Genomic DNA, 144,179 nt, shown 5'->3' with positions numbered 1-144,179 from the left:
CTACCAAGAGATTCCTTATGAAAGGATGAGCTTTCATCGGTTTTGAAAAATCACATGCCGAATTTGAAGAATATTTTTTAAATGATGGGAAATTAGGCAAAAAACACTAAATAATTATTTCGGGTTATTTCTGAGTTAGTAAGGCAGAAATGCTACCGTGTTTTGTATTAAGATAAAATAAGCCAAAGAGAGGATGGCTATCTAATATTCAAAGACCTGACAGTCATATCCTTAGTTGAACAGATGGCAAACACATCTAGGCGGAGCCAACATGGATTAAAGGTTATTTCATCTGCCTGTCCATTTTCAGAAAGTTGGAATATTACTGGTATGTAAAACACTGAGCCACAGCCTCAGCCTAGTCTCATCTGCGACCTTAATATGTCCATTCTATTTTAAGTAGCTATTGTCACAAATGAGACAGACAGCCTGGATGATAAAGATGAGAAGATTTATCTCTGAATGTTTTCCTCTAGAATTAGCCTTCCATTTTAGTCAGTCCACTATAAATCTTTAGAACATGCCTAAGTTTCAAGGAGTGGCACATAATGAGTGAAAGAGTGGATAATGAACCATCTTTATATCTGTTAAGCAATAATCTTTGTCCAAATATGGGCAGTATATGTTAATACTTTAGAAATTCTTCTTAAGGTTATAACTATATTTAATTTGTCTTTCTAGTCTTTCTTCTGAAATGAATCCTTATATAAATGCAAAAATGGTTATTTTTTAATAATCTTATAAGTCAAATTGATATTTACTAAAAGAATTACAAATTTATGGTCTACAAAATCCTGGCACTAAAGAAGGCTTTATTTAGTCCAATCTCCTTTATGCTTGATGCATCCCCTCTATCATATGCCTAACAACTGGCTATCCAGGCTCAGCTACAAAGAGGGTACTTTATAAAAGCTAGTTAAAATGATGACAAAATTTATTTGGAGGAACAAAGCAACTAGAATCTTTAAGGAAATAAGAGGAAAAATAAGATTAAAAGGGAATATATTTGCATACCTCAAATTATATTAAACAGCAATAATCATCAAAATAACTTCGTACAGATTAAAAAATAACCAAGTAGACCATAGAAAAGATTAAAAATAAGAATAAGAAATACATGAATTGCCTGATTAACTCCAAAGCACAAATTACTTAGAGAGAAAGGCTCCTTATTTAACAAGAACTGACAGGAAAACTGGAAAAAGCTTAAAGCATACATACAAACTAAAAATGCACATGAGACATAAATATCAAAATACTCATAGCAGCACTTTCTATAGTAACAGCCTTTTAAACAAAATAGCTGTCTAATCACTGAGGAACATCAAACTGGTACATGAATATATTGCTGCATCAATAAAAGAAATTACGGTATGAAGAATTCAGAGAAGTATGGGAAGACTGCTACAGAGTAAAGCAAGCAGAACCAGGAAAATATATACAATGACTGCAACAAAGCAAACAGAAAATAATATAAAAGGAAGTAGTTCCCAGAGAAGAGATGAGAAAATCAATTTCTTCACCATGCACTGCAAACGTGAGATTTTTTGGGTATGGAATAATGCATATACTGCCAACATGTTGATATGCTCCTTAGTTTTGCTTTATTTTTAAATTTTATTTTTAATATTTATTTATGGGATATATGTTACAATACAATATGTATTACATATTATTTGTTATATTTATTTTACATTTTTATTTATTTGCTTTATTTCCTCTATCTTTTAAATTTTTTCTTACACAGGACAGCTTTCTGGAGAGTGGTAGGGGTGGGAAATGTTGAGAAATGAATGGGATATAAAAATAAAAGTTAATAATATAGTATACATATTTTTAAAAAAAGAAAAAAGAAAACAAATGACAGGAGGAGTATTACAGGTGTTCAGTAGGTAGGTATCACTTACTTTCAAAAATAATCCATTTCATTTCCTGTTATTTCTAGTTGCTAAAAAGTTCTCTGTTGAACATCTTAACTCCTTCAAATTATCCCTAGTTTTGCTGGTAGGGAACAAGCAGAACAAGTCTACTTTTTATTTCCATATGATAATTCCTCAAATATTATAAAATTTATCATATTCCCTATTAAGTCCAAGTTTTAAGAAAATGTATTCCAAACTATAAACTATACTTCAGTACATAAAGATTGTTTCTAAGTATGCCCTAAGAAGAGGCCATCTTCCCACTACTACCTATTAATCAACATATATTTCTTGGGCAATTTCAACTCTTTGACAAGGACTGGATTTCTTAATTGGGTGGAGGTTCTTGTTAACTCACAGATTTGTCCCTTTTTTCTAAAACTGAGTATGTCTCCTTTACAAGATGTGAACTTGTCTGGACATGGGAATTTCAGTTCTCTGTTCAGGATAAAGTAAAGAAAACAGAAACTCTTGCTAGGGAACAAGTGGGTTATACATATCTACAGATATGTACTAGGTATGTATTTAGTATATGCAAGTAGAGGGTATAATCTAGATAAACAGATGGAAAGATATAATATCAACTTAGAAGTTCATCATGTTCTGCTCTGAAAACCTTTTCCCCATCTGCACTTTTCAGCTTCTTTTTATGTATCATCTTTCCTATTTGAATGTAAGATCCTTAAGGCCCAGGAGAGTCCTATACCTTTCTTTCTATTTCCAAGGCTTAGCACAGTCACTGATATGTGTTGGGTGCTTAATAAATATTTGTTGCCTCTTGAGCTGTGTATATGCTTTCACTCAGTGATACTACTACCAGGTTTATATCTCAAAGATATCAAGGAATCAAGGTAAGACCTACACATTAAAAATTATTTATAGCAGCTTGATTATAGCAAAGTGGATGTCCATCAATTAAGAAATGGCTGAACCAATTATGGCATATTAACATAATGGACAATAACTGACCATAAGAAATGAAGAAAGGAAGAAATTCTTCAGAGAAAATTATGAAGTCTCATGAACTAAAGTAGTATTAAGTCATTAAAAACTAGGTAAACAATTTATGTGACAATATTTTAAAGGGAGGAAATTAGATGAAGTTAAGCTACTTAAGTACCACATCAATGCTATGTCCAATTATGACTACAGAAAACTGATGATGAGTCATGCCACCTCTTCATCAGAGAGGTGAAGAACTAGAGATGCACAAGATAAACAGTTTCAGATAAGGCCAGTGGGCAGATTTATTTTGCATAACTATACTTATTTGTTATAAGAAGAGCTGGGGGTGAGGGCTAAGGGGGAAGAAGGCAGAGTTAGGGACAACTGAGGATAATTATAATGATACTAAAAATGGAAAAAATAAAAGTCAGTGAATTACTAAAAATGCATATTAAAAAGCATAATAAAGTTCAGAAGGGAATGCACACAAGCAGGGCAGTATTGGAACTATTATAATAAATGTAAAATATATAAAAAAGGATAAGGCCCAGAGTCTTCTTAAAGGAAGATTATAAATTTTCAAGTTTTCTTAATTCAAAAAAGTTTTAAAAATTAAGTCTTATATTGTATTTGAATTCGGTTTTTTTTTTCAAAGGAGGTTGGGGCAATAACAATATTAACTCACATTTATCTTATACTTTACGATTAACAAAGTGCTTCCCTCACAATAATTTTTATGTATTGTAGTAAATCAGGTCATATCATATATCATACATTACAAATCTCCTGTCTGTGGCCTCAAAAGGGAAAACAGGAAATATGAAAAACAAACTTGTTTGTTCCCTTTTGTCTAACGTTGGAAGTATCTTAGCTTCTTGCTTGGATAGCTGCTTTCAGGCAGCTATGTTTGCTTTTCAGGGTTAGGCTGATCAACAGCTATGCCAACAAAACCTGAAGTTTACCCCAGACCTATAGTTCAAAGAGACACTAACTAGAGTTAGTGACATCTTCAATTTAGGAATGGAAGGAAAAAACAGCCAGGCTCCTGAGGGCAACAGAAGGAGCAAAGTGAGTACCAACACAAACAAAGAAGGGACATATTGCAGGTAGCTTGTGAAGCTTTGGGCCTGAGAACAATAAGAGTGAAGGGGTCCCTTCGGAAAGGCCCAGAGTAAACCAAAAAACCTCAAGAAGCAGACGACATGATGCTAACCAATATCATGTCTCTGAGATCAGAGCCCATGGGCTCTGAGGTCAATAATATTCTATCTTCAGCTACCAGAAAGGGTCCTGATTAACCAGTCCAATGAACCTTAAAGACTCTACATTATAACCTTAGGAAGTAGAGGTCAGTAAAAGAGCCCAGAGGACTGAGAGTAAGAACAAGCAGGACCAACCAGAGCACTCAAGATTTTAGCAGGGGCAGAGACTAGCCCTGGACAAAACCCTAATTTAGGAACTAAAACTGTAGAAAGGAGTGAATCAAAGAATACAGCAACTAATATAAAAAATTGCAAATTTAACCCTGTAACAACAGTTATGTTGAGACCAAAAAGGGGAAAAAAGAATTTTGCACAACAATTACATGAATACTTTGAAGGAATAAAATACCAAATAAAAAAATAGAAGAAAATGTAAGATACCTGACGTGGAAAAAAAAAAACTGACATGGAAATTAGATCAAGGAGAGATAATTTAAGATTCACTAGATCCTCTAAAAACTATTAAAAAAAAAAAAAGCCTGAACACTATAATTAAAGAAAGTATAAATAAATTGCAAAAAAAAGTAAAGATATAAGGAATCCATCTATCATCTCTTAAAAGGTACCCCCTGAAAAGAAAAGTCCCAAGAATGTCATAGCCAGAATCCAAAGCTATCAAATGTCTTAGAAAAACTACTATAAATCCAAACTTCTTACAGTGTGTCATGTAAAAGTTGACAAATCATGTTATCATTTTAGAAAAAGGAAGCAATTGCTCACACACACACAAGAACTACATGAATGCAAACAATATTTTTCATACAAAGGCAGATCCAAATAACTGGAGATATTGACGGATGAGAAGCAGGCTGATCCAATATAATAAAAATGACAATATTGCGTAATTTACTAATTTAGTACCCTGCCAATCTAACTACCAAAGAATTGCTTTTTAGGCTGGAAAAAAAAAGATTCATCTGGAATAACAAAAGGACAAGAATATCAAGGAAATTCATGAAAAAAAGATAAGACTAGCAGTACTACATCTCAAACTATACTACAAAGCTATAATCACTAAAACAATTTGGTACTGAATAATAAATAGTGTAGCTGATAAGTGATAAAGATTTGATACACAAAATATAAAAGCAAATGAACACAGTTTGATAAACACAAAGATCGCAGCGATTGGACAAGAACTCACTATCTGACAACAATTGGAAAATAGTCTGGTAGAAACTGCACATAAACCAACACCTCACACAACATACCAAGATACAGTCAAAATGAGCACATGATTTAGACAAAAATAATGAACTCATAAATAAGCAAATTAGCAGTGCATGAGAGAAATTACCTGCCAGATCTATGGATAGGGAAAGAATTCATGACCAGACAAGAACAGAGAGGCTCACAGAAGGTAAAATGGATAACTGTGATTACACAAACTTTAAAAGATTGTACACAAAAAAACCCAATGTAGCTGGAATTAGAAGAAAAGCAAGAAAGAGAGGAAAAAATCCTTTGCAGCAAGTTTTTCTTTGTCTTACTTACCAAATGTATAGGGGAATGAGCACTAATAATTAGAGAAATGCAAATTAAAATAACTCAGGTACCAACTCACACCCCTCTGATTGGCTAAGATGACAGAAACGAAAAACAACAAACAATGAAGGGCATACAGGAAAATAGGTATACTATTGCACTGCTGGTGGAGCTATGAACTAGTCCAACCATTCTAGAAGGCAATTTGGAACAATGCCCCAAGCTAATAAACTGTGTGTAACCTTTGCCCAGACAACAGTCCAGTAGGTCTATCGTCAGAAAAGAAAGAAAAAGAAAAAAGGACCCATATGCATAAAAATATTGATAGCAATTTTTGTGGTGACAAAGAACTGAAAAGGGATGTCCATCAGCTGGGGAATTGCCAAAGAAGCCACAGTATGTGTGATGAAATACTATTATGTTAAAAGGAATGACAATTTCAGAAAAATCTAGAAGACTAGAACTGATGCAGAGTGAATGGGAAAGAACCAGGAGAATAATTTATACAGTATGAGCAACAAATAGTATAAAGACAATGTACTATGAGACATTTAGTAAATGACCAAAACAATAATCTACTCTAATTCCAAAGGACTCATGATTAAAAAACATTATCCACTTTCAGGCAGAGAACTGATGGATTGAGAGGGCAGAGTGAAGTACAATTTTTTTTCTTTTTCTTTTCCCCCTGAAACAGGGCTAATGCAGAAATTTGTTTTATATGACTTCTTGGGAGGAAGGAGAAGGTGGGAGAGAATCTGTAACTGAAAATAAAATAAAATTGAATTTTTCAAAAATGGGAGTAAACTTTACTTGGGGATTTTAAACTGCTTGGCTTTCCCTGGAGTAACTGGGGCAAATACTAGAAGTAATATAGTTTCTTCAGTGTTTCTAAAAAAGAAATCAATAAACTCAAGAGAAGGTCTATGAGTATACTTGGCAACATAAGAGCTATTAAGTATTACTTAAAACATTTCTGGAATCTGTTGTCTAGACATCTTATTTTTTATGTCCCTGTTGTCTAGATGTAAGAAATAGCAATAGAGCACTGAGTGTTTTCTTGTGTCTTTGGTCAAAATATTTTTCTTCCTATTTTCCTGTGCATTTGTTCTCAATACTTCAAAAATGCCTGCACTTCTACAATAAAACAAATATAAAAATTCTATGATATAAGGTTTGCTTATTGACAATTTTAAAAAGAAACGATAAAATAAGGGAGAAAACAGTGTAGTCAATGAACACTGACTAAACTGCAAGAAACAAACAGCTGTAATGGAATATTTTAAATTCAAAATGGGGTTTTAAAAGAAATACAACAGAAGTTAATGGAAAGTTTCAGCTTTTTAATGTAAATTACTTGGAATGATACTACTGAATACATTTTGAAAACATTACTAAACTAAACAGGCAACAAAAACTATTCACCAGAAAAGACATTTAGAATTATAAAGGGTAACTAGGTCCAGTTCTACAAGAGGGGAGACCTGAGTTCTAACTGTACTCTGGGACTACTGTAGGTCATACCCTTAGACTCAGCTATACTACTACTGGGTCTATTTCTCAAAGAGATCAGGGGAAAAGGAAAAGAACCTATGTGTTACAAAATATTTGTAGCAGATCTCTTTGTGGTGGCAAAGAACTGGAAACCAATTGGGAAATGGCTGAACAAATTGTGGTATATATAGCTACAGAAACAATATCTCAAGAATAATTTGTGAATGTCCAGCTCTAGAGAAAGAATTAATAGAAACATAAAATACATAATTTATATATACTTTTTTTCTTGGATGATGCCTTGTAAGTTGAGGAGAAGGAAGAGAAGGGGCAAGATACCAGGGAATTTTAATGAAACAAATTAATAAATAATCTTTAAAAAACTAAGTTATACACAATAAAGATTCATCACGTTACATAGAATCATCTTTATGTTTTATTTTCTTCTACTAGAGGCAGATGATTGTAAAAGCACTGAGTCTGAAGTCAATAAAGTCTTGAATTTAAATGTAGACTTAGACACTTATTAGCTAATGCAAATCACTTATGCTGTTTGCCTCAGTTTCCTCAACTGTAAAATGATGATAATAATATCAACTACCTTACAGGGTTGTTGTGAAAATCAAATGAGTTAATATGGCATATAGTAGTTGTTATATAAATGCTTATTCCCTTCCCCACCATGTTTTATGTCAGTTGAGTTTAATTTAAAAAATGTGGAAAACAAATAATATCTACAATGAAATATTACACTACAACTTTTATGTACTAAATAGCTTTAATGGGCTTTTTAAAAGATAAAAGTAATGGATAGGGAATATGTTGTGTCCAGCTAGAAACAAAAAAATCTTCTGAACAATTGGTGATCTCCTGAGAAAAAGACTAAAATGAATATAAAGAATTCTATGCATTTGAAAATGATTTGAAAATGTTGAATAATCTTAATCTTTCCAAAGCATTAAAAAGCCAGAATCTTCCTGGGACATGATGCTTATATTAATATCATTAATATATTATATGGAATTGTTACATATTGTATAAAACATGGAAAAGAACTTAAGCACTTAAACTTCAGCACTTAAATTTTTAACTGACTTAAAAAGCAAGTCGCTCTAGTCTAAAGAGCTGTGACTCTTTTCCCACTTTTCTAGATTTCTAGCATCATTCTGAAAAGGTGGAAAGCTAATCTGGAACATAATTCTACTCAGCATAATAAATATGGTTTATAGTAGAAAATTACTCTCTGCCTCATATATTACAGTTTTAAGAAGATAAAAACATGTGGATGTATAATTTTTATCAACATGGTAAATCCATGTATTTATTTCATCATAAATTTATCAAATGCCTCCTATATGTTAAATGCTGAGTAGGCATTTAATATATGTAAAATAATAATAATAATAATCTAGCATTTTCATATAAATTTATAAAGTCTACAAAGCTCTTTACAGTTATTATCTCATTTTAACTTTACAACCCTGAGAGGGAAATGCTATTATCGATATTTTTACAAATAAGGAACCTGAGGTAGACAGAGGTTAAGTGATTTGCCCAAGGCTCACACAATTAAGTGTCTGAGGCTGAATTTGACTCCTGGTCCATCACTTTATCTATGGCCACCTCACTTCTTCCACTTAGCTATTTCATTGGCGGAAGAATTTTAATCATAAAAGAAGTATAAAATAACTAAATTCCGTAATATCATTTGGGGGCACTGAATAAGATCACGTTAAGGTATCAGCCTCCTGGTTTTACAGTCATGCACAATAGTCTCACAACAGCCATACAAAAGGATTCAGAACAAGAAAACAGAAGGGACAAGCAACATTTGGTATGCCAGAACCTTCTGCCACAGGCAGTTACTATGGGCTTCAATTAAGAGAAGAGCAGTTCACATTATCATCAACTAGTATTTATATGACATTCCCACTGAACCTTTGGGCATATTTACATATCTAACCACAAAGTTAAAGCTAATAATAGAATCTGAAAACCAACACTTTGGCAAAGAAGGAACAAACAGATGGGTCTTAGTACCTTATGCCATTGGCAAGCATATATAGACACACCAGGGACTGAAATTCCAAAAGCATGGACAACATACCAAATGTCCAGCCTTAGAGGGACTTTTAGTTAATTAAGCTATTTCATCTATATTGTTTCAGTAGATCCATGCCCCATATGTTAGATATCAGTATGAGATAGGAAATAATTGCCCTATACATATATATATGAAAGCATATCCATATATGTGCTTTCAGACAGATATTTTAAAACATGCTTTAAAACATAATTTCAATAAAAAAAATTTTAGAAGTTAATAACTTAAAAATAGCAAGTGACTGAGGAATAGGATGGAACATAATTTGTTGATGAAGAGAGTGCCCACATATAGAATCAGGTATCCCTGAAATATTTAATTTTCAAGCATGTGAATTCAAATGGAACCATGTTATCCATGAAACCAAATGTAGCTGTCAACTTTTAAGAGTACCCAATATGGAAAAGTGGTAGCTGGGCATATAATAGATGGAGAGCTGGTCTCAGAGTCAGGAGGATACTTTGTCCTGTTCTTCCTATGATACATCCTGAAAGTGTGGCCCTGCTTGACCTCCTGGTATGCCAACAATCTCAACACTGTAAGTAGTCTAGTAGATACAACTGGATCTGCATTGCTAGAGGAACGTTCTCATTGGGAGTTCTCTATACTGATGAAATCAGAAGCCTATTTAAAAAACAACAACAACAACAATATGGAAAGAATATTAGCTGCGTTTCTAAGCAACACTTGGACAATAACCTCATCAGAAACATCTTCTAATTGAAACAAGAACTAATGAAGGTTCTTTTGTCCATATTACTAAAAACTAATTATTCATTAACATTTAAGAGAAATGTCTTGACATTAGTTAAGAGGATTAAACTAGTCTGGATTTCTAGTTTATAAAAAAATCAATTACAAAATACCAGGACTAACAATGTTATCTTTCCAAAGTAGGCACTTTGCTTTTCAAAAGAAAAATGCTGAGATGTTTTCACTGCTCATAAATATTTTAAGATTCCATGTTGGCTTTTCATTTCCTCTTCATGCCTGTGTTGAACTTATTTTAAACTTATAAGAGGGGGCAGCTGGGTAGCTCAGTGGATTGAGAGCCAGGCCTAGAGACGGGAGGTCCTGGGTTCAAATCCGACCTCAGACACTTCCCAGCTGTGTGACCCTGGGCAAGTCACTTGACCCCCATTGCCTACCCTTATCACTCTTCCACCTATAAGTCAATACACAGAAGTTAAGGGTTTAAAATAAAAAAAAATTTAAAAAAAAACCTTATAAGAAATGCTCATTTTAGTTGATGTTTGTTACACTTATAGTAAAAAAAACATTTAATTTTGACGCTATACTTGACTTGTTTGATTAGGTAAAGTATCTATGAAATAAATAGGCTTACTTTAGGTAGGGGTAAAGAGAAGCAAGAATGGACCCTTCAATATATGGTACTCACTTTTTTCCTTAATAAGCAGTTAAAGGTTTGCTAATTTGGCCCAAAAATTGTTCCTATTTTCTACTTAAAAACTATGAAATAGCTTGGTTGGAGCAAGGCTTTAAAATAAAAGTTTCTGGAGTACTCTTTCAGTAACTTAATTGCTATCAGGCCAATTCTTTAAATATATATTTATCATTCTCCCACCAATCAGCTGTCCCAGAATCTTTTTTACAACTTCTGACCCCTTTTGTTCTCAGCTGCTTTTAAGAAAGGTACTAATAACTTCCTTCACACCACTCCCACCAAACACAAATTATTCCAACTGACTCAGATTCAGTTTTTGCATTTTTTTCCTTTTCTTCCTACTGGCTCTGAATTGTCTTTTTATTTTATTTGAACCTTTTGATGCATCAGTCATCTCCAAATAGTTTCTCTCTGAAATGAAGGGAAAAAAACAATAAAGCAAAACAAACTAACACTATGACCTCTCTGACACCATATTGCATTTCAGACAGTCCACCTTTGCAACACAAGATGGCAAATATATTTCCTCAACTAATCTTAGGAACAAGATTTGATCATTATAATTACAAAGTATGAATTATCTTTTTTAAAGGCATTAACTGTAAACTTAGGACATTGTGTTCAATGAAAAACTTTTGTTACAAAATTGTTTTACACCCTGTAAATATTGTTATATAAATTGCGACCCTCATCCCCCTACCAACTTCTCCAAAACCCATCTTAGAATAGGGATAGATAATTAGTATAGTGATAAGACAAGGTAAGGATTTATTATTTTGGAGGGAGGGAGAACATAAGATAGGAATAGGAAATAGTGATGCATGAATTAAGTGGGACTTTTTCCAAAACACACAAAACTGGGATACTGTAAGGATGGGATTTATGCAAAGGGGATGGGACAAAAGGAGCCAGAGAAGGCAGTTGTGGACAGTTGCTGACAGTTGAGACCAAAGAGGATGCTGGAAATTTCTTGGAGGAAGAGGAGAGAGGAGAGGTCTTCGGGTGGAGGACTGAGAGAGGGAGGAGGTGGACATCCCAGCTTTGATCCAGTCCTGAGTGCTTACTGAGGATCTTTCTTTTTGGAAATTGAAACCTTGCTTCCCTGATCAAAGTCATTTCATCACATCTCACCCATCAAGACTTCAACCATTGAGTCAGCTAAGTTTGGACTATATTTTGGGAGCAATCTCTTACTCTCCTTCACCCATTCCCAACCTTGCTGAGAGACCCTTTTCAGTCAAAACCTACAATTATAGATAAGGATAGAAACGGAAAAATAGGAATAGAAATAGAAGGAGTGAGGGGAGAAGCATAGGAGTGGGAACCACTAGGGATCCTAAGTGATGGACCCCATAGGAATAGTGAAGAGGGCACCCCAAATCCCTCTGCCCTTCATCCCTTTCCCCAATCCCTGATTTGATAATAATAATAAAAACCATTCAACAATTAGATAGCATGCCTGACGGACAATAAGGGAGAGGGGAACCACAGCTTGGTCTGGCTGCCTCCATCTTGAAGCCAGACCACCGGTTATGAAATTAACTGATTGGGGGAAGATTTGAATGAATCCTATCCTTATTCAGAATCGGATTGGGGTACCACATACCTCATCTTATAGGGAAGCCTCACCCCAACTCCTGTGGGGTGGCACAACCATCTAGGTTACCTAGTTTTGGGGTGTCACCCCCTTAAAGTCTCCCAGTGTAAATCTGGCCCCAGGGGAGAGCTGGAAGAGACTCACCATACAGACTTTCTCTATCTCCCTTCTATCAAACATTGGTTAATAGCTCCTTTGTTCTTACAGTAGATAGCAGTGGGCAGCTGTAATAGTTCTAAACTAATTCTAGTCGAAGTAAAAAATTTCCTTCATTTTAGTACCACAAATTTTTAAAGGGTCCAGACTCTAAATTTTCCTTCAGAAAAACCTCATAATCATATAAAACATTAAATATAATTAAATTTCTCCACAATTTACACATTTATAATACACTTTCATTAATTTAATTGGCATTACCAAGTTCCTTGTCAAGCAGCCCCATTTCCAAGATAGAGCATTTTGATATATAGCTAGGACCCACCAAATCCATCTCCACTAAAATCACACTTTCTGCAAGAAGTTTTTTCTGAATCCCCTTTAATATTTAGCTGTCTTTCCTTTGAAATCATTTCCAATTTATGCTGTGTTTCTCATTTGCAATGTTGTTTCATTCATATAAGATTCCTAAGAGCTGGAGCTATTTTTGCTTTTTTGGGGGTTCCCAGCATTTAGCACAGGGACTGGAATAGTAAATACCTGTTGCCTTGACTGGAATTGGAGTTCGTTCAATGTCTCCTCATCCTAAGTGATGCTCAAAGCCTGTAATGTGGCAATCTGAATGGATAGAAGATGTTTCCAATGCCACATTCCCCACATCAGTTAAATTATTAAGACAAAAAATAACTTTTGTCATCAATTTTTGCCTAGAACATTAGGTCCTATAGTTTTTTTGTCTACATAGCTCCTCTCAAACAACACCAATAAAGATGCCAGAGGTCTGGGAAATGGACAATAAGTAAGCATTTACACTTGGGGGGGGGGGGGGGAGAGGTGCTTTCAGAATTGATTGGTTTGGGGAAGAGGGATAAATTTCAGTCCTACTCCACTAAAGATGAGAAATGTGATCTAAAGGAAGATGGCTAACACACTAAGACAATCATCTCTTCTCCCACTGAAGAGTGACTTCTTTCTTATGTAGAATATGTCTCTATCTCCCAACTCCCTCAAGCATTAGGCCTCTTCAAATTCTCCTTTCACATTCCATGGTAAGGGGTCATGACATATGATATTGGATCTTATGTCCCCAGGAGTTCCTTCTGTTTTGTCCTCCCTAAGTACAGGTGATATAAACCATAATCCTGAGACAGATGCTCTTAGTTTTGGAAGTACTCCTGGGAGTTGAAAGCTCCTAAGTCTGGGTACAAATTTCCCAACAGAAGGGACTTCCCAGAGGAGAAGATAACCATTCATAGGATACTCCACACGGCACATGCTAGCCTGCCAAAAATAATGGACCTCTTGTGGTCTGCTCAAACAGTGCAGATAGAGGCACTATGCTGGGCACTGGGGATATAAAGACAGGTAAAAAACAGTCCTGCTTTCAAAGCACTCACAGTTTAATGGAGGAGACAACATGTAAGCAATTATTTATAAGTAGGATGCACACATATACATACTTACACACATATGTAAAAATTGTGGGTAGTCTCAGAAGGAAGATATTAAAATTAAGGAGGACTGGGAAAGGCTTATAGAAGGTCAGACTTTATCTGAGACTTGAAACCAGGAGGAACAGATGAGGGGCATCATTCCAGGCTAACACACAGATGTTAGTCAATGAAAATATAGTCAGGAGATGGAGGGTCTTGTGTGAGGAACAGTAATAATTCCAGTGTCACTGGACAGCACAGAGTATGTGGGGGGGGGGGGGGATGGGGAGAGTAAAGTGTTAAGTAGATTGGAAAAGTAGAAAGGAATCAAGCTATGAAAGACTTTAAAAACCAAACAGAGGATTTCATATTTGATCCTGGAGGCAAAAGGGAGCCACTGGAATTACTGAAAGAGAGAGGGGAGCAGTGGTAACAGTCAGACCTATGCTTCAGGAAGATCAATCTGAGAGCTGAGTGGATGGAATGGAGTGAGGAAAGACTTAGGGGGCAGGGAGAACAATCCACAGTTTATTGAAATAATTTTTGCATGAAGTGCTAAGTGTCTACACCAGGGTGGTGGCAATGTAAAATGTGAGAAGGGGTCAGAAACAAGAAATCAATATTTTGAAGACAGGTTTTGGAGGGGTGGGGAAGGGAGAGGGAAAGGGGAGAGAGACAGACAGAGACAGAGAGGGGGGTGGGAGGGAGAAAGAGAGGGAGATAGTGGGAAAGATATGGGGAAAGATAATGAGGATTCAGTTTTAGACAGACTGAGTTTCAAGATGTGAAATGAAATATGTGTTCAGGAGACCCTATATAAAGTTTTTCCTGTTTTAAGTAGCAACTTCTCTAGGAAAGTACAACAGAAATGATGGGTTACTGTTTCATGTTTTAAGTACTTGTCAATGTGTGCTTATGAATCTTTTTGTGTTTTAAACATTTTTGTGGTGGAAGAGATAAAAAGCAGGTTTATAAAAGACCTATTTTTTACATTGAGTACTTTTTCTAGAAGGCATTCTATAAATCTCTTTTGAGGAAGCCATGGAGATAAGTTATACGTAAGATTTGCTTCGGAGACTTTCCCTAGAGTTCAACTCTAGAATATAAACATAAGAAGCCAAAAATTTCAAGAATAGTCTGATATTCTCTTTTAGAGGTCAGTCTTTCCCAGAATTAAATCTAGTCAGTGTGAGCTCAAAACTGGGGCCCCTTAGTGGAAGAAGGAACCATTCTCATGGATGTTTACATGTCACTGATTTTTTTCTAGGTTTTACTAATGAAACACATCTTGTCATAGTTGACAGGTTGCTACCACAACCTCTGCCCTGGAAATTCTCAATACTCTATTAATGATGCTCCTTCCATCCTAGTTCTCCTAACTCCTCCTCAGATTTCTTCTCTGCTTCTTTTTTCTTCAACCCACAAAGTATACGTGGGCATCCCCCAAGGCTCATTCCACTGGTACTTTTTTATACCTTCTTCTCAATCTTAACAACTTCTTTCACTTCAATTATCTCTTCTACATGAATGAATCAGAAATCTATTTTAACATCTACTTTTTCCCTTATCTCCAAGTCCTATTTTCCAACTGTTAACAGAACATTTTCATATGAATGTCTTGTTGACATCTCAAACTCATATGTCCAAAACCAAACTTTACTCCCCTGAAAACTTCCTAACTTCTCTAAGCTACTATACTATTACTCTTTTAATTACCTAGTCAAATGACCTATCATCTTTGATTCTTAAAACAGTCATCATGTCCTTTTGTTCTACCACCCCATTCCCACTGAGCAACCGAATTCAGGGTTCACTCTCTTACTGTCACTCTTAAAATAGACTCCTCATTGATCTCTTTACTTCCAGCCTTTCCTGTCTTCAATAAATCTTGCACACTGCTGCCAAAAATAACTTTACTAACACATAGGGCTGATTATTTGGCTCTCATGTTCAAAACCCTTCCAGAAACCTCTCCACTGTCGACAGGATAAAATACAAATACCTTATCCTGACATTCAACATCTTACAAAATTTCGCTTCGGCCCCTCTTAACAGACTGAATAATCAGCCAATTTGAACTATTTATTACTCTGTAACCTTATCTTGTTCTCTCATGTTTCTGTGCACTGAACAATGATTTCTCCCCCCAGTCCCCAACCCCAAGGCTTGGAATCAGTTCCCCAACCTTTCCCTGCTAGTAGCTACTCATTCTACCCTTAAACTCTTAGGTCTGTCCTATGCAAACAGTACATTCTAAGTTGTGTAATACAGGCATACTTCATTTTATTGCACTTGACTTTATTGTGCTTTGCAGATATTGCATTTTTTACAAATTGAAGGTTTATGGTAACCTTGTATCAAGAAAGTCTACTGATGCCATTTTTCTAACAGCATGTGCTCACATCATGTCTTTACATTTTGAAAATTCTCACAATATTTCAAACTTTATTATTATTATATATGTTATGGTGATCTATGGTTAATGTTCTGTATGTTGCTATTGTAATTGTTTTGGGGTGCCATAAACCTTGCTTGGTTGATGTTGAATTTAAATGATGAAGTTATAAGATACTGAACTTATTTGATAAACGTGTACATTCTGACTGCTCTCTACTAATCAGCTATTCCCTATTTCTCTCCTTCTTCCTGGGCCTCCCTATTCCATGAGACTCAGCAATATTTTCAAATTAGGCCAAAAAATAATGCTATAATGGTTTATAGGTTCAAGTTAAAAAGGAAGAGCCAATTGATGTGACCAACTTCACTGTTGTCTTGAGAAGGTGCCACAGTTACTCCAACCTTCAGGAACCACCTCCCTGATCAGGCAACAGACATCAACACTGAGCCAAGACCCCACCCCAACTGGTAAAGAGATTACAACTCACTAAAGGCTCAGATGATGGTTAGTATTTTTTAGCAATAAAATATTTTTCAATTAAGGCATGTACATTTTTTAGACATAACATTATTACAATTTAATAAACTACAGTATAGTGTATATATAACTTTTATATCTAGTGGGAAAAGAAAAAATTCATATGACTTGCTTTATTGTAATATTTGCTTTACTGTAGTGGCCTGGAACCAAACCTGCAATATCTCTGAGGCATGCCTATAGTTATTTTTGTACACAATATATATCCCCTATTGGAATCTAAAATCCAAAATTTGAAAAGCACTTAATATATGTTTGTTTAGTTGTTTCTTTAATTAAGGTTAATGTCAAAATGCAAACTAATTGCAAAAGCAAAACTAAAAGAAGGTTTATTTTTTGGTAAAGTTTCTCTTGCATGCAAAAATGAATTTAAAAATATTTCTCTTAATGATAGTAGTCAATTATCCTAGGGTCTATCTGGCAATATTAGACCAACCAGATGGAAGGTCTTTAGGGTTATATTAAGAAAAAATATCTGCACAAAATAATAATTCCTTCAAGAGTATCTATGACATCACTGAAGCAATCTTATATTCTGGCTTGATTTTTCACCACAGCAAATATTTTTGACACATTGCTATGTGTAGCAGCACAGTATAGAAATTTGATATTCTTTTTTCAGTAGTATGTGTTTTTGCCCATGGCATAGTTTGGCACATAGTAGATGCTCAATAAATGCTTGCTGATTGATTAATGCAGCACATAGTAGGCAACCAATGAATTGAAATGAAACATCTCACTTTAGTGAAAAGTAAAGCATGCCTTTGTGGCAATAGGTCAAGCTAAGTGACATTTGCTGTCATGTTACATTAAAGTTAACTGGGAGGGCCTCAGAGAAAAAAAATCACAGTATTTCCCCCATTGAAACTTTTAGAGAAGAATGTGGGAAGAAAAGTCAAGTACACGGCACCTAATCAATGAACAATGTTGCTTGTTGTTTGCTGGGAAAGATGAATTATATTGTCAAGACTGTTCCTTCAATTCCAAGCCTAAAGTTAAGATATAGAAAGTAAAGATCTTTCACTCTACAATTCTTAATTAACTTAGTATATTATTACTACCTGCTTGGAATACTATAACAGCCTTGTAACTACTTCCATAATCTATTCTCCTCTAATCTATCTTTCACATTATTGAGGTACTAATCATAATAATAACTATTTACATAAGAGTATGCAGGGTACATTTACAGACATGATTTCATCTAAGCATCACAATCTAGAGGCAGACAGATATACACTAGCCCATTTTACAAAAGAAACTAGGTCTTATAGAGGTTAAATTGCTTATCAATGATACATATCTGGAAAGTGTCAGAGGCAGAACTGAAGGTCAGATTTCCTGACTGCAACTTTCCTGACTCCTACTCTATCCATTACAATGTAACAGTCCTGACTATTAGGAAACTATATCAAAACCCTTCAAAAGTTTCCTAGCACCTAATTAATAAAGTTCAAGGATAGTAGAATGTTGCGCCAGTTTGTTTTTTCAACCTTATTTTAAACTACTTCCTTCCATGTATATACACCAATCAAACTGGAAAACTTACACCCTACTATCACCTCCAAGTAAACATGAAGTGTTTTTTCTCTCCTTTCTGACTAATAAATTCTCAGCCAACTCAAAAAATCACCTTCAACAGGAAACATTCTTTTACTGCCCCAGTTAGTATCACTAAATATATAACTCTTTTATGTAACTATTATGTATTATTTCATACAATGCCTACTTATGTATTTATGCATAGCTTTCTATTAGGAGGATGGGAATTCTATCATTTTTCATTTTTGTGAGTGATTAATATTTATTATATTGAAACTGCCATTTTTTTCAAATATCATGTTAAAATAATATAATTATGCAAGAGAAAATTGATAAATATTAACTTACCTGCCAGGATACTGCACCCAAAATTGCTGTTGCAAGAAGACTAAAAAAAACTAGTTGCTCTGAAATTAAGCAAAAATGCCGCATTCCTTTAGATGCCATTACTCTATCAAGGCTATTATTATCTGCCCTGTGAGTATAATAAACTTTATGACAGTCATTTAATTTAGTATGGAACCCCCAAAGAGTTATAAGAAAAATAACATGGCAAATCATCCAAAAAATTCCAAAAATGGAAAATCCTGGTATTACAAAGTACCAGAGATAAGGATTCCTAAGCTTGAAAGCTGAAAGAATAAAAAAAGTAAGTTCAATAAAGCCAATGGAAATGACAGAAAATCTTCTACAAATTCTTCCACGATACAAGTAGGGTTTCCACCTTTCAGTAACTGAAAGTCCACTAAAATAGATGTCAAGAAAAGGATCAGTAATTAGACAGATAAAAAAACATGCAAAGGCAATTGGATTCTGAGGAGTTTCCAATGAAGAAAAAAACAGTAAGACGCTAAAAATCACCAAATTTGGAATTGCTAGGAATGACTTCATTCTTAGGTCAATAATCAACATCGCCAAACCTATTACAAGCAAGATAACACTCATAGACTTTTCTACCAGCATAGTAGTACTGGCAATAGCAAATCCAACCAGTTCAAGGAATTCAACTGTGGTCAATAAGGTAGGTCGGTGACGAATACAACCACAAATTCTCTCCACCAAAGCACATAATATCCTTAATACTATGGAAGTCAGGAGCAAATACTTAGTCACTTCTTCTTTGACATCTTTTTTAAAAGGTGTGTTATCTAGGAAACAGAGGAGACCAAGCAAGAATCCAAACCAAAGGTTGGAGAGGCTTAAACTTGCTGCTTCCATTGAAAAATAATAATAAAGAATGCTGGCAATCCCAAGAACAAAAAGGCCAAGTATAAAGATGACCAGAATTAGGGAATCTGCCGTCTTTTCCCATCTTACATAGAGACCTAGACATATTGCTACCAATAGATTGATTCTGGCTAAGTAGCCCAGATATCGAACTGAAGAATGCATGTTCACTTCTCTATTTACTTCCTCCAGTCTTGTCATTGCTGTATAGAGACAATGACTAATACAGTAACGCAGTGATCTACACATGTAAACTGGCAATTAAGGCTCTTTCTCCACACTATAAAAATTGTTTGCACTGCATCCAGGAAATCCAGGGTATCGGCAAGCTGCTACTTTGACATTTCCTCAGATTGAAATCTTATTTCTTGAAGACCTAAAAGAAAAAAAAAAGGATTTGTGTTCATTAAAATTTGTTTTCAAGGCAGTTTTAGCATTATACAAAATAAGGTAACATAAGATGAAATTGTTTCTCTTGCGACATAATTTAGCATGTGTGTACATTTATCAAAAAGGAAATATTATTGAAGGGCATACCCTCGTTTTCCAGTTTTTTGCCACCACAAAGAGCTCGGTTATAAATATTTTTGTACAAGTCTTTTTCCCTATGATCTCTTTTCCCTATGATCCAGCAATGGTATGGCTGGATCAAAGGGCAGGCATTCTTTTATAGCCCTTTGGGCATAGTTCCAAATTAACATCCAGAATGGTTGGATCAGTTCACAATTCCACCAGTAATGCATTAATGTCCCAATTTTGCCACATCCCCTCCAACATTCATTACTCTTCCCTACTGTCATTTTAGCCAATCTGTTAGGTGTGAGGTGGTACCTCAAAGCTGTTTTGATTTGCATTTCTTTAATTATTAGAGATTTAGAACACTTTCTCATGTGCTTATTGATAGTTTTGATTTCTTTATCTAAAAATTGCCTATTCATGTCCCTTGCCCACTTATCAATTGGGGAATGGCTTGATTTTTTTATACAACTGATTTAGCTCCTTGTAAACTGGAGAATGGCTGAACAAATTGTGGTAAATGCTATTGATGCAATACTATTGTGGCTCAAAGGAATAATAAACTGGAGGAATTCCATGTGAACTGGAAAGACCTCCAGGAATTGATGTAGAGTGAAAAGAGCAGAGCCAGAAGAACATTGTACACAGAGACTGATACACTGTGATAAAATTGAATGTAATAGACTTCTGTACCAGCAGCAATGCAATGACCCAGGACAATTCTGAGGGATTTATGGAAAAGATGCTACCCACATCCAGAGGAAGAACTACAGGAGTGGAAACACAGAAGAAAAACAACTGCTTGAACACATGGGTTGATGCGGACATGAATGGGGATGTAGACTCGAAAAGACCACACCAATGCAACTATCAATAATATGGAAATAGGTCTTGATAGATGACACATGTTAAAACCAGTGGAAATTCGAGTTGGCTATGGGGGTGGGGGGAGATAGTGGGGAAGAGGGTGAAGGGGAAAGTAAGAACATGAATCATGTAACCATGGAAAAATTTTCTAAAAAAAAAAGGAAAAATTATTAAATTTATGTTAGTACTCTCTCCTAGCCAAATATTACATCTCCATTTTACAGATGAGAAAATGAGAGGCAGAAATTAAAATACTTGCCCAGAGTAACATAGTTATTAAGTGTGTAATGCTGGATTTGAACTTGGGTCCTCCTAACTTAATCTTGCCACCTTTGTTGACTTTAATAAAATAGTTTTACTTGTATTTAGCTTACTATATTACTGACACCATTAGTAGGGTAAGAGCTGCTCTCATCATACATTTAATATCTGTTACTCCCTAGAACTAACAGTATGTACCTGGAAGTCTTGGCTAAGGTACAATTAATGGCTATGAAGAACAAGGTTTATAACAAAAGATTTATAGGAAAATTCACAAAGAAAGATATCAATAACACTTCCATTTTCACAAATGAGTAAATGTTTTCTGAATGGAAATAGTTTATATTTATAGAAACTCTTTTCAAAATCACTTTACACTGTTTTCATGAAGTCTCAGGTTCTGTGCAATTTTAGACTCTTAAAATAAGATTTTAAATTAACAAAAATACAAAAAAATGGTTTCAATACATTAAGCCTACTCAACCCATAAAGTTGTTCCGTAATTATCTTTACAATTCTGACTTTATTACAACAATATCCTTCAATTATCAAAGCCAGTTTCCAACTTTTCAAAGAACAACTCTATGGCAATGTTTCCAAGATGGCCAAACTAATTTCTATTATAAAACACTTTAATTTTATTTCCAATGATAAAAAATTTTAGCATCTTCATTATTAATTTTTTAATACAAAATTAAATGTTATAATCTGAAATGCCTTGTAAGCTATATCTCAAAATGACTAGTTCTGAACTTAGTGACCAAAAAATAATTTTAATATCTGTTGGATAGCAATTTAAAAAACTTAAGATTATTTCACAGGACAGACTGATGATAAATAAGATAGTTTTTTGGCTTATAGTGACAATAAACCGATAGAAACTACCAGCCAGTTTAAAATTTAAGGGGAAAAAATTTTCCAAGATCTAGCTTGTGATCAGCATATCTGAAATTCTCTAAGATGGACACAAAAAAGAAACAGCAGGTCACCATGTAATTAGCAACCCAGAGTTGGCCATTTGGCTGAGAGAAATGTGCCCACCATGTGACATAATCTGCTAAGCCTAGATTGGTCTCATCTGTCATCTTTGGATGCCAGCTATAAAACATTCATGGAAATGACATACTTGTCCAAGAAGGAATTGCAGATGTCTCTCATAGAATCATTCTTTAGTTACTTTGCTTTTGTATGTCCAATTAAGATTTTAAGAGGCTAAATATTTATCTAAAAGTTGCCATTTTATTTGTTTCAGTAATAAAATGAGTTGAGCTGTTTCCTAAACATACTATTTCAAATAATCCCCTACTTATATGTTGTTTTAATCTTTTTCTTGACAACAAGAAAAGGAAAAAAAGAAAATTTTCTATTTTTCTTTGATTTATAGCAACAAGTATGAGAGGCAGTATGGTACAATGGACAATGCTGTCCTTGGAGTCAATGGCCTATGTTCACATCTAGCTTCACAATCATACTTGCCTATTTCCCTGGGGAAATCACTTAACTACTGAGTGGACCCAGTTAACTAAGATTGTATACTGTATCTCATCATCTTTTGGCCAGATTATTTTAAGAGCTTCCCAATTAGTCTCCCTAACTCCAGACACTCTTCTGCTCTAATTCACTCAAATATATATTCCTAAAGCACAGGCCTAACTATGTCACTCTCTTTCCTCAAGAATCTCCACTGGCTCCCAGTTGCCTCTGGGATAAAATACAAACTTTCTTGCTTGGTATTTAAAGGTCTTTACAATCTGGTTCTGGCCTACCTTTCTCCACACACCCTCTATTGTAGTCAAAACAGACCAGCTGTTCTTCATATAGAATATTCTCTCTAATTATTAACTATTAACTCCACCACATGTAGAATGGACTCCCTCCTCAGTAGTGCCTCACAAAACCCTCAGCTTTTTTCAAAACTTAGCTCAAGTGTCCTCTCCTACCTAAGGGATTTTTCATTTTCCTAATTGTGAATGCTCTCTCTATTCCATCTCCTTCCTATCTCCTCCTCAAGTTTTTTGTTTTTGTTTTTGTTTTGCTTTTTATCCTACTATGTAATTCCTTTATGGCATACAAAGTTTTTGTGTGTTTTTTTTCTCTTCCAATAGAAGTTCCTTAACAATAGACTGGTTTTGTCTTTGCATTTCCAGTGCCTTACATAGTGCCTGGAACATGGTAATGTTTCATAAGTGTTTGTCAAGTGAGTCTATAATAAATAATAGATAATATACCCTGTACATTACACTTGGACCTATTTAATGATATAAAACATAAAGAGAAGTCTCCTGAATGTAAGATAGATCCCATTTCCTGGTGGAAAATTTATGGGAAGACATGGACAAGAACACAGAATGAGAAAGTATTTATGGATCACAATTTGTACCACTAGAGAGAATACTTAATTGAAGTCCTAAAATATCTATTAAACAAACAAAATATTGCATCTATGTCACTCAGTTATTCAATAAACACTTGTCATTTAATATTCTTATCAGTGACATAGATAAAAACATAAACAGTATGGGCAACAAATTTCAGATGATGCCAACCTGGGAGGGATAACTAACACAGTAGGTGAGAGTTTAGGATCCAAAAGGTTCTTAAAGATTAAAGCATGAAATTAATCTAATAAGATGAAATTCATTAGGGATAAATGTAAGGACCTCCACTTAGGTTAAAAAAAAAAATTCAGGGGCAGCTGGGTGGCTCAGTGAATTGAGAGCCAGGCCTAGATATGGGAGGTCCTAGGTCCAAATCTGGTCTCATTCACCTCCCAACTGTGTGACCCTGGGCAAGTCACTAGCTCTCACCACTCTCCTGCCTTAGATCCAATACAAAGCATTGATTCTAAGATGGAAGGTAAAGGTTTTAAAAAAAAAAAGTTCAACTTTACAAGAATAAGAGAGAAGAGAAATGGTTAGAAAGCAGTTCTGAAAAAGATCTATGAGTTTTAGCGAAATGAAAGCCTAATGAGTCAGCACCCAAAATGCTAATGCAGCCTTGGCTGCATTAAGAATGTAGGCATTACTTCCAGAAAGAGAGAGGAGATCCCCACTGTGTGACACTGCTCTCATCAAACTTCATCAGCAATATTGAGTTCAGGTTTGGGCACTATAGTTTAAGAAAGAGAATAATAAGATGGAGAGTGCCTAGAAAAAGGTTAAGCCTATATCATATGATACTGTTTGAGAAACTGGGTGTGTTCAGCCTATAGAAGAGAAGTTGCAGCAGGTACATAATAGTTGTCTTCAAATATAAGGCTGTCACGTAGGAAAGGGATTTGATTTGTTCTGTTTGGCCCCAGAGGGTAGAACAAGGAATAATGTTGGAAACTAAAGAAATGAAACATGCAATCTACCTCCTTCCTGAGAAGTCTGTCTCCTAAGGGAGAGGTGGTAAATTTAGTATAGAGAATATAATGCATATGTTTCAATCCAGACAATATGGCAAAATTCATTTGGCTTTACTATCCCTCCTTCTTACAAGGATTGTCTTTTCCTTTGTTTTTGTGGGGGGGAGGGTAATGTAGGAGGGAGAAAATTAAATTTTTAATTTTTTAAAAGTAAAATACAAGTGAGATTAAAAAGGAAGATAATGAATAAGACACAGAATTCCACTAGGTGGGAGGGAGAAGGACCTAAAAGCCAGTAGATAACAAAAGGATCACAATGAGGCTCTATAAGAAAATGATGTGCAACTCAAAAGAGGAAAGGTTGCTGAGCAAAGGTGACAAAAAGCCAGTATGGAAGTGTCAGCAAAGAACAGAGTATGTCTACTCCTTCCTACAGGTGCAAGTTTTCAGGAACTGCTAGTACTAGAGTGGTGGCTATGGATTCAGTGTCTTCAGGAGGAAGCCAAATTTTCCAATGTTTAAGTAATTAGAGAATGGAAGAAAAAGACTGAGGATGTGAGGAAGCTGTTACAAACATAACTAAATGGTCGTGATGAAAGTCGCATTTTCTTTTTCTCAGTTCTGATTATTTTTTAAGAAAATTACTAGGTGGTGGTTGATTTCATATCTTTCTTCATAGGTCTGCAGTGGTGCGTGTTCAGTCATTCTGATTTCTGAATAAAACGTGCTCAAAAGAAGAGAAAATAAGAGGAAAAAATGAAAAGAAAGATATTTCAAAGGGGCAAACTTAGGTTTAGGTGTCATAAATTTCTAACAATTAGAGCTATCCAAAAGTAGAATGGACTACTTCAAGAGGTGGTGGATTCACCTCCTTGGGAGTTTTTTAAACAGAGGCCAAACAACCATTTGGAAGGTATGTTAACTAGTGGATATTGTTTCTGTCAGTGAGTTGGGCTGGAGGACTGCTGAGGTCACTTACAACCCTCAAATTCCATGACTATGTGTGGTGTATTGGATTAGGTGCAAGAGCTCTAAGCAGAAATCTCAGTTCCTGGGATAAATTCAGCTGAGGATAGGGAGCTGGAAAGGGATGGGAAGAGGGAGGGAGAGAAAAGAGATAATAACCAGACAGAATGGCCTGGGTTTAGGTTGGAAGCTAAGGAAGAAAGAAAGGCTCTGAGAGACTATCCCACTAGAGTATAGTCTTGGGGGGAACACCTTCTCCCCCATAACCTCCAATTTCAGCTGCCAGCAACAACCCACAGTCCTAACCATATAGAGGTCCTAGGATAAAAGACAAAAATTTGTCCTAAGACACTGGTTCTCAGAATGATGTTCACACTCATGAAATCAGTTTAGGGGTCCAAAAGGACAAAATTACTTTTATAATTATATCATATTGTTATCTCTGTTAAAATACTCTTTTTCCCTTTTCCAGCTACATAACTGTGGGAGGCTGGATTTTTCATACTTTTCATATATTCAACCAAAACAACATATTGCAACAGACTAAATGTAGACGCAGCTATGAGAATCCAGCTGTCTTCTATTAAGCCAGAGGAACAAGAGACTTGTAAAAGTAAGTAAACAATGCCACTCTTCTAACGATGTTCTTTGTTTTGGAAAACATAGTTATTTAAAAAAAAACAGCCTATTTGTATCAATTTTTACTTCTAATACAGTAATATAAACAAAAGGTCTATGAGACCAAAAAGTTCTCAAACCCCATTTGAGAACTAGGCAGTGCTTATTCCTAGTTCGTTCCAGGGAGGGAGGCTTCCTCTTTCCCTTTCTGAAGAAACTGAAGAGTTTCTGTCTACTCTTCAAAGCCAAGGCAACTCCCTTCAATAAAAGCTTCCCATCCTAAAAGCCCCTGCATCTTCCTCATCATTAGGTACAAAGTGTTCCAAAGTCCCTGGGGAGAAGGAGGGGGGTTAAGCTAGAAAAAGCTTTTGGGGCAGAGAGGAAGTGAACCAAAGCTCAGCTTGTGTACTATCACCAACATCAGGAAATATTAGGTTCCCTCCCACCCGTTCTTTTTTGGGGGGAGGGGAGCTGGCCCCTCTCAGGTGAAAAGAGTGGCTGCAAAGTCGACTGTTCACGCTGAGGCTGAGAAAAACCCAAAGTTCTCTCCCTTCTTCGGGGACCAGCAGGTCCCACAATAGAAACTTGCGTCGTTCTGTCAATCCTGTACAATAGCACTTTTCTCAGAAGTGTTTCCAATGTTAACTCGATCTTTCAGACGTGGAAACTGAGGCGAAGTGACTGCGCGATCCGGCTCCAGCTCCCCACCCCCTACTGCCTCCCGCCCCGAGGTCTTTCCCAGCGTCTCGCGGCCTCCGCGCGCCAGGGAGTCGGATGTCCCCGGGGCCGGTACTGTGGGCCGAAGCCCTCCACCCTCCGTTAGTGGGAGCGGCCAGGACGCATCGGGCGCAGCCCGGGGGCTTCTGAGGCAGGGCCGAGGGAGGGGCTGCCCGGGACCCCCAGCCGCCGCCTCTTCCTACCTTGTTCTGGGGGGCCCGCCTGCTCCACTCGCCGGGGCCTGGACGTCTTGGCGTTCCAGGGGCTTAAGGAAGTGGGGCCCGATTGAGGCCTACGCCGCGTAGGGCGGGGACCGGGCCCGCAGCGGACAAGGAACTAACATAGACCGGAATGTTGGAAAACTTTCTCCGTTACCAGTGGGGCCACGGCGGCGGCAGCCATGTTCCCGCCGCCGGCTCAGCGGGTGGTACGGAGCGCGGACGGGGTCAAACCGCGTGGCGCCTCCTTTCAGCTCCGGTCCGGATAGCCGCCCCACGCCTGACCCCGATTGCTTTTGCTCGTGCACTGCTCGTCTGTGGCCCGCCCTGCGCGCCCCCCTTGGGTCTGGGGAAAAAGTGGAGGCAGCTTTCCCCCCTCACCCGAGCCGGGTGATTGGGAAGGGACTGCCTCTCGGTTACAAACTAACCGTGTGGAGCAGGCCTCTCAGGGGGGTGGGGGTGGCAGTGGGGGTGGCTCCCTCTGAAGCTGCACCTTCGGGATAAATTACTGTGGGGAAGCCCCGACCTGAGTTCAAATCCTACTTTACTACTTACCAGCTGTGTGACCTTGGTCTTAGTCATTTCACCACCTTATTTCCTCTGTAAATAGAGAGGAGTCGAGCTCCATATCTAAATCTGGGATCCTACAGCAGAACAGCCTCAATCACCAGCAGAACGAATAGGGTTTGTAAGACTTTTTTTTTTTTTTTTTTTTTTTTTTTCCGGTTTGAGATTTAGTGGGCTTGGAGACCCTTCGCATATCAGCCACGGTTCTGATAAGTTAGCTTCTAAAGAGTTTTTGCCTGGAGCCCAGTGATTTTGCCTGTGTGTGTCCGATGGGACTTAAAAATCAAAGTCTTCCTGATTTAGAGGCCGGTTCGCAATCCATTAGGCCAGGCTCCCTCTCCTTCATCTCCTTAATCCAAGTTAATAATTCCTTTATGGCTTTGACCCCATGTCTCCAATGCAGGTTCTCCCTCCTTAACCCCGCCTCCTAGAATCCTCATTCAGTGGCCACTTTCTGCATGAAGCCTTTCCTCATTCCCCTACTTTTCTTCACCAAATTGCCCTGTATCCATTTTGTATAATATTCTTGGTCCGGCCAAGAACAGATCTCAGACACAAACTGAAAATCTCATCAAATATAATTACAACACGAGGCAAGAGTTCCTGGTGTTTAATGAATGTTTGTTGATTGACATAACAGAAGTTTTTGGATGCAACTAAAGCATTCCTTAGGGGAACCCTTATATTTGTAAATGCTTTCATCCATGGAGAGAAAGATCAGATCAGTGAATGAGCTTGCAACTGAAAAAAAAAAACTCGAAAAATGGCAATTAAAAAAATCCCAACTAACCACCAAATTAGAAATTCTGAAAATCAAATATGAGATGAACAAAATTGAACGCAAAAAAACACACTTTGAATTGATAAGTAAAAAGAGGAATTGCTTTTAAAAAAACCTAAAGAAACTGAGCTAGACTAGCTAAAAAAACAAATTGTTGGTATCAAATGAAAGCAAATTTGCAGCAATTGATGAAATAAAAGATGCTATTAGTAATTTTTAGGCTTTATTCTCAAATATGCTAATAAAACTGACGGTATAGTAAAAATGGAAGCTATTTGTAAAATATAAAACACCTATATTAATGAAACATTTAAATAATTTAAATAACCTAATATTAAAAAAATTGAATTAGGCATAAAAACTTCCTCAAAGGCCCTCAGGCCCAGATAGATTTAAAATGAAATCTATCAAACAGTCAAATAAGTCATTCCAAAAACTAATTGCAATAATAGAAAAAGAAGGGATCTTGCCAGATGCATTCAACTATCATATTTTCGGTATCTAAAGCAGGGAAAGGCAAAACAGAGAGAAAACTACCCTAAATTTTCCAAATGAATGTTGATTCAAAATATTTAAGTAAACTATTAGCAAAGAGTCTATATAACACCATATTTCTTAAAATAATATACTATGACCAGGACATACTAATGCCAGGAATGCCAGTAGGGCTTATTTGCAGAATATTTTTCAAAAAATACATGCAATTATATCAATAGATGCTGAAAGGGAAACAAGAAATCTAGGAATAAATGGGTCTTTTCTAAATTTGGTGAATATCATCTATATAAAACCATGTACCAGCATTATAAATAATGGTGAAAGGCTATAATCACTTTTTTTCTATCCCCTTTTTTTATTTTTTTTAGTTCATTTAATTAATTTAGAATATTTTTCCATGGTTACATTAATCATGTTCTTTCCCTCCTCTCCTCCCACCCTCTTCCCTTAGCTAACAAACAATTCCACTGGGTTTTACATTTGTCATACAATCACTTTTTAAACTTCAATTTTATTTTAAGTTCTAAATTCTCTTCCTCTCCCTTTCATCTCTACTACCCATTGAGAAGGCAAAGCAGATAAAACAAATAGTAGGGTCATTTCCAGTAAGGTCAGGGATAAATCAAGGATGTCAATTATTACCATTATTATTTAATATAGTGCTAGAAATTTCTACCTATTGCAATAAGATTAGAAAAACTGAGGGAATAAGCATAGGAAAAATAGAAACAAAACTATCACTATAAAGAGTCAGCTAAAAATTAGTTGACACAGTAACTTCAGCAAAGTTGTAAGATATAAAAGAATCCCATGTAAATTTTCAGCATTTTAGTATATTACAAACAATACCTGACAAGAAGAACTAGAAAAATACTTAAAAGTACAAAAATACTTAAAAATACAAAGCATATAAAGTATTGGACATTTGTCCACCATAACATACACAGGAACTTTAAGTATACAGCTACAAAATACTTAAAAATACAAACAAATAACTGGAGAAAGATTACTGTTTTCTAAATGCACAGAAGAAAGCATAAGGGATATTAGAAGGTAACAGACAAGCAGGATAACTTTGAAATTACTTGTTGATTTTATTATATACTTAAAAACAAGTTGTATACAATAGAGACTCCAAGCTTCATGCTTAATCTTTTTTTCTACTTTGCATATGAAAATGCTCATTTTAAGTTCAGGACAGAAAATAAAAATTTTAAATATATTCCTTTTAATCTTTCTATATGCACACACAAAATTTTTTTCCTTTCATAAGATTCTTGAGTGAGGAAAATATTTTTATTTTTGTATCCAATGTGACTAGCACAATATGTGGTACCCAGCAGATGATAAATAAAAGCTGATTGGTTATGATTTCATCCATGCTTGTAATCTTTCCAATGATGAAGAATGAAATCTATCCATGCCTACTCCTTCCTATACAACTTGCCCAGGTCTGAGAGGTCCTTATATATTTGGGACTTTCTGCTACATTTCTTGACATTACATGGATACCAGCAAATAATGTAGGTTGTCCTTCAGTGATAACTCAGAATTCTTATGAACCCCTTTTTTTCTGAGCCGAACATTTTTCTGATGCCATCTTTTACCCTGATTTACCCTGATTTACCTGGATATTATACAAGATTCTCCTGTACCATGTTTCAACCAGCTAATGTCTGTTAGGTGCCTTTCCATTGCCCTTTGGGTGAACCACAGCTTTAACTCTTAGGGGATGTTCCATGATTCAGAAATAGCTTTATTAGCTATTATATGTATATAATAGCTAATAAAGCTATTATTTATATGACACCTTAAGGACTGCAAAATCAGCCAAAGAAATATTATTATACATAAAACATGAACCTTTGGTTCATGGAAGAGGCTGTGGACAATTGGGGTCAACAGGGAGTTCCTCAATGACATTCCAGTTCAATCTCTTATTCACTTGTGGCATACTTTTACTTATGACATAATCTCTACATCCCCTCTGATAATCTAAATCCTATTCATTACTGTTGCTAGGCAAAGCACCAGACCTAATATATCATCATACCTCAGGTTCTGAGCCTGGAACAGTTTAGAGAATAAGATCCTTGATCTGGAAATCTCTGAGTTACATCTCTAAATATAAGGAATGGAAATTTATACCTAGTCAGCAAAAGCAGTGGAACATACAAATGCTCACATACGTATCCTTTCTATTTGAGGATGTAAGAAAAAGATAAGATGGTGAAAGGAAACCGATGATTGGAATGTGGTTAGAGTTTGAGAGAAAATTATATGGTTTACTTAATCAAAAAGTTTTCATTGAGTACCTATCCATGAAGCTGTGTGGTTCAGCAAGTACTTGCAGTATTGGGACCTGGGTTCAAATCTCAGCTCTATTACCATATGGCCACAAGGAAGTTTCTTAACTTTGGTAGTTTTCACTTATCTATAAAATAGGAGGAGTGTATACTCGGCAAGACCTTCCAGCTTTTAACCTAGGATCTTATGTACCCAGCACTGTGTTGAGTAGTTAGGTTTCTCTACTTATAAGTCTAATGCTAATACTAGATTACAGGAGAAATGCCTCATCTAAATTACTTAATTCAGCACACATTTATTAAGTTCCAACTATACACAAGCAGCCACTTGTTTCTGGGAATACAAAGACAAAAGCCAAACAGTCCAGGAAGAAATATGAAAAATTCAGAGAAATATGGAAAGATTGCTAGTTTATGTAAAGGAAAAAAAGCAGAGGTACCTTGACTAAAATAGTGAAAATGAAAAGAATATTTACTGGCAGTTAAAATCTGAGAAACTGTAATAATCAGTCTTATTCCCAATAAACAGATGAAATATGCTTCCTTCTTCACCACAGAAATATGAGACTATGGCAGCAGGAAGTTGCAAACACTGTCAAACACAGTCATTTCATCAGTTCAAAGGATCATATATTTAAACCTACAACTTGAGAGATCATCTAGTTCAACTCCCTCTTTTTACCCATGAGCACCTGAGATGAGTCCTAGGGTATGATCATTATCATATGGTTGTAAATGGTATACAGCCATGATTTGGACCCAGGTGCTGGTGCTCTGGCTCCAAATGCAGTCTTCTTTCTACTTTACTATATATTGGTTGTTTTTACTTAACTTTTTGTTGTTGTTGTTGTTACAAGAGAGGACTCCATGCTAAAGGAGAGTTAGGGTTAAAACCTGATATGATTATGATATAAAAATGAAAGCATCAATAAAACATATTTTAAAATAAAAATAACCAAATAGTCCCTGCCCTCAATAAGCTTCTTCAGGGCCCAAGACAGGGTAGTAATTAAAGCAGATAATAAATGTTGAATTAACATGTATTCATTTGATCTCTGCATCCTCCTCATTAACTGTGCTTTTCCTTTTCTGGTAGTTCCAAATTAGGCCTGAGCAATGAGATGGCACAATGGATAGAATGCCAGGCCTGAAGTTAATAAGAGTCTTCCCGAGTTCAAATCTGGTCTCAGATACTTACTAGTTGTGTGACCCTAGGCAAGTCACTTAACCTTGTCAACTTCCGTTTCCTCATCTATAAAATGAGATAGAGAAGGAAATGGTAAACCATTCCTTTATCATTTGCCAAGAAAACCCCAGTTAGGGTCACAAAGAGTCAGACAGGACCAAATAAGAACTGAACAAACTAATCCTATTGAGAGATAGACCAACTTTTCTATTGTTCTCTAGTTAGAGTGATTATTCCATTCTTTCTTTTTTTTACTTTTTTTTTTTTTATTTTAAACCCTTAACTTCTGTGTATTGTCTCATAGGTGGAAGAGTGGTAAGGGTGGGCAATGGGGGTCAAGTGACTTGCCCAGGGTCACACAGCTGGGAAGTGTCTGAGGCCGGATTTGAACCTAGGACCTCCCGTCTCTAGGCTTGGCTCTCAATCCACTGAGCTACCCAGCTGCCCCCTCCATTCTTTCTTAACTTATGCCAGCTGACCTTCCTCAACCTCTGACTAATACATATAAAACTTGGTAATAAATAGCCTTTAAAGAAAATAGCTATCAACTTGAAAAAATGGTAGAATGTATATGAGTTGACATTAAATGGAAAACAGGAAAATTATATGTAATAGGTCCGTCCAACTTAGCACATAGTGGGTGCTTAATCAAGGCTTGTTCCTTTGCCTCTCTTCTTTATGCACAGGCAGAGGGGTTAGATGCAGCTGCCTATGTGGCTTCTGCCTAAAGCTGCCTTTACTGAAATTAGAACTGTCAGGGCAAACTCCTGACATCTGGCAAGTCTACCTGAGCAGCTGGATATAGGACAGTCACCAGGGGACTATTGCAGTGACAGGAGATTTCAGCCTATGGTTATTAATGACAGTATAATGATCATCATAACCAGAACATCCATTCTTTTCCACCTGCTTCCATACAGGCAAGACCTGCACACTCGTCATAAGCAGTAACTCCACACAGGGTTATTTCACCCACAGGAGATATTTCAGACCAGGAACACCTGTTGAAAATGTATAATCATGCTAATAAAATCAAGAAGAGAGAAACTCTGAAGCATCAATGCAAGTGAAATGGGGAGATTTCTATTATAGGGATGGATAGAGCTCTCTCTCTCTCTCTCTCTCTGGCAAGGAATGAGATAAGCCAGAGGTTACAGGATTTCTGAGCTCCATGAAATTATTTTTAAAAATATTTTTCTAACAACATCAACAAAATTGGCTTCCTTTGTGGTTGTATGTATTTTTATGTGCTGCATCTAAAAATATTATTCTGTCAAAAGGCTCATAAACTTCACAGATAGCCAAAGAGTTCTGATGACACATTAAAAAGCTTAAAAATCCCTGGTTTAAAGGGCAAGTAAGATAACAAGGAAAAGAAAGATCCTTTTCTTTAAAAAAAGATTCCCTTCTTTCTCTCTTTCAGTCTTTTTGTTGGGTCCCTCTCACCTGTTCAAGTCTTGGTGTTCAGCTCAACAAGACTTCCTTAGAAATTCTCTTGGACTTCTGGGGCAGGCTTTTTTTTTTGTCAACCAGAAAAGCAATGTAAAGGCAGAAGGGGCAGAAAGGTGACCCCCAACCCAAATGCAGTGGAATCCCACTGCACTATCAATGAATTCATTGTCAATGAATCATGATGGAGATAACAGGGAAGTAGAAAGGGAGAGAAGGTTGCAATAGTTTTCATTTCACTAGTTCATCTTAATATGACAGCTCATTACTGGTGGCTGGTATTTTGCCTTTTCATTCATCCTGTTCACCTCAAAATGAAGAGGATGCCTACAAATTCTCTATTTTTCATTTTCTTCAACTATATTTTGGGGGGATCTATCTCATTGACACTTTTGCTCATCATTTCACCCCTGAGGCCTTTTCCTCTCTGATGGCAAGTGACCCTCTGAAAGGGTCTTAGCTGTTGGCTTCTGTTCATTTTCATCTATTTTAGGTGAAAGTATTGGAGTGTCGATCTTCTGAATTTCAGATGGTTAGAATAGGCCCCAGGACCCAAAAGTCATAATGGGTTTTGCATCCGGCCCAACAAAAATGCCCCACTAAGGAGTGACCTTTAGGCATGACCTCTATGACCCAGCCTAGGTAGCTAGAACAGAGACTCACCTAGCAATCAAAGTACATCTGGATATGAACTCGGCAGGACTAATATTATATAAGAATTACACTGAATATATCCCCATTTGAAAGAAAATGTTTGCTCATAGAAAGGAGAGCTGAAAGGAAAGGAGAAGAGGATGGGAAAGGAAGACAGGGGAAGGGATAGAGAAAGAGAATACCCACTACTGGGAATAGAAGGATGACTATAGGAGTGAACATGAATTTAGAAATATATATATATATATATATATATATATATATATATATTTACATGTCTGAGTAAATCTAGGAAATTCAATAGTGGTCAATAATGTTTATAGGATAGAGGAGCCATGCCATGGAGGCAATGTTGCAAGGCCAACACCTTTTTTCAATGTTTGTGTGTCAAAAAACTGCTGCTAATTGCTTCCTTCAAAAAACTTTCCAAACTTGAAGTGTTAGTTCCTGATAAATTCACCTCTCTCACAAATCATTTTATGGTTTGGTGCTTGGATTTGGGAACCAAAGTGGAAATTTACTTTAATGCTTTGATGAGTCTGTAATCTTGATATAGGTACTCCCTCTGATGTTACCAATTCCAACCCATTGATAACATTTCATGCTGTGAGGCTCTTGCTCATGGTTTCCATAAATCCTCTACAGGATGTCCACTCAACATACCAGGGGCCTTCATCCAAATAATCTAGATCTTTCTGACATTGTATGAAAACCAACAAAGTTCACTGTCCATTGGTTATCCCTTACTCTTACTAACGTGACTGATCATCTCCTTTTGTGGGCAAACCTTTCTATCTTAAAAGAAAGCTAAGCACATATAAATACAATACTGAAGTATCACTTGACTCCATCAGATCATAGATTTAGAACTGGAAGGGACTTTAGAGATAGTCAAATCCAGTCCCCCTCATTACCAAATTCCACTATTTTTGTATCCAAGGTTATTAACAGTATCTGTTTCCTTCTCTATACTCAACCAGTCATTAATCTATTTCAGGCCCTTATTACCTCTTCCTTAAGACTAAGCAAAAGCCCCTTTCAGGTCTCCTTACTCCAAATCTCTTCCCTCTGCAATTCATCAGGTACAGTAGTTGTCAAATTAACATTCCTAAGTCATTAGTCTCACCACACCATTCCCTTGTACGAAAATCTTCAATGGCTCTATTGCCTCTAAGATCAGAGACAAAATTCTCATCCTGGCATTCAAAGCTATTCACAAGCTGGATCTTAACTAGACAGACATTTCATATTAAGTCCTAGATACATACTCTATGTTCCAGCCAAACTGTCACACTAGCTGATCTCTGTCCTAGACAACTCTGCTTTGGTACTGGCTATCTAACACTTGGAATGCATTCCTTCCTTACCTTTGTCTGGCAGAAAAATCCCTAGCTTTATTTGAGGATCAGCAAAGGTGCTACCTTCTACTCATAAGATTTTTTTTCTCATTTCTCTAGTTATTAGAATTCTCTCTCATTTGAAATTATTTTGTCTGTACTATTACTGGGTATGTTGTAATGCCCCAGTAGAATATAAGCTCCTTGATGGTAGTAGTCCTTTGTATCATCTATCATAATGATTTATCTAAAAATAAGTACTTTAAAATGTTTGTCGATTTGACTTATTTGCATAAAAATACTCATTATCATCAATTTGTAATATTAAAAACATTGTAGGTAATCACATAATGTGTTCCAACAACTGGGGAATGACTAAACAAATTATATTAGGTGAATATAATTGAAAATCACAATATTATAAGGTATAATGAATATGATGGCTTCAAGGAAACAGGGGAAGATTTGTATAAAATGATATAGAATGAAAAAAAAGAACCAACCCCACCCCTCATAACCCAACAAAAGATAGAATTACCACATCTTTGTAAATGAAGATTACTTTAATCAGAAACAAAGCCCATATTAAAACTGTTGGACAACTTTAGTTACAAACATATAAAGCATATACCAGTCTTTTCTTTTTAAAAAATGGAATGCTTAGGGGAAGCTAGGTGGCTCAGAGGATTGAGTCAGCTTTTTAGAGATTTTGAATTTGGTCTCAGATACTTCCTAGCTGTGTGACCCTGGACAAGTCACTTAACTCAATTGTCTAGCTCTTACTGCTCTGCTTTAGAACCAATACATAATATTGATTCAAAGATGGAAGGTAAGAGGGTTTGTCTTTTTAATGGAAAGTTCCCAAGGAACAAGTTTGTATGTACTATTATGACTGCATAATCATTCTTCTGTGTTGTTTTACTTACTTAAATGTTTTCAGGTATGTTGTCTGAAATTCAACTGCAAGTAGCATAATATATTGAAACAGCATTTATCATTAAAAATAAAATCAAGCTGAGGCACTGCTCAAAAATGGAAGATTGAAATAATCTAATCCAAAAAATAAGGGGAAATGGAGATATCAGAAGAGAGAAGTGGTCTAAATTAAAAGCAAAATATGTAATACCTATAATAATGGTTTTCTTTGCAAACTGTGTGGACATGTAAAAAAGTGGATTAAGAATATTAAAATGGCAAAAGGTAAAAATTCTAAGACAGTAGAGTTAAAGTTCAGTTTTCTTACTGCTTTTGAATTTAGAAATACACCACCATGGAGAAAGCCAAAACTGGTCATTTCTTATTTGTTAAAAAAGGATGTGTTCTCTGTCTTTGTGATGATATTTAGCAGAATTAAGCATTTATGTATAGCTAAATGAAGAGCACCTTCTTTATGTTACCTCCTTTGTTAGATAAAAGATATCTAGAGTAGCTGTAACCAATAGGAATTTTATGTTATAAATAGTTGACCTTTTTTTGGTGGCAACAGGAAGCTTTAATGGATGATGCAGTGTTCTGATGATTTCTGTAGTCTCACATTAAGCTTAATCTTTCAGGGAGAGGAAAGAGAAGTTAATTAGGAGCCTAACTACTCACCTTCTCTTCCCATCCATAATGCCATGAAAAAACATGATAGCAATAATTCATGTTGATCACCGTTGTGTTCAATTTCCACATAGCCTCATCAAGGGTAGAAAATGGTGGTAGGGACAATGCAGCCAAACAAAATGAGCACAATGTTGCTAGCATTTAAAGAGACAAAACAGAAACATTTTTAAAGTTGGATGTTTTGTATGTGAGTATGGGCATGTGCCTTCACTATACCTATTTAGGTTGGTTCCCCAAGAGTAAGGAGATTAGGGAAGAACACGTGAAAAGGAGGAGAATCTAAGGCAGCAGTTCTTTGGCAGACTGGTGAAACCTGTTGATCTTTTTTGAGAATAGTTATTAAATGCATAGAGAGGTGTACATTTTTTTTTAATACAACTTCATACTCTTTCCCCTACCTCCAATCTATCCACAGACTCTTTGGGTATTCATGAGCCCTATGTTAAAAACCCCTGATCTAAGGTCAGGCAAAATAATGATGATAAGGCACCTAAGTACTCCCAGTATTAAATCTTGGAAATGGGTGTTTGAAACTCTAAATTAGAAGAACTTGTTCTCTGAATACAAAAAGCAGAGTCAGGGTTAAGGCATAAGAGAAGAGATTATTAAAGAAGAGTTGACTAAGATTTTAAGAAAGCTCCTTGAGGGTAAGGAATTCTCTTTTGGTTTTTGTGTTCCTAGCTCCTAGGACAGTGCCAAGCAGACCCTCAATGAATCCTTCTTTATTGACTGAAAAGAAAAAATTAGCAGAATAAGAATGATACACCCTTTGCACTTACTAAATGTTTATTGAAAAAAACTTCCAGATTCAAAAATTCCTATGACATTTAGTTTGTAATATGGAGTAGCTCCCAAATCTTATGTTAAGAATTATAGTAATGTTTTATATTTGCATAGCACCTCAGTTTACAAAGTGCTTTCATATATTATTTCATTTGGTCCTCATTACAAGTATATAAGGTAGATAAAGGGAAGCATCTTCATTTCATCAGTAAAGCTAAAATCATCAATGTTGTAGAAGCAATATAAATGTCAAAACAGGACTTAAATTCTAAGTTCAGCATTTTTTTCCATTATGGAAATATACAATTGTGTTTATGAGGACCAATTTATAATGTTGGGCTTTGTATTTCATTCATGTGATACTTAATATTACATATGACTTTTCCTTAAATTTTTCATTTCCTAGAGGGCAGAGACTATGTTACTCATTCTTCTTTATAGAGTTCTATCTCCTAGCCTATCCCCACCCAAATGCCCAGTATTGTGTTTAGTACTTTGTTGAAAAGAAAAGTGTGATGCAGTGAACATTGTTTTGTTTCATGTTTTCCATTGGTCACAAAAGAAAACTAATGACTCCAGTAAGGATAAGAAAATCCATCAATATCATTTAAAAAACAAACACCAAAGTGTCAGAGCAGCAACAATCATTCTCATGAACAATCTATGTATGAATAAGACACATGTCATTTTTGCATCACTGTAGTGTTTGTTCCTATTTTAATTTCATACCTTCCTATCGAAAACCAACTTGGTTTCGAAAGGCATCATTATCCATCCACACAAATGGTGGTAAGATCCTTTCAAAGATTATGTAACTAAAATAGTATAGGTCTTAAACTGTACTACTGTTTTTAGTACTGTTCAAGAGCTACAATGCCTTAACACAAAGTTGTGACTAATGGTAAGAATTTCTATCACTCTGGCTGACTAATCTAAGCTACTTTTGGCAATAGGTCTTTTGAGCTCCCTTGTAGCAACAGGACCATGCTGCACTGGTCCTGCCCATAACATTTTAGTTCAAGTATTCTTAATGGCTCAATAAGAGAAACTCTAAAATTTATTTTTAAAATTTTTAAAGGAGTTCTGGTTTTTATGAGCAAAACATGGAACAAGGTTAAGATCATTTTAAAAACTCTTGGTGGAGCTGAAGTTCTTTGGAGTTTTATAAAACATATCTTTGTTTGAATTTGCCTTCCTCTGACACTATGAACCCACCAAATCTATTTTAAAGCATAGGAATTTGGGAGAAACCTTGGAGAATCTGGCTATAGTTGCATGTTTTTGTCCTTTTTGTTTAGTAGCAGCTGGTAGAAATTGTTAAAAGATGGCACTCATTAAGAATATAAGACTTGTGTATTTATAGACTCAAGACAGGCCCACTCACATTACCTTTATTAATTTGTATTCAGGAGACTAGACCCATACAAGATGACTTGACTCATGGCATACCCTTGATTCTTTGTCTACAAAACATATTCTCCCATCTTCCAATTAGATGGTACCACATTCTAGGTCAAAAGATATAGGACTCATGAAATATTAAAAATAGAAGAGTGTACTGGTAATAGAGTCCAATATCCTCATTTTACATAATGAAGCAACTGAGGCTGAGGTGAGAATTTGCTGATAAATGGAAGCATGGAAATCCATATTCTTATACCCAATGATGTATGCTTCTAGGATGCCACTGAATTTTTTGAGTTAGGAGATTACAATCTGCATAAACATGAAGTAAGGAAAGTGGGGGTGGGGTGGGGATGATAACTTCTTTATATCAAGTTTTTTCTTCCAAAATCTTTATGAGGTGGCAGTGCAAGTTATGCTTATTTTAAAATGGAAGGAAAAGGCTCTAATTCAATGCAGCCACAAACCCAAGTTCATATGTATCGAGTCCAGTGTTCTTTTCCTTACACATGGCAGGAAACAGCATACTGATGTGTCCCTTCCTCCCCAACATTCAAAGTCATTTTTCTCCCTGGGAAGGAAAATTGATATGCAACCTCAGACAGCAGGCAACTACTTGGCAGTGTTTTGCCTGCTAGGCAATGATTCTCCAAATCATTTTTATGGTACATAGTACTATGACAAATCCATGCCAGCCTTGCAGCTGCTTAGCCATTAAAAACTATGCATGGAGACTGATCAATACCAGTGTTTGGGACCTAGCTCCTTCCAGTTATTTTCCTTATATCTAAAAAATGTGAAAAGCTGTAATTACTGGGTAACATTTTCAATACTGATGGATCCATTCTGAAAATCCTGAGTATTAGAAGAAAATTTAGCAGAGACATTCTTATTTTTTATTATTACACAGATCCTCTTTGAACTTGGCATCTCAGAATTTCAGTTCAAAAGGACCTCAGAACCACTCCATTCAATTCTAATATTCAGTAAGTGGTCATCTTGCTTTTTTTCTGAAAATCTCTGTGAAGGAATATTCCTCTTCGGGCAACCCATTTTACTTAGTTCCAATTGTAAGAACACACACCTATTTCCCTCTGCAAAATCCACCCAGTGCTGTAGAGGTGGTTAAGAGTTTTAGTAAAGGAGTGCTGGTCTCTTATGTAAATGAATGAGAAGTGAACTAAATTATGCAGATAAGTGGATTCACAACTGCCTTCTAAGACCCAACACAAGACTAAGCCTCCTAGTACAAAGCCCTTCTAATAGTCATTTCTACACCTCCAGTTCCTTTAAGACATCCAAATATGGCAGGATTGTGAGGCCCTTCATCAACCTGGTTGTTTTACTTTGAGCACTCTTCTAGTTTTATCAGTGTTTATCCCCAAAATAGAGAAAAAAAAGCCTAGCTCTTACAGATGCAGTCTGACTAGGGAAGAATAAAGGGTTATTAAATCCCTAAACTTGGATACTATGTTTCTCTTTATTGCAGCTCCAAATTATATTGGCTTTTTGGTGCTATATCCTCTCTCTATGACAGACCACATCTAATTGGATTCATTGAATTTGCAAGCCACTAACATCCTTGGATCTCATTTCATTAATTGCTATCTAGCCATCTAGTCCTCATTTTGCATTTGGGATGATTTTTTGAATCCAAAGATAACACTTCCTATTTACCCTTATTAATTATATTCACTATAGCCCGATGTTCTAACTTGTCATCTATTTGAATCCTTTCATCTAAAATGTTATCTTTCCCAATGCTATATCATCTGCAGATTTAATAAGCCTGACGATTCTTTTAAGTCATTCTTCAATTTGTTTTGGAAAGGCCCTGTGATTTCATCAAGGTAAAGAAGTCTTTCTCTCCTACTGCAGAGCAGCACCTTTGCTATAACTTGGTCTTAAGAGAATTGGCTAGGGCCCTGGTAGCTTGTGACTTACCCAGAATCACACAGCCAAGTATGCGGTAAAAGTGACACTTGAATTCAGGTCTTCCTGATTCCATGAAAGGATATCCACCACAGAACATGCCCTCTTTTTTTTATCTAGTTATTCATAAAAATATTGAATAGCACAGAGTTATGAATTGAGCAATGGCTCATCCCAGTATAGACTAAGTTGACCCTGAGCCATTACTGAATGTTTTTCAGGTACAGACTTCAGTTGTGAATCCATTTATTTGCACAATTTAGTTTACTTCTCATCATTCATTTACAAGAATGGCATAAGAGACCAGGGTTACTTTGCTAAAACTCTTAATTAACCACCTCTACATTTCTCTGTCTCATCAGTTTGTGAGACGCCCTCCTGATGAAATTGTGTACTTTATAATCACTACTTCCTTTTTTAGATGTTCACTCACCAGCTGTTTAATAATACATTTTAGAATGTGGCAATGACATAGGCCTATTTTGTAATATTTACTTTTTCTATAAGTGAAAATTGAGACTTTTGTCCTTCTCTAGTTCTCTGGCACTCCTCCCACTCTGCTTTCTCTCAAAGATAATCAATTAACATTTGACAGTTCATTCAGTAACCTGGGCCTGGGCACTTGCAAGAACAGCTGAGGTGCTATATTGGTATTTCTTTACATTTCTTGGGTTTTAATTCCTTATTAGCCATTTTAATTTTTCTATTCAAGGTTGACTGATCTGGCAGGAAAAAAAAAAAACATGAGCAGGAATCAAGTATTTATGTCTCCTTTCCATCAACCATCATCATCTCATTTACTACAGATTCTTCTATAGAACTGAGATAATGTACATGAAGTCAGAGTAATACTTACTAAGTATCAAGTGCCAGGCACTAGATTAAGGGCTTTTTAAACTTTGAGGTAATAATTGTCAATTATTATTCTGTGATTCTCTTCCTTCTCTTAATATGCTCTTACGTGGAGAACCAAAAAAGAATTATCTGTTCTGCATTTGGCAGAGAGCTCCAAAAATTGTCTGAATAAGTTAAGTCCATCAAATTCCTATCATTTCTCCAGACCAAAATGGAAAAGTTTCCTGAACTGAACTTAAACCTCCTATCTTGGTAGTGGAGAGTATAATGTTTATTTCTCCCTATTTTAAAAGTTAAATCGAAATTTCCCAACATTGCTATACTATGTCTCCAGATTAGGCTTGTGTTGCATTATCCAAACTCATCTGATTTCCTTTTTTCTATGTGGTCAATAGTAGTGAGGATGTTACTTCTTTTTGCTTCTATTTATCTTGAACCAGAAGTATTCCATTATGCTTCATCATGCTGTTTTTAGGATGTTCCTAACTTGAGTTTACCTTCCTAATCTAATCCAAAGCAACTTCTAATTTCTTATAGTTATCGAGTTCCATCCCACCAAGACTTAGTAAGGGAAATGACATCACATTTCCCTGCTTTTGTTATAATTTTTTAGACTGTCTTGTTATCCATACTTGGTGTATGTGTGGATAGACTTTAGAGACTATGGATTTCAATGCTGGTTCCTTTATTAGTCTTTGTCTGTGAATTAGTATTTTTCCTATAGGATCTAGTACTGTAGATAGGAGTGCATTTTGTTTTTTTTTCAATTTAAATTTTTATTAGACCCACATAACTTGAAAAAATGTGTGCATGAAGTTATGTAGATAAACAAATAGATGGATAATCAGAGAATCAGTCTCATTTCCCTCACCTATGACGCTTGTACTGTATACTTCACTGGGCTATTAAGTGAGCATGAAATGATAAAGCATATAAAACTTTGAAAACTAAATCACTATATAAATATTGCTGACATCATTAACAATAAAGTTACCAGGAATGTACTCTATAAGTACAATATGATATAGACTTTCTAACAGATAAATCAGTAAGTAAAAGAAAGGGATAGATTGAAGTGAAAACAAGGAAGTCAAATATTTAAGGTAAAGAATAGTATTTAAGCAATGGAAACCTACTGTATGCATCAGCTCCTTTTTTTAAAAGCATTTGATTCTAAGTTACTGCTTGTTAATTGCACAAGGAAAATATAACAAAATTCATTTTTTATTTATGTTCTAAACAAGAACCTAGGTTTGAGGCTAACAGGAAAAGGCATTGAAAAGAAATGCATCTCTACAGAGTAAAGAGTAAGTCAAACAGAGTTTAAACCTAATACTTGAAATTTCAATGCAAAGAGACGTGAGAATTCTAACTAAATGCCATTGAACTAATATATTGTCCACAACATTCTATGTATTATAATGAACTACCAAGTTCTCAAAGAAGTCTTTTGTTGCCTTTTGTGGGAGGGAGTACTTCCTCTTAAAATATAGCAAACTGGGGGCAGCTGGGTAGCTCAGTGGAGTGAGAGTCAGGCCTAGAGACAGGAGGTCCTAGGTTCAAACCCGGCCTCAGCCACTTCCCAGCTGTGTGACCCTGGGCAAGTCATTTGACCCCCATTGCCCACCCTTACCAATCTTCCACCTATGAGACAATACACCGAAGTACAAGGGTTTAAAAATATATATATATATAGCAAACTGTCATGGAAGTAGGTTAACAATTATTCCTCGCCTTCATATAACATTGTATAAATGTGTGTGTGTGTGTGTGTGTGTGTGTGTATGTGAAGTTTAAAGCAACTACAAATTGTCAGGAATATATACATTATTTCAAGAGAGAGTAATTCATGGGGATTGTGGATCTAAAGCTAGAAGGGACCAGAGGTTGTCTTAGTTAAACCTCTTTTTATAGAGGAAATAGAGCCCCTGGGAGGTCAAGTGACTTGCCCAAAGATACAGAAAGTAAGCATCAGAGGCTTCAGGTAAAGAGAACATTATTTACTGAACTAAAAAAGATATGTCCCATCAGTCTCCCACAAATTAAAAACAAATGCAACACATAGTGAAGAGAACAATGGGCTGAAGGCATGAGATCCAGGTTTTAGGTTCTTAAACCCAGGTCCAAAGAGCTCTCAAAGGGTCTGTGTTTAGATTTCAGGGGATCCGAGAACTAAGATGGGGAAAAATTGCATTATTTTCCCCAACTTCTAACATTTCCTAAATTTAGCCTTTTCCTGAATTATTTAATAACATTTTCTGAAAAGAAGTCTACTCATTTGATGAAGTGGCCTTGATATACAAAAAAAGGTTAAGAAAACAAGTTCTAGTTTAAGCTTTTCAATAAAGCAGGTTGAATGACTTGAGGCAAGTGACAAAATAACAGAATCAGGTTTCTCCCTCCCAAAAGGAAGTTATCTATTCTCTATTTTGCCACTCTTATCTTTTAAGGCTGTGAGATCCATTTTTGGGTATCCTTAATATTATGAAGTTATTCCTACTATTCAACCAAAATCTATCTTATGTCTGTTTAGGCCTGGCTCTGCTTAGATTAAATCTAATTCTTTTCCCATATGGTAACACTTCTGTGGTAGAAGCCAATGATCATGTTTCCATAGAGCTAAGTATTAGCAATTCATTCATCAAATCTCTGTATGACATAATGGCGTCTATCAATTAGATGCTGATGCTTAGTCTAACACAGTGATTCCCAAAGTGGGCGCCACCGCCCCTGGTGGGTGCTGCAGCGATCGGGGGGGGGGGGGGGGAATAACTGTTAAGGGGGTGGTGATAGTATGTGACAGGGGGCACTAAGTAATATTTTTTCTGGAAAGGGGGCGGTAGGCCAAAAAAGTTTGGGAACCACTGGTCTAACACCTCATCATGAAGTAGAGATCACTATTTAGTGCTTAAAGGTTATATTAGTGTTACATAAGAGCTGAAAAGGCTTTGAGTATCTGCCTGGTAGATTATGTGGATTTTTGTCCATAGACTAGTCTAAATTTGGATTTAACTTCTGAATAGGTTGAAAACAGGTGAAAAATTTGTCATCCAAGGTAATTTGTAAAGACTATGCAGAGATGGACACCTCCACAATTAATTTTCCTCTTAAATTTAAAGACTCTCTACTTGAAGGAATATCCACACTATTAAAATTCATCCACACTATTAAAATTCATCAAATCTTTGTATGACATAATGGCGTCTATCAATTAGATGCTGATGCTTAGTCTAACACAGTGATTCCCAAAGTGGGCACCATAATTACATAAAATGTATGTGTGTGTGTGTGTGTGTGTGTGTGTGTGTGTGTGAGATCACTTAAATTCTTTGGACCACTGATTTCTTCATATGCAAAATTAAAGAGTTAAATGAGATAGTAATACCTCTTAGAGTTTAAAATTTTGAATTTTCTACAATTATACCTTAAATAAGTGGTATATAAGTACCCAACTGCATCATAATCACTAGCCAACCTGGATATTATTTAATGAGACAGCTAAATAAAAGTTTGCGAAGCTCTCAGTTTTTAAGTAACAGACAGGAGGAAGGGAAGATTTCTTTTCTTTTTTTCTTTCTTTCTTTTCTTTTTTTCTTTTTTTTTTTTTAATAAATGTGCTTTTGTTCACAAAAAAAGTGAAAAAAGGACAACATCAACTCAAACATACATTATCTGGTGTGCTACCCTCACACTCCTTGGCAACCATGGTATAACCACACCCAATCTAGTAATGATCCTGAAGAATTTAACCAATTGATCATCACTTCCTTTAAAACCCAATTGTTCAGACAATAGCTGACTGTGCCTAGAATGGCATGACTCCCTCTTGAAATTTTCACACCCAAATGAAATCATTCTGCAAAGTACCTATATAGTAAAACGATTAACTTTTTTCAAAAGCTCCTATAATAGCATTACAGATATCCTGACCCCAAGCCATAGGAATGGATTAATTTCAACACTTAAAAACACTTAAATGGCTTTTGTGGAGTATGTATTGGTTTGAATTCTGTGCTATCTCTGAATGAACCATAAATTCAGAATAACAAGTGATATTCATGAATTCAAACACATATATACTAGATGGTAATAGCTCTGTAGACAACTTTAAAGTACTAACTAAAATATACCACGCACACTTTGGAGCATAAGCAAAATCAGCAACATGTGTAAACAATTTAAAGAATGTATAGCACCAACATTTTTGCTGTAACATAACTGCTGACTCTAAAGCCATGCTGACATGAGCATCCCCACTCTCCCCCACGATATTTTATTTACTTTCACAGAACTTTCAAATGTGTTACTTTGTTTTCTTTGCTCTTGTAACTGAATTGAGCAAAATCAAGAAAACCTAATATGGCAGTGTAGGCACTCTGACCACAATGTAATTTTGCAATTATCCTAAATTCCGTACTCCTTTTGGTTAGAAGAGATGACCACACTAAGCTTAACTACAATAAAAAGTCAGTCTTAATTTAAGTAATATTATGTTACTAAAAAAAAGTGAATCATCTCAAATAATATTCTACCAATTTCAACCAACAATATACATTTTAGAGAAATTACATTTTAGTTTAATTAAAATCTAATTTTCAGGAATTTAGCATGTAAAATCTAGTTTGAAATAACAGGTATAAACAATTAACTGCTTACCTCGTAAAGGATAAATTTTGTATTTCTAAGTAAAATTTGACATTCAATCTTAACTACAGCAAGTCACAATAAGCACAAAACAGTTCATTTCAGAATATAGAAGTGCAGTTTATGAATCTTAGGATCAATGTATAGAAAATGTAGTCTTTTTCTTTTAAAGCAACCATGAAATCTGAAATTTTGATATTTCAGTGCAAAACCTCAGTATGAGGTATTTTTAAAATGTAATAACCACTTGAAAAAAAATCCACATAGTGGCACTCTTAAAAATGATAGGTTATGAGACAGTTTCTGGCTGATGAAAGTAAGGTAAGATGGCCTAAATATTCCAGTTGTTAAAGCTAGCTTGTCTTCACCTAGACAATCTTTCCCTTCTTCATTTGTTTTCTGGAAAAAAACAAAAAAGTATTTTTTAATGCAAAAAAGGGATAAGTTCACTGCCATCTAATTCTAAAACAATAAGCTCCTCTTTTAGGATACAGATAAATAAGAATACTAAAGTATCAGAACAATCATGTGATATCAGGAGGAGTGTTCTACATTTTTTCTTTCCATTAAAATTCCAGAACTGAATTTCACCACTTAAATGAAAAAGGTGAAGACCATAACAAAGGTGATTCATAAATCACAGCTTTTTAAACAAGTTCAAATGTTAACATAGTTGCTTTGGGTCAGTGGGAGCAGCATATCACTGCCTAATTTTAAAATTCTGTATATAGTGAACTAAAGAGCCACCCACAAGTAAATTTACTAGAATATTTATGTACAAATCAATATGAGATGTATGAAAATACTAACTGAGTAATTAGGTTAATGGAATTCATTTACAAAGCTTTCTCCTCCAAAGGTTTCACACTTTGGAGTAAAAAATAATTTTGTCAAAATCTACAAAAGGACACAATGTATGACATTCTCTCTTGAATGTGATCCTATGTCACACATTCCTCATCTCTACCAAATTCTGGTAGGACTTTTTATAATAGCAGAAGAAAAGAAACCACATTGAGTATTACTACTAATATCCATAAAGCACAGGCAATATTGGTTCATCAGCCAAAACTGAACGGAAAATAGCTTTCTGCTACAGACAATATTTTTGTTACCAAAAAAGAAAAAAATGTATAAGTGCGTCCAAAAACCCCTCAAACAACCCAACCTTTTACTTCACATCAAATTTAACTTGTGAGTCATCAAAGTGCAAACTACAGCTTTCTATGTAAATACCTCATATTTCCCCCACTTCATCTTAAATTCCAACAGTATTTAAAAGGAAAAACAAAGGAAAACATAGCAAATGATGCTTCATTTCACACAACAGCACTGAAGAGAAAAATGTACCTTTCTATATTTTAGTGCTACAAATCCTAAAGACTGTAACAGCAGTTTCTGTTACAATAGGAGTCATTTTGCATGAAATTTTAAGCTTTTTATATAAGAATAAATTTTAAAATTTAGAAGTTGAAAAAAATAGCAAACTCTGTAAACCTTTGCAATTTTTCTATGCAAACCATGTTTTTAAGTACTGAGCCCATGTTAAGATTTCAAATTAGTTTAGGCAAGAAAGGAGTCTGGACTGAAAAGGGCTTTTTTTTTTTCCATTTATATTAACTTAAAAGTAAAATAGGATCTTCTAGCTCATAGAAAGGAATTGAGCTTGCTTGACTTTCTCCAGAATCTGAGTCATATGGAGCATCAGGAAGCTCTGTGAAACTATAAGCCAGCTGTTCATCTTCTATATCAGATCGGACATAACAGGAAGGATTAGAGTATTCCTCATCTTCTACACTGTTGAAATCTTGTGGAATATATAGCATTCCTGGATAGTTCCTGCTAACCAAGTCAATGGTAGTTTTTAAAGATATTTTCCTAAATGCCATTAGATGCATATGAGAAAATTTTGAATACTTGAAACGTTTAAAGCCTAGAGATTCTATAGCAATCTTCCAGCTTTTCATCATCATAGCATGACGGTTCTGATGGGAGGAGTCAGGAGTGATGATAAGTAACAGGCCATTTAATACTAAAAGTTCATGGGCTTTTTTGCAACAAATCCATCGCTGATAAGGTGATGGGAAATAAGAAAGGAGGAGAGAAAAAACAACCACATGAAAAAGCTCTCCGGGAAGAGAATCAATTGGGTTTTTCAGCTGTTTCAAAAAGGCATCTATTGTATCTTGTGCAAGTTGGAGTGGCTGCTGAAGTTGCAGGTTCAGGAAGTCACATTTATAGACACTCTGGGGAGAAGAAAAGTAGGGCAAATTAAGACTTTGACAATTACTGTTTGCTCAGAAATTAGAACAATCATGGTCATACAGCTTCCATATTCCATAATAAAGCACATACCCTTAGACAAAAGATATTATGCTAAAATTCATGAACATTTCCTAAATATTTATGTGAATTTGTGTGACTAATTTTAATTTTCCTTATAAACTTCAACCAGATTCAGTGGTATCCTTTTGGATGAGGCATTATAAAAAGGGAAGAAAATTGCCAGAAACAGCTAGGTTTATATTTACTTAAGCTCAGGTTAAGATCAGGTTATTAGTAAAACAAATTTAATAAGTCCTTTCAAAACTTAAAAAAAATTTATTTGAAATTAAATAAAAAACAAACCATACCATTTAAGATTCAAAAAAAAGATAATAATACTGACAGGAATATTGTGTTAGATCAAATACAATAATTTAATAAAGATTAAGTGTTGAATCTGGATTAAAAAAAAATTACCCAAATATAAGTAGTGGAGGGTCAAGATTTAAGACTGAAGAGATTTTAGTAAGTTGTCAATTAAAAGAATCAGCAGTGAATAAGGTTGCCAAAACAGTAAGATTTCATTTCTAGGAATTGTGTGAAGACTGGGAGGTAATGACAACATTATAGTCTGCTTTGGTCAGACAGCATCTAAAACTTTGTTTAGAATTAGGTGCTACTTTCTGGAGTGTATCTAGGAGGAAGTCTAAGATGGTGAGGGGACTTGAAATTACATCATGTGATAACTTGAAATTACATTATTTCAACTTGGAGTTGGTAGAAAAGCTTATGATGGAGAAAGGGGTATATGGGAAGTATATGATGATTGTCTTTAAATATCTAAAAGGCTTACATGGGGAAAAGATTATATTTGTTTTTGGGGAACAAACAGGAAAAACTGGAACCAGTGTTTAAGTTTTAGAGCAGTAAATATCGACAGAGAAACGGATAACTTCTTGTATTAAATAATGAATTGATTTTTGGAGTCACACAGATGCAGACACACACAGACACAGACACAGACACACATTTAAAGACCAAACTGCTTTAGCTTTTTATTAATTCTTAATTATGCAAAAAACCCAACCACTTAATTATATTGTCTAGAATGACCTTCTTTCTAACTGGCAGAAAATGAGCAAAGAAGTCAAGACAGGGAATTCTCTAAGAAAACAAAATGGTCTAAGGTCACAGAGATTACCTCTGCAACTACAAATAACTGGATTTTTGGCGGGGTAGAGTGGGGAGTGGTTTTAGGGAGAGGGTAATAAAGACCCTGTGTCATTGGATCACAGACCTTGTGATGACAGGGAGCTCTGATACCATCTAATCCAATGGCCTCATTTTACAGAAGAGAAGATAGAAGACCAGGGAGGCTGAGGACTTGTTCACAGGGCTCAAGGCCAGGACAGAGAATAAATCTGAACTCAGGTTCAATTGACTCAACCTAGTTCAGGTTATGAGGAAAAGTTAAATGGATCAATTGCTTTATTTAATGGGGCAGACAATTCATATGGCACATTTTGAAAACAATTTCTATCAAAACACTTTCACTCCTTAATATTCCAAACAGGAAAAAGTTTGACTACGCTTCAATTCTATATTATAGCCAAATAACTGAGATGGAAAGAGAAGAAAAACCAAGAGAGAGGGAAAAAAAGCAGCAGTCCAAAGTCATATTAAAGTTCATTACTAAATATGAATATGAATATTTAATGATATAAATATAAAGATATGAAATAAAGATATAAAAGCTAATATCCAATACTATAAATTTATTTTTTAAAATATGGCTAGGTAAGTCAGCTATATAGCCAATATATTACCTGCCTCTGTAACAAGTGTGCTTACATTTTTAGGAATAAGTACATTTTAAAATATATTTGTAAAACAAGTAAATTAATGATACCTCCACAGCAGGTACAATATCTATGCCGACAGTCAGAAATTCTTCAAATTTTAAAAATGGATTAAAGCAGCTGCCAACATCAAGTAATCTGATCTTTCCTGAGGGTTGTAGCAATCTGAAAATAGAGATAATGAAAATTATGAATTGTTGTTTGAAATATAACATTAAGTAATTTGCATATAAGAAAACATGTAGGTAAATGTGGCCCAAATGATAACAGAAGGTAGTCAGTCCATTCTTTGACCATTTACATTTGATAGAATGGATACAATGTATGAATCTCTATCTTTTTTAGTGATTTAAAAGGACTAGATATTGATTAATTTCTTCTTACTGTTACAACTAATGAATTTTTCTCAATTTTCTTTTTATCTTTCTAGTCTATGATATATTTGAGAAGTTGCAGGACATTTAAGTAAAGGGGGGAAAAACCAAAAAAAACCCACAAAAATTAAAATGAACCATTTTAAAAGATAACAAAAGTTAACTAAATGCAATAAGTGGATATTTCTTTTAATCAAAATACAGAGATGTCGCAAATAAGAAAGATAAATATTCAAAGACAACAAAATTGTTTTTATAAACCACTGGTATTAATTCTGATCAGATGCACAATAATTTTTTTAAGACACTTACCCTTTCTCTAAGAATTGATACTAAGTATCGATTCCAAGGCAGAAGAATGGTAAGGGTTAGTCAATTTGGGTTAAGTGACTTGCCTAGGATCACACTGCTAGGAAGTGTAAGAGGGTAGATTTGAACCTAGGACCTCCCATCTCCAGGCCTGGCTTTCTATCCACGGAGTCACTTAGTTGCTCCCAGAGAAGGCCTGAGTGACTCCATCTCAAGTTTGTCATATACATGAACACTTTTAAGTTTCAAAGTATATTAAAAAAAATTGTTTGTGGAGGTTTGGTAATTGGAGGCTTATGATGGGTATTTCTGGTTACCTTAATCAAATGTTTTTTTTAATTATTAATGGCTGTATCTGTTTTATGTTATTTACTAAACACTCAACAGAGCCAAATGCTTGAGTTCCTTTTAAAAGCAAGTTATATTAAATTCAAGTTGCCATTTTTAATCATGAGAGAATGCTCAGGATTATAGTGTAGACCAAATTTAAATTCTCATGACCCAGAAATTATTATACTTCCTTCTGTTGACATATTATTGGTAGAATCCTTATAGGTATTACCCACGAAGGACATTTTGATTTCATTCTTATGTTCAATACAGAGATTATGTTTATTATCTTGACTTCTATTTTGGTAAACTGATGTTTCTTGTTCCAAATGTACTTCAGTAGGGATCTTACTATTTCTTTTGATCTAATGTTTATACATTCTCTTACAGCTTTTTTGGCAAGAAAGTGTTCCTATTTCTTTTGCTGCCTTGAGATGATGAGCCCTATGTTTAGTAAAATTTGTTTTTGTTAAGAAACTTTCCAAAAAGTTTATGATTCATTTTGTAGTTCTAAAGGTATATATGAAAACTTTGTGTAGGTAGATGGCAGAGTATAGGCCGGGACCCAGATGAACTCTCCCAACATTCTCTTCTAAACAACTTTAAAATAATGCCTCACATAAAATTTTGGAGCAGTAGATCTGATAAAAGGCCAGTGGGAAACACTTAACCTGCCTGAGACAACTTAGGAGACCTTCAGGAGAGATCTGAAACACCAGGGTGGGCACCGGCCTGGAACAGAGCAGGAGGACCAGCAGTGAGCCATGAAGGCGACAATGACAACTGAGACAGCAGCTTCAGTAGTTCCTAGTATAGAAATGGGTAAAGGGTTGGACAACTGGTCAGAAAGAGATTACAGAGGTCCCTTCTAGCACTGGGTGCAGCTGATGCTGATTGGCAATTCTACTGCCCATAAGCACTTCTGGATCAAAATTCCAGGGCAGAAAGGAGTATTTGTGATTGGCCACAAGGGACCAAGGATCCTAGTTACAGTTCCAGGGACAATGGAAGCACTTATACTTGTGGCTGTAAGGCATCAGAGGCTCTTCCTGAGTAAGAGTACAAACCAGGACAACAGTGTCTAAGCCTCTCCTAGGATCATACCACCTTCAAAGCATCAAAAACTTGTAGACTCCCAGAACTACCTCTGAAAGCAGCTATGTGAAAGCACAATGCCTCCCCACCCCCCAGGTAAGCAGAGTCCAACTTTTAACATGAATTTCAAATTGGGGGGGGGGGGGGGCGCGGAGCAAACAACAAAAAAGAACTTGATCATAAAAAGCTATTACGGTGGCAAGGTAGACACCAAGACAAATTTAAAAGAAAATAATATGAAAAAGATACAACTAAAACAACAACAAAAAAGTTAACTGGACCCAAGGCCAGCAAGAATTACTACACGAGTTAAATAAGGAGATAAGAGTAACAGAGGAAAAATTGGGGAAAGAAGTTAGAATGATGCATGAAAATTATGAAAAGAGAATTAACATTTTGGTAAAAAAGAGGCACAAAAATCTGGAAGAAAATTACACCTTAAAAACAGGCACAAAATCCACTGATGAAAGGAACTCCTTAAAAAACAGAAATGGCCAAATGAAAAAAGAAGTACAAAAGTTCACTACAGAAAATAGTTTCCTAAAAATTTGAAATGGGCAAGTGGAAGTGAATGACTCTACAAGATTTCAAGAAACAGTGCAAATCCAAGTCAAAAGAATGGAAAAAAATGAAAAAATTGACCAAGAAAGTAGATTATCTATATACTCATGGAAAAATGCTCAAAATTACTACTGATGAGAGAAATGTAAATTAAAACAACTGAGCTACCACTTTACACCTATCAGAAATGACAAAAGCTGGAGGGGATGAGGGAAAACTACACTGATGAATAGCTGATGGAGTGTTGAACTAGTCCAAGTATTATAGAGAACAATTTGGAACTATGGCCAAAGGGCTATAAAATTGTGTCTACCCTTTGAAACAGAAATATCACCACTAGGTTTGTAATGGAAAGAGATTAAAAAAAAGGTAAAGGAATTATATGTACAAAAATATTTTTAATAGCTCTTTTTGTGGTGGCTAACAACTGGAAATCAAGGGAATGCTAATCAGCATAGGAATGGTTGAACAAGTTGTGGCATATGATTGTGATGGAATACTACTGTGCTATAAGAAATGAATAGATTAGTTTCACACAAACATGGCTAGTTTTATGAACTGATGCAAAATGAAGTAAGAAGTGGGAGACCATTGTGCACATTAACAGCAAAGTTGGAATGATGATCAGCTGGTGAAAGACTTGCCTACTCTGATCATACAATGATTCAAAACAGTTTCAAAGGATTAATGATGAAAAAATGTTATACACCTCTGGAGAGAGAAATGATGAACTCTAGAATCTTTATTTTCTTTAGCTTTGTTTTGCATTATGGCTAATACAGGAATATTTTGCATGATTTCACAGGTCTAATTATCATAATGTTTACCTTCATATTGTTTACCTTCTCAATGGGTAGGAGAGGAATGAGAGAGAAAATCTGGAACTCAAAATTTAAAAAGAAAATGTTAACTAAATAATAAAAAATTTTAAAAGCCTTATTTAAAAAAAAATTTAGGACCTAGATATGGGAAGTCCTAGGTTCAAATCTGGCCTCACACACGTCATAGCTGTGTGACCCTGGGCAAGTCCCTTAACCCCCATTACCTAGCCCTTACCACTCTTCTGCCTTGAAACCAATACACAGTATTGATTCTAAGATGGAAGGTAAGGGATAAATTTTTTTTTTATTTAGTATATTAAGTGCTTGCTATAGGCAAAGTCCTGTGCAATGCATGGGTGATACATACAGAAAAAAATAAAAGAGTTTCTATTCTCAAGTAGTTTATATTCTTTGGGGGGAGAAAAAACATAGATGGTTTCTACTGCAAGTTAGCTAAAAAGGCACAATGGCCCTTAGCAAGCAAAGGTGAAGCTGATAGTAATGCCTCTTCTTTTAATAGAACTTCCAATGATGAACCATTCCTGTTGAATTATTTCATGGTGGGGAAAAAAAAACCCATCACATTTTTTTCTTGGTGGTTGTTATGCCAGGTGATGTTCTAAGGTATTCAGTCACAGTCCTCTTTTTTGATATTTTTATGTTCTATGTGCCTTACCTGGAGGAGGCTGAAGTATTTGTAGGTATTACTGTGATTCAATGTGACTTCTAGATTCAAGTTTAAAGCTTTATTTCCCTGTTATAAAGAATTTTATAATGGCATTTTAAAAAATCATAGGAGAAGAATTCCATACGATGAAAGAGCTATTTGACTAATTTTCCAGCAGGGCCATAGAGCTTGTATCTTGATACCTAACCATGTACATTAAATGATTAATAAGCTGTTTTGGTTCCCCCTCCCTTTTTAATTTGCAGGTGGCGGTAAAGGGTTTAAGGATAGGCAGATTCACAGGAGGTTTAAACTGTCTCTCTGAAAAATGCTACTGGTTTTATCTGAATTATTCTTGACATGGTATTAAGTGTTATACTTTTATAAAAGAATACAATTTTAAATGTGAATATCACATATTCTAGCCTTTTCACAAAATAGATTATCTACTATACATGTCTAGAGTAGATGTGAATATAGGTTATTGTGAATGTGGCCTATTATTATCCTCATTATTAATAATAAGGTAGGTACACAGGTTGCAGAGATAAGCATGAAAGAATGTAGCAAAGATGATACAGAGGTAAGAAACAATCATGATGGGTTAATTATGGTACTGCTGACATAAATAATCAAAATATATTTCATAAAAAGAAACAGATTTCAGGAGGAACTTGTAGCAGTATCAATATTTTGAATTTGGTTCCAGTCAGACTATTAGGTGTAGATATAAGTTGGAAATGGGAAATTTTTATCTTGAGATGCTAGAACTAGATACAGGAATTTGGGGGCATCCTCATAGGGATGGAGTTGAACAATTTTAACTACATAACTACTTCAAAATGTTCTAAAGATCAAATGAGCATTTATAAAGCTACAAAATATTACACCTATGACTGGCAATGCCAACTACTTACAGAATGATTTTAATTTGGAAATAACTTATTAAAAATCATCTTAACTGTAGGAAATATTAGTGAGATACCAAGCTGAAATTGTAAAGAGTACATAAGATCACCATGGGAGAAAAGAATAGAAGAGAAACAACATGGAAACAGACTTTTGCAAAGGCCTTATGCTAAGGAGGTAGGAAAAGAAAGAGAAGCCATTAGGAGAAAAAGAAAGTTTAAAGAGGTGTAGAGGAGAAAAAGGAAGATACCACATTGTAGAAGCCTACATAACTAGAGAAAAATCAAGGATGAAAAAGGTATCAACAGCAAGTGCTCTAAAGAGCAAAAGGCTACAGACTAAGAAAAACCTATTGAATTTGGCAATTAGGTGATCAGTGACCCTTGAGAAAGCAATTTCATGACTATGGTTAACATAAAAGCCATATTGTGGGAGTGACTGACAATAGAAAACCAATATGTAGCAATTATTAAAAGTAAAACTTAATTTTTATTAAGTTGACTTTTAAATTACTTTAAAGATAAAATAGACATGACTACTCAATGACAAATTATAAAAAAGTAGAATTGCTATATATTTATCTTCACTGTATTTAAATATGTATATCACTGATACAAATAGAAATTACCAGCTTAAAAATATTAACTTTCATTTCAGAACCTTTAAAGAAGTTGACTGATTTCTAAACTAGCAATTTCATAAGCAAAAGACTTAAAAATATTTTTTCATGACTTTCATAATTTTTATATAAAGTAAGAAAATAAATTATATCTTTAGGTTAAAGTGTTTATATCCATGACAAAGACAAGTTATTCCCTATGTTCAGTTAGAAAAATCTATTTTTAAATAAAGCAGAATAGACCTGATTTAATCATGTAAAAATATTCTCATCTATTAAAGCAGTGTTGAAACTTAAAAGGTGCTTTAGGCTTTAAAAAAAATAGATATACTCACTAAATAAAATTATTATGAAGAAATGATAGTAAAATTATGCCACCAGTTGATTTAAAAAGACTCCCAATAATAAAAAAAATGGAACACCCAAATAAGCACTCATGATTCTGGCACCTAAGTTATTTTGGATAACTAAATATTGTTATACATATATATTTTGATGATATGCAATAATGGAAAGCAGCAGAGAATCATAAGATTTAGACATGATTTAGATATGGGAAATTTTTATCTTGAGATGCTAAAACTAGATACAGGGATTTGGGGGCATCCTCATAGGGATAGAGTTGAAAAAAATAATTTGCTCAAACTCCTTCATCTTGAAAATAAGGAAATTCAAGCTGTACATCGGATAAAACTCTGTTCCTGGAGTCAGAGAAGTCTGAGTTCAAAGTCTTTGCCTCAGACATTTATTAACTGTGTGACATCTGGCAAATAACCTGATGGTTTCTTCAGATATAAAATGGAGATAATAGTAGCACTAACAAAATGGAGTTGCTGTGAAGATCAAATTATATATTTGTAAAGAATTTAGCAAAATACTTGGCACATAGCATGCTTTTTAATAAATGGTTGCTTTTTAACTCCTTCCTTCCATAGACTATATGTACTTATATTCAAATAAAAGTATATTTAATGTTTTGAGATTTCTTTTCAAAGCAAATAAAAGCTGTAAAGCACAAGTTTGTAAGCCTAATTATCTTTCAAACAAAGACAAGTATTTTTCTCAATTTTATTAACATTTGAAATACTCTGGTTTATATAAAATTAAGAATTTTAATGCATAATTTTTAAATTTTAAAACTATTTTAAAGTAGTCAGTTGTCACCTTGTCATTTTAAGTCTATAAATGCCCTTTGACATTCATTATAATCTGTTACATCTACAGAAAATGAGGTTCAAGGCATCCAAGAGTTGGAAGTATCTTCTTGAGTCAAGACCAGTCTAAGAATCCCTTCAAAAGCATTTCTCCAAATGATAATCCAGTCTGCGTTGGAAAACCTCTATTGAGATATTTACTTTCATTGTTAGGAATGTAAAATGGGCACCTACTGCTCTTGATTGCTCCATCTAGGTCCAAACAGAATAAGTCTAATCATGCTTCCATACAACAATTCTCCAAGTTCTTGAAAAATAACAATATGACTGTCCTGTGACTACGTTTTCACTTGTCTAGGCTAAAGAGTTCCATCCCCACTTCTGCCAGTTCATTCCATCTATTCTTGGATGGCATAGTTCAGAGTCTTTTTACAACTCTGCCTTTTGGAACATGCTGCAATTTTGTCTAGGTTCTTCCTAAAATATGGTGCCAAGAAATGAATTTTGTCCTTTGATATGCCCCGATTAGGGCATATTGTAATAGAACTAATACTCTACTTCCAATACAATAAATATTAAACACTTATTATACGCAATGTGCCATTCTGGTAATGTTATCTCTATGGTCATTCATTTCGGCTGTGTTGTCTCAGACAGGTTGTTATATTGAATCTCTGGGAGCTTGAAGTTCAATATAACAAGGTTAAAGGACTTTGGCAAGGTGGTATGATTATTAAGTGATAGAAAAAGAACTAAAACAACTCAGTCTACTGTTCTTTTTAGCCAAAAAGGCTGCCATCATTTGTTGTTTTTTTAAAAGGCTATGAAACCTTAGTTATTCTTGGATCTTACCCTTTTACGTTCAAGTTAACCAAAAATGCATACAATGGTTATTATTTTAATTGTGAAGGACTTCTCCATAAAGAAATATCCTTTATATTTTTTCATGCAGTATTTATACTTCAACAGTGGTTCTGAGCTTCAAAAAAGTAAAATTTTTTGTGTGCTTTATTACACAAATTTCCATTGTAATAATGATTATTATCCACACAAAGTAGAAATAAATGCAGATATCTGACAATGAATCAAATATTTAAGCAAAATATCACAGATACTGTCAAATAATTCAAAAAGTAGAGGCAAAGATAAGGGGAAAAGTAGATGATCAAGTTGACACTAAGAAACTTAATATTTAAGTTAATAAATACAGATCTTAATATAATAATACAAAATACAAACTTTGAAGTGGCAAAATGACACAATGGATAGGGCTGAATATAGTAAGGCAAATGTGGGCCTCTCTTATTTATTACTTGTGTGATCATGGGTAAATCACTTAACCAGTTTCCTCCTCTGTAAAATGGAGCCAATAATATTGATATTACCTAACTCACTGGGATGTTATGAAGCTCAAATAAGAAAATGTACATAAATACTTTGCAAACATAAGAAAAATGAATTCAAATGTCAACTATCATAATTTTTTTTTTAAATCTTTTTTTTTTTTAAACCCTTGTACTTCGGTGTATTGTCTCATAGGTGGAAGATTGGTAAGGGTAGGCAATGGGGGTCAAGTGACTTGCCCAGGGTCACACAGCCGGGAAGTGGCTGAGGCCGGGTTTGAACCCAGGACCTCCCATCTCTAGGCCTGACTCTCACTCCACTGAGCTACCCAGCTGCCCCCCAACTATCATAAATTTTTTACATTGCATGATATAAAATTTAATAAGGTAACAGATCTCACCATCCAAAATTTGTTTTAACTATACAACAGTATTTTATATTTTCTTAAGAAAATCTCTTGTAGCCATCATTTATATATTCAAGGTACCTCATGAAAGAAATGAATGGCTCATTTTGAAAAAGCAGCTTTTAGTTTATAATTAACAAACTTAAAATGTATATTTTGTTTAACTACATGTTCTTGAAATTTCATGGATAAATAAAAACATTTGCAAATAAGGTGAACAATATATGGTATGGCATGAAATAACTGCAAAAACAGTTCTCAGCTGCAGCAAAGATCTTAAAAACTGGCCTGAGAGACTCAATCTGAGACAAATGGGAACTTTAATGTAGACAGAAATGATACGTTTGAATTTATTTTGCATATTAGATAGATAATCATTTGTTATATTTTCTAATAAATTCAATAGTAGCCTTTTGTGGATCATTTTAATATGAAAAATAAAACATATCAATTACCTAAAGATAACTGATGGAAAAAATGTTTCAATTCTAATAATTAAAAATGTTTCTATGAACTGCTTAAGCATGATTTTTACTTTCTGATCTGAAAAGACTTCAAATTTTAAACAAACACCTCTAGAGATGCTGGGAGGTTTGTTCAAAATTTGTATTTATTTTTATAGCATCTAAAGAAATTGTCTGTTTCTATGACTTGTTCTTTAGTACACCAATTATTTAGTCTCCATTTAAATTTGAAAGTTTTCCTGAAAGGCTCTACATTGATTTTTTATTCATTTATAAATCAGCAGAAAAGCAGAAATTATCCTTTGTTCTCACTTATCTGTCTATGGTGTTTTTAGAGGCATATGTTTTTCCCCTTTTATTTCTTCTAATCATGCCTTTTTGCTGTTGTCTTGTTGAAAATCATAATTGCTTCCCCCTCCTTTTTTTAGTTTACTTGAAGCAAAGTAAACTCTCCTATAACCCTCACTTTAAATTGTGCAAATATTCTAATTGTTTCTTATAAACAAAATATTGCTGGATTCTGTTTAGTTCATTCTGCTATGCTCTCTGTTTTATGGGTGAGTTCATCCTATTCACAGTTTTAATTGTTAATTATGTATTTCCTTCCATTATATCCCCTAACAAGTTTTCTTCTTTTGGCTCCTAATTTATGAACGATTGTTTAAGAAAAGGAATGAGATTACATGAACGATTGTTTAAGAAAAGGAATGAGATTACATGAGTGATCTGTAACTGATGTGATCTCTCTCCACTCCACTGCCCTTCTACTCTCACCCAGACCCTGATTACTGGTTCTTATACTTTCTTTTCTTTTAATTCTCTTTTATGATCCAATTTCCAAAGATGATAATTTGTTTCACTTGTGACTATTCCTTCCAATTCTATCCTTCCTCTGTAATTCTTTCTCTCCAATTTCCCTTTTCCCTGTTTGCCTGTTGAGTATAATGTTTTGCTATGAACTGTTTGTGTTTGATCTGTCTTTGTTCAAAACAGTGAGTTTCATATTGGCACCAGTTCAAGCTCCCTTCCTTCAGAATAATTCATACAAGGATTACAATTCCGCAAAGAAAAACATATTTTCAAAGACTTAAGGAATGACAAATGCAAAGAACCACTATAACTCCAGAGAATCAATGATGAAACATGCTTCCCACCTCCTGACAGGTGATGGATTAAAGGTACAAATTGAAATGTACATTTTTGGATATGGGCCAAGATGCAAATTTCTTTTCTTTTCTTTTTTTTCTTTCTTTCTTTTTTTTTTTGCTTGACTATGTTTATTGGTTGCATGTTTGTTTAGGGGTTTGGGGGGGGGGGGTTTCGGTTGTGATGGTCATAGAAAAACAAAACCAAAAAAAGCCATTGTAAGTGAAACATTAAAAACAAGAGTAAAGGAGATTCTAAGGGAAATCTCTCCCATATCCATAAAAAAAGAAACAAAGCAAAGCAAATAAATTCTTGTAGCAAATATATATAGGCAAGCAAAACATATCCCCCACATAGAGCAGGTCCAAAAATGTTAGGTCTTATTCTACATATTAAATAAAGCTCAATCACTCACCAACTTATCAAAATGCCATCAAATGATGTTATTTCCACATATTAAATCTACCACCAAGAGGAATATTTACCACTATTAAAACCATTAAGACTATTTAAAACAAAGTTCTATTAGACACATATGCAATTTTGCTCGTGATTCCCCCCCACTCCATTTATTTAGATGTACTTTCTGATCTAAAAAAATAAGGCAATTGTGTATTTCAAGTCCTAACTAAATTCCACCTCTTACAGGAAACCTTTCTCAATAACCTCTTGATTCTAATGCCTTTGTGCATCATTTCCTTCTTTATCCTGCACATATCTTGTTTTACATTTTTGTTTGATTGATGTCTGCCTCATTAGACTGTGAGCTTTTTGAAGCCAGGGATTAATTTTTGTCCTTCTTTATATCCTCAGCACATAGCACAGTGTCTGTCACACAAGCTCTTTTAATAAATGCTTCCTAAAGTTTATTTTCCCTTTAAATTAAAAGGCTGATTTCTATAATGCATATTTGTCAATATTGCAATTCTAGAAGATTGTAATATATTGAATGTAGATAATTTCACGAATACTAGCAAACAAATACTTTAAAATTTTTACTTTAGTCAACAGAAGATTTAGCTATTACTTGGGAAAACTGTAATAACTGAACAAAAGTGTAATCTTAGATGTAATGGGTAAATTAAGTAAATGACCTTGTGAAGGACAACTCGCTAAGATTTCAGTATAGTGTTTTCTATTTTCAACATGCAATCCTACAGTCCCTATTTATATCTTTCTCTGATAAAGCATACTGTGTACCCTGCTCATTCCTACATTCTTAATACATGAAAATGGTACTGAATAAAATAAAAAACCTGGATAAAAATTCTAAGGTACTACTGGCTATACTTTAAACACCTCTCTTAAATATTTATTTTTCACTCCTTAGTTTTCCCACTTGTTTATTAAGTTCAATTATGTAAAAGGCCTTTAATTTGCAAGATGAAGCAGAAATAAAGACACCCTGAAGCAAGAATTCAGAACGTATAATCCTTTCACTGTATGGGGTCTTTCATTATACTATTTCCCTCTCGCTCCTTTTTATTAAAAAAAAAATTCTAGTGATATGAATAGGATCTATAAAAAATAGATGGTAAGTAAAATTTCTCTAAAATAATTATGAAATATCAAAAATACTTGCACATGTAATCAGGCTTAATTTCCCTTTTTCCTTCAAGACGACCCCAACTTACCCTGACTCTGGATAAGCATTTATAGATTCTCTAAAGAGAGAGCTCAAAAATTTATCATTGCCAACTCTTTGTTTTATGTGAATATATCATGTTTATTTTTCTGAGTATGGGGTAAAATATCCTAACATTTTTCATATATTCTACCTTCTAAACAGTTTCTAACTTAAAGCTTATATTCTGTTAGGAAAATGCCATTATAAAGGCTTTATAAAATAAATCAAAGGTAATTTGGGGAAGGCAGGAGAGGCATGAACAGCAGGGAGGCAGGGGAAATCAAGAGGCCTCATGTAGGATATGACAACTGAAGCATACTTTGAAGAAAACTTGGAATTCTATTTGGTGAGGAGAAAATATTCTTCAGACATGGAGGAGAGCTTATACAAAGAAACAGAAGAAATGTCATCTGTGAGAAAGAGAAAAAAAGGCTACTTTGGCTGGATTGTAAAGTATGTAAATAAAGAGTGATCCACGATAAGGCCAAAAATGTAAGTTGGAGCCAGGTTCTTAAGGATTTCAAATGGCAAAACATTTTTATTTGATTCTAGAGGTAACTGGGTAACACTGCTTTAATTAGCAAGAGTAATAACAGTCAGGCCTTTGGGATATTACTTCCTTAGTTGTGTGGAAGATTTTCTGTTTTATTCTACCAAGTCTGAAAAAGAAATGTGACCTATTACTTCTCCTCAAAAATAATGTGTCCCCCCCCCCCAAAGAATTTACAATTGTCAAAATGTAGCAATTCTGGAACTTTGAAGTTGAAAGGTACAATGTAACTTGTAGTCACAACCTTAAATATCATTTTTAACAGGCTTGAATGAATTCAGGCAATATTTACCCTATTTATTGGTTCTTGTCTTTCAGAGTTTTCACAAACTTTTAAAAAGGGCTTCCAGGGCAGCTGGGTAGCTCAGTGGGGTGAGAGTCAGGCCTAGAGACAGGAGGTCCTAGGTTCAAACCCGGCCTCAGCCACTTCCCAGCTGTGTGACCCTGGGCAAGTCACTTGACCCCCATTGCCCACCCTTACCAATCTTCCACCTATGAGACAATACACCGAAGTACAAGGGTTTAAAAAAAAAAAAAAAAAAGGGCTTCCATCTGGATTTGTGGATGAAGTACCCATACTGATGAAATAACAAATTAATGAAGTATTAAGTATTAAATCACGTTCAAAACAATCAAAGAAGAGACACTGTTTCTTACAGCCTGAATTCAGGGCAATGTGCTATTTTCTAGTGTGTTTTTTAAAAGCATTTTTAGGAAACCAGATTAAGGCAATTGAAGTGTCTCTTATTACAAAATGATTATTACACTAGCAAATTATTCCTGATTTTGTGAGATTTTAAACTGTACCACATTTTTATAGTTTGCTTATTTTTCCTCCCCTTTTGTGAAATTCCTCCATCCTTAACTCCAAGAACCAAACTCCAAAGTCTTAGGAATTGCAAATTCTTAAATTTAAGTCTCAAAAACTATTTGGAAGACATCAAAATAGGAATAATGTAAACCTTACTCAAAAGTAGTTTCCTAACCCTAATAGAAAACTTAATTTCTATTTGCTTTCATTTTTAAAGCACTTTGACATTCTAGTGGTCTCATTTCTAACAAAACACTAGGAGAAATGAAGCATAGAGAATAAATGACATATTTTTTATTGTTACATGTTCTGATTCAGACTATAATATAACCTTTGAAGATATCAGAAAGTCTCAAATAACTGGCATTTTTTCAATGGTGAAAGATGTTGCCAAAGAAAGTTTTAAAAAAACCTATAAAAGTTTTAAATCCTTCCAGCTTCCCAAACTTGGGCCCTTCCCTCTTTTGTCTAAAACAAAAAAACACCCAGATTTAGAGCTGGAAGGGTCCCGAGAAATCACTTATTTCAGCACTTAGTATCCTCTTGTTATTATTATACTACTCTGCTATAAAAAAAAGTTTTAAAAAAATACACATGGTAACAAAAGCCAAAGTATAAATTTTATAACCAAAGATGTTATAAAATGCTGGGTTTATCTTAATAATCTCCTGCTTCTTTGGTGGGAAAGAAACAAACATTTATTTACTCTTGTGCCCAGCTCTATACGGAGTTCTTGTACAAATACTATTTTATTTGATTCTCACAAAACAACTCTGTGAGATAACTATCTCTATTTAGTTAATAATAAAAATGATAGTTAACATTTATATAGTGCTTATTATGTTGTGAGGCACCATGCTAAGCACTTTACAATTATTATATTAAGATCTTTCACAGCCATCCAAAAAGTAGGTGCTATCATTATCCTCATTTTATAGTTGAGGAAATGAAGGCAAACAGAGGTTAAATGACTTGCCCAGGTTATACATCTCAGGAGGTATCTAAGGCAGGATTTGAACTCAGATCTTTCTAAATTCAGAACCAGTGTGAAGTTCTTAATGCACTATATCACGTTCTTGCCTCAGAGATAGAAACCCTAGAAAATAAATAAGAAAATTTGCCTAAATGTGCTATGTGCCATGTTGGAAAGAGGAAAAAAACTTTCTTGGGAGTTATAAGCATAAGCATTCATCAAATCATCTTCAATCAACAGGCTTTAAATGAATGTTGAACTGATTTTCATTATAAGCTGGTAGCATGCCATAGGTATGAAATGAATCCTGTCCTAGTACTCTAAAGTATGATATAAGTTCCTGTTTTTCTTTTTTGGATTTATATCCCTATAGGTACCTTGCTCTTATAAATTTTTAATACTTGCTAGATAGGATTAGATTAAAAGATAATACTTTGAAAGAACTTAGAAAGGGTAAGGAAATTCACTAAGAATAAAATAGAGCACTATATATAATGAATAAATATTCTGACATACATGATGTCATATACAACTAATATTAATGTTTCCAATACATTAACAACATATAGCTCCCACCCCCAAAGGGTCTGTAGTACTGTTGATAGACCCTTTTGGAACTATAAGGCAAAAAGTAAGAAAATAGCTCACTTACCTGCCGCTGGTGGATGTGTGCCTAGGCTTAACCAATACAGAGCTATTTTATAATTTAATACATCTTCATGTTTTAAAAAAGACAATAAGAGGAGTAAACTTCACATTTAATTATCTCAACAATCTTTCATAACATGGACAAGGAATGCTAAAGAAGATAAAAATTCCCTATTTAATTTAATTCGGCAGTATCACACAACTACTATGCACAAAGTACTATGGCAGGGCTTGGGATACAAAGCAAGTGCCCTGACATTACAATATGGGGGGGAAACAGACTTATAAATACAAAATTTAAAAAGCAATTTTATGAAGAACATAAGTGCTAATATTTCAAGAGTAGGGGATAGAAGAGGCATCAAAATGGCAAAGCAACGACTTTTTTAAAAACATGACAATGAAGAGATGATAAAGTGGAGAATAAAGGGTAATGATTTAAAAAGTGAAATCCTTAATAATGCTGAATAAATGAAGCATTACTTTATTAGCTTTAAATATCAATATTATATAAAGCTTTCCATATGATCTATTTTGCTTAATATCTAATTTTTATAGCTTCTAAAATATCTCATCCTCTAAGCCATTAATTTTTACATTACAGGTATTGACCTCCTTTGAAACATTCTTCCTGCATTTAGTTTTGGATCCACATTAAGTGATTTTTAAATAACAAGTATGTCTCTTTAAGAATTAAATATCTGGGAAAAATCATAATAAGCATTTTCAATGGCAGGCTTTATAGATATATCTATATATATAACAGATTACATATATATTATATGCAACATAAAGTTTGTGACATTTTCATGCCTTCTTGAGAAGGCTATAAGTGAACATAAAATAATCTTTCTTAATCATTATAAGGATTAATGTATCTATTTAAATAGTGATGCCTTAGAAGAATGAAAAAGCTGGGTGTGACTACTTGCCCACATACTAAATGGGCTCAGTCTGACTTGCTTTTTTATTTCTTTTTTTGTCCCTTCTTGCCCATTGCTTTCACTTCTTGATGATATCAGTGCAACTGTCCACCCTTTTAACTGGCCTTGGCTTAAGAAATCAAACTTGTTACAAATATTCAGATGTGAAAGAATAAAAAAGATTCTTAATGGACCTTAACTAAGGGAGTACTGAGTTAAAATCCTGCCTCAGACAATTCCTAGCTGTGCAATTCTGGGCAAGTCACTTTGATCTGTTTTTGCCTCAGTTTCCTCTGAGTAATACTAATAATAGGACCTGCTTCACAGGGTTGTTGTAAGAATTAAAATGAAATAATATTCATAGAGTGCCTTGCAAATATTTGGCATAATATAAATGCTATTATCCCATCATTTAAGCTTTAATGTTCAGAATCTATGATACTTTAAAGACTCAAGAGGTGCTTTTATTTTCTTCTGGATCATGATTGTGTTTTAGATAAATGACCTTTGGACAACTGGGATGCCAATGTAAATAATTCTGGGGCAGGATAAGAAACTTCTGAACATGAAAGTTTTGGAAAATACCATATCATGATATAAGGGGAGTTTTTTGTTTGTTTTTTAATTGGAACTCCACTAAGGACACAACTTGCTCTGTTTATGGAACTTACTTTATCACGAATAGCCTTAGGGAGTTATCTAAAGGCATTGAAAGGTTAAGTGACTAGTCTAGGGTCATGCAGTCAATGTATCAGAGATAAAACTTGAACCCACCCCAGGTCTCTTTGATCTGGACAAAGTGAAAAAAATGGAAAGAAAGAGTGTTCAGGATCCTATTATAAAGAAAAGAAGGATGTGTGCTTTACTCTCCAAGTGGACAGTGAGCCAGAGTACAGAGGGCTCTATTTCCCCTACAAAGTGTCCTGAGGGGTGTTGGAGTTTCTGCAACAAATGAGAGTAGGCCTAGTTTTTAAAAATCAAGTCTTTCAACTGATGAAATAACTAGGAGTTCCTAATAGACAAGACTGAAAAATATTGGTGGGGAGGGGAAGAGAAGGGGAAGATTTTAATATAATTAGTGGATTTGGAGCTGGATGAATGACATGAGCCTAATGAAAAAAAGACATTAAAGACTCAAAACTTGAAGGAAGACTTATTCTACTGGTGAATCTTAAGGATATACTCTAGGCTGTAAGATATTTAACATTTATCAATGATTTGGGTAAAGGCGCAGAGAACATCAGGTCTACAGATGATAAAATGTGACACTTTTGCTTGGTTTTAACTTCAGGCTACAATGATAGATCAAACAGAGTAAGATTAAATTTAATAAGGCAGTAAAATGATTGAGTAAGTTGTGTCTTCAAAAAATTAGAAATGCGCGGTTAATGAAGCAAACGATAAAATAAGCAATCATTAAGAAAGTGGGAAAAATAAGCTTCCACAACAGAAGAGATGTTAGCTTACTGTCCCAATTGCTCTTTTGCACATGCCATGGATTTCATCTGGTGATGGCTAAAAACAAAAGATGACCTGTGCCCAACAGCAGTTTGGGTGGATCTATACTGAAGGTTTCCACCACTCTATTCTTGTTTTTCTCTTTTGACTTCCTAGGATGCCTCCTATGCAATGGTTACAGAGACAGAAAACCATTAGGATTAACAGGTGGGGTAGAGTCCCACTAACTGCATTAAACAGCCAAATCTCCTGGGGTCTTCCCTTGGCAGGAATTAAAAGCTCCACAAACATGCCTAACACATCCAGAAATGTGATCCTCACGCACCAGAATTCCCAAGTCAGGAAAGAAAATATTCTGAGTAGAAGAGAAAATACAAATCATAGAACTACATTAAAATTGGGTAATTCCAGATGTTAGTGAAAAAAATAAAATAAACAAAAAAAAAACACAAACCAGAACTGGAATACCATATTCCAAAAAGCAAAAGAAAACAGGCAACTCCAGATTATCTTAAAAAGTTAAGCATAATAGGGGAGAGAGGTACTTTTAATAGAATTTGTTACTTCCAAGGTCTTACATGAAAAATCGAAGTGATAAAAAATTAGAATTAGAATTGTGCTTCAGATGAATTCAAAAAAAGGAAAATCGTCTTATATAACCTCAACCCAAGACAATAGTTTTTTTAAAAAAAATACAGTTGAGAAATAATCAAGGAAAGTGAATAATGCTTAAAGGCAAATATTAAATATATGGATATCCCACCCACAAACTTAGTACAATATTTAAACTTTTAAAGGAAAAGCTAAGACTACTAATTGTTGAGGCCTTTAATACACCTCTTTAAGAATGGATAAATTATCTGAAGTTATCAGTGATAAATCAATATTTAATAAGTGTCTATTGTGTGCTAGGCATTGTGCTAAGAGCTATAAATTTAAAAAGAGGCAAGTATCTGCTCTCAAGGACTTTATATTCTAATGGAGAGAGGGAGAACGACACGGAAACAAATATATACAAATCAAGTTATATATAAGGATAAAAAGGAAAAAAATTAACAAAGAGAAGTCAAATGAATTAAGAGGGGTTAGAGAAAACACCTTGTAAAGGAGAATTTTAGTTGAAAGCCAGATGATCAGTTGTTAGAATTGAAGAGGGAGAGCATTTCAGGTATGAGGGACAATCAGAGAGAAGGCCTAAAGGCAAAAGATGTAATGTCTTGTTTATGGAATAGCTGGAAGCTCAGTGTCACAAGTCTGAAGAGCACACATTCAGGGAGAAGAGTATATATAAAGACTGGAAAGGTAGGAAGAGACTAGGTTATGAAGAGCTTTGAATGTCAAAGACAATTTTGTATTTTCTCCTAGAGACAATAGGCAGCCAGTGAAGTTTATCAAGAAGTGAAGTGACATGCCTATCTATGAGATATCTTTGGTGATTATTAAATATAAAGTTTCAAAAATACCTATTTTTGGTATTGTAGCAAAACTTTACAAAAACTAATTGAGTGCTAGAATTTAAGGAATTTATAATTTGGAAATTAATTTCCAAAAAAAATAAATCAGTCTTAGACGGGAACTAAATAATTTTATCCTAATGAAAGAGGCCAAAGAACAAATTAAGAGAAAAGATAAATTAAATTAAAATCACAAATTTTATAGAAGTAGCTCAACTCGTTCTTAGGAGCAAGGAGTCAATGTGTGTTAGGTATGTAAAAACACACATCTAGGGGGCAGCTGGGTAGCTCAGTGGAGTGAGAGTCAGGCCTAGAGACAGGAGGTCCTAGGTTCAAACCCGGCCTCAGCCACTTCCCAGCTGTGTGACCCTGGGCAAGTCACTTGACCCCCATTGCCCACCCTTACCACTCTTCCACCTATGAGACAATACACCAAAGTACAAGGCTTAAAAAAAAACAAAACAAAAAAACCACACATCTATACACATGTGCATATGCCATCAGAATATTTATATTGAAAGAAAAAAGACCAATGAATGGAGCATGCAAAAAAATACCAAACAATTGCAATAAAAATGGAAATTCTGAAAATTTAGTTAATAGTAACAAAATATAAAATGTAATGTCTATTGAGCTGATAAAAGTCTGAGTTATTATTGAAAAATAATAAAACAGATCCATCATTTACTAATTTATTTTGCCTTAATAATGAGGAAAACCAAAAAGGTGAAACAAAAAATAAAGAGTACAAGAAATTATTAGAAATTACATCAAATTATATGCCAAGAAAATAAAATTTAAATGAAATGAACAAAAAAGTAAATGGAGTCATATGCCAGCTACTGGTATAGCTGGATATACAAATTATTTAAAGAAAATGTAATCTTTATTAACATAAAATATTCACAAAATTAAGACATTCTACTTAACTTCTTCACTGAGACAACCATGGCCCTGATGCTATGATCCTAAACCAAGGAAAACATGTCAAATTATAGACAATTATCTCTAATGAATACTGATGCAAAAGCAACCAAAATATTAGCAAAAAAAAGCTCTATTATGTAGCAATATACTCTTAAAAATTCACTATATTCAATTGGATTTGTACTATGAATGCCAAGGCTCAAAGAAAATGGCATTTTTTTCAATGTATGCAGAAAAATCTTTTGACAACATATACCACTCACATCATGTAAGAAAGTATCTTTCTTTTACATGATAATATAATAAGAAGAATCCATCCAAAACTTTAAAAAGCTGTCGTTGTTTTGTAATGGAGAAACATTAGAAACTTTCCCAATATGGCCGAGAGTAAGCAAAATGCCCATTACATCCACTTTAATTTGATATAGGGTGAGAATTAGGAGCTACTGCAAAAAAACAAGAAAAAGAAACTGGAAGACTAAAAGGCAAAGAGGAAGAAAAATTAACTCTTTTGCTATTACTGTAGTTTATTTTCACAAAAGTATAACATAAAAATCTTCAGTGAACAAAATTCAAGAGGTAAGAAATGGCAAAAGATGTCATTCCATTTAACATAGTCAAAATTTACAACTAAAAAGGAAAATTTGCAGATATAAAAAAAAGTAGCATATTAAGTCCAATGCTACAGGGATCAAGGGCAGATAGGTGTTGCAGTGGAGGGCTGGACCTAGAATCAGAGACTTAAGACACTAGCTGTGTGACCCTGAGCAAGTCATGTAATTGTTTGCTTTAATTTCCTAATCTGTCAAATGAGCTGGAGAGAAAAATGGCAAACCACACCAGTATCATTGCCAAGAAAACCTTAAATGGGGTCACGAAGAGCTGGACACAACTATCCAACTAATTGACCTAACAACAACACAGGAATCAAATTAAGAGAAGAATTTTTCTGGCTATGGATTATAAAAAAGAGAACACAAGATTAGTGGAAGAGAGTAGATAAGTAATATTTTAAAAATTATGAAGTATACTACAAATCTGTAATCTAGTTCAATCTCTTCATTTTATAGATGAGGAAACAGGTTTAGTTTGTTTGTTGACAAGGTAATATATTCATTAATCCAATCATCTCCCCAAACGTGGTCAAACAAAATATAAGTTGTTTCTACATTCTGATTTGGCTATGCTAGTATTTAGCATACTGTGGAACACTCATCATTTACTGAATAGGAGAGAAGGCCTTAAAATACACACAAGCTAAATGTTAAAGCTGAATGAAATTAGATTTATTTCACTTTGTTTCCTAGGTGATACTAAACATTTTCAGATTTCATCTTAGTGTACCCTCATATAAATATCATAATATCTTAGAATTTGCTGAATTCAGTGTAAAGACCTCCTTTATTGTATTCACCTTGTAGACCCATGGTACTATAATTATAATTAAGAATCCTGGGATTTTACAGACTTCATTTCATCAAGCAATAAAGGTCGAAAGTCTCAAATTTATAGAATGGAAAAAATATGGCAAAGGAATGTTACACAGTTTCCTCAAGGTCATTTTGTGAAGTGGTTGTAAAGTTGGGAACAAAATTTAGTCTAGCTTCATAGGGATCCTATAGAATAGAAGAGAAGGACACTAATTGGGGGAGAGGGGGAGGAGGAGAGGATTTTTAAAGTGTTTATAATCCAGCAGAAAACAGAACTTTGTTTCAATTGTATGAAAGCTTATGACCAATGGAAGGATTTCCTAGGAATGGAACTGTAAGATTAAAAGTAATATCCAATAATTCCAAATATTATATTTTATAAGATTTATTAATAATCACTTGAAATAGAGGAAATAGAAAGACAAGAGTAAAGCCTGAGTAAAGAGAGGCAGCTTTCCCAGCCACCTTCCCAGGAAAAGAGAGCAGGGTTACAGAACCTTTATCTCCAAAATGTAAAGAGGTAAGGTAAGGACAAAAGTAGGATTCTGGGAAATGGAGTACTAGGGTACAAAAATCTAATTGCACAGAACATAGAGGGGAGAGGGATACACTGGGAAATGTAGGTAATGTAAAAACAAAAAATTAACAATGATGTTTTTAAGAGATTGCTTTAGGTAAAAGGCTGGAGACAATGTTACATATGTAATCTACTAGATATGTGCCATGAATTTTATTTTCTGATATCTCACACTTGGAAGGTGGCAGTGATTTTTTTGTACTGCTGCTTTGTATTTGTAGTCATATAAGAAAAGGCACATTTCATCAGCATAAGTTAAATAGGTATTGATGTGTTAAGGAATTTTTAAGTGGTTATAAATTAAATAGTTTAAAGCACTAAAAATGCCTGGTTTTAAAAAATACAGAAGTCATACAACTGTCATATTTCTTATGACCCATATCTGATTTTAACCAAAAATGGTGAGCTGGTACTTTCATATAGATTGCAAGATAATTTGGGGCTGCCAAAGAATTTTAATTCAACTAAAATTAATCCAAAGCAGATGAATAGAACTCTATAGTATAATCTATAATTGACCACTCTGAGAACTGTTGTGAGGAAGATTAATAAATTATTATTTAGGAGGCTTAGCAAGCAGGGCTGAAGGATTCTAAATGGAACGGGGAAGCAGGAAATGTTGCTTCTCTCTCTGAGAGGGACTCCATGTTGGCTGGGGACAAGTTGTAACTGATCCCCTGGGAGACCTCAGAGGAAGTGGAGTTTATACCCTAATATCCTGGGATCCAGAAGGAAGACAGTCATATGCTTGTGGGAAGTTCTGGTTGAGACTATAAAACCCAACCTGAGTTGCTGGTTAACTTGGGCTGGTTTAGCTCCCTGACTTACCCACCTGAAGGAGTACAGACTGTGGACCTGGAAGAGCTGCAACATCGCTGGAGTGTGACAGGACTCAGCAGTGAGGATCCCACTTCATTTCTGTTATTCTTTGTGCCCCGTCTTGCTAAGCCTCCTAAATAATAATTTATTAATCTTCCTCACAACAGCACCTAATTTAAATGCTATGTTCTATTATGTTCTAGACACATAGTAGGCATTAAAGCAGTGGTTCCCAAACTTTTTTGGCCTACTGTCCCATTTCCAGGAAAAATATTACTTAGGCCCCTGGAGATTAATTTTTTTTAATTTTAATAGCAATTAATAGGAAAGATAAATGCACCTGTGGCCATCACTGCTCTCCTGGATCACTGCAACACCCACCAGGGGGTGGTAGCGCCCACTTTGGGAATCACTGCATTAAAGGAATATTTCCTATATCAACTATGCCATATTGACAATTCCTAAACATTTCTTACTATAGTCATGTTAATAAGTAGCAGACTTAACTACTTTATAAGGAAAATAAATACAAAAATGAAGTTGCAGTTTCTCATTTTTCTCCTCAATTTGCAATACAAATTATTCAAGAAGTAATTAAAAAGCATAATACTATCATAAAGTTGATTCATCTGAACTCAATGGCTCCATTTAGAGAGTTTTGTTGAACAGGATCACTGAATTTATTTTAAGTAAGTTTAAGTACTACAAAAAAGTTTTAGTTAAAAATAAGCTGAAATTCTAATAACCTTAATTTTTAGCCAGGTAAGCAAAATAGCAAGCAAAAGAATGTATATTTACAAAATTTACAGAAAATACATTCTGCTTTAGACTAAAAAAAATTTCTTTTGATTGTGCTTAATTAAAAAGCTTTTGCATAAACAAAATTAATGTAACTTTGAGGGCAGAGAGGAAAAAAAGCTCATCTCCATTAAGAACATGATTTCTAAGATATATAGGCAACTAACAGAAATACATGAACTAAGTCATTTCCCATTAACTATTTAAAGGACAAAAACTAATTCAAAGAACTGCAAATTATTAAAAACTGTAATAGATTTCCAGTCAAGAAGGCCAGGACCATATTTTGCAGGATTCAAAAAACCCTAAAATTTCCACCAGACAGAATAATAATCACAAAATCCAATAAACCGCTATATTTGATGACTTCTCCCACCCCAGAATTACATGAGGTCAAAGAGAAGACCAAAGGCGATAAGGAAAGAGGGCCATCTAAAGCCAGTACTACTGCAGGCCAATAATGTTTCAGCAATGGCAGAGAACGGAGTTTGCATGAGAAAACCACAAGTCCCAGAGACTGGGACTACCTATCTTGCATTCAAAACCAGGACAGCTCAAATGTCAAGGGGCCCCAAGGTCTCTATCATATTGATCTAAAATTTCACAGAAGGCCCCGAAGATCTAAAATTATAAACCTCAAAAGATTTAAAAGAATGATCTACAGGAGTTGAGAAAGTTTACCCAGGTGACCCAGGGCAAAACTAAGGATGGCTGACTACTATACTCAAAAATTCAACAAAGAGATAACCCTGCACTTGGCATAAATTCCTAGCTCAGTTTACCTATTGCTGAGTAAACCAAAGATCCTGACCAACCAATATAAAAATTGTTGTAGATAAGGAGATTCTCCCTAAAGTAACTTTATAACAGATATGCAAGAAGAGACTCAAACAAAATGGATTTTTCAGAAGGACTAGATGAGTAACTAGAAGAAACAAAGCAAAAAATTTTTAAAAATCTTTGGAGAAAAGAATCAGAAATAATAGCTTAGAAGACAAAGTAGTAGACCTGCCCAAGTAACAGACTCTCTCAAAAGTAGGAAAAAAAATAAAATCAAAATCAATCACCCATGAGATAGCAAAAATTGTTATAAAAAACAAGTGACCAGTAAAACAAACAAAAAAAGAATCATTAGACTCCCTAAACAACATGAATAAAAATTAAAGCTATATTTCAAGGAATTGTAAACAAAAGCTACCCAGATCTATCAGAATCAAAGAACAAAATATAGAATCTACGGATCAACTCCTTGAAAGGAACCTGAAAAGGAAAAGTCCCAGGAATGTCAAAGCCAAAATCTAGAGGTTTTATGTCAAAAGAAAATACATGTATCAAAAGAAAAACTGTTTAAGAACTAAGGAACCACAATTAGGCTCACGCTAAAACTTGAAAGCTTCTACAAGGGGAAAAATGGTTCACTTAAGGTATAGGAGACTTTTAAGTATTTCTAAAGAAAAGATTAGGTAGGGCTGAGTAGTTTTTAAAAGAAAGAAGCTGTATGATGATATAATGGTAACATTCTTATAGAGGGGAAAAATCCTTTCGGAACTTTAATTTCTTCAAAGGGTATTGACGGAGTTAAATTTTTAATAAGGCAGAGATTCCAAGGGTTGAATGGTTATTTTCTGAGGTTGTGAACTGCACAAAGAGAAGGAAAAGTAAAAGGAACACACTGTGTTGAAAATAATTTTTTCTCATAATATAAAGAGTATGCAAAAACATAAGGGAAAGGATAAAGAGAAGTGAACTTCAGAAGAACTACACTCATCAAAAATAAACTGATCATCTGAGAAGGAGTAAATACATACACATACACTCACCCACCTGAGTAAGGAAAATAAACAGAGATTGTGAATGAGGCAAGGAAGTAAGAGAGAGGAGACAAAGGATAGATAATACCAGAGAGGAAACATCCTCAAGTAAAACAAATTTTCTTATCCTGAAAGAAGGCTTAAAAAGAGAGGAAATAAGAACTAAAGAACTAGTTCTAAAAGAACCAGAACCCCAAGCTGGAAAATAGATGAACAAACTATGATTGTATAAATATAAAGGAATATTATTGCACCATAAGAAATGATTTCAAAGAACCCTACAAAAGATGAACCAACACAAAAGTGAATCGAGCAGAACCAGGACAAAAACTTAAAGACCACAATTTTGTAAAGAAAAACAACTTTGAACTTAAGAACTCTGATCAAAGAAATGATCAACTAAGCTTTCAGAGAACCAATGACGGAGTATATGTCCCCTGCCTCTTAATTGAGAGGTAATGATCCCAAAGTGGAAGATACATAATTTTGGACACAAGATAATGTGCGAATATGTTTTGTGTGACTAGACATATCAGCTATAAAGGGCTAACTGGGCTTTGTAAGGGGTAGAGAAATTCTTGTTAACCGAAAAAGATAAAATCAATTAAAAAAAAAAAGAAAGACATGCATTTTTGGACACAGCTATTGGGTGGATTAATTTTGCCTAAATATGCTTATTTGTTATAAGGAAGTTTTAAAAAAATTGGTTTTCCTGGTCTTTTAGTTAGGAAGGTAGAATAGGTAGAAGTCATAATAATAGAAATGAGGTTGGGGGTGGTGAGAGCCTTTAACTTTTTTTAAAAAGCACAGAAATGGGGCAGCTGGGTAGCTCAGTGGATTGAGAGTCAGGCCTAGAGACTGGAGGTCCTAGGTTCAAATCTGGCCTCAGACACTTCCCAGCTGTGTGACCCTGAGCAAGTCACTTGACCACCATTGTCCATCCTTACTGCTCTTCCACCAAGGAGCCAATATACAGAAGTTAAGGGCTTAAAAAAAAAAAAAAAAAAGCACAGAAAAAAAATTTGAGAAAAACAGGAGAATTTTATAAATAACATGTAATTTACATACTATAAAAAAGGAAGTAGTATAAAATAAAAAACACAAGGTTTCATATGCATTCATTTTGTGTTATGCTGCATATATGAAAAAGCTTGTATTGTTTATATTCAGAATTCTAAAACAAAAAGTAATGTTGCTTAAAAGAATGAATGACCTAAATAGCTAATAAAAACTATTATACTGCCAAAGTTTATCTTCAGAATTAATACTATCAAGCTATCAAGAGTTTGCTTTAAAAAAAAAAAACACAAATTTTATTGGAGGAAAAAATGAAACAAAAAAAGTAGGAATAAAAAGAGAATAGCATTTGGGGCCTCAAATTATGTTACAAAGATGTGTTATATTGAATCTCTGGGAGCTTGAAGTTCACTCAGTGATTGACAGGTGGATCAGTTAGATGTCAGAATGTTCCCAGAGAGGCATGCGGATACAGGAGAGGGCAGTTGGTAGCCCTGGCAGAGGTTCTGGGGTCTTGACCTGTCCCTGAGGCTGGAGATCAGGGGATCCTGGTCTTTGGGGAAATTGAGACTTGGAAACTCAACCCTGCAAGCTCCTCCTGTGTTTCCTGTACCTGTATCATCAACCTGTATCAGACCACCATCTCTGTTTCTCCTGCCCCTACATATTAGGAAGTTCATCATTTTAGTCATCTAGTCTTCCCAGGGCCTGGAAGGGATCCGAGAAGTGGGCAGGAGAAGAAGAAGAGGGTGGATAAAGGGTGGATATCTCAACTGATTAGGCTTAAGATCTACTGAAGAAGAAGCTGAAGATTTCACAGCAGTTTGCCTGCTCTGGTGTAGCCCTGGCAGGCTGTACCAGAGAGAAGCTATCATCTTGATTCCTTCATTTGCTTGCAGTTAGAGATTCATTAGTATCAATTTAAAGTAGGGTCTCCCATTACCTCTATCCCACACCATTATCCTTCTGTGACAAATATATTCAAAGTTTTAAAGTACCTTCCTGAATTGGTTTCCAAAGCTTATTTGGGAAGGGAGTCACGCAGTCAGATTATCAACGTTCCCTCAGCTGAAGAGCCCAATAATTAATATCAATTAACCCCAGGTGGGTCCTGAAGGGATAACATACCTTGACCTAAAGGATCCTGCCTGGGCAACTGTTATATAGGAGAGAGGTGTCATCCTAACCTCTTCTCTCTGTACTCCATCTACATCTACATCTATTAGATAGGAGTGCCTCTTTAATATAACTGATGTGATTATCCAAAATATTTTATGCTTGTTAAAAAATAGGAAAATAGATAAAGAGAACAGACTAGATAAGGGAATTAATAATAATAGAACTCAATAACCCATTATTTACTAAACCAGAAAACATAAATTACCTAGGAAAGAGCTCCCTACTTGATAATTGCTGGGATAACTGTTAAGTGTCTGGGAAGAATTTAGCTACTTATGAGTTAGATTTATCTCATGGAAGAAACTATGCTGATGAAAAGGAAAAATAGGAATGATACCAAAAAGCAAACATGGATACACAGTAATCTGACTGATCTATTAATATTGTTATAAAAGACACAGAGGTTGGAAACAAAGGAAAGAAACAAGAAAATAAAAACATGGAACTGCTTTGAAGAAAAAAATATTCCTGGGGCAATAAACAGAGGAATGAGTTAAAAGACAGGGAAAACTTAGGACAAAAGGGTTTTTAAGAAAAAAGAGAAGGCTAAAATAATGAATATGCCATAAGATGAGGGTAGATAAGATGATAAAACAAAACAGAAAAGTAAAAGTATTCAAGTCTTACTTTACTTTTCTTGGCAAAAGAGAATGATCCTTAAAAGGGAAAAGGCAGAAAACAGACTTGGCTAATAACTAGTTGATAATGAACCCTAAGACACAGGTTCATTATTTTAAAACTAAAAGAGGCCCTAAGAATCCCATCTAATCCAACTTACTCATTTTAGGGATCGGCAAACTGAGGTCCTGAAAGTAATTTGCCTCTGATCACACAGGGAGGAAAATTATATCCAAATTCAAATCCAGATCCTTGGACTCTAAATCTAAAGATCTTTTCCATATCCAGAGACAGCAAAACATGTTAGGGGCATAACAAAATAGCATTTAGCTCTTAATGAATTTAAGTCACCAGGCCCACATGAATTTATAATTCAAGGTGCACAGAAGAATTGGCAATGTGACTGCTTGAATTTCCCTTGACAAGCCACAGTATGTGCACTGGGTTCAGAACAGGGTATCACATTTTAGAAAATTGATCAATAAGCACTTATTAAGTGACTACTATACGCCAAACACTAGAAATACAAATACAAACCAGCAACACAGATGGAGTGGCATGTTTGAGGAAGCACAAGTAGCTTAACTATGGATTGTTTGAAGGGAAGTATATCCATGAATAGTGTATGTGACCTGCAGAAAGATTCAACATGAAGACTGAAAAGTAGTCAGACAAACAAGAGAATGAAGAGAAATAAGTATCAAAAAAATTAGGAATGCAGATCGTGGAAGACATAGTGATCAATAGTGGCTTAGGCTGCACTGAGATCAAGAAGAAAAAGGACTGTTAAGACAAAGAGCTGCTAAAGAAGAGTAATCAAGAAGGTCAATCATGAGATAATACCACATCAGAATTAGATGAAAGAACTGGAGACATTTTAACCTAGATGATAATGTTATTCAAGGGCTTGAAGGAAATACTAAGGAAAATTAATCAGATGTATTCTGGCTGGCCACAGAAGGCAGAACAAAGAACAATGGGGGTAGAGATTGTAAAGAGGCAAATTTATACCACAGCTTCATCCAAGTTGGGCTAGGGAGTCACTAAAGTCTCTTCCTATTTAGATTCTTTGAAATTCTTCCTGATCATAACTGGGTAACTTTAACCTTTCTCTAAGCATTCTAAGACATTATTTTATGCCTCTGTTATAGCACTTACCACATCTGGTCTTGTATCAAAGTTATCTCTACCTATATCTCATCTCCTTTACTGAAAAGTAAGCTCCATAAAAAAATACCGGATGTACCTCACGTGACAGTGATTAATCAATATTTGAATAGAAAGAACAGCTAAAAAAATCTCACAAACACACAAGAAGCTAATCCTCAGTTTCTAATCTGATTTTGCTCTATCCTTTAGTCTACAGTGCTAAAAATAATTTAAAAGGACTTTAGATACTGCAGAGGCTAGAGAAATTAAGGAATTTTTAAAATGCCTATTATATAGACACTGCAGTGCTTGGTACCACAGAGTAGACAAAAAAGCATGGCATATTTTCCTTATCCTGGAGGAACTACCTGTGGAAATCAAGATAGATACATATATAAAAAGATATAAAGCAAGGATATAAATATAAAATACGTGGTCAATATGCAAAATATCAGAGGAAAATTAGAGAATCATACATTTAGAGTTATAAGAGTACTTAGACCATCTAGTCTCAAAAGACTCATTTTATAAATAAGGAGACACTGAGAGCGGAAGTTGCCTTATAAAGGGTACCACCGAAACAGGCAGGATTTATAAATCAGGTCCATGTTAATAAATCTAGCACTCTATCCATTATGTCATTCTGCCTTTTTAAATAAATTAGATATTAATTAAATTATTCAAATTAAATTCTAAAAGAGTTCAGAAGTTAGAGGTAATTGTGAATTAGGATATTAAAGAGAGATGGTCATATTGTGATAGACAGGTCTTGAAGGATGACTATGACTCCTTCAAGAGAAGTATGGGGGAGTGAGAACAACCATTCTAGATTAGAGAAATGACATGAACAAAAGCAAGGAGGTAAAAATACTATAGACACATGTGGCAAATATATGAGTAGACTACATTCATCAGTTAGAACAAAGAGTTATGTGGAGGGGAAGAGCAGGAATAAAGGGTTAAGTGGCAGAATAGGGATTGATTATGAATTTAAGTAGAGATCTGATTCTATATTTAGTAGGAAGCTATTGAAGCTTTTTAGGAAGGGACTAAAATGGCCAAAATACTGTTTTTGGAAGTCTTTTATAAGACTTATCTGGCAATTGTGGTAGAATGAAGAAGGGTGAAAATGAAAAAGAAACTAAATAAGACTAATAAAACTTCTAGATTATTTGAGATTATGAAGACTTATGCTAGGGTGCTAACTATAAGAGATATGAAGATAACAGTATTTGGAAAATAGATGTATCCTTTATGTAGATTAGGATTTTGAGATATAATTTTGTCTTTAAGCTTGACTTGGCTATGTTGAATATTTTAAATTGTAGCTAGTTACATAAAATACATTTAAAAAATCCAGTCGCTAAAAATCTAGATATTTTAAGAATCACTGATGACCAAAAATATAAGATGGGAAAATGCTTCTGAACTGCCTGATTTTTAACCTAGTTTATTTAATCCTCTTAATATGATTTCTTTAACTGGCATCTAGAAAACAGTAAACTAAATTTAATCATAATCAGCTTTCCTTATATTCTTTCTTAGCATTTAGGTTGTATAATCTGGAAGATCATATACTTCATTTATAATTTTAAATCTAAAAATACTTCTCATTTTTTACAAAGTGAATTTCTGTATGATCCAGAATGGATAGATAAAAAGTAACACTTGTGGTAAATGTTACTCATTTTCATGTATATGAGAAGTGCCACTATGATTCATGGAATATGTATATACAAAGATTTTGAATGTGATATTAATACACATTCCACATGATGCCTTATACTGATAAATATTTCTATTTCATTAGATATGGACAGAATGAATACTCCTAATACCTTATGCAGTTAGGGCACTATTTCCTATTTCTCAGACTGCTATATAGGATTATATACAGTTTTTCTTAAAAAGGAGACAAGCAAATGCTAAAGACATTAACAATTATATGAAACTATCTCTGAAGTGTAGTCAAAAAGATTGAGAAAGTCAAGGAGCCCCTGGAGGTAAGTGAGCTGTCCTGGAGTTAGATGACTTGGGTTTAAATCTAGGCTTAAGTCATTATTATCCATGTGTTTCTGAATAAGTTCCTTAATTTTTCTGGACCTTGTTTTACTCAACTAAAAATGAGAGTTGGATTAGATGATACTTACAATTCCTTTGGGTTCTAAATCTGTGATTCTATGAATAATACTGAATATTAAAACCTTGTTACTCAGCCTTTGGCTTAATATAAATTACCAATACATGAGAATTTACTAGACCAAAAGAAATAAAAATACTTATTATATTCAGGTTAAAGTGGGTTGATAAGATTTGGCTAGTTTTAATTTTACACTGTGAAAATGAAATTTAAAAATCTGTTCAGCAAAGCATTGAGTATACAACTTCATAATTATTAGCAATTAAAATTTGATTGGCTTATATTTGTTTATATTATCGTATTATAATATGATTTAATAAAAGTAAAAAATTAGAAAACTTACTCAGTTATATATTCTGGGTTTGTAAAGCTGAAGTTAGTTAAATGATCTTCAAACTTGGATGAATCATTAACACTTAAGGCTGGTGCAGTTTTAGCAGCAAGCACAGCTCTTTTTTCATCTTTTTCAAGGGCTTTCCTCTTTCCACCATTTTGGAAATATTCTCTGCAAACACTAAAGGCAAAATAAAGTTATATAGAGTAGTATATATATACAAGAAAAAGATAATTATGGTAAAAGTATAAAATTAATTAATTTAAGATTAAAGGATAGGGAGCAGCTGGGTAGCTCAGTGGATTGAGTCAGGCCTAGAGACTGGAGGTCCTAGGTTCAAATTCGACCTCAGACAATTCCCAGCTGTGTGACCCTGGGCAAATCACTTGACCCCCATTGCCCACCCTTACTCTTCCACCTATGAGCCAATACCCAGAAGTTAAGGATTTCCAAAAAAATAAAAAAAATAAAAAGATTAAAGGATAGTTGGCTATTATAATTAAACTAAAAGTTTATTGAACATAATCTAAAAAAGTTCAAATTGGCTGTAGAATATTCAAGAAAAAATAAAGGGTGCCAACATAAAATAGTGATGAAAAAATTAAAAGCCTTTATTATTTGGTACACGAAAGTTTGTTTTTTTTTTAAAGATACCAGTTTTTTATGATGGCATTTATCAGGCATTATTATTACTGAACTTTCTTAAACAGAAACTAAATTCCTTGTGGTAAGATATGTATGGATTACATCATTCATTATCTACAAAATCATAATAGTTTACTATCCTATTATGTGTCAAAGCATAATTTAAGAAATATGAATTTCAATGAAAATATATCAAAAGAGTACCTTCGGCATACCAAAAAGGAAAACTATAATCAAAATGTAATACCAATCTACCAATTATAACCAATTATGATTTAATTAATTTAACTGGATACTACTATGTAAGGTAGCATAAAATGTTTTGGGAAAGACACAGAAAAATAGTTGAATTTAGAGATTTCCATAATAAACATATTTCAATATAGCCATTCATCAATCTGATTTTTTAGCACATTGAAAATATGCCCAGTTAGTGATTTCATAAAATATATTAATGACTCAGAGCATGAATAACTACAAAAGAATGTTGTTTTGATGAGTAGTCCTTGGAGGATGGGTCCAAAATAAAAGGTAATAAATGACACTATAAGGCATAAACCAGAATTTAGTTACTGTTTTGGCCAAAGGTCTTTACAAAATTCAGCATGACGTCATGAACACATATTACGGATATGTAAGTACACACTAAAATATTAAAATGATAGTCCTTTTTATTAATAATCAGTTATAAGTACATACATATGGAAGCAAAATATAATTCATAGTATAAATTGTAAATATCAGACCCTCACGTATTAAGTAAATGGGAGTGGGGCAATTCACCATGGCTCAAAAGTATCACATGGAGTAGCAATAAGTGGATTCCAAATTGTTTTGATCTTTGCTGTGTAAGGATAAAAAAAGGAGAGAAAGTACAAATTGGCCAATGTACTTTACATTAGGAATCCAGATAATTAATATGAAATTCATCTAAAATTATGCAACATATTATTATTAAGAGGATAGTTTGTGAGAATATACAAAGGAAAGCAGAGATCACTAAAAGAAGCATGATTGGTCAAGATAGATCAACCATATTTCCTCTTTTTATATAATAACTAAAACTAGCAAACCAAGGGAATGCTATAATTAGATGTTGAAGATCAAGATTTCAGTAAAACATTTGACAGTATCTCATGCTATTCTGGGATATAAAATAGAACATAAGCCAGATTAATGGCTTCCAGAGTAGAGGCCAAAGTCCTACCCCCAAGGGAATATCGAATACATCCCCACCCAACTTAGCCAATCATGGAGCTTGATTCCAACATAACCACACCTACTTTTTTATACCTTAATGCTCACATCAAATTCTACCAGCCTATCAATAAATCCTTATCTACCTCCTCTTTCTGTGCAAAGTACCTACTTTACCCCTTCTATAGTGGACTAAGTTTGGTGGCAACTATCACTGTCTTTCATTCTGCCAGAATGAGGCTAATAGGATATCTTCCAAACCTCCCTGTTACTGTAAACATTATCACAACAATTACTAGTCACCCAGGTTCTCATAACTTCATTATCAACACTGATGAGACAATTTCTCTCACTTCACACCCATATCCTCCTACCACCAAATCTTGTGGCACTACATCCTCATCTCTCATATTTGTTCCTTTCTTTCTCCTCAAAGCCATCATCATAGTTCAAAATTTTATCATCTCTCATCTAGACTACTACAGTTGCCTTATAATTGGTCTCTATATCAACTCTCTCCCCTCTCTAAACCATCCTCTGTTTTCAATTTCCTAAAGACCATGTCATTCCCCATGTAAAAATCTTGGGTGGCTCTTCATATTCTCTAAAATCTCATCTTTTAATATCTATGTTTGTATTACAATGCACTTCAAGTTCAGGAGCAGCTAGGTTGAGAAAGAGCCAGGCCAGCCTGGAGATGGGAGGTTTGGGGTTCAAATATGGCCTCAAGACACTTCTTAATTATATGACCCTGGGCAACTCATTTAACTCCCAACTGCCTAGCCCTTACCACTCTTTTGCCTCAGAACTAATACTTAGTATTGATTCTAAGACAGAAAGTAAGAGTTAAAAAAAAAAAAGTTGTCAATAAAGTATTTAAGTGCTTACTCTGTACAGGTCTGGCATGATATTAATCACTGAGAATACACAGATTTATTGGCCCAAAGATTAATGAAGACATAATTGGCCTAGGCATTTTTCTTAATATGGAGATAATAAGGAAGAACAAATCAGTCAGAATAAGGGGACACAGGGGCAGAGTGAACTTTGAGGGTGAGAATATGCAGGGGCAGAATGAAAAGGCCGAGATGGCATTATTGGAAGAGGTCAATTATTAATACAACAATACATGTATATAATTTTAAATAAGTAATTATACATATTTTGATATGGATTAAAAATCTTTTTATTGATAAAGAGGAAGCTGGGTATTGCAGTAGATCTTACTAGACCTGGAGACAGGAACATCTGAGCTCAAATCTGGCCTCTGACACTTTACTGGCTGTGTGATCCTGGGCAAGTCAATTAATGTTAATGTATGCCACACTTTGCTCATATGTAAAAATGGAACTAATACTAGCACTTAACTCCAAGGGTTATGAGAATCAAAAGAGATAATAATTATAAAGTGTTTAGCAAAGTACCTGGGATTTATTATAAGTGTTATATATTTTTGTTTTTTAAAAAGGAGTATTCAAAAAGTTTGAAGACCGCTGAGCTGGATGAAAGTGAAGCTCTCAAATAAATTTGGAAATGACTGAAACACAGCATATACAAAAACCATTAATAGGCTTATTTAAATTTGGAAGGTCTCTCATAAGACTGCCCCTCAAGGACACCCTTGTTCTTTTCAACATTTTTATGAATAGCTTAAATGAAGTCATATAGTATCATGCAAAATCTGCAGATGACATGAAGAAGGGAGGAATAGTTAACTAACTAGATGATAGAGTTGCCATCTAGAAAGATCTTAATGGAAAATAAAGATGGTCTAAATTAAATGATATTAAATTAAGTAGATATAAATGTTAATTTCTATACTTGAATTTCAAAAATAAAAAATCTTAAAAAGGGTTTTATCCAAAGAGCTCACAGATAAGTCGGAAATCAATTTACTTTGGGGTAAAAGTTACTCCCAACTTGTACTGCAACTTCCTTGCTTGTATCATTCCTAGCTAGGGAAGTGAAAGTATAGAAGATTAACTCACCTTCCTCATTTCTGCAACTGACAAAAGCCTCAAAGTAAAGCAAACAAATAAAAGAATAACTTCCAAACAATCAGAGATATAAAGGGATATCTTTCAATTTTTGGATTCTGTGAACTAAGAATCCAAACCTAAACTATGCCAATTTCTTTCATAATCAACTCAACTTTTCCTGGTATCTTTAGTATAAGAACCTTTGTTCTATTCAATTTGAGTTTGACTTACACTCTGAGTTTATACAATATAATTTTTAAGATTTTAAGGAAAAGAACAGATTGACTTCAATGACAATGACAGTACCAAAACAGAGTTCAACAGGGATTTGATGTTACTTTCCAAAATTGTTTTTGGAACCTAGATTCATCCACATCCTAATCTGTAAAAGAAACATCAGAGAACTTAGGAAGCTAGGTAACTAATTAGGAGTGAGCCAAACTATCTCTGTCAAATATACAATATAGCATAGTAATAACCAACATAATAGTAAAAAAAGCCAATCCAGGGGCAGCTAGGTGGCTCAGTGGATGACAGGAGGCCCTGGGTTCAAATCTGGCTTCAGACATTTTCTAGCTGTGTGACTCTTGGCAAGGCACTTAACCCCCATTGCCTAGCCCTTACTGCTGTTCTGCCTTAGAACCAATACACAGTACTGATTCTAAGATGGAAGGTAAGGGTTTAAAAAAAAAAAAAAGCTAATCCAATCTGGTGGAAGTCTCTAAAATATCTTTTGAATTGGCAGACATTAATAAAGAACAAATCGCTTTAACTACAACTCTCAGTTACCAAGTCCTCCATTGAACTGATAGTTTTATATCCATAACTTACATAAAGTATGTTAAACCTCTCGTTAAAATGGAATTTTATTCTAAATTTTAGGTCTGCCAATAAAAGGATTTACTACCAAGAATCTTATTTTCTAATTTCAAGTATAATTATAAAAAGTAGATTGCAAATGATCATCATTGTATGTATGATGATAATTCTCTAAACTAAGTCTTTTTAGGAAATCTTTTTATAATGTTCACACTCCAAACTTCAGAAGAACGAGCAGGAGATTGTAGTTTGTAGAGAGATATTTAACTTTTAAATGGCTATTGTAAAATAATTCCTTTTTCCCAAGGTAAATCTATATACTGCATCTCACAAAAATATATATTGCCTTATTATTGCAAGGTAGTCACTAAATTAGTTAATTATTAGCATACTGGAAACATAATTGTATCTACTGAGATCATAAAAACAAAACAAAACAAAAAAAGCCCATAGGTACATTTAAGTCCTATCTCTGCCAACTACTGACTTTCCTCTGAAATTGTTCTACCAGTCTATTAATATATTTCACTACAATCTAACACTATTTTCAGCAAACTGACCAAAAAATCCAAAGGAAAAATTGCTGCTTGCACAAAACATTTACATATAACTTCTGACAAACTACATTGCTTCAAAAAAGAAGACTTTAGTATGAGGCATGTACAAGTTTAAGTTCAAATATTCATATGAATACTATACATGACCTAAGAGCCAAAAATGATCTTCTTAATTCCTGATAGTTCTGAGTTGCTGACTGGACCACACTACCATCTTCTTGTTATATGACTCAGCATATCAAGTGCATTTCCTTTTATGATGATTTCTGTTTTAAAAACTTATTTATATTTTTAAAAACAACAACTAGGACTGTTTTCTCCCCAAAATAAATACAGCTACATTTTCTTCTCTAGACTGCATAAAGAATTTGTGCAAACTATCAAAATTTGCTAAAAATAGTCAATCAAAGCACAAACCAAAATGTAATCAAAAGACTATACCTGAATAGTAGCTAATTATTACAGTCTTATCAAATAAATTAAACTTTGGTTTCTAAAATTCCTTTTCAGTTACCCAATATACACAACTGTACATAGATTTTAAACATTCAAGTTTAGATACCAAAGTTTAAATTTCAATGCAACTGAGGTTTAAAAAAACAAACAAATCTAGAACAGAATATGGTAAACAAAAGGAATGTCTCATAATGTATGAACAAAATTTCCTAAAAGAAAAGTACCACCAGAAATCTAATCTAAAATATATTTAAATAACTATGAGAATGATGTGACAAAAAGAACACTGGATCAAAAAACAAGCTTCATAACCCAGCTTACTACTTAACTGTGTGACCACAGGCAACTCAGATCAATGCAATGAAATATTAAGAGTATATTATTGGCAAGGCCCAATGTGAGTCCCTGGAGCAAAAAAAGAAGAAAAATCACAACCCCTAATCTCAAGGCTACCCAACCTCTTCCAAGTCACTTAACCTTTCTGAATCTTAAGCATCTTCATCTTCTTGGTGCCTCAAGAAAGATCATCCCTAAAGTTTTGTTTTAGCAGAAAGACTAAAGTCTGTGAAGCAAGACCACAGTTCTTTTCCAGTACAATGAATCTACATAATAAATTTCAATTGAAAGAAACTATAATTCTGGGTTGCAAAATCTTAGAGAAAATAAAAAGGGGAAATAATATAAGTTCTTAGTACTAAATATAATAAAATATTTAAGATTTAAAAGATATAACAATGCAGGAGAAAATAAACTTTCTTAAGAGTTTAAACAAATTACCTGCAACACCATTCAATACGACCTTCCCCTTCACAAGTTTTTGCCCAATGATTATCTGCAAGATTTTTCATCGCCACAGCATATTCACAGAGTGTTTCTTCATCCTCACAGTGTTCTCGCCAGATCTTATCAAAATCTCCAACTAAAAGAAAAGAATTGAAATACATGTTGCATTTGCAATGATTATATTTAAAGTGATTCCAATTCAAAATATTGTTTAGGAGTATATATTTTAAAAGCTACTTAGGAAATTAAGAATTTTAATCAAAATTATAAATCAAAAAGACTTTTGCTATTTCGTTTTTACATTACAAATAGTTATAGATTAACCCCACCTCTTGAAATCTAATACAACAAAGTAAACCATTTACTAAAACTAACAATATAGTGACTTAGTATGGAAGGATACACAACATTCCATATGTATATAGTACTTCCCACTACTTGATTGAAAAACAAGCTTTTATTTAGTTTTTAAAATAATTTATTCATTTATTTCTTTTTTGGAAAATTTTCCCACAGTTACATGATTCGTGTTCTTTCTCTCTCCCCCACCCCACCTTGGTTGACGCACATTTCCATTGGATTTTACAAGTGTCATTGGATCAAGACTTATTTCCATATTATTGATAGTTGCACTGGGGTGGTCGTTTAGAGTCTACATCCCAAATCATGTCCACATCAACCCATGGGTTCAAGCAGTTGTTTTTCTTCTGTGTTTCTACTCCCACAGTTCTTTCTCTGGATGTAGATAGTGTTCTTTCTCATAAGTCCCTCAGAACTGTCCCAGATCATTGCATTGCTGCTAGTAGCAAAGTCAGTTACATTCAATTGTACCACAGTGTATCAGTCTCTGTGTATAAGGTTCTCCTGGCTCTGCTCCTTTCACTCTGCATCAATTTCTGGAGGTCATTCCAGGTCACATGGAATTCCTCCAGTTCTTTATTCCTTTGAGCACAAAGTATTCCACCACCATCAGATACCACAATTTGTTCAGCCATTCCCCAATTGAAGGGTGTACCCTCAGAAAAACAAGCTTTTTAAACAGAAATTTATTTTCTCTTTCCCACCTTCCACCCCACTGAAAAAAATGCAAAAGATAAATAAATTCTTCATTAACAAATATGCAGTCAAAATTCCCTCTTTGGTTGTATACAAATATATATGCCTCTTTCTACACCCGATATCTATCACCTCAATGTCAGAAATTGGATAGTATGTTTCATCATTGTTCCGCTGGATTCATGGATGATTATTGAATTCTTACAGCTTTCAAAGTTACTTACATTGCTAATATATAAATGGTTCTCTTGAGTCTGTTCATTTCATCCATATTGTTTACATAACATATCAATTTTGTCTTAATTGTTCTTATGGTCATTTGTTCATCTTAATTTCTCACCAGGATGCCCTATGGATTCCTTTCCATGCCCAAGAAACCTCTTCACTCTTGGAAGTACTCTCTACCATTGTAGCCTCTCCCTTTGATTGAATGTTCCATTTAAGGAAGATGCCCAGATCAGTCATGTTTTTATTTCTCACTAGCCTGCATGCCTTAGCTACCTTTATCATTCCCATCTCCCCACACCCTTTAACTTCCTCTAATTGTTGTCTTCCCCTATTAGAACCAATTTTTATATTATGAAAATTTGCCTAAGAACACAGGGTAGAGACCGAAGAAAGGAGGCAGAAAAGGGAGCCATGGTTTAGAAACACAACCATGGATGAAAAGCAAGAGGAAGTATATGCAGGGGCTGAGGTCAGCTACGTGGGGCCCTGAAGAGAACTAAGAATAGAAAAGAAGGGAATGGAGAGTGGGGCAGCTGGGTAGCTGAGTGGAGTGAGAACCAGTCCTAGAGATGGGAGGTCCTAGGTTCAAATCCGACCTCAGACACTTCCCAGCTGTGTGACCTTGGGCAAGTCACTTGACCCCCATTGCCTATCCTTACTACTCTTCTGCCTTGGAACCAATTGGCTCCAAGACAGAAGGTAAGGGTTTAAAAAAAAAAAGAAAAAGAAGGGGGTAGGTGCAGACATGTGAGGGTCACACAACAACAGACCAGAAGAGGGCAAGTGACATGTGGGAACCAGATAAATAACCTGGGTACCCAAGTTCAGACTGACCAAAGGCAGAGCAAAGATCTCCTCTCTCAGGGCTGGAGATTTCAAGCCAAGTAGCAATAACAGCAGAGGTCTCTGCACATCTGTTGTTCTGCTTTTTCTTGAAAAAAAAAAAAAATTTTTTTTTAAATAGATTTTTGTTTTTTGTTTTTATGATGGAGTGAGCTAAGGAGGCCACTGAGTCCAAGAAGAAGAACAGAGAGAGTGCAGTACTCTGAGAAGTCAATATAGGTGGTTTTTTTTCTTTTTAACACAGATTTATTTCAAAATTCTTTACAAAGAGGGCAGCTAAGTGGCTCAGTGGATTGAGAGCCAGGTCTAGAGACTGGAGGAGGTCCTGGGTCAAATCCGACTTTAGACACTTCCTGCTTCCTAGATGTGTGACCCTGAGTAAGCCACTTATCCCCCATTGCCTAGCCCTTACCATTTCCTTTGCCTTGGAACCAATACACACAGTATTGATTCTAAGATGTAAGGAAAGGGCTTAAAAAAAAATCCTTTACATAAAGTTGAATTTGTGTAATGCAAATTTAGGAAAAGCAAGATCTCCAAGACAGAAGGTAAGGGTTTAAAAAAAAAAAAAAAAAGAGTGATTTATCTTCTCTCTCTCAACTCTCACCTCATTCTTTCTATTAATAAACCATGAAAACCTCTGGCCTACTCCCACATTTTTATATTAACAATCTTAAGGCCTATTCCTTGACTACAACTGCAATCATGTGAAAAGGCATAATTACCTAAAAGTCCCTGCTAAGAAATCAAGACTGTGAAATGACTATATTTAAAAAAGTACTTATTAAGCTCTTACTGTGTGATTAATCCTGAGGATACACATATGAAAAACCTGGGACAATCTTTGCCCTCCAAGAACTTACATTCTAGTAGGAAGGATAATACATATTTGATCAGTGTCCAGGAAAAAAGAGATTTGGTCTAGAAAGTAACAGGGATGATGAGTAGAGACAGAGTTACTGAATGGTAGTACTGATTACTATTCCACAAACAGGAATACAACAGGGAGGTGGGTATATGAGGGAGAAATCCACATGGCACCATAGCAAAAACATGGCCAGAGTGTGCAAGGTAATGGATCTGGGGGCACCTAGGTGAATTCTCACCATCAAGACCTTATAGAAAGGCATGAGGTAAAGCCAGGGAGAAAGAATGAAGAAATCCTTGAATAAACTAGTAAAATTTATTCAGTTTATCTTATAATGCCACTAATGAACTATATAAACTTTCCCTCAAAAAAGAAAATCATGGTTGACAAATAAGTGTCCCCAACCCTAAATTTAAAGATTTGATTATAGTTGGTCTTAGGCTCCAAAATGAAAATATCCTCAAATTTTAGCTACAGTAGATGTGATCTGCTTTTTATCATTTTGAATTTTATTTTCTCCAGTCTCCTCAAATTGTTTGTTGTTGTTCAGTAATGTCTGGCCCATTCTGGACTCATCTGGAGTTTTCTGGACAATAGTAGCTTGTCATTTCCTTTTCCAATTCATTCTGCAGATGAGGAAATGAAGACAAACAGGGGTAAGTGACTTGCCCAGGGTCACACAGCTAGCAAGTATCTGAGGCCAGATAGAAGACTGCAGGCCTAGCTGTCTATCCACTGCTCCATGTAGCTGCCTCAAAATGTACAAGTAGATTGTTTATACTGTGCTAGTGACCAGAATTTTTACAATTTTCTCTCACCTTTTCTCATTTAACATACCTCATTTCAGGTCAGATTAAACTACCCAAGAACTCTCAAAGCAGGATTCTCAAAGAGAGGAAAGGAGAAAAAAGCAGTATAATGTATTTCTAATCTAACAAGGATCTAAGGAGACCAGATCAAGTAATGATCAAGAAAACTCAAGAAAAAATTGACAAGAGTAATTTTTCTAGCCTAGGTGAATATCCATAAACAGAGGACTGTGGGAACAAGGAAAAGAAAGGTTCCAGTTAGAAAAGCCCTAAAAAGTGAACTGGGTATCTGAAGGAGGGCCAGTGGCTCTTAATTACTTTTGACTCCTGAGATAGATCTAGTTAGAAAGGGGCCAGTAGATGGGTAAAAAAACAACAACAACAACAACAACAACAACAACAACAACAACAACAAAAAACAGATCCAGCCAATAATACCCTAAGGTTAAATACTAGGGAGGAGGAAATACTGTGTAGCTCAGACCTTAGATCAAGAAGGAACCTTAAGTTATCCTGAATTTATGGAGCCTTCCAGCTAGCTGACAGGGATTGGGGCCCACAGAAATCTCTTTAGAAATCCAACCAGGGGCAAGGGTATAGCAGTATCACTTTAATCCTCAAACCAGGATAAAGAGCTTAAAACTTGGACCAGGTAGGCAGTAATCAGACTGTTTTGGGCCCCCCTACTTAGTTTTGAGGTCCCAGAGCTGATTCATCCCCAGAGATCTTTGAAAAACACAATATTAAATAGTCAGAGAAAAAAAATAAACAATAGAATCCTAGATAAGACAAATCAGGCCCAAACAAATCTCCAACATTCCTTCAGCAAGTAAGTAGAACCTAAATCTAACAGAGTCCCAATTTAGGATATGAGGCTGAAAGAATATGTAAACAAGCAAATACAAAAGATTGCTGTCTTAAAAAGACACTATAAAACAGGTATGTACAGAAAACAAACATTGAAAAGAATTACTCTAAAACACTTGCAACCAAAGTCTCAAAGGAAAACACATCTCAGCTGCAAGGTAAACCAGAATTACTGGATGAAATGAAGACTTTAAAAAATGAATTAAAAGGTCATATTATAAATGAAACAATAGTTATATGAGAGCTTTGGAGACAAGACTTGGAAGCAAAATTCACAAGATGAATACAAGAGGTACAAAAACTTAACAAAAACTTGAAAATTTGAAAGAGGAAAAAGGCAAGACTGAAAAAAATGGAAAATATAAGATATCCTTGGCCTGCAAAACAGATTAATGAGAGATAATTTAGGAATTATTGGACTACTTGAAAGTCAGTCAAAAGAGCAGAGAAATAATTTCCCAAGAAATCATAAAAACTGTCCAGATCTGTTAGAATCAGAGACCAAAGGGGGAAATAGAAGAATTCAGCGATCACCTACTCATAAAAACAAAAAACAAAAAACAAAAAAAAAAACACCCCCAGGTATGTCACAGCCCAAATGCAGCCCATCTAGAGCAAAGAAAACAGTAGTCAATAGAATTCAAAAGCCAAGGAGCCATAATTAGGATTATACAATACTGGAATTACTTCTACAAAGGAGCAAAGAATTTTTAATATGTCATTCCAAAAGTCTTAAGTTTATAACCAAGTATAACTTACCCAGCAAAACTGAGTATAATCCTTGAGGGAAGAGGTGATGAAGAAGGAATCTAGGAAATGGGCCTTTAGGAAAATAGAAGTTTTATATTTCTAAACAATTTCATTAACGAAAAGAGAGAAATAATTATTTTGGGTATTCAACTAAAAAAAAAAACCTAGAAAACTCACAAATTACAAACCCAACAGAACATCAAAATAAAAATTCTGAAAAATAAAAAAAACAAAATTAAAAATTTAAAGTGTATTACAGTGATAAATAAAATTAGTTGGTTAAAAATAGAAAATATAATGAACCAATAGCTATTAAAAAAATTTTTTTAATAACCCTTACCTTTTGTAGTATCAATTCTAAGACAGAAGAGAGTCAAGGGCTAGGCAATCAGGGTTAAGTGACTTATCCAGGGTCACACAGCTAGAAGTGTCTGAGGCCAAATTTTAATTCTCATCCTTCCAACTCCTAGCTTGGTGCTACCCTAACTACCCTAGATTTAAAAAAAATGAAAACCAAATAACCAGAATCAAGAGAGGCAAAAATTTCTATCAAACAAAGAAATAAAGAAAATGTAGAATTCTTTTGCCCAACTCTATAACAATAAAACCAATAAATGAAATGGATGAATATTTAACAAACTATAAAAGGCCAATATTTACAGATAATGAAAGAGAATTTAAGTAACCGTATGTCAAAACTTCAATAACAAAAAAGAACTCCCAAAACAAACACACACACTACAGAGACTAGAGGAATTCACAAATTGCATCAAACATTCAATTAATTCCAATATTATAAATTGTTTGCAAAAATAGCAAAAGGAGGAATGGTACCAAAAGTTTTCTATGATGCAAATATGGTCTTGATACCTAAACTAGAAGAGTCAAAAGAGAGAAAGAAAAATACAGAACAGTACTCCTACAGAAACATATAAAAAACACTGAGTAGTTTGGATTTATAATAGGAAGGCAGGGTGTGCTAAATATTTGGGAAATTACTACCACAATATACAATAGTAATAAAAAAAATCCTATTATTATATCAACATATACAGAAAAATATTTTTAAAAATACAACTCATTTCTATTTAAAAAAAAGAAAAAGAATAAATATATTTTTACTTAATTAAGTTTTATTGTTGTCGTTCAGTTGTTTTGGTTGTGTCGGATTGTTCCTGACTTCATTTGGAATTTTCTTGGCAAAGATACTAGAGTGGCTTGCCATTTCCTTCTCTGGCTAATTTCACAATTGAGGAAACTGAAGCAAACAGTAAGTAGCTTGCCTAGGGTCACACAATTAGTTAAATGTCTGAGGACATATCTGAATTCAGATTCCATTGTGCCATCTAACCCCTCAATATGGTAAGTATTATCTATCTATAACTGAGAATCAGAATTACATATAATGGAGATAAACTAGAGGCCTTTACAAGAAGAACAATAGTAAAACAAAGATGATAATGGATTTGGGAGTTTACCTACCAAAACACAAAAAATAATTAACTACCACTACAAAGTACTTTTTACAGAAATCAGACCAAAATAATTGGAAGAATATTAATTGTTCATGGCTAGGTCAAACTACTAGTAAAAATGGCAATATTAGTTAAATCAATTTACTTATTCATTGCAATAAATTCAAGTGAGCAAAAGATTGCTTTTTAGATTGTGAAAAACATCAACAAAATTAATCTGGAAAAAACAACTAATTAAGAATCTAAAGGGGAGGCAGCTGGTGGCTCAGTGGATTGAGAGCCAGGCCTAGAGATCCAGACAGGAAATCCTAGGTTCAAATCTGGCCTCAGATACGTCATAACTGTGTGACCCTGGGCAAGTCACTCAACCTTCATTGCCCAGCCCTTACCACTCTTCTGCCTGGAAACCAATACAGGTAAGGGTTTAAAAAAAAAAAAGACAATGGAAGGGAATAACAAAAAACTGAGTTGCTACCATATTTCAAAGTATACAACAAAGTAGTAATCAAAAAAACTATTCGGTACATATAAAAATATAGTAAAACAGATTAGCTATATTACATAAAACAGTATTCAATAAACCCAAGGATTTCTCTGGAGGTAAAGAGCTCAATATTTGATTAAAAAAAAAAAACTACTGGGAAAACTGGATAGCAGTCTGGCAGAAATTAGGTTTATACCAGTACCTCACAGTAAATCTCAAGATAAAAGGGTATTTAGATATTAAGAGCAACTTCTTAAACAAATAGGAGGAGCAAAGAAAAAATTCATAGTTATGAGTAAAAGAGTTAATGATCAAAGGAGAGAGGGTTGCAGATGATAAGACAAGTGTGATTGCAAAAAATTAAAAGTTTTTGCACAAATTATTGACATGAAAAACAGTTAACCCAGAAGAAAAAAATCTTTGCAGCTTGTTTCTCTTATCCAAGAAACAAAAAATGGATTCAAATATATAAGATCAAGGAACATTTCTAAATAAGTACATGGTCATGGCATATGAACAGGCAGTTCTCAAAGGAAGAAATCCAAGCTATCAACTATGAAAAAAAATGTGAACTTAAGATCAAAAGGCTACTAAACTGTTCATGCTCTTTTTGACCCAGAGATATCACCTAGTAGGGTTTATACCCAAAGATTATAAGAAAGAAAAACCCATATACAAAAATACCGTGGAAGCATTTTATTGTAACAAAATGGGGAGGGAGGGGAAGGTAAACCAAAGGGGTATCTATTTAATGGAGAATAGCTGAAAAAGATATAAAAATGTAATGAAATAGTATTGTGATGTGAGGATGCTAAGTGGCATATTGTATGCCCTAAAGAGGGGGCCAAAGGAAGGAAATGCTCATTTGTCAGTCTGTTTCTAAGGCAACTCTTTCTAAGTTTCATTGTATTGTAGCCTACTCACTGTATTTGTCAGATTAGAAATAATGTTTCCCGGCCAGATAGAACATTTCAGGCCCCCCTCTACCCCCTCCCGCAACTGGCCCACTGGCCATAGTTTGCCCATTACTGTATAGGGTGATAGGCCTGGAATTGGGAATATCTGAGTTCAAATTCAACTTCAGACACTTAAGGCTGTGTGCAAGTATGTCAATGAACAAGTCATTTAACTTCTATTTACTTTCAGTTTCTTCTACTGTAAAACTGGGATAACCTACTACCTCCCAGGGTAGTCATAAGGACCAAATGCAATAAATTGTAAAATGCTTAGCACAGTGCTGGCCACAAAATAGTTTTCATTTAAGTGCTTATTCCCTTCCTTACCTCCTATACCCACTTGTAAAACATGATTGAACAGATGGCTTCAGAAAAACCTGGAAATGCTTTAATGAATTGATTCGCAGTGAAGTAAACAAGTTTACCTAATAATAACAACACTTAAAAGACAGATAATTTCAAAAGATTTAAGAACGCTGATCAACATAATAACCAATCATAATCTGAGAGAATTAATGATGAAGTATGCTACCCATTTCCCAATAGATGAAAAGACTCAAGGTTCAGAATGAGATATATTTTTGGATATGGTCAATATAGTTGTTTTGTTTGACTGAATATGCATATTTGTGTTGAGTTTTCTTCCCACTCTCACCCTCAATTGGGAGAGAAGGTGCAGATTGAAAAAATAAATCTTCATTAATTTTTTAAGTATAATTTTTCAAAGAAGCAGCATTTTAATAATTATTTTCTTCATGGATTAATTTTCTTCCCATTTCATTTTTTTCTTCACATATTTATTAAGAATAAAGAATAGTACTGCATGCTAGAAGAGATTAAAAAAAAAATCTGATACTGCCCTTAGGAAATTTATAATCTAGGAGGAAGATGGAATGGATCAGTAGAGAAGTCCAAGAAAAAATTCCTTTCATAGATGCAGATTTAAAATTTGCCTGGGGCAAAGAGGTTAACTGAACTGAACCTATATTCTCATAGCCAGTATGTATTAGGTAAAACTTGAATCCAGGTCTTTAGGACTCTAATTAGGTCAGCTCTTTATGTACTATATCACAGCTCTGTGTGTGTGTGTGTGTGTGTGTGTGTGTGTGTGTGTAATATCAGAACTACAAATGCATCAAGGAGAGGAAATTTCTATGCAATTAGACAAAAAGACTATATGATGGCATCTAAGACTGGATCTTGAAATAAGTCTAAAAGTTGCCCACAATGGTCTTTGTTTGAAATCTAGTAGAGGAATACATAGGGAAGCAGATAATCAAAGGCATGTAAGTAGAACACAGAAGTCTAGGGGACAGCAAGTATGTAAAAAGGAACAGTAAATTCTAATTTTGGAAAGTTCGGTGTGGTCAGTTTATAGAATACTACAATAAAGAACTTGGACTTTACTTAGTAGTTAAGGGTGAGATACTAAGGAAGGCAATAAGTATTTATATATTATCTATAATCTGCTAAGAGATTTCTGTTTGTTTTTAATAGGTATTACACCTCAGTAATAGGTATTTCATCCTCAGTGAGGTAAGGTACCATTATTACATCCTCAGCAGAGGAAATTTAGGCAAACAATGGCTAAGTGACTTGTCCAGAGTGATACAACTAGTAAATATCTTGGGCTTCATCTGAATTCAAATCTTCTTGGCACCAGGCACAGAGCTTTCTTATCTACTATTCTACCAGATGCCTCAAAAGAGGAAATTGACATTATTTTAGACCTGTTAATTGGGAAGATTAATGATCACTATGAACACTACACCTGGCGTGAGATGGTTGCGGCCCTATGCTCCTAAGGAGTCAACAGGAATAATAAAATGAACACTACACAATAACCTACTCCTTTAAAACTCAAGTTCAATCCCATTTCTTTTAGAACAATTTCTATTTGACAGACATTTATCTGCCTTCATTTCCTATTGTTCTCTTCTTTCTCATTTGTTGCACAAATCTTCACATTATCTCTCTCTTATGCTATGATTATAAAAAAGTATAAAAGTTGAAAATGATAAAATATTTCATTTAAACTGCTTATTCATGAACATTTTACAAGGTCGAATACTTGATAAATAAAATACAATTCATGCTTTCTATTTTTTCCTCACAATAACTCTAAGATCCCTTTTAAAAATATTGGGGGAGGGGGAGAAACAGGGAAGATAAGCAATCTACTAATAGTCAAAATTAGTGGTAAAGGACATAGTTTAATTCTGGTATATATGTTAAAGATTAAAGCTCAGTTGGCTGCAATAGACAAATAATCAAGAGGAAAAGTCAGTACAACCTCAAAATCAAAATTTTTGAATGCAGAGGCCATTAATTTACCTAACTTTGGCATTAAATCATATCAACTCCCTGAAATATAAATTATTCAGAGAAATAATTAAGATGACCTCTAAGAAAGGAACTTTATACCGACAAGGATGACAAAGGTATTCTAAAATAATAAAATATAATTTTTTTCAAGATTGTGATGAAATGGCAAATATTTCACAGAACAGTCTCTCAATAACATTAACAAAACTTATTATTGTTTTTGGGCCCACAAATTCCATTGTTAAAGTCCAATCCAAAAATATTATACATGGGCAAAAATGACCCATTTGTACAAAAATCTTCATAGTTGCTCTATTTGTAAAAAATATTAGATACATGCTTTCAATATCAATAGTTGGAAAATGGTAAATAAATTATGATACATAACATAATGGAATATTTTGATGCTACAAATTAAGAATTACAAGAAAACATGGAAAATCATGATTGAAATAAATATAAAGTAAAAGCAGAACCAGAATTATACACTCTAGTGGAAAGGAAGAAAAGACAATAGGTCCAAACTACATGGTCTGGCAAAGACAGTACTTGGTACATTTTCTGCTCTAGGCACAGAAGTGGAATCCCACTTTGAGTCATAGATATCAGGGGGCAGGAATCCAGGCCAGATTGTATAGTCAGTTTAGGAGCTACAGTGGAGGAAAAACTTGCAGAGTCACCTTCTGGATTTCAGACCAGCAGAAAGACTCATGTTGCAGACATGCCAGATATTGGTGGGACCAGTGCAATACAGGAATTGATCTAAGCTGGAAGTCAGTCTACTCTCCCAAAGACCATGGTGGTATACAGGAGGAACTGTTGGGGGAAATGTCTGCATGTTTGTTCTTGTTATATCTTTGAAACATTATGAGAAGAGAAAAAGAGAAAAGCTCTCTTTTTAAAGATGGCAGAAATTCAGAATGGATTAGGAATATTTTTATTTGTTAGTTTTAGGTTAAGTTTTTCCCCTTGTCTTATAGTCAGTCAAGTGGTATTTACTAAATGCCTACGATATGCCAGGTACAGTGCTAGAACTAGCACTAGGGGTATGGGGGTTAGGCAGAAAATGACCATTCATGCCCACAGGGAGCTTATGATTTAATAGAGGATACTAGTGGGTAAATAATAAAATATAAACAAGCTCTATATAGGATAAAAAGCAAATAATCAACAGAGGGAGAGCATTACAATTAAGAGAGATTCAGAAAGTTTTCAAGTAGAAAAGTGAGATTTTCACTATGATTGGGGAAGTAAGCCAGGAGGCAGAAATGAGGAATGAGAATATAACAAGCATGAGGGACAGACAGTGAAAATGCCTAAAGCCAGTCTTATTCCTTGTTTTAACTTTTTTTTTTTCTTGGCTGACCCTTAAAGTTTTCATTTTTAAATTAATTTTGTAAAGAAGCAAATTATTCATACTAATAAAATCAAGTATATATTTAATCCCAGATGTATTCCATTTTTAGAACAATGTTTCTTGACTCCTCTCTCCTTTGATTTTCACATCTAATCAGCTACCAGTTTATTCACTATCAACACAATATCTCATATCCTTCTCTTTCTATCTAATCCCATTACTATTACCCAAGTAGACTTCTGTAATAACTTCCTAGAAGGTTAAATCTATTCCAACTCACACTATTCATTGTCCTCTAGTCACTTCCAATCCCTTTTTCATAGTTCTGCTAAAACAATCTGTTTGCACTAATCTGGTAATATCTTCCTGCTCAAAAATCTTGAGTAGTTCCAGGCTATCAAATTTAAATTCCTTTGCCTAGAATTCAAGACCATCCTTTATCTAGTGGTATACTATTTTGAGCCTTAATCTCCAGTTATTCCTTTCCATCATGATTGTATGCCATGAGAATTTGGCACAACTCTTGTAATGCATATAGTTCTATTATGTTAATAGTTAGAAATATATGTTTAAGTTCTTACCTCCCATTTTAGAATCAATACTGTATATTGGTTCCAAAGCCAAAGAGAGGTAAGGGCTCAACAATGGGAATTAAGTGCCTAGTACAGGGTCACCCAAATAGGAATTGCCTGAGGCCATCCTTATTCGATCCCAGGACCTCCCACCATTAGTTCTGGGTCTCAAACTAATGAGTCACCTAAGCTGACCCCTAAGGTCTTATATCCCTGTTAAGTAAAGTTCATGATGACAGGGACAGGTTCTTATCTAAAATTTTCATCATCTCCAATTTATAACATGGTACTTTGCATATGTTAGACACAATGTTTGTTGAATTTAACTTTTAAGCAAATTCAAAATGATAAAATTTGTCTTAATTTTGGCACACTATGCTTCATATCAAGAAACCCATTTCAGAAGATCAAAGCCAAGTAGGTAATTTATATTTAGAGGATTTTATTCTATCACAGATTTCTCTTCTGAAAATTTTAAAATAAAATTCAAAAAGTCTCAATCCAAATCTTAACATTTAATTTTAATCCTATATAAAAAATTATTTTGAAAAAGAATGGCATGGTGAATTGAGGCAAGTCTTATAACCAGAAGACCTGAATTCAAGTCCTTTGATACATACAGGCTGTGACCCTAGGCAAACCACTTAACCTATAAGGCCTCTTGGCAACTCTTCAAGACAGTAAGTTGCCAAAGGTACTGACTTGCATTGGTAAGAATATTTCCTTACTTGGGAATTTCCTAGACTAATGAAATCATGGGTCTTGTTCCTATTATATTGTCACAGACCAGGTTAATGCATTAATTAGTTTTGCCAAAGTATTCCTTTTTTATATTTGTTCAAAGGATGAATCTGAGTAGAAGAGGAGATACTCAGAATTAAAGGTGCTGTGAAAACAAAATATTAGGTTTTTTTCCAAGTTAGCAAAATATGTTAAAAGGGGAAGTGGTTAAGTTTGGACCTATTACTAAATAGGTAAGGCAAAATCTGTCAATATAGATGTGTTATTTCCTCTCCTTAGAAAAAGGTTTTTTTTTTTTGAGCAAATGGAAATCTACTGCCAAAAGGCAACATGCTATGATCAAAGTATCAAAGGAAATGTTGAAAAACAATACTTTCAGCAGTTAACTACTTACCCTAGATATTTTATTAAAACCAATTAACCCATGAATACAGCAGTGTAAAAAGCTGTTCATCGAGGATTGAAACTATTCCCTTAGAACAGCAGTTCCCAACATTTATGGTCTCATAATCACTTTATAGTCTTAAAAATGACTGAGGACCTCCTTTAACATACTTAGAAAGTGAAGAACTCCAAAATAATTCTGTTTATGTAGGTTATATTTATCAACTTTTACTATATTAGAAATTAAAACTGAAAAATATTTTAAACATTTATTAATTTAAAAATAAGCCTATTCCCAAATTAAATAATTTATTTTTAGGAAAAATAAACTACCTTTCAAAACAAAATTAGTAAGAAGAGTGCTACCTTTTTTACATATTTTAGCAAATCTCTCTAATATCAGACATAACAGAAGACAGCTAGATTATCTTATCTATTTCAGCATCCAATCTGTTATGTTATTTCAGTTAAAGTATATGAAGAAATCCAGCTTTCCAAAGACATGTAGTTGGAAAAGGAAGGAATATTTTAATAGGCAAAAAATGTGTTAGCCTTCTTATGAAAATAGTTTTGAGGGAGGATATGGAACTGACCACAGTATGAGGACTGCTGCCTTCAATTTTCTTAAGCCAGTATGAAACACCTCCCCTCACCCTCCATAACAAATTATAGGTTTGGTTAGGAAATGCAACTGAAACTGAAAAGAGGTGAAATGATTTTTCTCAGGGTAGCAGTGATAGCTGGTGGCAGAAACAAGCCTAGATAAAAATCATTACTAAGATTTCACTTTTAACTCATTTATTCATTCAACAAATATTTATTAAGTTCTCACACTATGTGCCTGGTGCATAGTGGCAGTATAATATAATTAGCAGACAGAAGATCAACCTTGTAGTCAGGAAAACCTGAACTCAAGTCCTGCCTTCAGCATATCCTAACTTTATAACCTCTTGCAGGTAAGTAAGTCATAGTAGCAGAGAATTCTCTAAGACTTAAGAAAAGCAGCCACTATGCTAGGTTCTGGGGATATAATGACAAAAAAAAAAAAAAAAAAAAAAAAAAAAAAGACAAAAATAACCTAGTTCCTGCCTTCAAGGAACTTGCATTACATAAAAGCAAATAGGAACACAAAATAATATAAATGGGAGTGGGGGCAAGGAGAATTTATGGATATCAGGACAGAACTTAAACTGAGGGATTGGCACTTCAGCCAATGCTTAAAGTAAACTAGGGAATCCCCCTCCTATGTTGTGTGGCAGACATAGTAAATGTGACAGTGCCTCTAGTAAAGAATTAAAAGTATTTGCTGGAAAAGGAATAGTCCAAATCCTACCTATTTAGTGGCCATGGATAAGCTATAATGAGCTAAAAAAGAATACAAAGCTGCTCTACCAGGTAGGTAGGTCCTGAATTCTTCCCAAATCCAATACTCTTTTCATAATCCTTGTTGTCTAATCATTTCTTTGCAATCTGACATCATCACCATCATTATAACCATCATCATCATCATAATTTGCAAGCCTTTAGAGAGTGCTTACTATGTTCAAGCTATGTGTGCTAAGCACTTTACAAATTATTTTTCATTTAAATCTCACCACCTTTTGAGGTGGGTGCTATTATTAGTTTCATTTTCAGCTAAGGAAACTGAGGTAAACTGAGGCTAAGTGACTTACCTAAGGTTATATAACAATTAAGTGTCCAAGGTCAAATTTTCCTGGCTCCAGTTCCAGGTGTCACCACTTGTCTCCTTCATTTTCCAAAATACTAAATTTTCCTTGTTCTCTTATTAGTCCTTTGAATATTCTGTCAGTGATGAATACTTCTTTATACTAAATGTGAATATCTATCTATTAAGAGTGGATGGGTGTGTGTGTGTGTGTGTGTGTGTGTGTGTGTGTGTGTGTGTGTGTGTGTGTGTGTGTGTGTGCCGAAGCTGGGTAGCTCAGTGGATTGAAAGCCAGGCCTAGAGACTGGAGGTCCTAGTTTCAAATCTGATCTCAGATACTTCCTAGCTGTGTGACCCTGGACAAGTCACAAGATCCCCATTGCCTAGCCCTTACCACTCCTCTGCCTTGGAACCAATACACAGTATTGATTCCAAGATGGAAGGTAAGGGTTTTATAAAAATAAAAAAAATAAAAGTGGATGGACCTGAGGCCTTTAAGGGGCCATCCACTTTTTTTAAAGAGTCTTGAAGGTTAAAAAGAAGACTCTCAAATCAGCATGTCAGAAGGTTGACTTTCACCTACAACTCCCCAAAACATACCTTTTCTATTTAGATGCACTGTTCTACTTAAAATTCAGCAAGGAAAACAAAACAAGCTCACTAACCTCTTCCCCAAAATAGCTTCTCTTAATCATCACATTTCTAATGGTATTACCCACACCATTCAATATTCTACCCCCCAAATACTGAAATTACCTCTGATTCTTTCCTCCTCTATATTCAACATAGCCATCTTCCCTTCAAAATTTGTTTTACACTTTCTTCTTACCATTGCCATCAATCTGTTGCAGGTTTTTCTCACTTCTCAAAGTAGGTTACTTATAATAACCTCCTACTTGGTCTTCTTACCTCCAGATATTTAATTAGTTTCTCACTTTATTCTTTAACTTACATTTAAACATTTTAAGATGATTTTTTCCCCTAAAAGTTCAAAATTCTTAAAGAAAAACTGTCTCTATAATAAAACCCAATACAATGCAGAATTTGGTGTAAAAAAAAAGGCTTCACTTGGTCAATAATATTTTTTAAATAATACATTATCATGTGTTAGTGAGACCAAAGGGCAATTATTGTGTTATACTGAAATTTCAGGATATTTATTTGCATGAATCTATGAAGATAAAGCTATAAACTTCAAGAAACAATATATAAATTCAAGGTAGAAGAGATTGGAAACAAAAGAAATCAATTTTAGGTAAAGGCTTAAGTTTAGGTAAAATGAACTTTTAAAAAAATGATGGCCATTACAACTTTACCTAGATTTCTAATCAACTGAGACATATGAAAAGTAGAACAAGTGGGTCCTGGAAGTGACACTATGTTCCAGGAAGCATTTCTTATAATTACTGAACCTTCAATAGAGTATCCAACTCATCTACCCATTTTCAGGTACTGGCTATAGCTAACCTGTGCTAAATTTTATAGAGGCCTATAGACACATATGATATAGCTAAATTATATTGGCTAAAAAGTAAAACTAAATACATAGTCCTACTAATTAAATTATGAGCAAATGTATGATTTATTAAAAAAACAACAAAGAAAACACAATTATTTAAAAGGCATTATGTGAAGGCAAGCCAAGTTAACAGTGACAAATCAACCTTTAAGTTTTGAAAATGTTTTTCATTTTTATAATTTGTAAATTATAAATTAAGATACTCTTCTTATAAAAAAAGATATTAAGAAAATGAACTGTTATGCACAATCATTCACCAGTTTATGGCTATCAGTTGGCAAAAGGTCCTGGGACAAAGCTAACTAGCCCCTATGTGGACAGTGTTGCATAACTGCTGATTTAGCAAATATGCTATCACAAAAGGTAGTACTGACTTTGTATTAGAATGAATATAACTAAATTGAAAAAAAAAAGTAAAGTAGTAGAAATTAAAGGTGAAACCAAAGATAATTTGCTCAAGATTTTGTAAGGGAGAGGAGGATAGGGGAGTGTTAAATTAGTTACACTAACTCTTTATATTCTTCCTTTGGGCCTTTTAAACACCCTGGGGAAAAGGCAGAAAATTCTTAATTAAAAACAGATGATTTGCTACCTTAATTCCCTCAAGGAATTTCATATCTCCACTCTAGGGGATATCTTTATTCTTCTTTGAACTTTCTACATTCTTTACTTTTCTCCTAGTCTACAACTGTTATATTTATCTCATGGGATTAGAAGGGACTTTTAGGAACTATCCAGTTCAACCTCAATTCCCTAATTTTAGAAATAGAGAAACAGAAGGCTAGATAAGGGAAGGAACTTGCTCAATCTCACAGGCAGTAAAAGTAGCAGAGCTAGAATTTGAACACAAGTCCCCCAAATTCCAAATTCAGTACACTTTCTACCATACAAGGCCTCTCTCATATTTAGTTATCTGCTATAAGAATTTAACTGACACAAAAGTATTTATTAAGCACCCACTATCATTTATCATTGTGCTAGCTAATCTACCATAAAAATGTGGTTTATTCTTGCTTAGTCCCATCAGTTAACATCATTTCCCTTCTGGCCTTAAGTTTATGTAACAAATTTCAAATTTTTCCTTTTTAGTTCTTTCAGCACTCTTTATTTTAACCTACAGCCTTATGTGAAAAGCATTTCTCATCACTGGCATTCTAAAGTATATATTATTTTCCATATTGAATGAATGAGTGCTGAAATATTGACTAAAATATCAATGACCATAGTTCACGTAAGAAAAAGTTAAACTATGTAAAATAGCAATCATGATTTTAATGCCAATAACTATTGTTATTTATATATTCTTGAAGTGTTAATAAGGACACTCAACAAGTTTAGTAAAAGTTGTCAAATATAATGGAAATCATTCATGGCTTCTTTAAAAGAACAGGATTGTGGGAAAAATAATACAAAGGCACCTGAAAAAACACATGGCTCTACTTCAGTTCTCAGCTTGATGTGTACTTATCAGGCTGATCTGATTAAACAATGAAGTCTTTGTTTGCAAAGCAAAACATGCTGTTTCTTATTATAAGCATGTCTATAACTCCTGTGATACATTTAAAAGATTTTTGGTTCATGTGGTAGTGTGGATTTGAAAGTTCTGTATATCAAAGATAAAAACCAACTAAATATACAGGCAGTACATGACTTACACATACCCTTTATAAAAATGCAACAACCTTTCCCAATGCTGCTGGAAATATCTTTTCTTCTTTCTCTAGACCCTTAAGATTCCAGTAACAACCTGGAATCTGAGTCCATTACAATGTGGTGATACTGGGCAGGAAAGGAGCAAAAAGTTTTGGGGTGTTAATAAGGAATGGAAAAGAAAGCAAAGTTCACTTTAGAAACTTCCAAGATTACTCCTTCCCTTTGGTTCTAGGGGAAGAGGAAAGAAAAAAACAATAGAAAAGAAATGCTCCCCTTCTCACCAACCTAGGTCCTTTCAAGTCTTATTACATGCCACTTCCATCCTCCCTTAGACCACATCAAAACCCCTCTTCTAGGTCATCTTTACCACACATTCCCCCAAGTCCAAGGATCCCCTACCTCAAACCCCCTAATCTCTTTTTATGTAGAGCCTCTGCTTCAGGCCACAATAAATAGACTAGAGCAGTCCTTCTCACTGCCAATAGCTCTTAACAGTGGTGGGAGGTGTGTCCTCAGCATCCTAAATTGGAATTCAGAAAATTCTCCAGGCGCTCCTTCACCCCATACTACCACTAACTAAAGAAGATTTAATGGGCTAGCCTACGAGCCCTAAAAATAATTTATTTTTTCTAGGAAAATACTCAGAACTCCAAATAATCCAACATACAAATGAACTTTCTGAACACTACTCATATTATTAGTTGTAGATTACCATATTATTATAGGGATAAAGCACAAATATACAATAGGAAAAAAATTCTTAAGTTATGGACAAAATCCAGTTACTCTCCTATAGATGTAATTAAATTTTTTACCTAAATTATTAGGATAATTTTGTTAGATAAGAGACAATCGTTTAAGGTTTTTTGTGTTACTGAAACAGTATTGAAACACAGAAGTCTAAATCAGTGATAGAATTCAGAATCCAACAGAAATAATTAGCAAAGTCTAGAATCTTTTCAGGCTGCTAGAATTTGTAGGTGGACAAAAGCAGAACCAGGCCTTTTTGACTATATAAAAATGTATATAACTTTCAACTACGAACTCTAATTATCAACAAGTAGTGTTCCCATGGTTAACATTCAGATTTAAAGACGTGTTTTAACATGTGGGAACTAAGCAAGTGCAAGCAATATTTTAAAAGATGATCACACATAAGTTTAATTAGTAGCCTGTTAGAATTAGGACTTATTCCTTTATAAATAAGGGAAAAGTAAAATACTGGTAAAAATGGAAATTCTAAATTATATGCTTATCATTTATTTCCCTTCTGTAAAATCCACTTTGCTTAAATTTCTTACTTATTTTGCACAAGTTATCAAGCTAAAAATAAAGAAAACATTCACTTATTTCCTCATCTCTCTAAACAATGTAAAAATCTACAACAAATGCCATTATGCAAGCACATTCTCTGAAGATCAAGAATGATGCAACAGTTGCTATGGTAACTATTCCTTTTATTTAATAAATTGTGGGTCTGGGATAAAACATCCCTTTAAAAATAAAAATTTCTACATTTTAACTATGCCAATAAGTGTCTCCCAGTGCCATCTATTAAATCATTATAACAACATTCTGGGGCAACAGATTATTTTATAATCACACCTGGTTTGGATTCTCGAGGAAACTAGTTTCAAATTTAATCAAGTTGTATTTGTGAGACTAAATTGAACATTGGAGAAGTAGAATGTTAAAGCCACAAAAAGGAACAAAGATACTTCGTTTTTAAGCTACTATATCTAACTAGGTTTTTGTATATATTAAACTTTGTAAGATGATAACCAAATATAAGATTTACAGAATTGTACTATAAACACCCTAACTTGTTACACTGCAGGCAAACTAAAAATAATAACACATATATTAGAGGGAAGGGAGCTCTCTCATGAGCTAAGTAAACTGCTTTCCTAATCAAATAAAGGGCGGAAAAAAATCTAAGTTGTTTACAAGAAAAATCGAGTATTTACGTAATTTGTCCACCTATATTTTAAGACTCCAAAGATATTTATTACTTTTTGTTAATTTCCCTCAAGCATAAATAAAAGTTAATAAGGTTCTCCACCAAGCTCATACCACTTTGAAAGGAGCCACTTATCCATCACTGATTGTGGGACAGTGGCCTCTCAGATACAACCAGTGGAGATTCTGACCTTAATGAAACTGATAAGGGGGATCCACTAGTTTCAAAAACTAATTAACAGCTCCCTCATCCTCCCAAACAGCGTCCCCTAACCCAAATAAACAACATTTAAATATAGCAAAAACTGGCCTAAAAGGGGGGTTGGGGTTGGGGGCGGTCGGGAAGCCGCTTTTAAAGAACACCACACCCACGCAGCAAAAAGGCCTGCTGAGTTCGCAGCCCCCAAAAGGCCAGAGCCTCAGTGATTTCGGGGGTGTGAGAGGTAGCAAATAGGGGAAAGCAGAAAAAGAGGGCAGTGAGAGGAAAAGGATAAGGGGTAACTTTCGTTCTCCTGGTGATAACGGTTTTTACCTGGTCTTTTTCCTCGATTTTGTTTTTCGCTCCACCTTTTCAAGTACTTTCTATCTATACTTCCCCCCCCCCCAATGTTGGGGGGTTGGTTCAATAGCGACTTCAACAATCCTGACTGGGGGGAGGGTGGAAACATCAGGGAGGACACCTTTTCTTTCAGCGCCCCTCCCCTCCACCTTTTCCCATTGCAAATCCCACCCACCCCCCGGGTGCTCCTGACCTAAGCTGAGCTGGGAGGTGAGTGGGTGCCGAGATTGAGGGGCCTGGGGAAGCGATAAACAGTGATTTGAGAGGGGGAAGGGAAAGGTATCAACAAACAAACCCCATCCCCATCCCCCGCTGTTTACCTTCGCGGTACTTCTTGCGGAGCCGCCGGTGGACGCTCTTCACCAACCCGGAGAGCTTCTCCTGCTCCAGCTTCCGCTCCTGCTCCCGAGGCGGCTGGCCGCCCGGGGGCCCGGCCCCCTGCCCGCGAGCGGCGCTCCAACCCCCATCCCCAGGTTCCATGTCCCTGTCCCTGCCACTGCCACCACCACCGCCGCCCGCCGCCCGCCGCTCGGGCCCCAGCAGACTCTCGCACGGCGGAGCGGAGCGGAGCAGCGGAGGAGGTAGCAGAGGCAGCAGCGGGAGAAGGGGGTAGAAAGCGAAGGCGAAGGAGGAGCAGTAGGAGCAGGAGGAGCAAGAGCAGAGACAGTACCCCACCCCCACGGCACCCGAATCAAGCGCAGAACGTGATTGGTGACATTTGGAGGGCTGGGCGGAAACGGAAGGGGCCAAAGGCCAATCAGCTGGTAGCTCCGGCTGCGGACTTGGGTTATTTGGGAAGGCGAGCAGCTGGAGGGGGCGGGGTTGGGGGTTGGGAGCGCAAGGCCCAAGCTCTGAGCTCCTTTCCTATCCCCCCAACCCTTGCCCCGCTCCAACCCACCAGATCGGGAACGCATGCGCATTCGTGGTTCCCTCTATGTGCTGAGGTCTGAGGGTTTTTTGCTTTGTAGTTTGTTTCTCATTGAAATGCCTGCCCCCTTTACCGTCTTTTAACTAACCCCTTCAAATGAGTACATCGGATCAAAATGACCAGTACTAACTCTGATCAAAATCTACCTTGATCAACACAGGCTCCTTTTAACCGTGTAGTATTGTGCAAGTGTCTTTGTTCCTATAAAGCTATTCCTTAAGCTTTTCAAGGTAAATGGCATTCCCATTTTGCAGATTGGAATCTAGCGTCTTAAAACACTTTCACCTACATGGTTTTTATGTGAGCCTTATAAGAGCCCAATGAGGTAGGCAGGACAAGTATTAGTTCTATTTTATAAATGAACCTCGCTCTAACTTACCTTTCCAGCCTTATTATACGATACTCCTGATCATGAATTCAGTGGTGGCTTCCTTGTTGCTCACATGACATTCCATCTCTTAGGTTCATGACTTTGCGTTTGCTGTCCTCGGGCCTGAAATGCACTCCCTCTCCACTTGCATCTCATCCGGACCCCTGGCTTATTTCTAGTCTCACTTGGAGGGCGACCTTATAGGTGAAACTATGAAATCTTTCCTGATCCCTACAAGTTTCCAGCGTCTCCCCGGCACCATTACCTTATTTACATTTAGTGTAATACTGATATATGTACATGTTTCTCTGCCCCATAAAATGTAAACTCCTTGGAGGAAGGGACTTTCACTTTTGTCTTTTTATCCTCAGCACTTAACAAGATGCCTATCCCAGAGTAAACACTTAAAGAATGCGTGTTGATTGACTGATGAAGAAACTGAGACTCCTTTAAATTAATCCCTGAACAGGCCAGTCAGTAGTGGCTGGAGTCAGGATTTATAACTGAACCATTCATGACAGGAATTAAGAAGTTCTTAATTTTTTTTCATGTCATGGACTCCTAGGGCAGTCTGGTGAAAACCATGAGTACTTTCTCAGAATAATGGAAATTACAAAGAAAACCAATTAAATTATAATAAAGTTATCAACATAGTAAAAAAACAACAACACACGAACAAAAACTTCTCAAAGCCTCTGTTTTTTTTTGTTGTTTTTTTTTTTTTAATAAGGGAAATTGAGACATGAAGAGGTCAGATGTTTTGCCAAAATCAAACTCATTCCAGTAAGTAATACAGGTATCATCTTAGAGAAAGTAATTGTTCCTGTCCCTAGTCACACAGTAAGTATCAGAGACAGAATTTGAAACTGGGGCTTTTCTCCTGACTTTGAGTTCCATCTTCTTTCCAACAATATCAACTCCAAAACTGGCAAAACTGAGATTATAACATGGATCTTCTTACTATGCCAATGTTTCTGAACCTGTGAGCCTCAAATTTGTGGAATGTGGAGAATCATTTTGTAGAGAAGGACATTAAGTGACTCACCCCCAAAGTTAATAAATATTAAGCACCTACTATGTGCCAGACACTGTGCTGAACACGGGGTATAACAAGAAAGAAAAAAGGTCTCAAGAAGCTCACCTTTTAATGGGGGAGATAATATGCAAACACATTGTGAACTATTAAGTTAACAGAATAAACTGAAAATGATCAATGGAAAGAGAAGGGAATAAGCATTTTTATGTTACCTACTATATGCCAGGCCCTGTGCTAAGTTCTTTTACAAATATTAACTCATTTGATCCTCACAACAACCTTGAAAAGTAGGTGCTGATATCCTCTTTTAACAACTGTGGAAACAGAGGTTAAATGATTTGCCCAGGGACACAGCTAGTCAGTGTCTGATTCCAGATTTGAAATCAGGTGTTGTGACTTCAGGCCCAGCATTCTATTCTACTGCACCACCTAGCTGCCCAGGGAGGGCACTAGAATTAAGGAAGGATTGGGAAAAGTTTCCTGTAGAAGGTGGGATTTTATTGCTCTTCTGCCTTGGAACCAATAGACAGTATTGATTCAAAGACCAAAAGAAAGAGTTTAAAAACTAACTAAATAAATAAACATCAGAGGTGAAATTTTAACTCAGCCTTCAGGCATCATATGCAGCATTTCCCCCTTCTCCCTCCAACATTTATTTAGAACTTGATAAAGGATTAAATAAATCTTTACTATTTTCTATATTTCAAGAAAATTTTCTAGATAATGTATAGATGTTTTATCTATAAATCTCTAAGTTTCCTTTCAGGTCTAAGGTTCTAAGGCTTATGTTATAAAATTTTTATCTAAATTAGAAAATCAGGGGGCAGCTAGATGGCTCAGTGGATTGAGAGCCAGGCCTATGGAAGGGAGGTCCTAGGTTCAAATTTGGCCTCAGACACTTCCTAGCTGTGTGACCCTGGGCAAGTCACTTAAGTTACCTCTTACCATTCTTCTGCCTTAGAACCAATACACAGTATTGATTATAACATGGAAGGTAAGGGTTTAAAAAATAATAAAAATAATAATAAAAATAAATTAGAGAATCAGCAGACTCTAGCTTGGCCTGAATGTCACTATGCCCTATGTACCCCTGCTAGATAAGAAGAACAGAGAAGGAAGGAAGAAAAGAAGATGAGAGAGGAGAGAGCTTGAGAAAAGGAAGGTGAAACAGGGCCAAGAAAGCTGTGATGGAATGGTAGAAAGTTGTCAAGAGTTGCCTCAGGTGCTGTTAGAGGCAACTGTGAAGATAAATGGAAGTTTCTCCCCAGGCTTAGATACTGAAAACAGGAGAGATGTAAAATTTTGGGAATTACAGTGACTTCAAAGAAGTGTCTTTTTTGTGAATCACAGTGACTTTCCAAGAAAGCAATCGAATCATGTTTCTTTTTAGTTAGTTATAGCTATAAAGTGTAGAGAGTAGACTTATTAAAAGCTCAGCTTATTCATTGTCTGGGACTTGTACTAGTCAACTTGATAAGTATGATTATGCTAATGCTTTGATAGAATTCTGGTATGCCATAAAAAATTGATTAGGTCAGCCCATTGAAGATGTAAACTATGACCTTTGAACTGACCTTTTAATAGGGAATAGAACTGAGCTCTGTAATAGCCTGGCAACCAAATCATCTCATCCCACTTAATATTAAAGCAATTAAATTTATAACATAACTTAAGCTTTTGAAAGTCTTTCCCTTACTACTAGTGACTAGAATTTAAGTATTTTTAAGCATTTTTATTTGTTGTTTACTTTCTTGATTTTGTGAGAGGTTCTTACTTGTTTTATTTATTTATTTGTTTGTTTGTTTAGTTATTTTAAACCCTTACCTTCCATCTTATAATCAATCAATACTGTATATTCGCACCTAAGTAAAAGAGAGGTAAGGGCTAGGCAATGGGGGTTAAGTGACTTGCCCAGGGTCACATAGCTAGGAAGTGTCTGAGGCCAGATTTGACCTAGGACCTCCAATCTCTAGGCCTGGCTCTCAATCCACTGAACCACCCAGCTGCCCCCTTTGCTTGTTTTTAAATTGCTTTTTTGGTTAACATAATATTTTATTATTGTTGTTCAGTCTTTTCCTGTCATATCTGAATCTTTTTTTAATCTCATTTGAGGTTTTCTTGGCATTTATACAGAAGTGGCTTGCCATTTCATTCTCCAACTCATTTTTCATATGAAGAAACTGAGGCTAATGGGGTTAAATGACTTGCCCTGGATCACAGTAGCTACTCCTAATATCATATTTAATATTCCCTAGATGTATATTCTGAGAGGAAACACAATCCAGGGGGATACATTTTAGCTCAACCAGGTCAGTGGCAGCTCAATAACACAGTAAAGTGCTGAGTTCCAAGTCAGGAAGACTCATCTTCCTGAATTCACATTTAGCCTCACACACTTACTGGTTGTGTGACCCTGGGCGAGTCACTTAACCCCATTGGCCTCAGTTTCCTCATTTGAAAAAAATGACAAACCACTCCAGTATCTTTGCCAAGAAAACCCCAAATAGGGTTATGAAAAGTTGAAATAACTGAAAAATAACAACTGTACATGAGCTTTGCCACCTATCTCCTTTGTGGCTCTGGACAAGTCCCTTGACTTTGCCATAGTTTATTCATCTGTAAAATGAAAAGGTTGGATTTAGCTTGAGTTATAAAATCCTATGATGCCTTATTCTGGCATGGAGGTGATTCTACATTCTCAAATGCCATAACAGTTGAGGCTCCAGCAGCTTTCAGGGAGCTAGGAAGGGTTTCAAGAATGGACTCAGTGACAGAGTATGTGTCCATTTTCTCAGATGACAAGTCTAGCTGAGTTCAAAAAAAGTCATGTCCAAAAAATTGGCCACTTTGGAATGAATTTTTTATGTATGAGAAATAAAATGGATTAAGTTTACCAAAATGTATGGATTGTCTGTATTTCTGTGGAATTCTACTAAAGAAATCACCAAACTCTTCACAAGGACATGAAGTTTCTGCAAGACATTAAATAATATGACAATATATCTTATTCCATTTTGAAGAGGGTAGTCTTTTAGCACCCATTTTCCAATATGATATTATTACTGGGGAAGAATTTCTGAGTGTTCTAGGAGAAGAGAAAAATGAATGTGGTAAGAGGGACTTTCCATTTAAGAGGAATACATTTTTAATGCTCAAATTGGTCAGTAGGTAAATAATTTCCTTTCCTATTCACCAAGTACATACTATTTCACAGAAAAGACAAATATATCTTTTAAGGGTTAAACTATTTGGTGTGAATACTGCCAAATCTTTATCTTTATTATTATTTTTTGCATTTTAAAAAGGGTAAAGGGATCCAACAGGACCTTTAATTAATCTAGTCCAACCCCTTCATTTTACAGATGAAGAAACTGATGCTCACTAAGTTAATTGTAAAAAGAACAGAGAGGTAGTATTAACTAAGGCTATAATAGACCTCCAGTCTTTTGATTCCAAATCTGTTGCTCTTGGGGGTCAATGGAATTGGGGAGCCAGGGAAGGCTGGGTTCATGAAACTAGAAAAACCTGTTTGGTGAAAGAGAACAAGTCTAATCTCTTGAAGAAACACTTGATAACTGGATTTCTCATCTTCATTCTTTGCCTCACCTGACTAGCTTCTGCACATTCTCTCATGTTCATTCAGCTTGTCAAAGTGCATATCCTATTTCAAAGAACCATTCTTTATACAGGAAGTATCCTTAGGAAGGAAATATCTTTGTTTTTTAAATGAAATTCTTTGTGAAAGGAAAAAATAATCTCCATTTTACATTAATATCAGTCTTAAAGACAGTGAAAGGCATTTAATGATAAAATACCACCTCTTATTTATTTAGTGCTTTTTCCCCAAGAGCTCACTGAGGTAGTTAGATAATCTCTATTTTATAGGTGTGGAAAACAAACTACAGTGACTTGTTTAGGGCCACACAGCCATTATCTAGAAGAACCAGGAATCAAACAGGTTTCCAGCTCATGCTCTACTATACTATTTTCTTTTTAATCAAGTACCATTCAATGATAGAAGTTGTTTTAGTCAATGTTGGAAAGGGATGACATTGATTGATATGCTGAATGCTATCAATGAAGATTGGTTATATTTCCATAAAAATCATTTGTAGGATTGAGGTAATAAAAAATTCTTTTAAAATTGTACCTTTCATGTAAAATTCTGAAACTCTTACATTTTATTTTGGGTTGTGTTGTGCTTTTACCACAAAATATTTATGGAGCAGAGGGGGTGGAATAGCATAGGGTTTTTGGCATTATGGATTTCTTTGAACTGCCATAAGCATTAATAATTTATTTGTATTACATAATGATTTTGATATATTTTTCAGTCCCCTTTGGCTCATTCCATCATTGCACTCTTTAGAAAAAGAATTATTTGCATTTAATGTGTGTGTCTGTGTGTGTGTTTTTTTTTTTTTTAGACCCTTAACTTCGATGTATTGTCTCATAGGTGGAAGAGTGGTAAGGGTGGGCAATGGGGGTCAAGTGACTTGCCCAGGGTCACACAGCTGGGAAGTGGCTGAGGCCGGGTTTGAACCTAGGACCTCCTGTCTCTAGGCCTGACTCTCACTCCACTGAGCTACCCAGCTGCCCCCTGTGTGTGTGTGTTTTAATAAAAACCCTTACCTTCCATCTTGGAATCAATACTGTGTATTGGTTCTAAGGCAGAAGAGTGGTAAGGGCTAGGCAATGGGGGTTAAGTGACTTGCCCAGGGTCACACAGCTAGGAAGTGTCTGAGGCCATATTTGAACCTAGGACCTCCTATCTCTAGGCCTGGCTCTTAATCCATCGAACCACCCAGCTGCCCCCTATTTATTTTAAATGTTGATTGAGTATGCACTTGTGTTCATTGGTAGGTCAAAAGACCTGATTAGATTTTTGAATATTGAAGATGAAGTTTTATTTCTAAGTTGGGTAAGACTTTTTCCCCACTATTATTTAGATATCTATTTTTAGAAATAGAAGTAAAAATGAAGACTAATATAGTTGGAAAAAGCCAACAGTTATTTTTAAGCCATTTACCTCATATTTGCATAATTTCCCAGAGTGAATTGTATAAAAACAACTATCTACTTAATTAGCCCAGTTCACTCATGCAAACAGAAAGAATATGTAGATTATGACACCAATTATTTATGTTAGGTAGAAACTATCAAAAGGTTTTCTTTCTAATATTTTCCATTCATACACAGCAGCTTCCTTGGGGGGAGTGAACTGAATGTTTCTTATTTAATATATTAATAGAAACAAGTATAGTTGTGAAACAGAAAGAGGAAAATTTTATATGGATCAAATTTTCATATATTAATGGCAGACTACAGCTCAATAAGAACATGCTTTTCTTCTCTTCTCTTTTCTTTTCTTCCCTTTTGTCTTAGAATTGACACTAAGTATCAGTTCCAAAGAAGAACAGTAAGGATTAGGCAATGGAGGTTCAGTGATTTGTCCAGGGTCCTACAGCTGGGAAGTATCTGAACTCATGTCAACTGTGTTTATGGAACCCCAAGTTTGCCCCTGTCCCTTGGGAACTTGCCTAAAGGAAAGTCCCAGACTGACCTTGCCTTAGACTGAACAATGGATCACCAAGCATCCATGGAGTAATCCTGAATAGAAGTGATAGAAATACTCAAATCTCAATCACCCTTTTTGCCTTAGAAGTTTCTTCCCTTGTATCTTGGGCCACTCCCTGGTACTCCAGCCTCAGGCTACAGTCTCTTTCCCAAGCCTGCTGGTAACCAGTCAGTGTATGTTTTCTGTCCTTAATTCCCCAAAGGGTATATAAGACCCCAAGTTCTTTTACTCCCTGGAAAATCTTTTGGCTGTGTTTTTCCAGAGTCCCAGAGCTTTGGCTTGTGTGGTATTTAGCGTTTGACTTGGTGTGGTGGTCGAGTCTGGAGCTTTGTCTCTTTTGTCCTGATTAAAAGATTTGTGCTTTCTAACTACTTTAGTGGTTCTGTGTTTTTCAAGGTTGCCACCAAGGGCCTCCCATCTGCAGGCCTGTCTAGCCACTGAGCCACCTTGCTACCCCAAGAGCATACTTTTCAACAAAAATACTTTATATATGTTGTAAATAGATTGTAAATTACTGGAGGGCAGATACTTTTTTTTCTTTTTGTCTTGTAGCTCTTCACTTACTGGATGTCTATTGGTTGCACAAAAAGGAGATCCTCAATAAATGCTTGTTGGATTGGAGCGTTGTTCTAAACAAACCTTTGTTTTTTAAAATGAAATTCTTTGGGAAAGGAAAGAAAATCTCAATCTTACATTAAGATCAATTCTAAAGACAGAGAAATGCATTTCATGCTAAAATATCACCTCACATTTATTTAGTACTTTCTAAACAATTGCATCTGTTTAAAATCCTATCATTATTATAGTGAGTAGCATTTGCTACGACATCTGCTTACACAGAAACACTATAGTAAAAAATCAAATCAAGCCTTTTAATAACCCAGCAGGGTGTTAGGACCAATGGGAATCACAGCTGGTGTTACCCCTGGTTTCTGACTACGGCTAAGTAAAAAATTCAAAATTTATAGTGTTTGTGTTATGAGGTGCTTTATGAAGTTAGTTAAACATCTGTAACAGGAATGGTGAAGGAACAAAGTTTCTGATGGAAAAAAGGAAAATTGATATTTTCCTCGTGCAATTAAAGCATGTCTGGTTATACCCACTTCATCTAACATGGAGACACCTTTGAGAGGCGTTTGGTGAACATCTCCATCGCCTAACATGGAGGCTTCTGCATCTACCGTACCAGGTAGCCTCCTTGACTGGCTGCCTGCATCTTTAAAACGGGAGAGATTGGGCTGTGCCCTCTTTTCTGCTACTCTCTTTTTGAACACTCATAAGCTGTCCAGAGAGTGAAGGTCATAGTTCACTAACAGCAAGGGTACCATTAATTGAACCAATGGGAAGGAAAGGACTTTCTTTCTTCTGCTCTCCATGGGACTTGGAAGTTGGAGCCATGGCAACTACTTGGAGTCAGACTGAGGCAGCCAGACCTAAAAGAGAAGCCCTGAGAAGTCGAGTGCCTGGACCTGGATCATGGGGAAGTTTTGGGTGGAACTGGGACTGTACTCAATGGCAAGCCAAGTGGTGTGGGGCAGTTGGGATATGGGACAGGGACAATAATGCCTTCCATGTTTGGGGGGGAATAAGTTTGTACATTTGTGATTATGCTTTCTTTTTTTAATTATTTTTTAATTTTTATTTTGAATATTTTCCCAGTTACATATTTCATGTTCTTTCCCTCTCCCCCACTCTCCCCCCAACTCCCTTAGCCAATGCATAATTCCACTGGGTTTTACATGTATCATTGATCAAGACCTAATTCCATATTATTGATAGTTGGACTAGAGTTATCGTTTAATGTCCACATCCCCAATAATAACCCCATCAGCCCATATGTTCATATGATTATGCTTTCTAAAGTAAATATTTCTGAGTAAATCTTAATGCAACTATGAGTGGCTGAATGAAACTAGGGTGCAGGTGACTACCCCCTACAATTGAGGGAACAACATCAGTTGCTGAGAGTCTAAACATTCTACAATCTCCTTAAGGGTATGGGAGAACCTTGAGCATGGAGTAAGATTCCATATATCTGGCCTTCAGGCAGTGGGGACCCAAGTAATCTGTGTTACACTTGAAAGCTCCATAAAGACTTTGACAGAAAGAATCTCATGCCACAGAATAATCTAGAAAAAAAGAACCCCAGGCAGAGAGTTGAGTGATGAGTTTGAAAACCAACTCAACTAGTGATTCATGTATGACCTTGGGCAATTCACTTCTACCATCCATTTGTCTTCTCATTCCGTCATATTGGAGTCATCAGTGACTGCCATTGCCTACTTCTGTGCTGTTGTTTAGGTCAATGATATCATTGATGGAGGGGAATCCTGATGAGGACCAACATGAATAACTTCTACAATAGTTTTGTAAAACTGTCTATGGCAATGAGGCCAAGAGATTTATCTACAGTCACCCATACAGTCCCAGGGTGGGACTTGAATCCATGTCTTCCTAATTCTGAAGCCAGCCCTCTAGCTACTATTCTACCTTACCTCTCACTGACTACCTTAAGGGGACTTTTCTGAGAATTAAATGAGATAGTAGACCTTGGTGTTCTCATGTTCTAAATTAAGAAAGTTAGAACTGCTACACAAACATGGGGCATTATTATTATTGGGCTTGCATGCATTTTTGGGCTGACTTTTTAGGGCCCATGAATGAGAACTTTATATGATCAGGAAAGAGAATGGACTTAAATGATTTCTTCTGGTTTTTGAAATGTTGTGTATCAGCCTTATATTCTGAATTTCTAAATGTCTTTTATCAGAAATTTCTCTTTCTTTAAAGTTGAAGCATGCAATACTAAACTTGGTGCTGGAACAGATGCTTTTTAAGGGGAAAAAAAAGGGTGGTGTGTGCATTGCACATGAAATCATCCTAAAGCTTTTTCCTTTACCAGGCAGCATACACTTAGCTGGATCAAACCTTTAATATGCTAGATCAGGGGTCGGCAACCTTTTTGGCCGTGAGAGCCATAAACGCCACATTTTTTAAAATGTAATTTCGTGAGAGCCATACAGTGCTCACAGTGCGGCTCCTGTAATAGTGCCTGAAAAAAATTATGGCTCCTGCAGAAAGAGCCATATCTAGCCCTTAAAAGAGCCAGATATGGCTTGAGAGCCATACGTTGCCGAACCCTGTACTAGAGGGTGAATATCTGGAAAAGTTAAATCTAGTGTATGTCATCAAACTACTCATGTAGTCTTAATCAAATCCCATTCACATTAGTCTACTACAGTAATATTTTAATTAAAAGAATTCTATTTCCGACTTATTTGAAGCTTCTCAAAGTCCATTCTAAACAAAAGTCATTAGAAAGTTTGATTTTGGTAAAATAAAAAAAAATAAGCAAAACATTCCTACAACAACTATTTATTTACCATTTATAAGCTGGCTTGAAAGAAACTTCTGTAATTACCTAGGAATTGCCTACTCTAACTTCCTAATTTTACAGATGAAGAAACTCAAGTTCATACGAGGTTTAAGTAATTTGTCTAACATCATAATTAAGTGGCAAAGTGGGAAAATAAGCCTATTGCCCTTATGTCACATTATGTCTAATTGTCTAATATTTCTTCAATTTCATAACAGATTTCATAAAAAGAAAACAGTTAATTTAGTAAAAACAAAAGAAAAAAAGGCAGTTGAAGTTTTGGGGCTGAGGTTTATTTTTATTTCTTCAAAAACTTGTTGAATTTTTACTGTTAAAACAGTTGGAATGGAATCATGAAGACTCAGAAAAAGCATCGATGTCATCTGTTATAAGTACAAGAACAGGAAAAATCAGAAAGCTCTAACTAAAAATTAGTCTCTTACCATTGCTTATGACTTAAAAGTCAAAAATGACAGGCAAAGTACTGAATTCTCAATTTTTGTTTTTGGTCTAATTCCAAGCTGATGAGAGTGCAATACAAGAATTCAATAGCTTCCAAATAGACAACTAAATATTTTGTTTTCTGATTTTAAATATTTTCTATTTAGTGCTGTGATATAGTTGTTTAGTTATCCACCGATGAGCATATGGTGCTAACTGAAACATTACAATGCAGTCTTTCTTATTAATCGTTGATAGAAGACCACAATTTTTTAAAATTTTATTTTAATTTATTTTTTACCAGTAATGTATATCATCATAGAGGAGATCGAACTAGGAAAACATTTTAAGAGTTACCCAATGTTCCTGTTAGGCTTTTTATCCAGGTTGTCTTTAGTCTCTGGTATTATTTTTATTGTGTGATGTTTTTAAAATAATAATATCTTGCTAATTAGGGTTTATATTTTCTTGTATTTCAAGTTGATTTAGGGAAATTCTTCAGAGTTGATTTTACTTGTCAGAGATGGGAGAAAATGTGAAATAATGAGAGATTTTCCATTGTGATAAATTCTATAAAAATTTCTTCTTCTTCCTTTCTCCACTGAAAGCCCAGATTTTCTAGTTTCTAAATAAATATGAAGCTCATTAAATTTACTAAATATACACTGATACTGCTAAATACAGAATAAACCAAAGTAAATTATAGCTGACTTTAAAAGTAGACAGAGAAGATGTTTGCCTATTCAGTGTAAATTGAAAGGTATGAGATGAATTCCCTTTTCTCAAAATATCTTGCCTCTAGTGCTATGAAGATAGTATAACATGGCAGGGAAAATACTGGATTTGGTTTTAGAAAACTTGTCTTGAAAACACAGATTTTCCATTTATTACCCTTGTGGTCTTAGATAGATCACTTCATCTCTATTGGCCTCAGTTTCTTCATCTGTAAAATGAAGCCATTAGACTAGATGATGTTCAGATTTCTTTCCAGTTCTTGATCTATAAAATTCCATTTACAGATGAATTTCTTTTTATATCAGAAGATTTTACATTTAAAAAACCCTCCATGTTAAAGATATACATGGTCCAGAGAAGGATATACTTTCTGAACAAGAGGATCCTAAGTATTCAATTCAACCTGAAGCTCCCTCAGGTGAATCTTTACCATAATATCTACTTGAGAATAGTTTGGATGCCATACTGAGGATTCAGAGCGATTACAGGAGAGCACCTGTGAGTACTGGTTTGATTCTGAATCTTTGAAGAAAACCTAGATACTAAATCAGTCTTCTATTTAGATCAAGTCTTCTGATTCTGATAAAGCCTATGATTGGCAAAGTAAAACTCTTAGAGCTAGAATAAACGTTCTGATTCCTTATTCTCACTTTCTTATGAAGAAATAGAGACAGAAAAATTATGGCTTGGCCAAGGACACGAGCTATTTGGTGGCAGAACCGGGAATAGAAATCCAGGTCTCTTAGCTTTTAGTCAAAGATTATTTCTATTATACTAAATTATATTCCTCAGAATTAACTGGGCTGGGGACAGTTAGGTAGCACTGTGGATAGAGCACCAGGCCTGGAGTCAGGAGCTGGGTTCAACTTTGTCCTCAGACATTTCCTCGCTGTGTGACCCCCTGCAATTTGCTTAACCCCAATTGCCTAACTCTTACTGCCCTTCAGCTTTGGAACTGATACTTGTATCGATAAGATAGGAAGTAAAAGTTTAAAAAAAAAAAAAAGAATTAACTGGGCTGCCCTAACATTTCATTCGGGTCCACGGGTTTGCTCTAAGGTCACCTCATAGCTATGGTTGTAGAAGCCTGTCTGTTTTGATCATTTCCACTATATCCACCAAATCCTGCTTTTCATCCCCTCATGGAAACACTATTTCGGTGGCTTCCAAATTGATCCCTTTGGCCCCTAATCTGTAGCATTCCAATATATCATACCTATTGCTGCCAAGTCTTCCCAAAGATAGCTTTATACATGCCATTCCCCTTTACCTACTGGAACAAAGGATGAGCTCAGGCTGTTTTCAAGGTCCTTCCTAAGCTGACCATAAGGCTATTCTCCAGCCTTATCTCATACTATTAATGCTTATAGGAACATTCCAAGCAGTCAGACCTACTCACCAACTCCTACATCATGGGCACTTCTCTCCTCTGTGTGGTCTCCTTGCATGGAATGACTCTCTTCCTCTCCACTTATAGAAGTCCCACTTGGCCTTCAAGACCCAACTCGTTTAATTGCCTCTTTCCAAAACTTTACCCGCCTGTCCTAAGCCCCTGTGAACTTGCCCTCCATGTTTCTACTTAAACATTTCACATGTATTATCTCATATGTTGAATGTTATTCATTATTTTACATATAAATCTTCACTTTTCAACTAGACTTTTGGCTCTTTGAAGACTAGGACCATGACCTGTAATTCTTTTTATCCCGAGGGTCAAGTTGTCTTACCCACATACTCACTTAAATGCTTACTATTTCAGATGGAACAAGGAAGTATTTAAGTTTTGTCTAGAAGAGAGTAAAAATTCATCACTTCTATAAACAGAGAACTTGGTTGAGTACCCCCTTTTTAAAAAATTACTGTTTTTTTTTCAAGGATGAGGTGATATGATATAGGAGGGAGACAAATGGGCTTGCAATCTGAAAATTTGATTTTAGGTCCTGGTTCTGTCACTCTGTTCCATTGGTCTATCAGGGCATGATATTTGGCTTTTCTAAACCTCAGTTTGCTAATCTGTAAAATGAAAATAATTATTATTATACTTCTTGCCTTAGAGGGTTGTTATAAGAGGATCACATTATAAATTGTGAAGTGCTTTAATAATTATCAAATATATATTGTAAATACTAATTAAATACATATGTCTATTTGCTATTATTTGTTATATTCAAATGGGCTATGTATTTTTATTTCACATTTGACATTTTGACTTCATATAGTTTATTTGGTGATTCTTTCTTACTTTGAAAGGTGGTATGGCACAATGGGTGCAGAGCTGACCTTATAACCACAAAGATCCAGGTGCAAGTCCTACCTTTCACATATATTGACTGTGATCCTGGGCAAGTCACTTGACCTTTTAGACCTTTAGGCACCTTCCTAAGCCTATAAATTCGTTAGAAGACGCCAACCTTCTAAAAGAGAATTATCTCATCTAGGAATTAACTATCTCTATGAAATTACATGTCTAGGCTCTATCCTTCCTTACTTTAAATTTCCTTTTTTTCAATGAGTATACCAAATGGAACATTAGTTTTAAGAGAGGGTAGATTATCAGGACTGGGGTTGCCTTAGAAGCCTGAAGATAAAAGCTGAATGGCAAAGAAATGGAACAAAATATTCACTGAAAAGCTTATTGACCTTGGTCTTGCCCATGTCCTCAAATTGAAACATACTCTATTATTTTTTATCAATTGATAAATGTTTATTAAGGATTTACTATATTCTAGGCACTGTGTTACTTTTTAATCAGCATAAATTATCATTCGGTTTTTGTTTTCTTCTCACCATTGTGTAATTCTGCTATTGCTAGGTCTAGGGAGGGTAGGAATTTCCTGTTACAGTTAGGATAGAAGCCTGGAAAGGCAAAGAACTTACCAAGGAATAAAATGGCTCTGTAAAACTATATACATCCCAAACACAAGCTTTTAACTTAGAGATGTGTCAGCAATTTCAAAAGTAGTTTCTTTTTAGGACACCACAGTGATTACGGTCTGAAGAAGTTTCTGAACTTTTAACTTAAGGTAATGAGCCAGTTAATAGGAGACTGGATTTTGTGTGGGAAGCAATTACCCCGATTGATAGGAAACTTGAGAAAATGAGTGCAAGCTTTAATGAGATCGACAAAAAGGTCATGTGTCTGAAAGCTGGGATAGAAGAACAAGGTGTAATGCTGGGAGAAAAATCATTAAAGACAATACTATGAAAACCAGTGAAAACAAAGATGAGGTATAGTACCACTGAAGCTATCAGTGTAAAAGATTATAGAATTAACATATGGAAACCTCCCTTGGGTCCAAGCCTAAGTTTTAGTTGGTCTTAGTTTATTTCTACTCAGTGGCAATGGGATATGTCATTGCGTGTGGCTGACTGAATCAGTATAACCTAATATTTTGGGAAGGATTAACATGGATATATTTGTGTTCTTGGAGAGATTTCTCAGTTTTTGTTGTTATGTTTGTGGTTGTTTTTTAGTTTGCCTTCCTATAAACAGCCAAAATGGTGACCCATAATGATTAAAATGAGAATCAGAGGACCTGTGTTTAAATCTCTGCTCTTCTATCTGCTACCTGTGTGACAATCTTTTATTAAACACTGTGATGGGGGGTAAAAATTTAAACATGAAATGATAAGAACCTGGGTAAGGTTCTCCCTCTACTTCCCAAGGGCATGAAAATAGCTGCTACCTCTCTAGATCTGTTTCCTCATCTATAAAATAAGGGATTTTGACCAAATGGCCTTTGAAACCCCTCTTAGGGCTAAAATTATGCTCTACTATGGGCAAGGCACATTGCTAAGTATGTGGGAATTCAATGACAAAAATCATGCACTCTCTTTCTGTGAGGGTTGGGGACAGATTTGAAAGAGATAGGAATTATAGATTAATAAACATAGCACAAGTTAGGGAGGCATGGGAACAAGGGAAAGATACAAAGCAATGTAGGAAAATGTAAGGAAGGAGAAAACACTTTCAGGGGAGGGAGCAGAAAAGGCTACAGAAAGGAAGTAGCCCCTGAGCTAAACTTTAAAGAAAGATAAGGTTTCTGAAAGGCATCACTGATAATTGAGTTCTGTGTGGGATAAAGGGGGGGAGGAGGAACAGGGTGTATTCAGTATGTGGGAAGAGGGGCATAGCATGGTCTCTTTAAGGGGGCTGGCACAGCACTTGGTCTGGGGGGGGGAGTGGGTGGACGCAGGGCCTGGCACTCTGTCTCTAAAAGGTGTGCCATTACTGACCTAGACATAAAAGGAGATGTGATAAATTAAAAGAAGAGGAAACAAAAAAAATATAATGACAGACCTAAAAAAAAAAAAAAAAAAAAAAGAAGAGGAAACATGTTACATAACAGATTTGTGGACAGGAAAAGAATTTATGAGTAAACAAGAGATGGAGAGCATTGTTAGATGTAAAATGGATAATTTTGAGTACATTAAATAAAAAAGGTCTTGTACAAATAGAATAGTATAGCTAAGAATAAAAAGAAAGCAGAAAATTGGGAAAACATTTTATAGACAGATAGGCCTCAGCTGGAAGTCCCATATAACTTATATAAACTTATATAAAGCTTTGTCAAATTTATAAGAATAAGAGTCATTCCCCAAATGGTAAATAGTCAAAAGATATGAACAGTCAGTTTTTGGATGAAGAGATCAAAGCTGTGTACAGGGATATGAAAAAATGCTCTAAATCACTACTGATTAGAGAACTACAAATCAAAATAATTTTGAGATATTATCTCACATCTATCATTTTGGTTAAAATAATAAAAGGGCAAAATGACAAATGTTTGAGGGGATGTGGGAAAATGAGGAGACTTAAGTGAACTATAAACTGTTCCATCCATTTTGGAATGCAACCAAAGAATTATAAAAGTGTATATATCTTTAGACTCAGCAATATGGTATTTTCATGGTCCCAAGAGATCATGAAAAAGGAAAAGAATCTGTATGTTCCAAAATATTTATAGCAGCTTTCTTTATGGTGGCAAAGAACTGGAAATTGAGGGGATGCCCATCAATTTGGGAAAGGTTGAACAAATTGTGGTGTATGATAAAATACTACTATGTTGTAAGAAACAAAGATTAGTAAAAACAACAATAACAACAACAACTTTGTAAAGCTCTGCATGAAATAATGAATAGTGAAACAAGTAGAACTAAGAGAACATTTCATACAGCTACAGAATTAATATTTGAAGAATGATTTGTGAATGTTCTCCTCCAGAGAAAAGATTGATAAATAGGAAAACAAAAGACATATTTTATATATCTAGATCTTTTTGTCAGGTGTTATTCTCAATGATGCAAAGAAGAAGAAGAGTTTGGATACCCAGGGATAAGTTCTATTTAAAAAATAAGCAAAATTAAAAAACTAAAAGAGTGTTGTGAAATAAGAGTGGAAAGTATGAATCAAATTATAAAAGATCATAAATTCCAAGATAAGAAGTTTGTACTTTATCCTAGAACCAATTAGAAGGTACTAGAGTTTTTGATCAAGGGATTAATAAGGTAAGATCTATAACTCAGGAAGATTATCCTGGCAGCTGTGTGGGGGATGAATGAGAGGCAGGACACATCATTAAAAAATTAGAGGAGAAGAGAAGGACACAACTTGAACAACTATGACTCGGGAGAATCCTTAACTAAAGTAGGGATAGAAGTGAGCATAAAAGATACAAAATAATTTCTTCACATAAAATTAAAAAGCTTTTATACAAACAAATTTAATGCTACTAAAATTAGAATAGAAGCAATTAATGGGAGGAAAAATCTTTAAAGTAACATCCGGGCAGTGGCAAGGTAAAATAGAAAGAGTGATAAATATCGAATCAGAGGACCTAGGTTTGAATTCTAGATCTGCCATTTATGACTATGTGAAGTTGGGTAAATCGCTTAACCTTTTGGAACCCCATTTTTTTCATTTGCAAAATGAGGGTATTAGACTCAATGGCTCTATATCTCTATAGAGATCTCCTTCAACTCTATCTCTATAACCCATGGTCCTTGATAAATTCTCACATCCAAGATACAGAGAAAATAGATACAAATATATAGGAACAGGAACTATACCCCAACAAATAAATGATCAAAAGTATATATGCAGTTAGTCAATAAGCTTTTTTGTGCTCACTATGAGGCAGATACTGTGCTAGGTACTAAGAATATAAACAGTTTTTCAAAATAGTAAATTCAAAGCAATCAACAATCGTGTGGAATAATGCTCTTCATTATTAGTATTAAGAAATACAAAACAAACTTGAGATTTCTACCTCATATCAATCAGATGATCAAAGAAAAAATGAAAATGGTAAATGTTGGAGGAGTTGTGAGAAGAAAGGCACATTAACATATTAGAGCTATGAATTGGCCTAACCATTCTGGTAAACATTTGGAATTGTATTATACTAAAAAAAAATGACTTAAGTGAATATACCTTTTGACTCAGGCATGCCACTACTAACCACAGTATGTCAAAGACAGAGGAAAAGTAATAGGATATTATTGTAATGAGAAATGACAAATATGGGTTCTGGGTTAAGATGGCAGCAGAGTAAAAAGCAGCTGCTTGACCTCTCCTAACCCATGCATATAGGACTCCTCAAGAAGACATAAAAACAAATCCAGAGGAAAGAAGGGACCCCACAACAGGGCGCAGCATCGAAGGTATGTGGAATCGGGGCATTTCCATGCTATAAAGGGGTGAAATAGCTCTCACGAAAACACGAGCAGAGCAACCCCCTCCCCCACCCCACACCACCTACAACGCCAAAGCCAGCGCACAAGAGTCAGAGCAAGTTTGGGGGCACCCATTGGGTCACTGGCAGCTCACGAGGGCTTGTTCCTGAGAGCAGCAAAACTTAAGACCCCCCCAAGAGGCTAAAGAACTCACGGACTCTGAACACAGACCCTGAGCCCAGGAGCAGTCAAAGGGGCCGACACAGGCTTAGGCTAAGGCGCCAACTAAGGCACAGACAAAGGGGCTGATTCTGAGTGCAGGAGCAGACCTTGAGTGGGGACCCAGTGCAGAGAGGTGCTTGACTGTGGAAGCAGCTCCCTGAGACTGTTAAAGGAGCTTCAGGCAGAAGCACAAGCAAGGAGACCATGAGGAGGCTTGTCCTAGAACAACTAGACCTGAGATCTCAGGAGTATAAAGAGCACAGACAGATCCTGGGAGTGAGCATAAAGCTGAGAGGGCACTCAGCTTACAATGGCAAGCCAGAATCATCAGGAAAACCAGAAGAGAAAGATGAAGAAGAAAAAACCTTTAACACTTGACAACTTTTACACAGAAAAATCCAGACAACAGAGGAAACAGCAGAGGAGAACAAACAAGTAACCATATCCAAACCTTCCCAAAACAATGAAAATGGGTCACAAGGTCTTGAAGAGTTCAAATTTGAGATCATGAGAAAGATGGAAGAGATCTGGCAAGAAAATAACAGTTTAAAAGATAGAATTTCACAACTGGAAAGTGAGGCAAGTAAATCAAAGATCAGAAATGACCAGATTGAAAAGGAAAACCAAAAGATTGTAGCCGAAAACCAGTCGCTAAAGGCTAGAATTGGGCAATTAGAAAAAAGATGCCCCCAAATAAAAAGAATTAATAAGCAAATTGGAGAACAAAATCAAACAGCTGGAAAACAGGTCAGACCAAACTGAAAAGGAAAATCAAAAGCTTATAGCAGAAAACCAGTCTCTAAAGTCAAGAATTGGGCAAGTAGAAGCCAATCAAGGCAGCAAGATCAAATAAAACAAAGTCAAAAGACAGATAAAATAGAAGGAAACATAAAATATCTCAATGAGAAACTGACAGATCAAGAAAACAGGTCTAGAAGAGACAATCTGAAAACCATTGGTCTTCCTGAAAAAGCAGAAATTAATAGAAATTTGGACTCCATACTAAAAGAAATTATTCAGCAAAATTGCCCTGAAGTTCTACAACAAGAGGGCAATATAGACATTGAAAGGATCCATAGATCACCCTCTACATTAGACCCTGAAAAGACAACCCCCAGGAATATAATAGCCAAATTCAAGAGCTTCCAAGTAAAAGAAAAAAATTTTACAAGAAGCCAGAAAGAGACAATTCAGATATCAAGGAGCAACAATCAGGATCACACAGGATCTGGCAGCCTCCACACTAAAAGACCACAAGGCTTGGAATATGATATTCAGAAAGGCAAGAGAACTGGGTTTACAATGAAGGATCACGTACCCATCAAAACTGACTATATTATTCCAGGGGAAAGTTTGGGCATTCAACAAGATAGAAAATTTCCAAGCATTTGCACAGAAAAGACCAGGACTAAATGGAAAGTTTGATATCCAACCACAAAAATCAAGAGAAACATGAAAAGGTAAATAAGAAATAGAAGGGAAAGTAAGAAAACTCATATTTTTTAAATTTGCCTCTTTAAGGGCTTCAATAAGATCTAATTATTGGTACTCCTATGTGGAGAAATGTTATGTATAATTCTCTATAGTGAACTCTGTTTACCATTATAGCATTCACTATTATAATAATTAGAAGAATTATTCATAGGGTGAGGTTGGAATACTAAATGGTCTAAGATGATACGGGTGGGAGGGAAAGAGGGGGATGAATAGTAGAGGACACCAAGAGCATCTTGAAGGAATAAGAAAAATATTACACACAAAGAGGGCATGGGAAGGTGAAAAGATAAATACTATTATAAGAAGGAGAGGAAGAGAGCATTAAGAGGTAATATTTAAACCTTACTCTCAGTAATTCCCTGAGAGGGAAGAGTAGCTATATCCATTGGGATATCAAACTCTATCTAACCCTACTGAGAAAGTCAGAAGGGATAAACCAAGGGGAGCAGGGGAGTGGGGAGGTCAAAAAAGGGAGGGGAGAAGAAGGGGGAGGGAGTTCATTAGGTCTTAAAAATAAAAAGAGGGGAATAATAAGGGAGGGGGTAAAAAAGGGAAGTAAATCAAGGGAGGGAATAAGAGTTACTGGCTTAAAGCAAACCACTGGTTTAAAAGGAAATAGTGTAAGAAGAAGAGATAGAACTAGGGGAGGATACCAAAATGGTGGCGAATACACAACTGATAATTATAACTCTGAATGTGAATGGGATGAACTCACCCACTAAACAGAAGCAAATAGCAGAGTGGATTAGAAACACAAATCCTAACATATGTTGTCTACAAGAAACACATATGAGGTGGGTGGACATACACAAGTTTAAAATAAAGGGCTTGAGCAAAATCTTTTGTGTTTCAAATGAGAAAAACAAGGCAGGAGTGGCAATCATGATTTCTGATAAAGCCAAAGTGAAAATAGATATGATTAAAAAAGACAGGGAAGGTCATTACATCCTGATTAAAGGCAGTATAGACAATGAGGAAATAACATTGCTCAATATGTATGCACCAAATGGCATAGCATCCAAATTCATAAAGGAGAAACTGGCAGAGCTCAAGAAGGAAATAGATAGTAAAACCATACTAGTGGGAGATCTAAATATTCTTCTTTCAGATCTAGATAAATCAAACCAAAAAATAAATAAGAAAGAGGTAAGAGAGGTGAATGAAGCCCTAGAAAAATTAGATTTAATAGATATGTGGAGAAAAATAAATAGGAACAAAAAGGAATACACCTTCTTTTCAGCTGTACATGGTACATTCACAAAGATTGACCATGTAATAGGGCATAGAAACATTGCAAACAAATGCAAAAGAGGAGAAATAATAAATGTAACTTTCTCAGATGATAATGCAATAAAAATAATAATTAGTAAGGGCACCTGGACAGGCAAATCAAAAACTAATTGGAAATTAAATGATATGATTCTCCAAAACCAGCTAGTCAAAGAAGAAATCATAGAAACAATCAACAATTTCATTGAAGAGAATGACAATGATGAGACATCCTACCAAACTCTGTGGGATGAAGCCAAGGCAGTACTCGGGGAAATTTATATCCTTGAGTGCATATATTAACAAATTAGGGAGGGCAGAGATTAAAGATTTGGGCATGCAACTTAAAAAATTAGAAAGTGAGCAAATTAAAAATCCCCAGATGAAAATTAAATTAGAAATACTAAAAATCAAGGGAGAAATTAATAAAATCAAAAGTAAAAGAACTATTGAATTAATAAATAAGACTAGAAGCTGGTATTTTGAAAAAACAGATAAAATAGACAAAGTACTGGTCAAGCTAATAAAAAAAGGAAAGAAGAAAAGCAAATTGACAGTATCAAAGATGAAAAGTGAGACCTCACCTCAAATGAAGGGAAAATTAAGGCAATCATTAAAAACTATTTCGCCCAAAATATTTATAGCTGCGCTTTTTGTGGTGGCAAAAAACTGGAAAAGGAAGTTATGCCCTTCAATTGGGGAATGGCTGAACAAATTATGGTATATGCTTGTGATGGAATACTATTGTGCTAAAAGGAATAACAAACTGGAGAAGTTCCAGGTGAACTGGAAAGACCTCCAGGAACTGATGCAGAGCGATCGGAGCAGAGCCAGAAGAACACTGTACACAGAGACTGATATACTGTGGTAAAATCGAATGTAATGGACCTCTGTACCAGCAGCAATACAAAAACCCAGGACAATTCTGAGGGATTTATGGTAAAGAGCGCTACCCACATCCAGAGGAGGGACTGCAGGAGAGGAAACATAAGAAAAACAGCTGCTTGAGCGCATGGGCTGGGGTGGACATGATTGAGGATATGGACTCGAGACTACCACACCAATGCAACTACCAATGGTTTGGAAACGGGTCTTGATCAAGGACACATGATAAAACCAGTGGAAATGTGTGTTGGCCATGGGTGGCGGGAGTGTGGGGGGGTGAAGGGGAAAGTAGGAGCTTGAATCATGTAACCATGTTAAAAATCAATATTAATAAATGTTTAAAATTTAAAAAAAACTATTTTGCCCAATTATATGGCAATAAATATAGCAATCTAAGAGATATGGATGAATATTTACAAAAATATAAATTGCCTAGATTAACAGCAGAAGAAATAGAACACCTAAATAATCCCATATCAGAAAAAGAAATTGAACAAGCCATCAAAGAACTCCCTAAGAAAAAATCGCCAGGGCCTGATGGATTCAAAGGTGAATTCTATCAGACCTTCAAAGAACAACTAATCCCAATACTATACAAATTATTTGATATAATAAGCAAAGGAGTCCTACCAAATTCCTTTTATGACACAAATATGGTACTGATTCCAAAGCCAGGTAGATCAAAAACAGAGAAAGAAAACTACAGACCAATCTCCCTAATGAACATAGATGCAAAAATCTTAAATAGAATACTAGCAAAGAGACTCCAGCAAGTGATCAAGGGGATCATCCACCATGATCAGGTGGGATTTATACCAGGAATGCAAGGATGGTTCAACATTAGGAAAACCATCCACATAATTGACCATATCAACAGTCTAACAAACAAAAATCACATGATTATCTCAATAGATGCTGAAAAAGCCTTTGACAAAATATAGTACCCATTCCTATTGAAAACACTGGAAAGTATAGGAATAGAAGGACCTTTCCTAAAAATAATAAACAGTATATACCTAAAACCATCAACAAACATCATATGCAATGGGGATAAATTAGAAGCCTTTCCAATAAGATCAGGAGTGAAACAAGGATGCCCATTATCTCCTCTATTATTTAACATTGTACTAGAAACACTAGCAGTAGCAATTAGAGAAGAAAAAGAAATTGAGGGTATTAAAATACGCAATGAGGAGACTAAGCTATCACTCTTTGCAGATGATATGATGGTCTACTTAAAAAATCCTAGAGAATCAACTAAGAGGCTGGTAGAAATAATCAACAACTTTACCAAAGTGGCAGGATACAAAATAAATGCACATAAATCATCAGCATTTCTATACATTTCCAACACATTAGAACAGCAAGAGGTAGAAAGAGAAACACCATTTAAAATCACCCTAGATAATATAAAATACTTAGAAATCTATCTACCAAAACAAACACAGGAATTATACGAAAATAACTACAAAACACTTTCCAAACAATTAAAACTAGATCTAAACAATTGGAAAAATATTGATTGCTCATGGGTAGGATGAGCTAACATAATAAAAATGACCATTCTACCCAAATTAATGTACCTACTTAGTGCCATACCTATCGAACTATTAAACAACTTTTTCACTGAATTAGGAAAAACTATAACAAAGTTCATTTGGAATAACAAAAGATCAAGAATATCAAGGGAAATAATGGAAAAAAATGTGAAGGAAGTGGGCCTAGCAGTAGCAGATATTAAACTATACTATAAAGCAGCAGTCATCAAAACGGTATGGTACTGGCTAAGAGACAGAAGGGAGGATCAGTAGAATAGACTTGGGGTAAGTGACATGAGCAAGACAGTATATGATAAACCCAAAGAGCCCAAATTTTGGGACAAAAATCCACTGTTTGACAAAAACTGTTGGGAAATTTGGAAAACAATATGGGAGAGATTAGGTTTAGATCAACATCTCACACCCTACACCAAGATAAATTCAGAATGGGTGAATGACTTGAATATAAAGAGGGAAACTATAAATAAGTTAAATGAACACAGAATAGTATACTTGTCAGATCTCTGGGAAAGGAAAGATTTTAAAACCAAGCAAGAGTTAGAGAAAATTACAAAACGTAAAATAAATGATTTTGATTATATCAAACTAAAAAGCTTTTGTACAAACCAAAACAATGTAGCCAAGATCAGGAGGGAAACAACAAATTGGGAAAAAATCTTTATAACAAAAAACTCTGACAGGGGTCTAATCACTCAAATATACAAGGAGTTAAAGCAATTGTATAAAAAATCAAGCCATTCCCCAATTGATAAATGGGCAAGAGACATGAATAGGCAATTTTCAGATAAAGAAATCAAAAATATTAATAAGCACATGAGAAAGTGTTCCAAATCCCTAATAATTAGAGAAATGCAAATCAAAACAACTCTGAGGTAACACCTCACACCTAGCAGAATGGCTAAAATGAAAGAAGGGGAGAGTAATGAATGTTGGAGGGGATGTGGCCAAATTGGAACATTAATGCATTGCTGGTGGAGTTGTCAACTGATCCAACCATTCTCAATGGCAATTTGGAACTATGCTCAAAGGGCTATAAAAGAATGCCTGCCCTTTGATCCAGCCATACCATTGTTGGGATTGTACCCCAAAGAGATCATAGATAAACAGACTTGTACAAAAATATTTATAGCCATGCTTTTTGTGGTGGCAAAAAACTGAAAAATGAGGGCATGCCCTTCAATTGGTGAATGGCTGAACAAATTGTGATATATGCTGGTGATGGAATACTATTGTGCTCAAAGGAATAATAAACTGGAGGAATTCCATGTGAATTGGAAAGACCTCCAGGAATTGATGCAGAGTGAAAGGAGCAGGGCCAGAAGAACATTGTACATAGAGACTAATATACTGTGGTAAAATAGAATGTAATGAACTTCTGTACTAGCAGCAGTGCAATGACCCAGGACAATTCTGAGGAACTTATGGTAAAGAACGCTACCCACATTCAGAGGAAGAACTGCAGGAGAGGAAACACAGAAGAAAATCAACTGCTTGAATACATGGGTTGATGAGGACATGATTGGGGATCGAAAGTACCACACCAATGCAACTATCAACAATTTGGTAATAGATCTTGATTAATGACACATGTTAAAACCAGTGGAAATGTATATCGACCAGGGGAGGGGGGGAGGTCGGGGGTTGAAGGGAAAAGTAAGAACATAAATCATGTAACCATGCTAACTTTTCTAAAATATAAATATTAATAAATGTTTAAAAGAAAAAAGAAATGACAAATATGAGGAATTCAGAAAAATTTGGGAAGATCTTTTTTTAATTTTTTATTTAGTTTAAGTATTTTTCCATGGTTCTATGATTCATGTTCTCTCCCTCCCCACTTCTCTCCCTACTCCCAGAGCAGACAAGCAATAGCTATTTCCATATTCATTTTTGTAATAGAGTAATCTTTTAAAACCAAAACCCCAAGTCATACACCCATATAAAGAAGTGATAAATCATATGTGTTTTTCTTCAGAGTTCTTTCTCATGAACATTTTTTCTCATAAGTCACTAGGGATTGTCCTGAATCATCCCTTTGCTATTAGTAGCAAAGTCCATTATATTTGATCATCCCATAATGTTTCAGTTACTGTGTACAATGTTCTCCTGGTTCTGCTCATTTCACTCTGCATCAGTTCATGGAGGTCTTGGGAAGATCTTTTTGAACCAATGTAAGATGAATTAAGCAGAACTACCACCAGAATAATTTATATGATGACCATTGCAATTTAAAGAAAAACAACACTGAAGGACTTGGAAATTCTGGTCAAAGCCTTGGTTTTACCATGAGTGTTGGTGAAGCATGTCTCACATCTCTTAGCAGAGAGATATTAGACTATTGGTACAGAAGCTGATATTTTCACTTGTTCAGCTGTGGTTATTTGTTACAAAATAATGTCCTATTGTGCTGAAGGGCAAATTATTGGGGAAAAAGAATAATTAAAGAAAAAGAAATGAACATTCATAAAACATTTTAAAAGAACAAAAGGATGTGATTACAGTAGTGGTAATGGAGTGAAAAAAATGTCCCTTTCTCTTATATAATAAATGAATAAATGAATGAATGAAAAAGATTTATTAAGTATTTATCATATACCAAATCTTGGGGTTATAAATAAAATGACCTTAAGGAGCTTACATACAAATAGAAGGAGGTACTATCTATGGGGATGTGACAAGGGAGGGATATTTTGGCTTGGAAAGTAACAAAGATGAAGAAATAAAAGAGTAGTTATATTTAAAAATATGGACCTAGAATAAATAAGACATGGAAAATGATTAGATAGGAGAGATAATAAAGAAATAAGAACTTAGAAATGTTCCTGAAGTTTCAAATCTGAGTGATTGGCGGAATTGTGCCCTAAACAGAAATAAGTCTAAGATAGCTGCAGGTTTAAGGATGAATATGGTGAATTCAATTTTGGACATACTGTGTTGAACCTATAATAAAAAAATATATTCAGAAATGTGGACTAGAGTTCAGAAGAAAGATTAGGGTGGGATGTATGGATTTGAAAGTCTTCTAAGAAGCAATGAAAATTGAACCTATGAGAGTGGATATGACTATCTAGGAGAAATGGAGAGAGGGAGGGGGGGAGAGGGAGAAGTAGGAGGAAGAGAGGAGGAGAAGGAGAAGGAGGAAGAGCAGAAGAAGGAAGAGGAGGAGAAAAAAAAGGAGTAATAGTAGTAGGAGAATGAGAAGGAGGAGGAGGAGAAGAAGAAGGACCTAGACAAAACTTTAAGAAACATCCATTGGGGCACCTAGGTGGCTCAATGAATAGAATGCCAGACCTGGAGCCAGGAGGTCCTGTGTTCAAATCTGACCTCAACTACTTCCTAGCTGTGTGACCCTGAGCAAGTCATTTAATCCCAATTGCCTAGCCCTTACTGTTCTGCCATGAGACCAATACTTAGCATCAATTCTAAGAGAGAAGATAAGGGTTTAAAAAAGAGAGAGACATCCATGCTTACGGCATGAGAGCTGCATAATAAACCAGGAAAGGAGACTGAGAAGAAATAGTCAGACATTATTCCTTCATATATAGGATATGTCCAAGAATATCCTAATATTTCAGAAAGTGACAGTTTAATTTAACCACATAAATTCATTTATTTTTAAAGCAAAGTTTATATTTAAAAATCATGATTTAATTAAAAAATAAATGTTTTTAGTTTGCTAAGTTAAATAATGCTTTCTATGATTGAATAGCTACTAAATGTTCACTTAAAAGAAATTCCCTGGGTGAATTCTCTAATGAAGTGCTTTGTAAAGTCTTATGAGTAGGAAGAGAACCACAGAAAAAGAAAATATCTAAGAGGTAGTGGTGGCCAACTATTAAAAATCACGGAAAGGTCCAAGAGGATGAAACCTAAGAAAAAAACCATTTTTAGTATGTTAATGATAATAAATAACTTTTGTGAGAGTAATTTCTTTGGAATGGTTGAATTAAAAACCAGATGACAAGTCTGCTGAGGGTGGGAGGTGAGGAAGTAAAGCACCCTTTCTGAAAATTTAGCACTAAAAATGAGAAAAAATGTAGTATAATAGCTTGAAAGCATAGCAGAATCAAGGGAAAGTTCTTTTTTTAAAGGATGAGGGAGATCTGAACATGCTTTTAGATGGCAAAAAAAGAACTAGTAGGGAGGAAGAGATAGAAGCCAATGATTGGAGAGAGGGTTTATGTATGATATATAGATTGTTATTTCAAAGGAGACTAACAAGACGGGTTAGGCTCAAGGGCCCAGAGAGAGTGGATAACCTGAAAAAGAGGGGAGGGGCACCTCATTCCTTGAGACCTTTCAGTAGAGGTTGTGTTCTAAGTGTTTTGATTTATAATATAGGGGAGATAAGAGAGCTCATGACTAATGGCCCCAAAGTTCCATTAAAAAATAAAAAAGTTTTTCTGATACTCTTAAAAAAACACCACTAGGGGCAGCTGGGTAGCTCAGTGGAGTGAGAGTCAGGCCTAGAGACAGGAGGTCCTGGGTTCAAACCCGGCCTCAGCCACTTCCCAGCTGTGTGACCCTGGGCAAGTCACTTGACCCCCATTGCCCACCCTTACCAATCTTCCACCTATGAGACAATACACCGAAGTACAAGGGTTTAAAAAAAAAAACTAACAACTAAACAAACCAAATATCAGTATTACTTTCTAATGACTTGTCCACTCCTCCAAAATAACTCTCTCTTGTAACAAATAAGAAGTTACACTTACATCAGTAGTGTCAAACTTAAACAGAAATTAAGGCCACTAAACCATTCATAAGGACCCCTGTAAGAGCATATTGACATAGAAAACCACACATTAATATTATCTATGATTCATTGTATTTTTATTATTTTGTTAAATATTTCCCAATAATTCCCATCAAAAAAATGTCCTTCAAGGATGCCTTTATTTACTAGTTATTGTGCATAAATTGGGACCATTATTTTCTAACCACCAAAGGTTTTCAAAGATTAATTATGTTTTTATCAAGTTTAATAGTTTATATCAATGAGTTTGCTTATTCATGTTTTTTAAAATTGTAAATGTCTGAATTATCCACACTGCCACCATCTCAGAATTCATAAACATGTACCCTATGCAGTCTGGCAGCAAGCCAGGGAATCTATCAAGAAGCACACCAAATACTCTTGCATTGAGGAAGAAATTTAGCATAACAGTTCACTTTCAACCTAAGTCATCTCAAATAAGCTTTTTTTTTTTTAAAAAATTTAAATATGTGGTTTCTTATGCTGTAAAGCATTCAGAGTTTTACAAACTGAGTAGTGGTGGGATTGTTGACCTGATTTGGGGGAAACCTGAACTTGTCAAGGAAAAGAACTAGTTTTTTATCTTTTGCCCTATAGCTTCTCCAAACAAACAAAAAAAATTTGTTTAAAAATTCTAATCTGGTTCAGTTGATTTAATCTTGGTAATTAATGTTACTGGCAAATGCACCGTGAAGGCCACATTTCATACCTGTGACTTACATAAAACAAATGAATGTGACTAACATTAAAAAAAGGCCACATTTCATACCTGTGACTTACATAAAACAAATATTGTTATTGGTCAGTCATTTTCAGTCATGTCCAATTTTTCATGACCCTAGTTGGGTGTTTGTTGACAAAGATATGTCAGAGGTTTGCCATTTCCTTCTTCAACTCATTTTAAAGACAAGGAAACTGTAGAAAATAAGGTTAAGTGACTTGCCCAGGGTCACACAACCAGTAAGTGTGTGAAGCCAAATTTGAATTCAGGAAGATGTCTTCTTGACTCCAGGTCCAGAGGTCAGTCTATTTACTCCATCACCTAGCTGCCCTTAATTGAACATGCTGACTATGCCTGAAAATGTATGGCTCATTCTCAGGACAAAACTAGGATGTAGGAAGAGTTGAGACAATGGGAGAAGTGGAAGGATTATATATTTGGATCACAAAGGAAAACTTCAGAATCAGATATCTTGGAGTCAGAGGAGTTTGGTGAAAACATTGAACTCCTAGGTGTGAACATTCCTGTTGCATTGGAAGTAGCATGGAGATGTAGGTTATGGGATTTTAGGATATTGGTGAGCTGGATATTAGGAAGCTGAGATGTTTTTTTATTATTCTCTATATAGAATACTCCATCTTCTGGCTTCATTATTTTACACAAGCTGTTCTGCATGCTTTCCAGTGCTCTCCCTCATCACTTCTACCTCTTGACCTTTAGACCTTAGATACTCCCATCTGTTAAACCTGCCCCCAATACTATATATTTATTTTGAATATACCTTATATTTATAAGATATGTACAAACATAATACATCCGCCCCCTTCCCACCCCAACCCCCCAGCAGAATGTAAGCTAAGTATTGAACTTATTAAAGTACTGAACTTATGTAAGAGCCCTGATAGTAATCTGGGAAACCTGGAGATGAGTAAGATAAAGACTTGGCTTCTTTTTTACTCTAGATTTTTTTCCCCTTGTCACATATAAAAGAAAATTGCTCTGGGGATAAAATATTATATAATAAATAATTTGGTATTATTGGAAATATTTGCATGGAAAAGTCTTGAACAAATTAATTCTTATTACCTTTGTAATGTTTTTATCCTTTAAGCTGGGGATGATAAGCAGCATGGGTTACTGGATAGTGTAATGGGGAGGGCAGAGTCAATGGAGGGATTGATCCAACTCTCCACCTAAAAGAGGTTGGGAAATCTGTTTCTGGAAAGGCAAGATGTGTGTTATGGCAATGCCCTGAGCTTCAATTTGTAGCCTACACAAATATTCTGAAGGTAATTTAGTCTACTAATCACATGATAATGATATGGACTGTTGATTGGCTATATAGCTAGAACTGAGATGAATTCAAGATATCAGTCAGCCAAAGCCTTGCTCTTGGCTTTGGATTTTTTTCTGGCTGGCTGTTTAAGGGAGAAAACAAGGACTAAGTCCTTGGGAGGGAGAGAGACCTTAGACATCCTTCATCTCCCTATCAGGGCTGCTCTGATATGGCTCATGACTGCATTGCTGTCATTTCTATTTCTACTTTGACTTTTCATTTTCCTTTTAAATGAAGGAAAATGGAAATAACTACAGCCTTGTGAACTTTGAGAGGTCAGGAGAGTGAGATACCAGAATTAGTGTAAGGATTTGTTGGAAGCCAGTGGATGAGGAGCAAAGACATGTATCCTGACCCACCCAGTCGAGCAATGGCCAAGATGCAGCGTCATCTACCTGCCACTCATGATGCATTTGGAGGTGAACTTGATAGAGCAATTACAATGTATAATCTGCATTGCCTGAGCTCACTCTCTTCAGGGGCCAGAGTCATGTAGTATGTCCTCAGATGTTGGGGGGAATGCTTGCTTTATCTTCTTAGTAAATATCATTTTATAAAAACTGAGTAATGTTAATTGGCTTAATGGAATCAGGCACAAATCACTGGTAGTTAACAGGGATGGGGGGTGAGGAGGTGCTGGTGGGGTCTCCATGTTGGATTGGGGGCTTGAGCTAAGTGTATTGCAGAAACCATCCTACTTCTTTTCAGGACCTCTAGACCCCTGGAAGAGATGCATCTGGTCTTATTACGGGAGAGTAAATCCAGAATATCACTCCAATGGAAAGCCTAGTCAGGAAGACCTAAATTGAAGTCCTACTCCTAGTGCATACTACTGATTTTATGACCCTAAAAAATTATTTAATCTTTCAGTGTCCAGGAAAGCCCCTAAAATCTGTGAGGCAGAATGATTGCTGATTTGCTTTGATATACTCATGAGAGGTTCTCTACTTCAATGAAATCATTGGTCCAGACCCAAAAATTTAAGTATTTTTTTCAATCAAACTAGGGATAGCCATCTTGTTGCCAACTAATACAAATGAGTTAGTTTTTACGAGTCAGCATTTGCATTCAATCTTATGATGAAAAGAATGATAGAAACATTAGGTGTTATTTTGTTATGCTTTGGTCCGCCTAGCTGGATTAAGGATCCATTTTACATCCTTGAATTCTGACTTGAACCCTCTCTCATTAAGAAAGCAAAGATGAACCCTGATGGCAAATCTGCTGCTAACAGGAAGCAGAATCTAAGCTTTGTCATTTCATGTTCCTGAGTAATCATTGTTTTGTAAGATTGGGAAATTTCTAGTTCCTTTTTGGGCTCCCCTTTTTTGTCTAATATATGCACCTAATCATACCCTATGCTCTTTAAAGTATTTTGATTTTAGTGTCATTGTGTCCAAGGACTTATCCTATTCATTAGTGCTGAATCATTTGAATTCTATAAGTATATATTACATGGATGTTCTCTGCCTCTCTCAAACACACACGTATGCAAATGTTGTCTATGGAGAGGAAGATTGGCCTTCTGTCAGGCACATTTTTCTATTTCTAATATATGATTCATTCAGGTCCATGGTAAGTACAAACCTAATGATGTCAGGGCTTGTTTGTAGAAGATAAGAGATTGAGTTCTTTCTTTGTTGTGAATTTGCTGACTGAGTTCTGCTAAACTTCCTCATGTTTTTGGGTTTTTTTGTTCTTTTCCCTTGTAGGGCTGGGGAGTAGGATCTTAGTGACATTTGAATGTTGAAATATGCGCTGTTACAAATGAACCACTTTGAACAAATGGCCCAATGCAGTTTATGCCAGTGATCTCTAGCTTGACCCTAAATGGGGAAATGAATAATTCAGGGTAAGTTCCAATAAAATACCAAGCTTTTCATTTCTCTACTTCTTGATTACTCATTTACAGCTCATGTTAGTGGAATTTACCACCCTCAGTGACTATTTTGGCTTTTACCAGAAGTTTTGAGCTTACTAAGATAATTTGTTCCTATCTTATCATTGAAGGATGGATAGATGTTAGGAGCAGGTATGACTCAGGCCATTGCCTTGTTAGTTCAGGTTCATTGTTGGGATGAAATGAAGCACTTGCAAGCTGTTCAATAGTCAACCAATGAGGCTTTTTTAGTTCTAATATAGAAAGGATATCCAACAAGGATATAGTGACTATACAGGTAGACAACTCCCCTCACCTCTTTATGGAAACTAGGTTTCTGGTCAACAGGGTAGGGGTGTGGTGGCTTATGTGGCCCCAGGATGTTGGCCAAGTCTAAAGAGCCCAGACTCCACTTGAGTAGGCTTTGTTATATTCTTGGATGACCAGGAAGCCACATATAGCCAGAAGCTATGTTAAGGAAAGAATAACTTTAAGTTATTAAATGGATTTTATGAAATATGATTCCAAAGAATTATTGAATGAGTCATAAGATCATGGATTTAAATGGGAAGGAACCTTAGAGAGCATCTAATCCAACCTTTTATTTTACAGCTTAAGAAAATGAAGTTCAGAAAGTGTAACCCAAGGCCAGACAAGATGCAAGTAACTGTGTGGATATTAACTCAAATTCTCTGAACCCAAATTTAGCATCTTTCTGCCCTAGTGCATTCCCACTATACCTGGAGCTGTAGTGTGGTGTGGCTAGAGAGCTGGCCTTGAAGCCAGGAAAAATGGCATTAGAGTCCAGCCTTTCATAGGTACT

At 35.2% G+C, this 144,179-nt stretch overlaps 2 protein-coding genes across 2 annotated transcripts in view; both read right to left on the bottom strand.

Moving 5' to 3' along the window:
- TMEM168 (transmembrane protein 168) overlaps positions 1-28,345 on the bottom strand; it is a 43,658-nt gene extending 15,313 nt beyond the window's left edge. Inside the window, exons 1-2 of the mRNA XM_044679040.1 lie at positions 27,575-28,345; positions 18,629-19,883 (exon numbers count right to left, since the gene is read on the bottom strand). Coding sequence (XP_044534975.1) covers positions 18,629-19,756 — 1,128 coding nt within the window. The 5' untranslated portion in view covers positions 19,757-19,883; positions 27,575-28,345. The remainder of the gene's footprint in view (positions 1-18,628; positions 19,884-27,574) is intronic.
- A 19,733-nt stretch (positions 28,346-48,078) lies between these two features.
- Positions 48,079-110,675, bottom strand: BMT2 (base methyltransferase of 25S rRNA 2 homolog). Its single transcript, XM_044678165.1, has 5 exons — positions 110,414-110,675; positions 89,017-89,158; positions 82,596-82,766; positions 51,195-51,309; positions 48,079-49,266 (listed from the first exon to the last, which is right to left on the bottom strand). The coding sequence occupies exons 1-5, from the start codon at positions 110,571-110,573 to the stop codon at positions 48,637-48,639; spliced, it is 1,218 nt and encodes a 405-aa protein (XP_044534100.1). The 5' UTR covers positions 110,574-110,675; the 3' UTR covers positions 48,079-48,636.
- Positions 110,676-144,179: the final 33,504 nt, after the last annotated feature.

This window comes from Gracilinanus agilis, chromosome 5, assembly GCF_016433145.1.
Source record: "Gracilinanus agilis isolate LMUSP501 chromosome 5, AgileGrace, whole genome shotgun sequence".
Taxonomy (NCBI): domain Eukaryota; kingdom Metazoa; phylum Chordata; class Mammalia; order Didelphimorphia; family Didelphidae; genus Gracilinanus; species Gracilinanus agilis.
Note: the sequence above shows the minus strand (reverse complement) of the source record. Positions and strands in the feature narration are given on the sequence as shown.

Excerpts from the sequence above, each read along its gene's own strand:
- BMT2 (XM_044678165.1), bottom strand. The coding sequence starts at position 110,573 with ATGGAACCTGGGGATGGGGGTTGGAGCGCCGCTCGCGGGCAGGGGGCC. Across the intron at positions 82,767-89,016 it reads CGTATTGAATGGTGTTGCAG|TGTTTGCAGAGAATATTTCC; the intron begins GTAATTTGTTTA and ends TTTTGCCTTTAG. Across the intron at positions 49,267-51,194 it reads ATATTGTACCTGCTGTGGAG|AGTGTCTATAAATGTGACTT; the intron begins GTATCATTAATT and ends TCTTCTCCCCAG.